At 39.3% G+C, this 144,179-nt stretch overlaps 1 protein-coding gene, 1 long non-coding RNA gene and 1 pseudogene across 2 annotated transcripts; 1 reads left to right on the forward strand and 2 right to left on the reverse strand.

Moving 5' to 3' along the window:
- Positions 1-35,800: 35,800 nt before the first annotated feature.
- On the reverse strand, positions 35,801-36,765 carry LOC139032722 (olfactory receptor 7A17-like; annotated as a pseudogene).
- A 23,104-nt stretch (positions 36,766-59,869) lies between these two features.
- Positions 59,870-73,007, reverse strand: LOC110152029 (uncharacterized). Its single transcript, XR_002318240.2, has 3 exons — positions 72,795-73,007; positions 60,272-60,331; positions 59,870-60,105 (listed from the first exon to the last, which is right to left on the reverse strand). It is a non-coding gene; the product is annotated as an uncharacterized lncRNA (long non-coding RNA).
- LOC110152028 (adhesion G protein-coupled receptor E2-like) lies at positions 61,807-108,781 on the forward strand. Its single transcript, XM_020915510.2, has 20 exons — positions 61,807-61,929; positions 65,227-65,280; positions 65,814-65,933; positions 68,867-69,013; positions 70,415-70,468; positions 70,759-70,887; positions 73,299-73,345; positions 73,435-73,512; positions 73,924-74,101; positions 78,649-78,756; positions 78,944-79,164; positions 79,353-79,532; positions 85,116-85,313; positions 85,582-85,817; positions 94,429-94,495; positions 94,858-94,949; positions 95,938-96,106; positions 96,192-96,302; positions 107,089-107,296; positions 107,859-108,781. Exons 1-19 carry the CDS (start codon positions 61,863-61,865, stop codon positions 107,269-107,271), a joined length of 2,439 nt encoding a protein of 812 aa, XP_020771169.2. The 5' UTR covers positions 61,807-61,862; the 3' UTR covers positions 107,272-107,296; positions 107,859-108,781.
- The last annotated feature ends 35,398 nt before the right edge of the window (positions 108,782-144,179 follow it).

Raw genomic sequence — 144,179 nt, forward strand, 5'->3', positions numbered from 1 at the left:
TTACTTTGCATATCTATCCTCTCTTTCTTTTCTTTCTTTCTTTCCTTTCAATATATTTGTTAGTTTTGCTTTCATTCCATTTCATTGCTTTATTCCCAACTTAACACCTGAATTTAGTTTAGTTCTCTAGCTTGTGCTTTACTTAGTTTTGATCTTAACTGATAAACATAATTTTTGATTTCCTTTGATCACCAGGTCAAGCTACTGTACTTTATTTTTGTTGGACTGTTTTGATTTTGCTTATGGGTGTATATGTATATGTGTATATTCCATTATTTTAATTATTATTTGCCTGATTTTGTAACTGCCATTTGTCTGGGGTTTATCTTTGGTTTCTCATTTTGGGGTATTTGTTTTAATCTCACTTAACACCATAACAAACCAATTGTGAAATCTTTGTTCCTGACCAGAGATCAAGCCTTGAGCCTTTGAGGTGGGAGCACTGACTCCAAGATCCTAGACTACCAGAGAATTAGCCCTAGGGAGTATCAAATATTGACAACTCATACAAAAGAAACCACTTGAATACAAGACCCAGTATCACCCAACCATCAGTAGCATCCTGTGCAGGACACCTCATCTAAACAACAAACAAAACAAAAATACAAACCCAAACATCAGCAGATAGGATTACCACCTCACTCAGCTACGCCCATCAGAGGAAACACAAACAAAGAAAAACTAAGCACAAATGTCACCCCATACAAAGCTTACACAAACCACTGGACCAAACTTAGGAGAACAGAAACCAAAAGGAAGAAAGAATTCAACCTCGAAACCTGGGAAAAGGAGACCTCAAACACAATAAGTTTTAAAAATTAATGAAAAGGCAGGCAATTACTACACAAATGAAGAAACAAACTAGTAACATAGAAATCCAAATAAATGAAGAGGAAATAGGTGAACTACCTGGAAAAGAATTCAGAATAATGATGAAAGATGATCAAAATAAAAGATTAAAAAAAAAACTTGAAAACTGAATGGAGAAAATTCAAGAATCAATTAACAAAGACCTAGAAGAATAAAGAATAAACGTGCAGAGACAAACAACAAAATTACTGGAATTAAAAATACTGTAGAAGGAATCAATAGCAGAATATCTGAACAGAAGAACCAATCAGTGAGCTGGAAGATAAAATGGTGGAAATAACTTCTGAAGAGCAGAATAAAGTAAAAAGAATGAAAAGAAGTGAGGATAGTCTCAGAGACCTCTGGGACATTATCAAATGCGCCAACATTTGAATTATAAGGGTTCCAGAAGAAGAAGAGAAAAAGAAAGGGTATGAGAAAATCTTTGAAGAGATTGTAGTTGAAAATTTCCCCAATATGGAAAAGGAAGCTTCAAACAAGTTCAAGTGGCACAAAGAGTCCCATACAGTATAAATCCAAGGAGAAACACTTCAAGACACATACAAATCAAACTAGCAAAGACTAAACACAAACAAAGAATATTAAAAACATCAAGGGAGAAGCAACAAGTAACATACAAGGGAAACCCCATATGTTTAGCAGCAGATCTTTCAGCAGAAATTCTGAATGCCAGAATGGAATGGCAGGATATATTTAAAGTAATGAAAGGAGAAAATCTACAATGAAGATTACTGTTCCCAGCAAGGATCTCATTCAAGACTGATGGAGAAATAAAAACCTTTTCAGACAAGCAAAAGTTAAGAGAGTTCAATACCAACAAGCCAGCTTTACAACAAATGTTAAAGTGACTTATATGGTCAAGAAATACAAGAGAGGAAAAAGATCTACAAAATCAACCCCAAACAATTAAGAAAATGGCAATAGAAACGTATATCTCAATAATTACTTTAAATGTAAACAGATTTAATGCTCCAACCAAAAGACACAGACTGGCTGAATGGATACAAAAATAAGACCCATATATATGCTGTCTACAAGGAACCAACTTCAGACCTAAAGACACATATAGACTGAAAGTGAGAGGATGAAAAAATATATCCCATGCAAATGGGAAGCAAAAGAAAACTGGAGTAGCACTCTTCCTATCAGACAAAATAAAACTTAAAGAAGATTACAAGAGATAAGGAAGGACACTACATAATTATTAAGGGATCAATCCAAGAGGAAGACACAACAATTGTAAATATCTATGCACTCAACATAGGAGCATCTCAATGCATAAGACAAATGCTAACAGACATAAGAGGAGAAATTGATAGTAATACAGTAATAGTAGGAGACTTTAAACCCCACTCACACCAATGGGCAGATCATCAAAATAGAAAATTAATAAGGAAACACAAGTCTTAAATGATACACTAGAAGAGATGGATCTCATCGATATCTTCAGGATATTCCATCCAAATGAAAAGAAATACACTTTCTTCTCAAGTGCACATGGAACATTCTCCAGGATAGGCCACATCTTGGGTCACAAATCAAAGCTCATTAAATTTAATAGAATTGAAATCATATCAAGCATCTTCTCCAATCCCAACACTATAAGTCTAGATATCAAATACAAGAAAAAAAACTGTAAAAAACACAAACACATGAAGATTAAATACTACATTTCTAAATAACCAACAGGTTACTGAAGAAATCAAAAGGGAAATCAAAAAATTTCTAGAAACAAATGACAATGAAAACATGACAGCTCAAGCCTATAAGATGCAGCAAAAGCAGTTCTAAAAGGGAAGTTTATAGCAGCACAATCCTACCTCAAGAAACAAGAAAAGCATCAAATATACAACCTAAATTTACATATAAAAAAACTGAGAAAAGAGGAACAACAACTACAAAAAAACCACACCAAAATTAGTAGAAGGAAAGAAATCATAAAGATCCAATCAGAAGTAAATGAAAAAAAATTGAAAGAAACAATAACAAAGATTAAAAAAAAAAAAAGTAAAGCTGGTTCTTTGAGAAGACAAAAAAAATTGACAAATCTTTAGCCAGACTCCTCAAGACAAAAAGAGAGAAAATCAAATCAACAAAATTAGAAATGAAAAAGGAGAGGTTATAGCAGATAATGCAGAAATTCAAATGATTATACGAGACTATTATGAGCAACTACATGGTAATAAAATGGATAACCTAGAAGAAATGGACAGATTCTTAAAAAAAAAAAAAAAAAAAGTCAATCTCTCAAGGCTGAACCAGAAAGAAATAGAAATTATGAGCAACCCAATTATAAGCACTGATATAGAAACTGTAATCAAAACTCTCCCCAAAACCAAAAGCCCAGGACTAGATGGCTTCACAGAATTCTACCAAACATTTAGAGAATAGCTAAAGCCTATCCTTCTAGAACTCTTTCAAAAAATTGTAGAGAAAGGAACACTTCCAAACTCATCACTCTGATACCAAAATCATACAAAGACAACAGTCAAAAAAGAAAACTACAGGCCAATATCACTGATGAACAAAGATGCAAAGTTCAGTTCAGTCCAGTCACTCAGTTGTGTCCAACTCTTTGCGACCCCATGAACCGCAGCATGCCAGGATTCCTGTCCATAACTGACTGCCAGAGTCTACCCAAACCCATGTCCATTGAGTCAGTGATGCCATCCAACCATCTCATCCTCTGTCATCCCCTTCTTCTCCTGTCCTCAATCTTTCCCAGCATCAGGGTCTTTTCAAATGAGTCAGCTCTCTGCATCAGGTGGCCAAAGTATTAGAGTTTCCATGTCAACATCAGTCCTTCCAGTGAACAGCCAGGACTGATCTCCTTTAGGATGGACTGGTTGGATCTCCTTGAAGTCCAAGGGACTCTCAAGAGTCTTCTCCAACACCACAGTTCAGAAGCATCAATTTTTCGGTGCTCGGCTTTCTTCATAGTCCAACTCCCACATCCATACATGACCACTGGAAAAACCATAGCCTTGACTAGATGGACCGTTGTTGGTAAAGTAATGTCTCTGCTTTTTAATATGCTGCCTAGGTTGGTTATAACTTTCCTTCCAAGGAGTAAGCGTCTTTTTGTTTCATGCCTGCAGTTACCATCTTCAGTGATTTTGGAGCCCAGAAAAATGAAGTCAGCCATTGTTTCCCCATCTATTTGCCATGAAGTGATGGGACTGGATGCCATGATATTAGTTTTCTAATTGTTGAGCTTTAAACCAACTTTTTCACTCTTCTCTTTCACTTTCATCAAGAAGCTCTTTAGTTCTTCACTTTCTGCCATAAGGATGGTGTCATCTGCATATCTGAGGTTATTGATATTTCTCCTGGCAATCTTGATTCCAGCTTGTGCTTCTTCCAGTCCAGCGTTTCCCATGATGTACTCTGCTTATAAGTTAAATAAGCAGGGTGACAATATATAGCCTTGGTGAACTTGCTTTTAAATCTCTGTTATTCCCTATGGTTCCTTCTGCGCTTTTCTGATTAGATCTATTTCTAAAAGTTGCATCATTTCTGAATGTAATGCATTTGTTTTTATATTTAACTAAAGACTACTTTTACTTTCCATAAGTATATTTGAACCCATTTATCTTTATAAAAGAAGATATCATAACTTATATATGTCTACCTCTTCAATTTTAAAATGCCCTTCTATTCTCTTATGTCCATGTCTTTGTTCTTGAATTAGTGACCCATGTGGGTATATTTAAATTATCATTGATTTCAAACTAGTTTTAGATTCTCATTTGTTTCTATTTCATGCAGTTTTTTGAGACCTCTATGTTGTTGTTGTTCAGTTGCTAAGCCATGTCTGACTCTTTATGACCCCATGGACTGCAGCACACCAGGCTTTCCTGTCCTTCACTATCTCCTGGAGTTTGCTCAAACTCAGGTCCATTGAATCAGTGATGTCATCCAACCATCTCATCCTTTGTCCTAACTCTGTGTAACTCAATGGAACTATGAGTCATGCCATGCAGGGCCAGCCAAGATGGACAGGTCATGGTGGAGGGTTCTGACAAAACATGGTCCAATGGAGAAGGAAATGGCAAACCACTTCAGTATTCTTTAAGGACCCCATGAACTGTGTGAAGCCTCTGCGCTTAACCTAATTTCATTCCTACTGATGGTCTTTATTTCATAAATTCTTAGCTTCTTTTAACACTCTTTTTTGTGTTTTGTATATATTTATAAGCATGCTGCTGCTGCTGCTGCTGCTGCTAAGTCACTTCAGTCGTGTCTGACTCTGTGTGACCCCATAGATGGCAGCCCACCAGGCTCCCCCATCCCTGGGATTCTCCAGACAAGAACACTGGAGTGGGTTGCCATTTCCTTCTCCAATGTGTGAAAGTGAAAAGTGAAAGTGAAGTCGCTCAGTCGTGTCTGACTCTTAGTGACCCCATGGACCACAGCCTACCAGGCTCCTCCATCCATGGGATTTTCCAGGCAAGAGTACTGGAGTGGGATGCCATTGCCTTCCCCAATTCATAGGCATACAAACACACAAATAGCATTCTGTGGCATCACAATTATTCTTCATGTCTTAGTGCAGCCCTTTTTTCTGTATGTCCACTCTTTCTTTTACTCAATAATACCTCAAAGACTAAACCTCCATTCAACCAGTGTAATGCTAATTCATTATTTCAGTAGCTCCATAACATTTCATGGTGTAACTGTGCTATTTGCCTGCATAAAATTTGTTTTGCCAAAAATTTTCACTTTCATCTCAGGTTCAAAGTATTTGTTAACAAAATGAGCCACACATTATATACAAACAAATAATACAAATATTTACTAGAGAATTATCTTACTTACTTTCAATATACTAACATTAAAAGAAAAGAGAAATAGAAAGAGCACAGGATACATCATCAAATTGGGTTGTGACTAATATCCAGAATTAAACAGTGCTGGGAAGTCTCATGACACAGCACATCTGGAGTCCCAAATGGGAAAGCGTCCCAGGCAGCAGTGTGTCCAATTTGTGGGTCAAACTTCAAAGATGGCAGTTTCAGTTCATTTCTAATTCCGGGAAGAAAACTGATATCATCATCAATCTGTGAGCAAATTGCAGCTCTGGTTTCATGTTAATGCTGTTTGCCTTGTTGTGTAAAACTTGGAGTGTAGTCAAGCCTGGGGCTTGGTTGACCAAGTCTCCTTCAGGGGATCAAAAATTTCAAGATTTTCCCCCCATTTTATCTATGGTGTTGCAATTCTTGCACTCACAGCAGACAGTCACTCCCAGTAAGGTCAGTGTCCAGGCAGGTTATAAGCAAGGTCAGAGACCTGCTCTGCTTTTTCTCTGAAGCCTAAACAAGACTATCTAATTTCCCTAACAAAGCTTTACATAATTTTTCTCAAATGTTGCTGTTGTTCAGTCGCTAAGTCATGTCCAATCCCATTGATATTGCCATTATGGCAATCATACAAAAATATTTTAAGATTGCTATGTTAAAACTCTGATTCCCCACCAAAGGCAATATCATTCCTTCAAGGGACATTGAGCACTGTCCAGAGACATCTTGGACTGTCAACTGTGGAGGGGCCAGTAAAGACCAAGGATAAACGAACATCCTACAATGCACAGGATAGACCCCACCACAAAGAATAATCAACTGGCCTAGAATGCCAATAGTGCCAAGATTGAGAAATCACAGTTAAAATATCTGTATTTTAATGTTAACAGTTGTCTTCAGCTTATTTGCCCCATGTGTAACATTTCACCTTTCTGCAGAAAAATTATAGAATCCCTGTTTACTACCTGTTTAAAAACTCCAACCCCAATCAATGTGAGAGATCTTTAAGTTGTCTCACAGACTGACGGATGTGAAAGAGATTTCTTTTTGTTTCTTTAAACTATTAATCAACTTGAAGAAATATTCATGTAGTTGATCAGCATGTTGATTATTATATGTCAATTGTCATTACATGTCCATAAATTACACTGCCTTCTATTGTTAGCAGTATTCATAATGAATTTTACAATTATTCTTTATTAACTCTTAGTTGAATGTATTGTCCATAAAAAGTTTTAAATTTTATTTAGTCAAATACATCCATCTTCTTACATATAACTTTCTTGTTTTAATTATGATGGTTTTTCCCATGTGTAGATTTTATGTGTATTGTTCAGTCACTCAGTCATGTCCGGCTCTTTGTGACCCCACTGACTACAGCACGCCAGGCTTCCCCGTCCTTCACCATCTCCTGGAGCTTGCTCAAACTCATGCCCATTGAGTTACTGATGCCATCCAACCATCTCATCTCCTGTTGTCCCCTTCCCCTCCACACACTTTTATCTGTAGATCTTTACATATTCACCTAACAGGTCTCCTGTCTATTTACACTGAGGTCTATAATCCTTCTGAAAGTTTTAAGATGTGTGAAGTATAAAGCCACATAATTTCCTTCTAGATGGATAACTATTTGTGCCAACTTTTATGAAACAATCAGCCTTTATCAATCTTGTCATATATTAAAGGCTCATATGCACTGAAACCTAATCCCTGATTCATTCACCAAATAGTAATAGAACATCTGTTTCAAGTCAAAGAGTTATAGGTACACTATACGTTATATTCTTTTATGTCAGTCTTTGCTTCCTTAATTACTGATCCATGTTGATATTGTTCAATTACTGCTATTGTATATCATATTTCAATACGTTTTCAATGCTCCATTCATTTGTTGAAGACAGTTGTATAACCATAACTCTACTTAACTGGTTTTATTGTCTCTGCCAATCATTTTATTTCATAATTTTTCAGTTTCTTAGATTTGTTTCTATATAAGTACACTTCACAAAAGATGATGCTGTGAAAGTACTGCACTCAATATGCCAGCAAATTTGGAAAACTCAGCAGTGGCCACAGGACTGGAAAAGGTCAGTTTTCATTCCAATCCCATAGAATGGCAATACCAAAGAATGTTCAAACTGCCACATAATTCCACTCATCTCACACACTAGCAAAACAATGTTCAAAATTCTCCAAGGCAGGTTTCAACAGTACGTGAACTGTGAACTTACAGATGTTCAAGCTGGATTTAGAAAAGTCAGAGGAACCAGAGATCAAGATGCCAATGCCCATTGGCTCATTTAAAAAGCAAGAGAGTTCCAGAAAAACATCTACTTCTGCTTTATTGATTATGCCAAAGACTTTGACCGTGTGGATCACAACGAACGGTGGAAAATTCTCCAAGAGATGGGTATACCAGACCACCTGACCTGCCTCCTGAGAAATCTGTATGCAGGTCAAGAAGTAACAGTTAGAACTGACATGGAACAACAGAATGGTTCCAAATCGGGAAAGGAAGACGTCAATGCTGTATATTGTCACCCTGACTATTTAACTTCTATGCAGAGTACATTATGTGAAATGTCAGGCTGGATGAAGCACAAGCTGGAATCAAGATTGCTGGGAAAAATATCAGTAACCTCAGATATGCCGATGACACCATGCTTATGGCAGAAAGTGAAGAAGAATTAAAGACCCTTTTGATGACAGTGAAAGAGGAGAATGAAAAAGCTGGCTTAACAATAAATGCTGGAGAGGGTGTGGAGAAAAGGGAACCCTCTTACACTGTTGGTGGGAATGCAAACTAGTACAGCCACTATGGAAAACAGTGTGGAGATTTCTTAAAAACCTGGAAATAGAACTGCCATATGACCCAGCAATCCCACTTCTGGGCATACATACCGAGGAAACCAGATATGAAAGAGACACGTGCACCCCAATGTTCATCGCAGCACTGTTTATAATAGCCAGGACATGGAAGCAACCTAAATGCCCATCAGCAGACGAGTGGATAAGGAAGCTGTGGTACATATACACCATGGAATATTACTCAGCCATTAAAAAGAATTCATTTGAATCAGTTCTAATGAGATGGATGAAACTGGAGCCCATTATACAGAGTGAAGTAAACCAGAAAGATAAAGCCCATTACAGCATACTAACACATATATATGGAATTTAGAAAGATGGTAATGATAACCCTATATGCAAAACAGAAAAAGAGACTCAGATGTACAGAACAGACTTTTGGACTCTGTGGGAGAAGGCGAGGGTGGGATGTTTCAAGAGAACAGCATCGAAACATGTATATTATCTAGGGTGAAACAGATCACCTGCCCAGGTTGGATGCATGAGACAAGTGCTCGGGCCTGGTGCACTGGGAAGACCCACAGGGATCGGGTAGAGAGGGAGGTGGGAGAGGGAACAGGTTGGGGAATACATGTAAATCCATGGCTAATTCATGTCAACGTATGACAAAAACCACTACAATATTGTAAAGTAATTAGCCTCCAACTATTTTAAAAAGAAAAAGAAAGGAAAAAAAGAAAAAGCTGGCTTAAAACTCAACATCAGAAAACTAAGATCATGGCACCTGGTCCCATCACTTCATGGCAAGTAGATGGGGAAACAATGGAAATGGTGACAGGCTTTATTTTCGGGAGCTCCAAAATCATTGCTGATGGTGACTGTGGCCATGAAATAAAAAATGCTTGCTCCTTGGAAGAAAAGCTATGACCAAACTAGACAGCATATTAAAAAGCAGAGACATCACTTTGCCAACAAAGGTCTGTCTAGTCAAAGCTGTGATCTTTCCAGTTGTCATGTACGGATGTGAGTTGGATTATAAAGATAGCTGAGCGCCAAAGAATTGATGGTTTTGAACTGTGGTGTTGTAGAAGACTCTTGAGAGTCCCTTGGATTGCAAGGAGATCCAACCAGTCCATCCTAAAGGAAATCATCCCTGAATATTCATTGGAAGGACTGATGCTGAAGCTGAAACTCCAATACCTTTCCCACCTGATGTGAAGAACTGACTCATTGGAAAAGACCCTGATGCTGGGAAAGGTTGAAAGCTTGAGGAGAAGGGGATGACAGAAGATGAGATGGTTGGATAGTGTATCCGACTCAATGGACATGAGTTTGATCAAGCTCCAAGTGTTGGTGATGGACAGGAAGCCTGATGTACTGTGTTGGGGTCACAGAGTTGGACAAGACTGAGCGACTGAAGTGAACTAGTGTACAAGTATTTCTATGAGTATATTTATTTACAATAAAAATATATACAAATGAGCACACACATACATGCACATGACTTTTGCCTTGAACACTTTCTTTGGACTCAGCAAAATATATCCCCACATTTCATTTATTTCATGCAATATTCATCTGAAATTATGTATGCTCTCCCACATGATGTTCAGAAATAAGAAAATTGAGGTTCAGAAATAGTAGGTTTTAATAATTACAGAAAATATATGAAATTTATTGTGCACTTTCTTGAATTTTACACAAATGGAAGCATGAGGTAGGTACTATAATGTTGGCTCTTTTTACTTATCAAATTGTAAATTTCAGTTCTGTGTTCTTTATACAGTGATATGCTCCAATTGTAGTCCAACAAGTTTCTTAGAAGGAAAAAATGCAACATCATATGCACCTGAATAGAATCTAGAACACTGGTAGGTGATTCATACTGCCAGTATATGATGCGATAGGAGGTATCTCTTCTACCTGGGGAGAAAGAAAATTGTCATATATAGGTATAAGAACATTAGAAGTAAGTTAAGGAATTCACGCTTGCTATTCTTTCTTTCCTGTAAAATATAAGATGAACATAATCAAAGGAGAAGTGCAACCTGGTCACACATGTTTGTTTCTTTTGTTTTGTTTTTTTAGTATTTTTTAAATTTATTTATTCTAATTGGAGGCTAATTGCTTTACAATATTGTAGTGGGTTTTGCCATACATTGACATGAATCAGCCATGGGTGTACATGTGTTCCCCATCCTGAACACCCCCCCCCCCGCCTCCCTCCCCATGCCATCCCTCAGAGTCATCCCACTGCACTAGCCCTGAGCACCCTGTCTCATACATAAAACCTGGACTAGGAATTTGTTTCACATATGATAATATACAGGTTTCAGTGCTATTCTCTCAAGTCATCCTACCCTCGCCTTCTCCCAGAGTCCAAAAGACTGTTCTATACATCTGTGTCTCTTTTTCTGGCTCACATATAAGGTCCTCATTACCATCTTTCTAAATTCCATACATATGTGTCAGTATACCATATTGGTGTTTTTCTTTCTGACTTTCTCCACTCAGTATAATAGGCTCCAGTTTCATCCACCTAATTAGAACTGATTCAAATGTATTCTTTTTAATGGCTGAATAATATTCCATTGTGTATATGTACCACAGCTTTCTTATCCATTCATCTACTGATGGACATCTAGGTTTCTTCCATGTCCTGGCTATTATAAACAGTGCTGTGATGAACATTGGGGTACACGTGTGTCTCTCAATTCTGGTTTCCTCCGTGTGTATGCCCAGCAGTGGAATTGCTGGGTGGTATGGCAGTTCTATTTCCAGTTTCTTAAGGAACTCCACACTGTTCTCCATAGTAACTGTACTAGTTTGCATTCCCACCAAGAGAGTAAGAGTGTTCCCTTTTTTCCACAAGCTCTCCAGCATTTATTGTTTGTAAACTTTTGCAACATTTACTGTTACAAAACAGTAAATGTTAAACTGTTATTAAAATGTATAAAACTGTTGTAAACACTTACTTTTTGCAAACCAGCCATTCTGACCAGCGTGAGATGGAACTTCATTGTGGTTTTCATTTGCATTTCTCTGATAATGAGTGATGCTGAGCATCTTTTCATGTGTTTGTTAGCCATCTGTATGTCTTCTTTGGAGAAATGTCTGTTTAATTCTTTGGCCCATTTTTTGAATGGGTTGTCTGTTTTTCTAGAATTGAGCTGCAGGAGCTATTTGTATATTTTTGAGATTAATTCTTTGTCAGTTGCTTTATTTGCTATCATTTTCTCCCATTCTGAAGGCTGTCTTTTCACCTTACTTATAGTTTCCTTTGTTGTGCAAAAGCTTTTAAGTTTAATTAGGTCCCATTTGTTTATTTTTGCTTTTATTTCCATTCTCGGGGAGGTGGGTCATAGAGGATCCAGCTGTGATTTATGTCGGAGAGTGTTTTGCCTATGTTTTCCTCTAGGAGTTTTATAGTTTCTGGTCTTACGTTTAGATCTTTAATCCATTTTGAGTTTATTTTTGTGTGTGGTGTTAGAAAGTGTTCTAGTTTCATTCTTTTACAAGTAGTTGACCAGTTTTCCCAGCACCACTTGTTAAAGAGATTGTCTTTTGTCCATTGTATATCCCTGCCTCCTTGGTCAAAGATAAGGTGTCCATAGGTGTGAATTTATCTCTGGGCTTTCTATTTTGTTCCATTGATCTGTCTTTCTGCCTTGTGCCAGTACCATACTGTTTTGATGACTGTGGCTTTGTAGTAAAGCCTGAAGTCAGGCACGTTGATTCCTCCAGGTCCATTCTTCTTTCTCAAGATTACTTTGGCTATTCGAGGTTTTTTGTATTTCCATACAAATTGTGAAATTATTTGTTCTAGTTCTCTGAAAAATACCGTTGGTAGCTTGATAGGGATTGCATTGAATCTATAGACTGCTTTGGGTTGTATACTCATTTTCACTATATTGATTCTTCCAATCCATGAACATGGTATATTTCTCCATCTATTTCCGTCATATCTTATTTCTTTCAGCAGTGTTTTATAGTTTTCTATATATAGGTCTTTTACTCCTTTAGGTAGATTTATTTCTAAGTATTTTATTCTTTTCATTGCAATGGTGAATAGAATTTTTCCTTAATTTCAATTTCTGTTTTCTCATTGTTAGTGTATAAGAATGCAAGGGATTTCTGTGTGTTAATTTTATATCTTGCAACTTTACTATATTCATTGATTTGCTCTAGTAACTTTCTGGTGGAATCTTTAGGGTTTTCTATGTAGAGGATCATGTCATTGGCAAACAGTGAGAGTTTTATTTCTTCTTTTCCCATCTGGATTCCTTTTATTTCTTTTTCTGCTCTGATTGCTGTGGCCAAAACTTCCAAAACTATGTTGAATAGTAATGATGAGAGTGGGCACCCTTGCCTTGTTCCTGACTTTAGGGGAAATGCTTTCAATTTTTCACCATTGAGGATAAAGTTTACTGTGAGTTTGTCATATATAGCTTTCATTATGTTGAGGTATGTTCCTTCTATTCCTGCTTTCTGGAGGGTTTTTATCATAAACTGATGTTGAATTTTGTCAAAGGCTTTCTCTGCATCTATTGAGATAATCATATGGTTTTTATCTTTCAATTTGTTAATGTGATATATTACATTGATTAATTTGCAGATATTAAAGAATCCTTGAATCCTTGGGATAAAGCCCACTCAATCATGGTGTACGACCTTTTTAATATGTTGTTGGATTCTGTTTGCTAGACTTTGGTTAAGGATTTTTGCATCTATGTTCATCAATGATATTGGCCTGTAGTTTTCTTTCTTTTTTTTTTTTTTTTGTGGCTTCTTTGTCTGGTTTTGGTATTAGGGTGATGGAAGCCTCATAGAATGAGTTTGGAAGTTTACCTTCCTCTGCAATTCTCTGGAAGAGTTTGAGTAGGATAGGTGTTAGCTCTTGTCTAATTTTTTGGTAGAATTTTTGGTAGAATTCAGCTATAAAGCTGTCTGGTCCTGGGCTTTTGTTTGCTGGAAGATTTCTGATTACAGTTTCGAATTCCATGCTTGTGATGGACCCATCTGTTAAGATTTTCTATTTCTTCCTGGTTCAGTTTTAGAAAGTTGTACTTTTCTAAAAACCTGTCCATTTCTTCCAAGTTGTCCATTTTATTGGCATATAGTTGCTGATGATAGTCTCTTATGATCCTTTGTATTTCTATGTTGTCTGTTGTGATTTCTCCATTTTCATTTCTAATTTTGGTGATTTGATTTTTCTCCCTTTCTTTCTTGATGAGTCTGGCTAATGGTTTGCCTATTTTATTTATCTTCTCAAAGAACCAGCTTTTGGCTTTGTTGATTTTTGCTATGGTCTCTTTTGTTTCTTTTGCATTTATTTCTGCTCTAATTTTTATGATTTCTTTCCTTCTACTAACCCTGGGGTTCTTCATTTCTTCCTTTTCTAGTTGCTTTAGGTTAGATTTAGGTTATTTATTCGACTTTTTTCGTGTTTCTTGAGGTAAGCTTGTATTGCTATGAACGTTCCCCTTAGCACTTCTTTTTCAGTGTCCCATAGGTTTTGGGTTGTTGTGTTTTCATTTTCATTCTTTTCTATTCAGATATTTATTTCTTCTATGATTTGTTGGCTATTCAGAAGCGTGTTTGTTAGCCTCCATATGTTGGAATTTTTAATAGTTTCTTTCCTGTCTAATCTTACTGCATTGTGATCAGAAAAGATGCTTGGGATGATTTCAATTTCTTTGAATTTACCAAGGCTAGATTTCTGGCCCAGGATGTGATATTTCCTGAAGAAAGTTCCGTGTGTAGTTGAGAAAAAGGTGAAATTCATTGTTTGGGCGTGAAATGTCCTGTAGATATCAATTAGGTCTAACTGCTCCATGGTATCATTTAAAGTTTGTTTCCTCGCTAATTTTCTCTTTAGTTGATTTATCCATAGGTGTGAGTGGGGTATTAAGTCTGCCACTGTTATTGTGTTATTGTTAATTTCCCCTTTCATACTTCTTAACATTTGCCTTACATATTGTGGTGCTTCTCTGCTGGGTGCATATATATTTGTAATCGTCATATCTTCTTCTTGGATTGATCCTTTGATCATTATGTAGTGTCCTTCTTTGTCTCATTTCATAACATTTGTTTCAAAGTCTATTTTACCTGATTTGAGTATTGCTACTCCTGCTTTTTTTTCTTTTTTTTTTTTTTTTTTTTTTTTTTTTTTTTGGTCTCCAATTGCATGAAATACCTTTTTCCAGCCCTTCACTTTCTGTCTGTATGTGTCCCTTGTTTTCAGCTGGGTCTCTTGTAAAGACCCATATCTTCTTTTTTTATCCATTTGGCCAGTCTTTGTCTTTTGGCTGGGTCTTTCAACCCATTTACATTTAAGGTAATTATTGATAAATATGATCCCATTGCCATTTACTTTGTTGTTTTTGGCTGAAGTTATACACCTTTTCTGTGTTTCCTGTCTCGAGAAGATCCTTTAGCATTTGTTGAAGAGCTGGTTTGGTAGTACTGAATTCTCTCAGCTTTTGCTTGTCTGTAAAGCTTTTGATTTCTCCATATTTGAATGAGATCCTTGTTGGGAACAGTAATCTGGGTTGTAGGTTTTCTCTTTCATCACTTCATGTATGTCTTGCCATTCCCTTCTGGCCTGAAGAGTTTCTATTGAAAGATCAGCTGTTATCCTTATGGGAATCCCTTTGTGTGTTGCTTGTTGTTTTTCCCTTGTTGCTTTCAATGTTTGTTCTTTGTGTCTGGTCTTCATTAATTTGATTATTATGTATCTTGGGGTATTTTTTCTTGGATTTATCCTGTTTGGGACTCTCTGGGTTTCTTGAACTTGGGTGGCTATTTCCTTCCCCATTTTAGGGAAGTTTTCAGCTATTATCTCCTTGAGTATTTTCTCGTGGCCTTTCTTTTTGTCTTCTTCTTCTGGGACTCCTACGATTCGAATGTTGGGGCGTTTCACATTGTCCCAGAGGTCCCTGAGGTTGTCCTCATTTCTTTTATTTTTTTTTTCCCTCTCTGCTTCATTTATTTCCACCATTTTATCTTCCTCCTCACTTATCCTATCTTCTGTCTCAGTTATTCTACCATTGGTTCCCTCCAGAGTGTATTTTATCTCAGTTATTTCATTATTCATTACTGATTGACCCTTTTTTTTCTTCTAGGTCCTTTTTAAACATTTCTTGCATCTTTTCAATCCCTATCTCCAGGCTATTTATCTGTAACCCCATTTTGTTTTCAAGATTTTGGATCATTCATACTATCATTATTATGAATTCTTTTTCAGGTAGATGCCTGATCTCCTCCTCTTTTGTTTGGTTTGGTGGGCATTTATCATGTTCCTTTACCTGCTTAGTATTTCTCTGCCTTTTCATCTTGTTTAGATTACTGTGTTTGGGGTGGCTTTTCTGTATTCTGGCAGTTTCTGGTTCCTCTTTATTGTGGAGGTTCCTCCCTGTGGGTGGGATTGGATGAGTGACTTGTCAAGGTTCCTGGTTAGGGAAGCTTGCATTGGTGTTCTGGTGTGTGGTTCTGGATTTCTTCTCTCTGGAGAGAAATGAAGTGTCCAGTAGTGTGTTTTGATATGTTTATGGGTTTGGTGTGGCTTTGGGAAGCCTATATATTAAAGCTCAGGGCTATGTTCTTGTGTTGCTGGAGAATTAGTTTGGTATGTCTTACTCTGGAATTTGTTGGCTCTTGGGTGGTGCTAGGTTTCAGTATAGGTATGGAGGCTTTTGGATGAGCTCTTATCAATTAATGTTCCCTGGAGTCAAGAGTTCTCTGATGTTCTGTTTTTGGATTTAAGTATTTGGTTTTCAGTCTTATTCTTACAGTAGTCTCAAGATTTCTCCATCCATACAGCACTAATGATAAAACATCTGGGGTAATGGAGAAAAGATTCTCCACAGTGAGGGACACCCAGAAAGGTTCACTAAGTTACATGGAGAAGAGAAGATGGAGGAGGGAGATAAAGGTGACCAAGAGGAGGAGAGGGTGCGATCAAAAGGGGAGAGAGAAATCTAGCCAATAATCAAATCCCTATGTGCTCTCCACTGCCTGGAACACCCAGAGAGGTTCACAGAGTCACATAGAGAAGAGAAGAGGAAGGAAGGAGAAAGAGGTGACCAGAAGGAGAAGGGGTGGGGGGTCAAAAGGAGAGAGACAGATCTAGCCAGTAATCCATTCCTTAAGTGTTCTCCACAGCCCAGAATACACAAAGAGATTCCCAGAGTTGGTAGAGAAGAGAAGGGAGAGGGAGGAGATTGAGGTGACCTAGGGGAGAAAAAGGAGAGTCAAAAGGGGAAGAGGGCAATCAAGCCAGTAATCACACTCCTAAGTAAAAGTGGATACTGAAGATTGAGTTCTTAAAGGTATAACAAATACCAAAAAGCAAAGATTAAAAATCTAGAGTAGAGGTTAGATGCTCAAAAATACAATATTAAAAATACAAAACAAAACACAAAATTATAAATATATATATATATATATGAAATTAGGGTCTTTTTTTTACAAGGTAATAGTTGATTATAATAATGAAAATTAAAGGAGTAGTAAAGGACTTAAATTTTTTTTAATTTAAAAAATAATAATAGTAAAATATATCTAGGAATTTCTCTGGAGCTGTTGTGGGCAGTATGGGGTCAGTTCAGTTTCAGATAGTTCCTTGTTCCAGCTTATACTTCTCAAGGTCTATAGGCCCCTTCCAATGTAGTCGGTGCTAACTACAGGGTTTTAATGTTGCACCTTCACTTCCAAAGCTGTTCCCTCTTTATTTTAGCTTCCTCTGTTTGCTGGTCTTTTTGGTGTCTAATTTCCACCCTGACACAAGGGGGCGGTGGTGGTCACTTTTTTAGGCTCATGTGTTCAGTCGGTGCTGTGGGGAGGGAGGAGGACTGCAAACAAATATCACTGGCGTGAGTGGGGAGTGCTCGCAGTGTCTGGACCACACTGGGTTTGCCCCTGCTCATGTTGTGTATGCTTTCCTGGTCTACACTGCTCAGGCTTCAGGTTCCTCTGCAGGGGAACTGTCTAAAGCAGGCCCTGCATTGCGTGCACTTCCCTGGTCTGGTTCAGGTTCTTGGGTACTCCACAAAGGCACAGACTCAGTCGGGCCTGCGTTTTGCACCCTTCCCAGGTCCGAGCAACTCAGGCGACCAGGTAGGTGCGCTGGGAATCTTATCACTTCCCCCGTCCCAGTTGCTTGGTTTCCAGGATGTGCAGTGGGAGCGCTGTCTCAGGTGTGCTGTGTGTCTTCTCTGGAGAGCTAATCTCTGGCTGCAACCCTCCCAGCAGATGTCTACCATCCAGGATCCCAGGAAGACTAGGTTAGCAACTGGGAAGCCTCCTCACAGTTTGGTAGAGGATGCCCCTTTCCGGCTCTGACTGCCACCCGCCTGCCTCCTTGCCTCCAGTGGGGGATGGGCGGGTCCACTACTGGCTAGCTCTCTTCTGGTATTTTCTCAGTCCTAACACAAGAGAAGACTCTACACATGGACATCACCAGATGGTCAACACTGAAATCAGATTGATTATATTCTTTGCAGCCAAACATGGAGAAGCTCTATATAGTCAACAAAAACAAGACCAGGAGCTGACTGTGGCTCAGATCATGAACTCCTTATTGCCAAATTCAGACTGAAAGTGGAGAAAACCACTAGACCATTCAGGTATGACCTAAATCAAATCCCTTATGGCTATACAGTGGAAATGAGAAATAGATTTAAGGGACTAGATCTGATAGACAGAGAGCCTGATGAATTATGGATGGAGGTTCATGACATTGCACAGGAGACAGGGATCAAGACCATCCCCATGGAAAAGAAATGCAAAAAGGCAAAATGGTTGTCTGAGGAGGCCTTACAAATAGCTGTGAAAAGAAGAGAAGCGAAAAGCAAAGGAGAAAAGGAAAGATATTCCCATTTGAATGCAGAGTTCCAAAGAATAGCCAGGAGATATAAGAAAGCTTTCCTCAGTGATCAATGCAAAGAAATAGAGGAAAACAACAGAATGGGAAAGACTAGAGATATCTTCAAGAAAATTAGAGATACCAAGGGAACATTTCATCCAAAGATGGGTTCGATAAAGGACAGAAATGGAAGGGACCTAACAGAAGCAGAAGATATTAAGAAGAGGTGGCAAGAATACACAGAAGAACTGTACAAAAAAAGATCTTCACGACCCAGATAATCACAGTGGTGTGACCACTCATCTAGAACCAGACATCCTGGAATGTGAAGTCAAGTGGGCCTTAGAAAGCATCACTACAAACAAAGCTAGTGGATGTGATGGAATTCCAGTTGAGCTATTTCAAATCCTGAAACATGATGCTGTGAAAGTGTTGCACTCAATATGCCAGGAAATTTGGAAAACTCAGCAGTGGCCACAGGACAGGAAAAGGTCAGTTTTCATTCCAACCCCAAAGAAAGTCAATCCCAAAGAATGCTCAAACCACCGCACAATTGCACTCATCTCACACGCTAGTAAAGTAATGCTCAAAATTCTCCAAGCCAGACTTCAGCAATATGTGAACCGTGAACTTCCAGATGTTCAAGCTGGTTTTAGAAAAGGCAGAGGAACCAGAGATCAAATTGCCAACATCCGCTGGATCATCGAAAAAGCAAGAGAGTTCCAGAAAAACATCTATTTCTGCTTTATTGACTACACTGAAGCCTTTGACTGTGTGGATCACAATAAACTGTGGAAAATTTTGAAAAAGATGGGAATACCATATCACCTGACCTGCCTCTTGAGAAACCTGTATGCAGGTCAGGAAGCAACAGTTAGAACTGGACATGGAACAACAGACTGGTTCTAAATAGGAAAATGAGTACATCAATGCTGTATATTGTCACCCTGCTTATTTAACTTATATGCTTATTTAACGTATAACTTCCATAACTTATATGGAAGAAGCACAAGCTGGAATCAAGATTGCTGGGAGAAATATCAATAACCTCAGATATGCAGATAACACCACCATTATGGCAGAAAGTGAAGAGGAACTAAAAAGCCTCTTGATGAAAGTGAAAGAGGAGAGTGAAAAAGTTGGTTTAAAGTTTAACATTCAGAAAACTAAGATCTCAATGGGCATGAGTTTGAGTAAACTCCAGGAGTTCGTGATGGACAGAGAGGCCTGACATGCTGCGATTCATGGGGTCTCAAAGAGTCGGACATGACTGAGCGACTGAACTGAACTGAACTGAACTGAACTGAACTGACTTGTTCTGTGAGCAGGCCTGGCAGTGCCTAAGGTTAGAGCTTTTCATGAGAAAGTTCTCTCTGTCTCTTTTTTTTCTCTCTCTCTGGCTATCCCATGGTTTGGGTTGCTATCTCACGTTACCTCCCTCAGAGCTAACCAGGGCACTCAGGCCTGGTTCCTACTCTAAGCAATGCAGTCCGTGGCTCCCTGTTCAGCCCCGGCTTGCTGATGGTGGATGCGAGCGTCTGAGCTACTTCTCCACTATGAGTTGCCTTTAGGCACGCAATCTGTGGGTTTTATTTATTTTTCCTCCCAGATATGTTGCCTTCTGAGATTACAAAACTCCCCACAGACTCACTGGTGAGAGGGTTTCCTAGTGTTTGGAAACTTCTCCTCTTTTATGACTCCATCGTTAACTCTTTTGTCTCTCTTTTTGTCTTTTATGTTTTGTTCTACCTCCTTCTGAAGTCAATGAAGCTGCCTTTCTGGGTGCCTGGTGTCCTCTGCCAGCATTCAGAAGTTGTTTTGTGGAATTTGCTCAGCACTCAAATGATCTTTCAGTGAAATTGTGGGGGAGAAAGTGGTCTCCCAGTCCTATTCCTCCACCATCTTCTGTGCTTTTTTTTCACACGTGTTATTAAACAGCCTTATAAACAGGTGTAGATACTCATAGCTTACTATAGACTTGAGCTCCGGACAGCATCCATTATCATTTGGTAAGAAAGGAATTATGTTATATGATTTGCTTTTAAGATAGCGTGTTACGCAGTAATAGCAAACTGCTATTTTATCATTATTTTATAATGATAAAAGTGAATAGAAGTAACAGCAAAAAGAATAATCTGCTGCTGATTATTCCTGGCAGTTTTCTTATATTTGAAGTGGTGTTCCTGGTTGCTTTGTTATTTCTGTAAAAATAGTGTTTCAAAGGGCTCATTTCCCAGTCACCAGAAGCAGTTGAAAGAACATGCTCATGTGTGTAGGAAGGCTGTTACTATTGATTCATATGAATGGAATGAATCTTTGCAATCCCATCAACTGTAGCCCTCCAGGCTCCTCTGTCCATGGAATATTCCTGGCAAGAATATAGGACAGGGGGGAGGAGCCAAGATGGCGGAGGAATAGGACGGGGAGACCACTTTCTCCCCTACAAATTCATCGAAAGAACATTTGAACGCTGAGCAAATTTCACAAAACAACTTCTGATCTCTAGCAGAGAACATCAGGCGCCCAGAAAAGCAGCCCATTGTCTTCAAAGGTAGGTAGGACAAAATATAAAAGATAAAAAGGGAGTCAAAAGAGCTACGGACAGAGACCCGTCCCGGGAAGGGAGTCTTAATAGAGGAAGTTTCCAATCACCAGGAAACCCTCTCACTGGCGGGACTGGGGGAAGTTTTCGGCACTCTAACTGGGAGGAAAAATTAAACAAGGCCCACAGATAACGTGCCTAAAAGCAACTCCCAGCAGAAAAGTACCCCAGACGCCAGTACCTGCCAGCAACAAGCAGGGCGGAACGGAGAGGAGCGGGCGGCATTGCTTAGGGTAAGGACTGGCCGGAAGACCCTGAGAGCAATCAGAGGGAGCTTTTTTTAAACTGTGGGATAGCAAGGGTCAAAATTAACTGGCCCGAACACACTGTCAGCAGTTTGCAAAACAAAGGGACTGAGAAACTCCTGAGAAGAGCAGGCCCACCCCCGCTGGAGGTAGGAGGCAGGGGGGAGGGGAAAAGGGCAAACTCAGCCCCTGAGAAGCCACCCCCTCCCACACTGCAAACAGGCCTCCGGGTTCTATCTAGAGACTTCCTGAGACCCGACTGGCGGTGCGCGCTGGGGCCGCGGAGGGAAAAAGCACGCCGTACCCGGGGAGATTGCGCCCAAGCCTCTGGCTGCCTGAGCCGCTCGCTGTGGAGGGAAAAGGCACGCCGCATCCGGGGAGAGTGCGCCCAAGCCTCTGGCTGCCTGGGCCGCTCGCCGCGGAGGGAAAAGGCGTGCTGCACCCGGGAGAGTACGCCCAAGTCTCTGGCTGCCTGAACCGCTCAGGCCGGGGAAGGCACAAAATGCAGGAGCAACCGAATCTGCGCTTTTGTGGAGTACCCGAAAACTGGAACTGCACTCAACGCAGGGCCCGCTCCATATAGAGCAGCGGGGAGCCTGAGCAGTGTAGACGGCGAAAGCACAGACACCGGTGAGCAGGGCAAACCCATTGTGACTGGAACACGATGAGTGCTATCCACACAGAGCGGTATCTGTCTACAGCGCCCCACCCTCCCCATAGCAGGACGGAACTCAACTAGAGAACCTAAATAAGAGATGACCTCTGCCCGTCTGTATCAGGGCTGAAATTAGACACCAATGAGACGGCAAACAGAAGCCAAATAAACAAAGGGAACCACTTCAGAAAGGACCAGTGCAACAGATTAAAATCCCTGAAGGTAACACCGACTACACCAGAAGGGGCCTACAGATATCGAGAAGTGTAAGCTGGAAAGAGGAGCTATCTGAAATTGAACTGAACCTACACTGACTGCAACAACTCCAGAGAAATTCCTAGATATATATGTATATATATTTTATTAATTTTTTAAAAAAATTTTTTTTCTTTCCTTTTTTTTTATTTTTTATTTTTTCTCTTTTATTTTCTTTTAAAATTCCCTATTACTCCCCCATTACTCCTCAACTTTCATTTTCATATATTTTTATGATTTTTTAATTAGGGAAAAAAATTTTTTTTCATTTTTTCTCTTTTTCTTGTTTTTCTCTCCTATTTCCTTTTAAAGTCCTCTAATACTCCTCTATTATTCCTTAATTTTCATTTTCATTTCACCATAACCTTGCCAAAAAAAAAAAAAAGAGAGACAGAGAGAGAGAGAGAAACCCTATTTTTAAACCGAACTTCATATACACTTCTAAATTTTTTGTATGTTTTTGTTTTTGTTTTTAAATATTGTATTTCAAAGAGTCTAACCTCTACACTAGATTTTTAATCTGAAAAAGAATTTACAATAATGATAATAAAAATGATCCAAAATCTTGAAAAAAAAAATGGAGTTACAAATAAATAGCCTGGAGACAAAGATTGAGAATATGCAAGAAAGGTTTAACAAGGACCTAGAAGAAATTTTAAAAAGTCAATTAAAAATTAATAATGAAATAAATGAGATAAAAAACACTCTGGAGGGAACCATGAGTAGAATAACAGAGACAGAAGATAGGATAAGTGAGGTAGAAGATAAAATGGTGGAAATAAATGAAGCAGAGAGGAAAAAAGAAAAAAGAATCAAAAGAAATGAGGACAACCTCAGGGACCTCTGGGACAATGTGAAACGCCCCAACATTCGAATCATAGGAGTCCCAGAAGAAGAAGACAAAAAGAAAGGCCATGACAAGATACTCGAGGAAATAATAGCTGAAAACTTCCCTAAAATGGGGAAGGAAATAGCCACCCAAGTCCAAGAAACCCAGAGAGTCCCAAACAGGATAAACTCAAGGCGAAACACCCCAAGACACATATTAATCAAATTAACAAAGATCAAACACAAAGAACAAATATTAAAAGCAGCAAGGGAGAAACAACAAATAACACACAAAGGGATTCCCATAAGGATAACAGCTGATCTATCAATAGAAACCCTCCAGGCCAGAAGGGAATGGCAGGACATACTTAGAGTAATGAAAGAGAATAACCTACAACCTAGATTACTCTACCCAGCAAGGATCTCATTCAGATATGAAGGAGAACTCAAAAGCTTTACAGACAAGCAAAAGCTGAGAGAATTCAGCACCACCAAATCAGCTCTTCAGTAAATACTAAAGGATCTTCCCTAGACAGGAAACACAGAAAGGTGGTATAAACATGAACCCCAAACAAAAAAATAAATGGCAACAGGACCATACCTATCAATAATTACCTTAAATGTAAATGGGTTGAATGCCCCAACCAAAAAACAAAGGCTGGCTGAATGGATACAAAAGCAAGACCCCTATATATGCTGTCTACAAGAGACCCACGTCAAAGCAAGGGACACATACAGACTAAAAGTGAAGGGCTGGAAAAAAATATTTCACCCAAACGGAGACCAAAAGAAAGCAGGAGTCGCAATACTCATATCAGATAAAATAGACTTTCAAATAAAGGCTGTGAAAAAAGACAAAGATGGACACTACATAATGATCAAAGGATCAATCCAAGAAGAAGATATAACAATTATAAATTATATGCACCCAACATAGGAGCACCACAATATGTAAGGCAAACGCCAACAAGTATGAAAGAGGAAATTAATAGTAACACAATAATAGTAGGAGACTTTAATACCCCACTAACAACTATGGATAGATCAACTAAACAGAAAATGAACAAGGAAACACAAACTTTAAAGGACACAATGGACCAGTTAGACCTAATTGACATCTATAGGACATTTTACCCCAAAACAATCAACTTCACCTTTTTCTCAAGTGCTCACAGAACCTTCTCCAGAATAGATCACATCCTGGGCCATAAATCTAGTCTTGGTAAATTAAAAAAGATTGAAATCATTCCAGTCATCTTTTCTGACCACAGCGCAGTAAGATTAGATCTCAATTACAGGGAAAAAAATTATTAAAAAATTCAAACATATGGAGGCTAAACAACATGCTTCTAAATAACCAACAAATCATAGAAAAAATCAAAAAAGAAATCAAAATATGCATAGAAATGAATGAAAATGAAAACACAACAACCCAAAACCTATGGGACACTGTAAAAGCAGTGCTAAGGGTAAGATTCATAGCATTACAGGCCTACCTCAAGAAACAAGAAAAAAGTCAAATAAATAACCTAACTCTACACCTCAAGCAACTAGAGGAAGAAGAAATGAAGAAGGTTAGTAGAAGGAAAGAAATCTTAAAAATTAGGGCAGAAATAAATGCAAAAGAAACTAAAGAGATCATAGCAAAAATTAACAAAGCTAAAAGCTGGTTTTTTGAAAAAATAAAATTGACAAACCATTAGCAAGACTCATTAAGAAACAAAGGGAGAAGAACCAAATTAACAAAATTAGAAATGAAAATGGTGAGATCACAACAGACAACACTGAAATACAAAGGATCATAAGAGACTACTACCAGCAGCTCTATGCCAATAAAATGGACAACTTAGAGGAAATGGACAAGTTCTTAGAGAAGTATAACTTTCCAAAACTGAATCAGGAAGAAATAGAAGATCTTAACAAAACCATCACAAGCAAGGAAATCGAAACTGTAATCAGAAATCTTCCAGCAAACAAAAGCCCAGGACCAGATGGCTTCACAGCTGAATTCTACCAAAAATTTAGAGAAGAGCTAACACCTATCTTACTCAAACTCTTCCGGAAAATTGCAGAAGAAGGTAAACTTCCAAACTCATTCTAAGAGGCCACCATCACCCTAATTCCAAAACCAGACAAAGATGCCACAAAAAAAGAAAACTACAGGCCAATATCACTGATAAACATAGATGCAAAAATCCTTAACAAAATTCTAGCAAACAGAATCCAACAACATATTAAAAAAATCATACACCATGACCAAGTGGGCTTTTATCTCAGGAATGCAAGGATTCTTTAATATCCGCAAATCAATCAATGTAATACACCACATTAACAAATTGAAAGATAAAAACCATATGATTATCTCAATAGATGCAGAAAAAGCCTTTGACAAAATTCAACATCCATTTATGATTAAAACTCTCCAGAAAGCAGGAATAGAAGGAACATACCTCAACATAATAAAAGCTATATATGACAAACCCACAGCAAGCATCACCCTCAATGGTGAAAAATTGAAAGCATTTCCCCTGAAATCAGGAACAAGACAAGGGTGCCCACTCTCACCACTACTATTCAACATAGTTTTGGAAGTTTTGGCCCCAGCAATCAGGGCAGAAAAAGAAGTAAAAGGAATCCAGATAGGAAAAGAAGAAGTGAAACTCTCTCTGTTTGCAGATGACATGATCCTCTACATAGAAAACCCTAAAGACTCTACCAGAAAATTACTAGAGCTAATCAATGAATACAGTAAAGTTGCAGGACATAAAATTAGCACACAATAATCTCTTGCATTCCTATACACTAACAATGAGAAAACAGAAAGAGAAATTAAGGAAACAATACCATTCACCATTGCAACAAAAAGAATAAAATACTTAGGAGTATATCTACCTAAAGAAACAAAAGACCTATACATAGAAAACTATAAAACACTGATGAAAGAAATCAAAGAGGACACAAACAGATGGAGAAATATACCGTGTTCATGGATTGGAAGAATCAATATTATCAAAATGGCTATACTACCCAAAGCAATCTATAGATTCAATGCAATCCCTATCAAACTACCAACGGTATTTTTCACAGAACTAGAACAAATAATTTCACAATTTGTATGGAAATACAAAAAAACCTCGAATAGCCAAAGTAATCCTGAGAGAGAAGAATGGAACTGGAGGAATCAATCTGCCTGACTTCAGACTCTACTACAAAGCCACAGTCATCAAGACAGTATGGTACTGGCACACAGACAGAAATATAGATCAATGGAACAGAATAGAAAGCCCAGAGATAAATCCACGAACCTATGGTCACCTTATCTTCGACAAAGGAGGCAAGGATATACAATGGAAAAAAAGACAACCTCTTTAACAAGTGGTGCTGGGAAAACTGGTCAACCACTTGTAAAAGAATGAAACTAGAACACTTTCTAACACCATACACAAAAATAAACTCAAAATGGATTAAAGATCTAAATGTAAGACCAGAAACTATAAAACTCCTAGAGGAGAACATAGGCAAAACACTCTCCGACATAAATCACAGCAGGATCCTCTATGACCCACATCCCAGAATTTTAGAAACAAAAGCAAAAATAAACAAATGGGACCTAATGAAACTTAAAAGCTTTGGCACAACAAAGGAAACTATAAGCAAGGTGAAAAGACAGCCCTCAGATTGGGAGAAAATAATAGCAAACGAAGCAACAGACAAAGCATTAATCTCAAAAATATACAAGCAACTCCTCCAGCTCAACTCCAGAAAAATAAATGACCCAATCAAAAAATGGGCCAGAGAACTCAACAGACATTTCTCCAAGGAAGACATACAGATGGCTAACAAACACATGAAAAGATGCTCAACATCACTCATTATGAGAAAAATGCAAATCAAAACCACAATGAGGTACCATTACACACCAGTCAGGATGACTGCTATCCAAAAGTCTACAAGCAATAAATGCTGGAGAGGGTGTGGAGAAAAGGGAACCCTCTTACACTGTTGGTGGGAATGAAAATTAGTACAGCCACTATGGAAAACAGTGTGGAGATTTCTTTAAAAGCTGGAAATAGAACTGCCATATGACCCAGCAATCCCACTTCTGGGCATACACACCGAGGAAACCAGATCTGAAAGAGACACGTGCACCCCAGTGTTCATCGCAGCACTGTTTATAATAGCCAGGACATGGAAGCAGCCTAGATGCCCATTAGCAGATGAATGGATAAGGAAGCTGTGATACATATACACCATGGAATATTACTCAGCCATTAAAAAGAATTCATTTGAATCAGTTCTAATGAGATGGATGAAACTGGAGCCCATTATACAGAGTGAAGTAAGCCAGAAAGATAAAGACCATTACGGTATACTAACACATATATATGGAATTTAGAAAGATGGTAACGATAACGCTATAAGCAAAACAGAAAAAGAGCCTCAGATGTATAGAACAGACTTGTGGATTCTGGGAGAAGGCGAGGGTGGGATGTTTCAAGAGAACAGCATCGAAACATGTATATTATCTATAGTGAAACAGATCACTAGCCCAGGTTGGGTGCATGAGACAAGTGCTTGGGCCTGGTGCACTGGGAAGACCCAGAGGGATCGGGTGGAGAGGGAGGTGGGAGGGGGGACCGGGATGGGGAATACATGTAAATCCATGGCTAATTCATTTCAATGTATTACAAAAACCACTGCAATGATGTAAAGTAATTAGCCTCTAACTAATGGAAAAATAAATGGAAAAAAATAAAAATAAAGAATATAGGACAAGAAATAAATCTAGTCCTATATTAAATGTCCACATATACTGAAACTTAATTTCTCATTCATTCAACCAATAATAACAGGACATTTGGTAGAAGCCAAAAGAGTTCTGCTAAGTCGCTTCAGTCATGTCCAACTCTTTGTGACCCTATGGACCATAGCCTGCAAGGCTCCTTTGCCCAAGGGATTCTCCAGGCAAGAATACTGGAGTGGGTTGCCATTTCCTTCTCCAGAGGATTCTCCCAACCCAGGGATTAAATCCGCCTGTCTGGTGTCTCCTGCATTGGCAGGCATTCTTTACAACTAGAACTACCTTATGCTATGTTTTCTTATATCAAATTCTTTGCTTTATTAATATTGACTCAGTAAATGTTACCTAATTACTACTATTGTACATCATATTTCAGTTAGTTTTCAGTGCCCCAATCATTTGCTGAATACAGTTGTATGATACCACTCTATTTAACTGAGTTCATTATCTCTGCCAACAATTTTAGTTCATAATTTCTCACTTTCTTAGATTTTTTTCTATGTAAGTATACATATATTCACATACTATTTTGAAAAATTATGGCTGATATCACAAGTGAAGGCCCTGCTTCTCTGAGACTTGCATTATAATGGTGAGGTACAACAAAATAAAATATATATGCATATGACCTACAACCCCAGACATGAATCTTGTAAAGAAGATCACTCAGAGTTAGAAAATAAGTTACCGTGTTGTGTGAAGAACTTAATAATGTGGTCTAAAGGGACCTTTGTACAAAGCAAAACCAGGAATATAGTGTTTCCACTAACTGTTTTCAAAAGAGATAAAAAATGTGAAACCAGGAATAGCAAAGAAAATATGAAACTTAAGGAAAATAAAAGAGACTTGTCTCATGCCCTATAATATCATATAAAATCCAATTGGTCAAATAAGTATGGAAGAGCCACGGTGTCGGGGGTGGGGGGACAAGTCTTCTACTGTTTCATGCATAATATACCTAATGTGATTGTACTTTGCATATTTCCTTTGTTGACATGTTGATTTATTCCCTTAGCATGTTTTTCTCTTGGAGCTTTGAATCTGCACGTGACTGATACCATAAAAATATCACTGCTTTTTTCTACTAATCAAATTTATTTTACTTCTTTATATACTTTCCCTATCTATCAAGGAGCTATAAGAATTGGAGTGAAAAGAATTTTTTTTTCTTTCTCACCATCTCTCAGGACCCCCTTGAGCTATTAGATCTCTTTTCATGTTTATTCATGTCCAATTTCTCTCTTTCTCTTTCTCTCTCTTTTCCTGTTTATTGAGCAAATTCTTTCTGTTTCCATTGATATAGGATATGCCAATCCGGATCCTCAATTTTATTTCTCCATAAGAAACGTATGAATTGGAATTTCAGTTACCATTTCTACATTCTTTGCAGAAATGATGTGATCTGGTCAGACTGAGTTATATCCACTTGTATTAATAGGTTAACCACAGGAGCTGAGTGTGAGGAAAGTATGCTAAGAACAGCACAGGAAGCAATGATCTGGTGTGTGTGTGGGCAGAGGGGTTTGCATATGCTTCTGTGTGTGTGTGTGTGTGTGTGTGTGTGTGTGTGTGTGTGTGTGTGGTGAACTGAAATCAGTCCTCAAAGCAGTGGTACAGGGCAGGTCTCATATATTCCAAGGTGACCCTTATAATACAGAAGTCAGAATTCAAACAAGAAATGGTGTTAAAGAGGATGTTCATTTCGATTTACAGGATGCCTTTAGTTCAGTTCAGTCTCTCAGTCGTGTCCGACTCTTTGCCACCCATGAACTGCAGCACGCCAGGCCTTTCTGTCCATCACCAACTCCCAGAGCCCACCCAAACCCATGTCCATTGAGTCGGTGATGCCATCCAACTATCTCATCCTCTGTCCTCCCCTTCTCCTCCTGCCCTCAATCTTACCCAGCATCAGGGTCTTTTCCAGTGAGTCAGCTCTCTGCATCAGGTGGCCAAAGTATTGGAGTTTCAGCTTCAACATCAGCCCTTCCAATGAAAAGCCAGGACTGATCTCTTTTAGGATGGACTGGTTGGATCTCCTTGCAGTCCATGGGACTCTCAAGAGTCATCTCCAACACCACAGTTCAAAAGCATCAATTCTTCAGCGCTCAGCTTTCTTTATAGTCCAACTCTCACATCCAGTACATGACCACTGGAAAAACCATAGCCTTGACTAGACAGACCTTTGTTGACAAAGTAGTGTCTCTGCTTTTTAATATGCTGTCTAGGTTGGTCATAACTTTCCTTTCAAGGAGTAAGCATCTTTTAATTTCATGGCTGCAATCACCATCTGCAGTGATTTTGGAGCCCAGAAAAATTAAGTCTCTCACTATTTCCCCATCTATTTGCCATGAAGTGATGGGAACAGATGCCATGATCTTAGTTTTCTGAATGCTGATCTTTAAGCCAACTTTTTCACTCTCCTCTTTCACTTTCATCAAGAACAGTCCCAAAAGGAGAAGCTGCAGCTCTGCCTCTTTGGAGAATCCAAGCAACACAAATTCTAAAACCTGTGTATGGTTTCCTGGTTCCATGTTGCTTATGAGATTTCTAGTGGCTCAGATGGTAAAGAATTTGACTGCGATGCAGGAGACCCAAGTTCAATCCCTGGTTCAGGAAGAGTCCCTGGAGGAGGGAATGGCTACCTACTCCAGTATTCTTGCCTGGAAAATTTCATGGACAGAGAAGCCTGGTGGGGTACAGCCCATGGGATCACAAAGAGTTGGACATGACTGAGCAATCAACACACATATTCAGAGGAATGTAATTGGTCCACTTTCTCCTGGGTACAGTCAACTGTGAGTCGATATTGTACCTAATCTCATCATTTCCCCAAACTGTCTTTAACTCAAAAATCCTCTCCTCCACAAAATCAATAATCTGTTTTGAAATGTCTCTTGATTATTAAACTTTTCTTATCTTGTTTTCCCCCATTGATTCATGTAAAAAATCACAAAAGCAAATGGTCTGCTGTGTTATTCCATACTTTCCAGCACCTATGAAGATGCTGTGGCTCACCCAGATACTGTCAGGGAAACATCCATGTCCTCCCATCCAGTTAATTCCTTGAATGGTGGACAAATTTGGAAGATTCCCATAAAAGAGTGAGGATATGGAGTCAATCATGAAGATTCTGCAAGATGGTCGTGTTTTCTCATATCCTGAGTTTGATGAGACAGACTTGAATATACTGAGGGAAAGCATTATGTAAATTTTTTGGACTTCTGAAAGTGAATTCCCATAGGGCTTCATTAAATGCAATATTATTTGGTCTTTCTTCTCTAATGAATGTGATTCTTAATTGCTAAGACAGTAAGAGAAAGCAAATGCTGGTGCCAGGTTTTCCCCTGTAGGGTGCACATGGGAGTTTGAGTCATGTCTCCTATCTCACTGGACTTCTCAGAGTAGTTTCCAAGATGCAAGATATCATTAAAAGTTGATTTATGTGGTGATGACATGCAATTTCTGCTTCCAAGAATTGAAGGACACAATTGAATGCCTGAGCTGATGCTCTAGGAGTCTGACCCAAACATATGAGAAAATTCCTCAATCTCACCTGATCCAAGAGAAAGTTACCATGTATATTTACCATGAGGCCCCTTTGGACTAACTGATAGTGCACACTAATAAAAAGGAAAACCGTCACCACTGAGTAGGACAATGGACTAACTATCATTGGATGCTTTTCATGGAAAGTCTCATATGGTCTGATAATTTCAGTAAGTGGAGAGCAAGTGAACATTAGCAATCTACTATGCCACTGAGTCACCCATGAGGCTCAAAGTTAATTGTGTTCTATACTATATATGTCATATGACATTCAAGGGGTTATAGTAATACTTTTAATGTTGATAACATGAAATTCTAAGTCAATGACAAGGGCCAAGTTTGAAGTTAAGCAAAGGTATTCATTTGGTGGAACACTGTCAACAAACCCCCCAAATCACTGTGCTGTTTTTCTACACTACACTGCACTATGGGGACTGAGGCACACCAGACTTCCCTGTCCATCACCAACTCCCAGAGCTTACTCAAGCTCATGTCCATAGAGTTGGTGATGCCATCCAACCATCCCATCTCATCTGTCATCCCCTTCTCCTCCTGCTTCCAATCTTTCCCAGCACTGGGATCTTTTCAAATAAGGTGGCCAAAGTATTGAAGTTTCAGCTTCAGCATCAGTCCTTCCAATGAATGTTCAGGACTGAACTTCCTTTAGGGTTGATTGGTTAGATCTCCTTGCAATCCAAGGGACTCTCAAGAGTCTTCTCCAAAACTACAGTTCAAAAGCATCGATTCTTCGGTGCTCAGCTTTCTTTTTTTTATTTTTATTTTTATTTTTATTTTTATTTTTAATCAGAGGCTAATTACTTTACAATACTGTAGTGGTTTTTGTCATACATTGACATTAATCAGCCATGGATTCACATGTATTCCCCATCCCGACCCCCCCTCCCACCTCCCTCTCCACCCGATCCCTCTGGGTCTTCCCAGTGCACCAGGTCTGAGCACTTGTCTCATGCATCCAACCTGGGCTGGTGATCTGTTTCACCCTAGATAATATACATGTTTCGATGCTGTTCTCTTGAAACATCCCACCCTCGCCTTCTCCCACAGAGTCCAAAAGTCTGTTCTATACATCTGTGTCTCTTTTTCTGTTTTGCATATAGGATTATCGTTACCATCTTTCTAAATTCCATATATATGTGTTAGTATACTGTAAGGTTCTTTATCTTTCTGACTTACCTCACTCTGTATAATGGGCTCCAGTTTCATCCATCTCATTAGAACTGATTCAAATGAATTCTTTTTAATGGCTGAGTAATATTCCATGGTGTATATGTACCACAGCTTCCTCATCCATTCGTCTGCTGATGGGTATCTAGGTTGCTTCCATGTCCTGGCTATTATAAACAGTGCTGCGATGAACATTGGGGTGCACGTGTCTCTTTCAGATCTGGTTTCCTCGGTGTGTATGCCCAGAAGTGGGATTGCTGGGTCATATGGCAGTTCTATTTCCAGCTTTATAAGAAATCTCCACACTGTTTTCCATAGCGGCTGTACTAGTTTGCATTCCCACCAACAGTGTAAGAGGGTTCCCTTTTCTCCACACCCTCTCCAGCATTTATTGCTTGTAGGCTTTTGGATAGCAGCCATCCTGACTGGCGTGTAATGGTACCTCATTGTGGTTTTGATTTGCATTTCTAGTCCAACTCTCACATTCATACATGACTATTGGAAAAATCACAGCTTTAACTAGACAGACCTTTGTTGGCAAAATAATGTCTCTGCTTTTTAATATGCTGTCTAGGTTGGTCATATTTTTTCTTCCAAGGAGTTTAATGAAATCCTATGACTCACAAGATAAAATAACATTGCAAAATGTTTACACTAAATCCTGGGCTCTCTTTTGTGCACAAACCAATTATGGTATCAGTTTGCAGCCCAGAATTATAAATAGGAACCCCCAAAATTGCAACTTTAGGTCTCATTCGTGGAGTGGACACACCGCCAACGACCCTTTCCCAACTGGGACTCCAAGTTGCTTTTAATGAGGGAATTCCCAGTGTTGTTTAATTCTGATTGTTGGTTGGCCAAATTTGATGATACATGTGCTGTTATTTCTGTTATTTCTATGTCTTTTCTTTAATGACTGTATATTGAAGTCAAATAATCTTATTTAAAAATTGAAATTGTTTATTTGTGTGTAATGAGTGGTTTCTTTTGTTAACAAATCCTTTGAACCTAAAACAAATGTAAAAACTCTGGCAAAGCAACCCTGGTGTCAATAATTTAATAGGATTGGCAGCCTTATAAGAAGAGAAAGAGCTTTCTCTATATATCTATCTCTCTCCCTCTCTGTGTGTGTGTTTCTGTACTCAGGAAAAGGCCATTTGAAGATGCAGCAAGAAAGCGACCACATGCAAGCCAGGAAGAGTGCTCTCATCAGAATCCAACCATTTTGGCACCCTATCTCAGACTTCCATCCTCCAGAAATGTGAGAAATAAATTCTGTTGTTTCAGCTGTCCAGTCTCTTGTGTTTGTTACAGCATCCCAAGCTGACTAACGCAATGTGTAGCAACCACTTGATGAATAACTGAGCAATGACCCTTAGACAAATTCCCAAAGTGTTCTTCAATTTCTCAGCAATGTATGTTTCCGTATTAGTCCCTGTCCTTTGATGAGGAGATAATATGGTGTAAGGCAGTACAGTCCTGTGTGTCCTGATTCTGGTTCTGACTCCTGGGGGAAGCTTTCTTTGTTTCCTCAGAGTTACACTTCAGGAAGAATTGTCTCCTAAGGTAGAATGTCATCTATGTAAATAACCTCTTCCTGGCCAGTCAGTGGGTCTGAAGGCATGGGTACAGTGTTGGTTTTACATAGGGTCCAAGTTTAGGCTTTCTCCAAGGCTTTAAGCCAATTCTTTAAGGATGTGATTTCTTCCATCATGTGCTACTGAAATACGTAACAAGAGGAAACAGACCTACTCTAGTGAAAATGCTTTAAGCCTGGCTGCTGCTCAGAGAAGATTTTTCAGGATTCCTGTTGTTTTCACTTGTCACCCTTGAAACAAAGTCTTTCAAAAAATATTTTTAAAGCAATGTCTTAACAAATACATGCATAAACAATGTACAATATTTCCATCTCCTCTGAAAAGTCCCTCGTGGTTTTATAGTTAGTATGTCCTAAGCCCCCACTTTGGCACAGGCACCACTGATCTGATTCCATTCACCTTAACGTTGATTTTTATTATTGTATACCTTCATAGAAATTGATTCTCTTATGGGAAGTTTCTGGCATTCAAAATAGATTTTTTTAAATTCCTTTAAATTGTTTTTTGTATCTAATGTTGAGTTATTTTTACTGCTTAGTAGATTTCATCATTTGAGTATACAATTTTTTATAATTATTATCAATGGCTATTTCAGTTTTTCTTCCATTTTGTCTATTAAGAATAAACTTGATATAAACATCTGTGACCAAGTCTTTGTGTGGACTTGTTTTCATTTACCTTAAATGAAAACCTAGTAGCAGAACTGCTGAGTCCTGCAAATATGTGGCCTTCCCAGGTGGTGCAGCAGTTAAGAATTCACCTGCTAATGCAGGAGATGCAAGAGATGTGGGTTCAATCCCTGGGTCAAAAAGATTCCCGAGAGAGAAAAATGGCAACCCCCTCCAGTATTCTTGCCTGGAAAATTCCATGGAGAGAGGAGCCTGGAGGACTAAAGTCCACTGGGTTGCAAAGAGTTAGGCATGACAGAATGACTAAGCAGGTACACATACCCTGTAAACCTGTATACTTTTACAAGGAATAACAAATTTTTTTCAAAGGGTTGGTTCATTTTGTCATCTTATGTAAACATATAAAACTTATACTAGTTTTCCACAACTCTGTGTTATTTATCCATATTTTTGTGTAACAAATTCTCCCACAAAACTTAGAAAATGTACACACATCAATTATCTTAAAGTTTCTATCAGTCAAGAATTTGAACATGACTTAGCTGGGTTCTCTGAGCCCTGGTCTCTCACAAGGCTGCAATCTACCTGTCAGTCATTGTAGAAAAGTAGATGCAAATTATTGTAAACTTCATCAGATGGTGACTCCAGTTGCTTTTCCTATTGTGGATGTGATAGAGTCACAAATTGGATTAACTGAAACCCTGGTCATTATTGTACAGCCTCTGATATGTCAAATGGTTTGTCATCAACAGAAGATCATATGAAGGACAGTTGCTTTCATCTGGTAGAGAAAGCATTGCACAATGATTCCTCCAGCCAGTCCTATAATATTTTAAGCATTAAATTTCCTGTATTATATACTTCTGAAAATTTAGGTGGTAGATTCTATTTCCCACACTGAGTCCAGAGAATATAATAAGAGATGAAAATTTTAAAGAAAATACAGGAAGAAGCCATTGCTTATAATGTATGAAAAATGAAAGAAACTGAACTCTTTAAATAAATTTCAGATTGTCTTTCTGGTCACTGATAATATTAATGATGATTTAGATCTTTTAGGGTTTTGAGAACTGTTATTCAAGAAAAAGTCTCTATCTTCATACAAATACTTCCTTTATGTTGAGAATGTTTCTCTACTGAAGAGTGTTTTAAGGGCTTGCTTTATGTCTTTGTTTTTAAGACTGTAGATAAAAGGGTTCAGTCACTGTGTGAGCACAGTGTACATCACTGAGGCCACTGCAGTTGCCCTGGAGTTTTGTGTGCTAGCAGAGCTAAGATACACCCCAAGGCTTGCACCATAGAACAAGGAGACAGTTGAGAGGTGAGACACACATGTGGAAAATGCTTTATACTTGCCTCTCGTGGACGAAATTTTCAAAATGGAAGATACAATCTTAGAGTAAGAGAAAAGGATACCAGTGAATGAAACAATAACCAGAACTCCACTTGCAAAATACATCATCATGTCATTAAGTAAAGTGTCAGAACAAGAAAACTGAACCACCTCATAAAGTTCACACACAAAAAAATGGTGAATTTCTAATTTTGTGCAAAAAGAGAGTCGCAAAATCATTAAGCCATGTAACAGAGAGTTGAGGACACTCACTAACCAGGATGTCAGAAGCAGGAGGTCACAAAACTTAGGGTTCATGGTGATCATGTGCTGCAATAGGTGATAGATGGCTGCAACCTGGTCATAAGCCATCACAGTCAAGAGGATGTTGTCTAATAACCCAAAAAAGCATGAAAAATACATCTGTATGATGCAGCCTTCATAGGTGATAACTTGACTCTGAGTCTGGATGTTCCACAGCATCTTTGGGATGGTGGTAGAGGTGAAACACATGTCTGAAAAAGATAGGCTGAAGAGAAAGAATAACATGGGTTTGTGGAGGAGGGAGTCAGTGATAATGGCCAAAATGATGAGAAAGTTCCCAATGGAGGAACATGAACTGGGAACCAGTTATGAACCAGGTACATGAACTGGAAGAGCCCAAAGAGGAGAGGTTGCAATAATACCTCTTCTGAGAGTCCCAGGAGGATAAACTCTGAAATACAAGTTTGGTTTCCCAGTTTCATGTAGCCAGTGAAACTGCAGAAATAGAAATAGGAACAGTGCAAACTTAGCTAAAAGAAGCCATCAAGAAATTAACAGAGAAGCAAGCAAGATGTTTTTCAGTATGTGAATGGATATGTAAACTTTGGCACATTGAAACAATGCACTATCGTGTCACTGAGTCCCCCTGCATCTGAAGCAGAATTGATAGGGTTAGCAGAAGTCTTCTATAGGATAAACCTATTAGTTTGTTTTCCTCTGAGAATTCTGGTTTTTACTTCAAGTATCCTAATGGGGTAGCAGTGTCTACTGGGATCTCAAGAATGAGCCAGACGTGAAGCAGGGAACTTTACAAGTCTTCTTCTATGTGTATGAAAAGAGAAAGTACAGAGAAGGAGAGAGAAATGAAATAGACCAAAAGGGAAGAAAAGAAACAAAAGACTGTATTCCACTGAAAGAAGAAGTGATGGGGAATCGCCTTCTTTGGGTGATAGAAGTATTATACATCTATCTTATAGCTCCCTGAATGCCTCCATAATAATAATATGAATACCCAACTAGATAAATATTTTCAATCTTTATGACCTAAAATGATTCATAGCCTCACACTACCATTTATCCTCACACTACTATTTATTTGTATAAAGATCAATAAATAATTTTAAATACATATAGTAAAACTGATAGAAATTAAACAAAACATTTTAAAGCTTTTTATCCCCAAAATCCAGTGACTTGTGAAAATGTTTTGATAGGTGAAACAGTTATTTTTTAAAACATTGATGAAATGATAGTGAATTCTAGCAGAAACTTCAGAAAGAAATTACTTCCATTCCCCATAACATTTCCAGAAAAGAGAAGCAGTTAGAATACTTCCTAACTCATTCTGTAAAGCCATCCTTAACTAACAGAAAACTAGGTAAGCATATTACAGGAAAAGAAAACTATAGAACATTATAACTCACAAATATAGATACAGAAGTCCTCAACAAAATATTAGCAAATCAAAACAAGCAATAGAGAGAATTTTACACCAAGACCAAGAAGAATTTATTCCAGGTATGCAGGATAGGTTCAAAATTTTAAAATAAATGTAATCTATTCCTTCCTTCAGTTACCAATAGTGTTAACTTTAAATTTTGTTAATAATCCCATGTTAACTTTTAAAACACTAAAATTTAAAAAAGAAAATCAATGTAATCAACCATGTCAAGAAGATAAGGAATAAAAATTATATCAATTGATGTAGAAAGAGCAGTTGACAAAATCCAACAAAAGTTCATTTTTAAAAAAAAGTTCAGTAGATTGAGATTAGGAACTTCTTCAGTTTGGTAGAGAACATGTGACACGAACCCAATAACTAACATCCTACTTGATGGTGAGAAAGTGTCACAAAGACCATTCACAAAAATTATCTCAAAAGATATCATATACTCAAAACAAAAAAAATTTAAGTCTTCTAGAAGAAATCACTGAGGAAAATCTAGAGTGTCTTAGGTTTCACAAGGAGCTTTTAAATATAGCACAAAAATAATAATTCATGAAAAAAATAGGTTGTATTACATTAAAATAAAAAATAAAAAATCTTCTGCTTTACAAAAGGCATTGTTAAGAGAAACAATAGACAAATCACAGTGGTTGAAAAAGTACATGAAAAACATGTATCTAATAAAGGACTTGTATCCCCAAAATACATAGAACTCTTAAATTCAACAAAGAATCAAATAACTCAATTTAAAAATGGGCTAAAGGTCTGAAGGGCTTCCCAGATGGCATGAGTGGTAAAGAACTCTCCTTCCAACACAGGAGACAGATGGGGGTTTGATCCCTGGGTTAGGAAGATCCCCTAGAGGAGGACATGGCAACCCACTCCAGTGTTCTTGCCTGCAGAATCCCAAGGACAGAGGAGCCTGACAAGCTACAGTCCATGGGGTTGCAAAGAGTCAGGCATGACTGAAGTGACTTCGCACCCATGAACTCAGACATCTCACCAGAGAAAAAAACACTGATGGCAAGAAAGTTTTTGGGAAAATGCACAGCATCATTTATCATTTAGATAATTAGAATCTACAACAATGAGATACCACTATATACCAATTAAAATGGTTCAAAACAAAACAAAAAACTTGACATACCAATTGCTGACAAGTAGTTGGAGCAATACAAACTTCATTCATTGCTAGTAGGATTAAAAAATAGCGTAGCCATTTGGGAGGATAGTTTTGTTGATTCTTCTGAAGCTGAGTATAATTTTACCATACAATCCAGCAGTAGTACTACTAAGTATGTGTTTGCCCACATAGTTATTCAGTCATGTCTGACTCTTTGTGACCCCACAGACTGTAGCCCAGCAGGCTCCTCTGATCATGGAATTTTTCAGTCAAGAATAATGGAATGGGTTGCCATTTCCTCCTCCAGAGTATATTCCTGACCCAGGGATGGAAACCATGTCTCCTGCACCTCCTGCATTGATGGGCAAATTCTTTACTACTCTCCCACCTGGGAAGCACTACTAAGTTATATACCCAAGTAATCCAAAACTTATGCCCACACAAAATCTTCATTCATGAAAGCAGCTTTATTCATGGTCTCTAAAACTGAAAACTACCAAGATGCCTTTCAAGTAAGTAAATGTATAAACACACTGTGGTATGCCTGTACAATGTAATATTTCTCAGTGATAAAAAGAAATTAACATCCCCCAAAAAGACATGAAAAAATCTTAAATGCTTGTTTTTAATGAAAGAAGCCAGACAGAAAGTTTAAGTTTCTGTGACTCCAAGGAAGAAAGGGTTGAAAGGGTAAAAGAAAGGATTTTTCAGAGCAGTGAAACTACTCCATAAGATACTGTAATTGTGAACATGGGACATTATATATTTGCTAAAATGCATTAAACTTTACAGCATAAAGGGTAAACCTCAATGTATGCAAATAAAGACAAATACAGACATCAGTTTGAAGGTTCAGCGAATTACAGAATGGAATGCAGACTGTGGGCGAAAATATCTAATTGTATTCAAATGAACGGAGCACCTTCACTGAAGAAAGAAGGGGATACAGTGGTGAACTAAGTAATATTGGATATCAGTTCATAGCTTCTATAAAGACAAGAAACGATCTTCAGTATACATCAGTTCAGTTCAGTTCAGTTGCTCAGTCATGTCTGACTCTTTGCGACCCCATGAACCTCAGCACGTCAGGCGTCCTGTCCATCACCAACTCCCGGAGTTTACTCAAACTCATGTCCATCGAGTCGGTGATGCCATCCAACCATCTCATCCTATATCGTCCCCTTCTCCTCCGGCCCCAATCCCTCCCAGCATCAGATGAGTCAACACTTCGCATGAGGTGGCCAAAGTGTTGGAGTTTCAGCTTCAGCATCAGTCCTTCCAATGAACATTGAGGACTGATTTCCTCTAGGATGGACTGGTGGGATCTCCTTGCTGTCCAAAGAACTCTCAAGAGTCTCCTCCAACACCACAGTTCAAAAGCATCAATTCTTCAGTACTCAACTTTCTTTATAGTCCAACTCTCACATCCATACATGCCTACTGGAAAAACCATAGCTTTAACTAGACAGACCTATATTGGCAAAGTAATGTCTGCTTTTTAATAGTAGAGATTATAAAAGTAAAGCAAAGGAATTGTACATAATTATTGTAATCAAGTTGATAAAGTTTTATTCCACCATAATATAGATTAACAATTATGATGCTTCTATATATGCATACTGGAACAGAACAATTAAGTGGATGTCAGATGGGGAAACCCAGATTCTCACTATTGCAGTGGTGTTTACACATAAGAAAGGGGACTGGATTGGAATAAGCTTTATGATAATAAGTTGGAGTTAGAGACATAAATACATGGGATATATATATGTGTGTGTGTGTATACATACATATATGTGTATATATACACATACATATATACATACACACACATATACACACATATATATGTATATATATATACATATACACACACACATACATACACAGATTTGTATATGCCTTTCCTGGTAGCTCAGTGGTAAAGAATCTGCTTGTCAATGCAGGAGATCTGGATTTAATCCCTGGGTCAGGAAGAATCTCTGGAGGAGAACATGGCAACCCACTCCAGTGTTCTTGCCTGAAGAATCACATGGACAGAGAAACCTGGGAGGCTACTGTCCATGGGAGCCCAAAAAGTTGGAACAACTGAGTGACAAAACATGTATGCATGCACACAAGTTAGTATACACGCATGTTGTTATTTAGTTGCTAAGTCACGTCCAAATCTTTTGTGATGCCATGGACAGTAGCCCACCAGACTCCTCTGTCCATGGGATTTCCCAGGCAAGAATACTGGAATGGGTTGCCATTTCTTCCTCTAGATCATCTTCTCTGCCCAGGAAATCAAACCTGTGTTACCTACAATGCAAGCAGATTCTTTACCACTGACCCATCATGGAAGCCAAGCACACATACATATATCTCCTTGTTTATCAACTAGAGGGCCTAGAGACTCCAGTAGAAACAAACAACTGGAGTCCAGATTTGTTTTTATTAGTTTTTTTGTTTGTTTGTTTGTTTGTTTTTTTGGCTGTGTTGCACAATATATGGGGTCTTAGTTCTCTGCCCAGAGTTCTTAGTTCCCCAACCAGGGATCAAACTCCCCTGCACTGGAAGCTTGCAGTCTTAAACACTGAACCACCAGGAAAGTCCCATATCTTGATTTCTAATACAATTCATCAGTAGAATGAACCAGGACTTCTTGGAGGAATAACTACTTTTAGGCCTGGAGCTGGAAATATGCAAGATGAGCCTGGATCATCTTATAGTGCCATAAATAAGAGAGAATTTTAAAAAAAAAACTTTGCCATAATGGGAATATATAATATCAAAGGGACATAGGAGTCATCTGAAAGAACTCCTAATGGCCAAAATTATCTTTTTAAAAAAGATATAACTACAGAAGAAATGTAGATAAATTGGACTTTATAAAGATGAAGAATTTCTTTGATTCATCAAAAGACACCATTGAGAGAGTAAGAATAAGGAGCTAGTTTCAATGCCAGTATTTGATAAAAAGAAAAAACAAAAACTCTAGAATATACAAAGAACTCTTATAAACAGAAAATAAATACAACTAAATGGAGAGTTGAGTAAAGTCTTGAATTTCACAGAAGATATACAAATGATCAATATGTGTATGAAGGTATGTGAAACATCGTTAGTCATCAGAAAAGGGGAAGTGGAAACCACCAAAAAAGAAAAAGAAAAAGGAAGTCCCTAAGTGCAATGTTGTTTCTTGTATTTGATTATCAAATAGGAAAAGGATACTAGTGGAGGGAAATGGTGAAATCCAAATAAAGTCTATAGTTTGGCTAATAACAACATATTTCTCATGGTTTTCATCAATGCTAATTTCTAACTATTGACAAAATATCATGTAATACTTTAATACTGTAATACTTTAACACAGGAAAAGCTGGGTGAAAGACATACAGGAATTTTCTCTACCAATGTTGCAGCTTTTCTAGCAAAACAAAATTATTCTGAAATAATGTTTATTTTTGGAAATGTTTTAAAATTTATTACACACTCACTACACACTCACAGAATAACTAAAATGTAAATGATGGAAAACAGTAAGCAGGACAGAACATGTGGACAACTGGAACTCACACACTGATGATAGAAATGAAAACTGGCAACCCTCTTTAAAAAAATTATTCAGCAGTCTACAAAAAATTATATCTACACTCTGATCCATCAATTTCGTTCATAAAAACCCTGAAGAACTGAGTGTATAAGTGCACAAAAGATGTACAAGTATGTTCATTGCAGCTTGATTTATAGTAACAACAACAGTAAAAAAAAAAAAAAAACTGAAAACAATCCAAATGACCATGAATCAAGTGAATAAATAAACTTTATTCATTGCGCTTTCACACAATGGAATGCTACCCAAGATTAGAAAAGGACAAAGTATGTTACACACTAATATGGGTGGTTATCACAAATGTAACACTGAGTAAAAGAAACCAGACATAGAAGACACATACTGTTTGCATTCAGTTATAAAAGATTATTTTAAAAATATTAATTGATAAAGTTAATCTGTGGGCTTAGAAATTAGAATGAAGTGAAAGAATCTCAGTCATGTGTGATTCTTTGTGACCCCATGGGCTGTGTAGCCTGCCAGGCTCCTCTGTCCGTGGAATCCTCCATGCAAGAATACTGGAGTTGGTTGTCATTCTCTTCAGGGGATCTTCCCTACTCATGGATCAAACCCAGGTCTTCTGCATTGCAGGCAGATTCTTTATCATCTGAGTCACCAGGGAAGCCAGTGGTGACTTTTAAAAAGAAAAAATTTTAAAAAAAGGATAAAGTAAGAAGAGGAATGTGAAAGGGTTTTTCTTGGGTTGTGTCCATGTTGTTTTCTTGATAATAGCATTGACTATGTACAGTCAGCAAAAAAAAAGACCGAGAGCTGACTGTGGCTCAGATCACGATCTCCTTATTGCCAAATTCAGACTGAAATTGAAGAAAGTGAAGAAAACCACTAGACCATTCAGGTATGACCTAAATCAAATCCCTTATGACTCTACAGTGGAAATGAGAAATAGATTTAAGGGACTAGATCTGATAGACAGAGTACCTGATGAACTATGGATGGAGGTTTGTGACATTGTACAGGAGACAGGGAGTAAGACCATCCCCAAGAAAAAGAAATGCAAAAGAGCAAAATGGCTATCTGGGGAGGCCTTACAAATAGCTGTGAAAAGAAGGGAACCAAAAAGCAAAGGATAAAAGGAAAGATATACCCACTTGAATGCAGAGTTCCAAAGAGTAGCAAGGAGAGATACGAAAGCCTTCCTCAGTGATCAATGCAAGGAAATAGAGGAAAACAACAGAATGGGAAAGACTAGAGGTCTCTTCAAGAAAATTACAGACCCCAAGGCAACATTTCATGCAAAGATGGGCTCAATAAAGGACAGAAATGGTAGGGACATAACAAGCAGAAGATAGTAAGGAAAGGTGGCAAGAATATACAGAAGAACTGTACAAAAAAGATCTTCATGACCCAGATAATCATGATGATGTGATTACTCACCTAGATCCAGACATCCTGGAATGTGAAGTCAAGTGGGCCTTAGAAAACATCACTACGAACAAAGCTAGTGAAGGTGATAGAATTCCAGTTGAGCTATTTCAAATCCTGAAAGATGATGCTGTGAAAATGCTGCACTCAATATGCCAGCAAATTTGGAAAACTCAGCAGTGGCTACAGGACTGGGAAAGGCCAGTTTTCATTCCAATCCCAAAGAAAGGCAATGTCAAAGAATGCTCAAACTACCACACAATTGCACTCATCTCACATGCTAGAAAAGTAATGCTTAAAATTCTCCAAGCCAGGCTTCAGCAATACATGAACTGTGAACTTCCAAATGTTCAAGCTGGTTTTTGGTTTCTTGGTTTTTTCTTTTCTTTTCCTTAATTTAGGCTGTTTTTGCTTTTTGTTTTTTACTTTACAATATTTATTTGTTTTGCCATACATTGTCATGAATCCACCATGTGTGTACATCTGTTTCCCTTCCTGAACCCCCCTCCCACCTCCCTCCCCATCCCATCTCTCTGGGTCATCCAAGTGTACCAGCCCTGAGCACCCTGTATCATGCATCGAGCCTGGACTGGCAATTCATTTCACATATGATAATATACATGTTTCAATGCCATTCTCCCAAATCATCCCACCCTCACCCTCTCCCACAGAATCCAAAAGGCTGTTCTATACATCTGTGTCTCTTTTGCTGTCTCGCATACAGGGCTATTGTTACCATCTTTCTAAATTTCATATATATGTGGTAGTCACAGCACCGTTTATAATAGCCAGGTCATGGAAGCAACCTAGATGTCCATCAGCAGACGAATGGATAAGAAAGCTTTGGTACATATACACAATGGAATATTACTCAGCCATTAAAAAGAATACATTTGAATCAGTTCTAATGAGGTGGATGAATCTAGAGCCTATTATACAGAGTGAAACATATATCCTATAGTAATGCATATATATGGAATCTGGAAAGATGGTACTGACAAATCTGTTCACAGAACAGCAATGGAGACACAGACATAGAGAACAGACTCATGGGCAAGACTGGGGAAGAAGAGGGAGAAGGTGAGTTAAATGGAGAGAGTAGTATGGATGCATATACACTAACATATGTGCAGAGATAGCCAATGGGAATTTTTCTATGACTCATGGAACTCAAACTTGGGCTGCACAAAAATGAAGAGGGATGAGAATAGGTGGGAGATGGGAGGAAGATTCAAGGAGGGGACATATGTACACCTATGGCTAATTCATGCTGATGTATGACAGAAATCAAACCAATATTGTAAATCAATTATCAATCAATTAAAAATAAATAAATATTTTTTAAATTTTTCTCTGAGTAAATTTCAAGTATGTAATTATATAACATAATATAATTATTATCTATTATTATCATACTGTACATCACCAGAACTTATTTACTCTGCATAACTAAAATTTCATGACCTTTAAAGACCAAGATTTCTCTATTTCCCCAACTCTCAGCTCCTCATAACCGACAGAGACTTAAACACCTCACTAACACTGATCAGAGAGACCATCCAGACAGAAGGTCATTAAAGCAACAGAAGTCCTAAATGCCACAATAGAGCAGTTGGGGACCTAACTGGTATTTACAATACATTATATCCCAAAAGAGCCAGAGTACACAATCCTCTTCAGGAATGTACATAGAACATTCTCCAGGATAGATCACATGAGTGTATATCTGTCTGCTCAATTGCATCCTACTCTTTGTGACCCTATAGACTGTAGCCCACCAGGGTCTTCTCTCCATGGGATTTTCCAGGCAAGAATACTGGATTGGGCTGCCATTTCCTTCTTGAATAGACTACATGTCACAAAACAAGCCTCAATAAGTTTAAGAGGATAGAAAATATATCAAACATCTTTTCCTATCACAATGATATAAAATTAGAAGTCAAGTACAGAAAAAAATAATGAGAAAAGAGCAAACATGTGAAGACTTAACAACTTGCTACTAAAAAACCAATGGGTCAAGGATTAAAATCTGAGAAGAAATAAGAAAATATCTTGACACACACACAGAAAAAGAAGGAAAACACACCATTCCAAAATTTTGGGGATGGAGTAAGGCATTTCTAAGAGAGAAGTTCATAATGACACACTTCTATATCAGGAAGTAAACTCAAATTATCTGACATACACATAAAAGAATTATAAAAAGAAGAAAAAACAAACCCTGAAGTTAGCAGAAAGAAGAAACCACAAAAGAGGCTGAATTTTCAAAGCAATCCTGAAAAAAATAATTACCTTCTAAGATTTCACTATACTACAAATCTATAGTAATCAAAACAGCATAGTCCAGGCATAAAAACAGACACATAGATCAGTGGAAAAGAATAGAAATCCCAGAAATAAATTCACACACTTATGGCTAATTAATCTATGACAAAGTGGGCAAGAATATACAATGGAGAAAAAACAGTCTCTTCAACAAGTGGTGCTGGGGAAACTAAACAGCCACATATAAAGCAATGAGATTAGAACGTTTCCTCACTCCGTACAGAAATATGAACTCAAAACAGTTTAAAGATCTAAATGCAAGACATAAAACAATAAAGCTCCTAGAAGAGGACATAGGCCAAACAGTCTTTGACATAAATTGCAATAATATTTTCTTGGATCAGTCCCTGGAGGCAAAAACATAACAGCAAGAATAATGAAAATTGACTATAACTACAATAAACAGATACTTCTAGTACTAAATAATATATTCCTCAGTGTCTACTATTCTATACACATTGCTAAGTATTCAATCAATATTTATAAAACACAAGCAAAAGCACGAAAAAAGCAACTCATGGAGACATCATCAGAATCATACTTAAAGTAACAGTCAGGAAATTAAAAGTAACTATGAATAATATATTAAAGGCTGTAGAGCAGTAGCGCTCACCTAAGGGACAACTTGGCCTCAGGAAATGTTTGGCAACTTCCGGAGACAACTTTGGCATCACAGACAATGTTGGCATTAGTGAACAAAAGCAAGGGATTTTGTTTAGCATTCTACAATGCAGAGGACACACTCCCAGTCACAAAGAATTATACAGCCACCCCCAAATGTCAGTAATGCTGAGCTTGAGAAACTCTGCCCTTCCTCTCTATGAATGCTAAACTCAGCTATCTTCTTTTTGCCATTGGATGCAGGAAATTTTCTACAGAATCATATGAGTGGTAAAGAGAAAGTAGCTTCTAATAGGAAATTCAATGTTCTCTTTCTTTCCCTAAGATTGAGAAAACCTTCTCCCACAGATTCCAAAATTCTGTTCTGCACATCTGTGTCTCTTTTTCTGTTTTGCATATAGGGTTATCGTTACCATCTTTCTAAATTCCATATATACGCATTAGTATACAGTATTGGTGTGTGGGAGAAGGCGAGGGTGGGATGTTTCGAGGGAACAGCATCAAAACATGTATATCATCTAGGCTGAAACAGATCACCAGCCCAGGCTGGATGCATGAGACAAGTGCTCAGGCCTGGTGCACTGGAAAGACCCAGGGGAATTGGGTGGAGAGGGAGGTGGGAGGGGGAATACATGTAAATCCATGGCTGACTCATGTCAATGTATGACAAAAACCATTACAATATTGTAAAGTAATTAGCCTCCAATTAATAAAAATAAAAAAAAAAATAAAGATTGAGAAAACCTGTTCTCCTGGCAAAAGTGGACAGCATGTATGAACACATGAGAAATTTCAAAAGACAATGAGGGCCAACATTTTAAATTTTATAATACCATACTTTTAAAAAATATCTAGTCATAGAAAAAATTGACAAATTTTACTACTCAAATGTTTCTAATAATACAGATACCATTTACAAAGACTGAAGACAAGTTAAATTATTTGCAATGTTAGTAAGATACCAATACACATAGTGTATTAAAAAGTGTAAAATTCAACAATAAAAAGGTTAACAAAAAGAAATGTTTATAAATAATTAACAAAAATAAAAATTAATTGCTTAAAAAGAGGGTGGGATATTTTGAGAGAACAGCATCAAAACATGTATATTATCTAGGGTGAAACAGATCAGCAGCCCAGGTTGGATGCATGAGACAAGTGCTCGGGCCTGGTGCACTAGGAAGACCCAGAGGGATCGGGTAGAGAGGGAGGTGGGAGGGGGGATCAGGATGGGGAATACATGTAAATCCATGGTGATTCATGTCAATGTATGACAAAAACCACTACAATATTGTAAAGTAATTAGCCTCCAACTATTAAAAATAAATGGAAAATAAATGCCTAGTAGTCAAGGAAATTGGAATTAATACAAGGAGCAAATACTGCCATGCATTAGATTAGAAAAATCTACAGATCTGAGTAACATTCAATATCAGTTACACCAGGGTAAAATGGATATTCCTATATGGTACTAAGGTAAGCTTATATAGACACTTTACTCAGGAATTTGGTAGCAGCTATGGAAGTTTAAGATGCACAGGCCCTAAGGTTCAGCAATCCTACTTTTAAAATTTTCATTCAAGACACATCCCTATGATTGCAGAAGATATTTACAAGAAGGTTTTTTGCATTACATTCACAAAATAGAAATACTGAAAGGTAGGTGAGCAAAACAATGTACACCAAGAGTGAATCCTAATGTAAGCTATGGACTTTGGTTGATCATGATGCATCAATATAAGTTCATAACTTGTAACAAATGTGCCACTCTGGTGAGTGACACTGATAAGAGGAGAAGCTATACATGTCTGGAGGCAAGGGGAATATGAGAAAACCTCTATACCTTCCTTTATTTTGCTGTGAATGAAAACGTATCCAAATAATACTGTCCAAAAAAATGAGCAATTTTTTGACACCCAAATCTCTTGCAGTTTTCTACTTGGCCTTCTCAGTTGCCCCTGAAACTACAACATTGATGTGGTCATTATCACCTCTTTGTTCTGAGATCACTGGTTGGCTGGGAGAATCTTTCTGATGGTTCAGTTCAGTTCAGTCGTTCAGTCATGTCTGACTCTTTGTGACCCCATGAATCACAGCATGACAGGCCTCCCTGTCCATCACCAACTCCCAGAGTTTACTCAAACTCATGTCCATCGAGTTGGTGATGCCATCCAGCCATGTCATCCTCTGTCGTCCCCTTCTCCTCCTGCCCCCAATCCCTCCCAGCAACAGGGTCTTTTCCAATGAGTCAATACTTCACATGAGGTGGCCAAAGTACTGGAGTTTCAGCTTCAGCATCAGTCCTTCCAATGAACACCCAGGACTGAGCTCCTTTAGGATGGATTGGTTGGATCTCCTTGCAGTCCAAGGGACTCTCAAGAGTCTTCTCCAACACCACAGTTCAATAGTATCAATTTTTTGGCACTCAGCTTTCTTCACAGTCCAACTCTCATATCCATACATGACCACTGGAAAAACCATAGCCTTGACTAGACAGAACTTTGTTGGCAAAGTAATGTCTCTTCTTTTTAATATGCTGTCTAGGTTGGTCATAACTTTCCTTCCAAGGAGTAAGTGTCTTTTAATTTCATGGCTGCAATCACCATCTGCAGTGATTTTGGAACCCAGAAAAATAAAAGTCAGCTGCTGTTTCCACTGTCTCTCCATCTATTTGCCATGAAGTGATAGGACCAGATGCCATGATCTTAGTTTTCTGAATGTTGGGCTTTAAGCCAACTTTTTTCACTCTCCTCTTTCACTTTCATCAAGAGGTCCTTTAGTTCTTCTTCACTCTCTGCCATAAAGGTGGTGTCATCTGCATATCTGAGTTTATTGATATTTCTCCCAGCAATCTTGATTCCAACTTGTGCTTCATCCAGCCCAGCATTTCTCATGATGTACTGTGCGTATAAGTTAAATAATCAGGGTGACTATATACAGCCTTGATGTATTCCTTTTCCTATTTGGAACCAGTCTGTTGTTCCATGTCCAGCTCTAACTGTTGCTTCCTGACCTGCATACAGGTTTCTCAAGAGGCAGGTCAGGTGGTCTGGTATGCCCATCTCTTTCAGAATTTTCCACAGTTTATTGTGATCCATACAGTCAAAGGCTTTGGCATAGTCAATAAAGCAGAAATAGAGGTTTTTCTGGAACTCTCTTGCTTTTTCGATGATCCAGCGGATGTTGGCAATTTGATCTCTGGTTCCTCTGCCTTTTCTAAAACCACCTTGAACATCTGGAAGTTCACGGTTCACATATTGCTGAAGCCTGACTTGGAGAATTTTGAGCATTACTTTACTAGTGTGTGAGATGAATGCAATTGTGCAGTAGTTTGAGCACTCTTTGGCATTGCCTTTCTTTGGGATTGGAATGAAAACTGACATTTTCCAGTCCTTTGGCAACTGCTGAATTTTCAAAATTTGCTGGCATATTGAGTGCAACACTTTCAGAGCATCATGTTTCAGGATTTGAAATAGCTCAACTGGAATTCCATCACATCCACTAGCTTTGTTTGTAGTGATGTTTCTAAGGCCCATTTGACTTCACATTCCAGGATGTCTGGCTCTAGGTGAGTGATTACACCATCGTGATTATCTGGGTCATGATCTTTTTTGTACAGTTCTTCTGTGTATTCTTGCCACCTCTTCTTAATATATTCTGCTTCTGTTAGGTCCCTTCCATTTCTGTCCTTTATCGAACCCATCTTTGCATGAAATATACATAGTTGAGTGTAAAAAAGGCAACTTAAAATACAATGGGCATAGTATTATTGAGTTAATTCTTAGAAAGAGTAAAATATTTTATTTTTTCAGGTGCAAGGCAAAGAGCCTAAGCTTGGGGCAGTGATTAGAGGCATGGTAACTTCTGTAATGTCTGAGATGTTTCAGCAAGATATATTTTACTAATGTGATTAACAGGTTATGTGTTAAAAAGCAGAGGCATTTCTTTGCCAACAAATGTCTGTCTAGTCAAAGCTATGGGTTTTCCAGTAGTCATGTAGGGATGTGAGAAATCGACCAAAAAGAAGGCTGAGTACCAAAGAATTGATGTTTTCAAACTGTGGTGCTGGGGAAGACTCTTGAGAATCCTTGGACAGTAAGGAGATCAAACCAGTCAATCCTAAAGGAAATCAACCCTGAATATTCAATGGAAGATCTGATGCTGAAGCTGAAACTTCAATATTTTTGCCACCTGATGCGAAGAGCCAAATCATTAAAAAAGACCCTGGTACTGGGAAAGGTTGAAGGCAAATGGAGAAGAGATCAGCAGAGGGTAAGGTGCTTAGATAGCATCACTGACTCAGTGGACATGAATCTGGACAAAATCCAGGAGACAGTGAAGGACAGGGAAGCCTGGCATGAAGCAGTCCATGGGGTTGCAAAGAGACACAACTTAGCAACTGAATGAAAACAGCAAGTTTTGTCTTGAGTTTACAAGATAGAATACACATCCTAGTCATAAAAAATAAGAATTCTGCTGAGGGCACTGGGATAGGGACAGTGTTCAAGAAGCAATTTGACACAATTTCTTAATTCTAGTAAGTTATTTAAAATTACAACATAAGCACTTAGTGCCTGTGTGAAGTGAAACTCTTAGTTACTCATCATATCCAGTTCTTTGGGACTTCATGTTATGCAGCCCACCAGGCTCCTCTGTCCAAGGGATTCTCCAGGCAAGAATACTAGAGTGTGTAGCCATGCCCTTCTCCAGGGATCTTCCCAAACCAGGAATCAAAGCCATGTCTCCTTAATAGCAGGCAGGTTTCTTACTGTCTGAGCCACCAAGGCAGCACCAGTGCGTGTGTGCTTCACAATAAACAGAGTATAAAGAATAAGAGAGAACTTCTGAGTGTTTGGATAAATAACTCAAGTGGTCTCTGTGACTACTGGTGTTTTGAAAGAAAGAGCAAAGAAAATGCAAAAATGAAGAAGAAGAAGAATAGAATACTAAAATTTATAAGAAAAAGCAGTAGACTGGGAACACAGACATCTCTGGGGAACCAGGTCTTATCTGTCTGGTTGTGGGGAGCCACAATCCTCACCTAAGTGTGGGAGTCATGATGCTCTGGGAGGAGGGGGAACCATAAGATAATGTTACCAAAAGGAGAGTGTGGTGTCCGGCTGCTCACCACTCAAAAGCCAATAAACAAGCCAGGATGGTAGAAAGGAAAATTTGCTTTATTTCAGATGCTGGCATCTGTGTCGGGGGACGGTGGCAGACACCTGTCCAAAGACCAACACCCCTCCCTCGACAAGCAGGAGGTAAGGCTTTTATAGACAGATTGTGGGGGTGGGGTGCTACATGCAGTCATCTCTAACAGTCATCTTCAGATTGATTGGTTATCACTGGTCTGACCAACATCATCTTGAATGTTTTAGGTACAGTTCATCTTCAGCTCCAGGGCCCAATTGTTCCCATTTCTTTGTGGTCAATTCTCAGAATTGTGGCAGCTCAAGTCTTGGGTACAGTCTGGTCATCATGTCGCTAACTTCTCCATCTAGGGTTTTAGTATCTATAAGACAGCTCCCAGGATATGGCTCAGAATATTATCTATAGCCCTTGAGAAAGAACTAAAGGTCTTTGACTATGCTTAATGACTACATCATTATAATTTAGTCTCCTTTGACTGTTTTTCATTGTTTTAGCATTTCTCATTTCTCTGATTAAACTTATTCTTTGACTAAAGTTTTCCACAGGCAAAAGAAAAGCAGAGGACGTAGGGGTTGGGGGAGGTGGGATACGGCAAGGACCATAGAGTTCTGCTCTGTTTCAATAAGAGTGTCCATAGGATCATCCTCTCCTTAAGAGGAATACTCTGCTGAGCCATTCAACTTTTCCTGCCTCCCAGTACTGAAGTCTTATATTCTACAGTTGATCATGGTCCTTATCTTTTGCATATCTCGGTAATGGCTCAAGGATTTCACAACCAGGTATGGGGTCTTTGCCCTCCTCCACTTTAAGTATCATGTTCATGTACATATCAAATAATCAATCTGCACCCACTTCAAATGTGCAATTCCCCTTTAAAACTAAAATATTTACTAACAAGGCAGAGTTAAATCAGAGTTCAATTATAATAAGAAAATACATAGTGCTAGGAATAAAACCAGAAGGCATATATACTTAAAAGGAATATTTTTATGTGAAAAATGCTAGTCACATATAGTTTGAAACAATATTTTAAAAATATAGAGATACATAAATCTGTGTAGATTAATATTTAGAAAAATTAATGGGTTATTGCAAAGTTTAAATCATAAGTGCCTTCATAAGGGAGAAAGAAAAATGCATGTCCACTTGTGTTTTGGACGCTCTGGGTAAGGGAAATTTTTTTGTATTTTGCTGTATCAGTACATATATAACTTCTTTGAAGAGAATAGTCATATATTGTGATACAGTAAAAATTATAATTGCTATCAAAGAAAAAGTAACACATGTATGAATAATTTGCCACTTCTCAGTTTAATGTGTTCATGTCTAACTTAAATGGTATTTCTTCTTCAGACTATGGTGGCAATTTACAATTTTTCTCTTGGTGTGTTTGTATTTTCCATACCAGTTGCTGCTTCCAATCTCTGTTCCTGGAATCCATTATTTTCCACAGGACATACATTCTTTGGATGTGAGATAAGGAGAAAGAGTAAATCAAACCCAATCACCCCTAATATGCTACTTTCACCTCACTTCTTGAAAATTTCCAGCTGCTTCCTGAAGCAGACAGTACAAAGCACTTTTCTCAACAAGCAAACCCCATGGAAACAAGCCTTCATCCATTCCTCCAAAAAGAACCCTACAAAACAATGTCTCCCAGGAGTGATCCCAGATTCACCTCCTACCACACTCATAACTTTTCCTAGCTGGGAAATTCATTCTATACTGAATACAGTTAAAGCAATGTTCCAGCCCTTTGCTGTGTGTTTCCCCTTGAATTATTTCATATCATATATTTTAGCTTCCTCAGTTCAATTCCCTATTATTATCATCCCCCAATCGTCTCTGCTCCCACTCCAGATTTCCCTATCTAACTCCTTCAGGACATGATCATCTTTGCTTGATCAATCTTTCATATTCTCTCATCAAGACTCCTCAACTACAGACTGTCAATCTGGGTGATCAGTTTAGACCCACAATAGTCTCTCTCATTTTGTGACACTCAGTTTGCTTTCAGGCTCTACAGTCATCCAGTTTTCACATCCACCAAGAGTAGACGGATTCTCAGCATCTCCAATGTTCAAGTCTTAGATTCTTGAGTCATGCTCCTGGATTTCCACACACACAAGGTTTCAATTCCCCTTATTCTCATGTTTCCATTGACAGGAAGTCATGGTATGTGGTTTCCAGTCTACTCTAGTCACAAACTTCTGGTTTCCAGATCTCTGAGAATACCAACAGAAAAGAAAAGAGGGGAATCTTAGCAAAGATCCTTTTTTATCTATCAGACAATAGGAAGTCTCTGCTCTAAATGTTTTTAAAGCAGGGAGCTCAAGGAGAAGATTGGTTCATTGCAGCACTGTAAGAAGAAAACACAAATGAACCATTAATAAACTATAGCAAAATGAAAAGTCATCTCAATTTTAAGGAATGCCAGTCCACAGACCCAAAGACTTCTACCTATGTTGACAAGGAAAAATTTCTTTGTACACTATAAAGAATGGTAGGTGATTTTCAGTAAATGCTTCATAGTTCCAAAAGTATATATTTATTAATATTTGAATATTTAGGGAATATTTTATAACTGTAAAGGTTAAAATATAGACTCTATATATACCAGAAAAAACTATAGTTTTGTGATAGTAGATAATAACTATGAAAGGGAGACAAGATCAGGGTAGGAATCGATCATATATGTCTTGTGTTTTGGGTTTATTTTTTCAACCAATACTTATTCATGTTGTCCTTGTTATCAATTTTTTTTCAATTTAAATAATGTAAGAATATAGCTACTGAAAAACACCATCTAACACATGACATACATCAACTCTGTGTACTCTGCCAAATTCCTTATGCATGCAGAATATCTGATACCTTTCTTAAAATGCAATTTATAACTCAATAACCACTGAACTTTTACCAGTAAGGAAGCAGGACTTATTGTGGTGCAACCTCATGGAGAACTATTAAATGTTCATCTCAAAATATTTGAACACTGATACTTGAGTTGTCTCACAAATATTTATCCCACCTCCAAACTCACACAAGTGCGATTAAAAAAGAAAGATACAAGTGCTTGAAAGAAATACACAAAAGAGTGTTTATTTGCAGAGGGCAAGCTGTCTATCAAAGAAACTCTGTTCAGAGAGTTTATTGAAAAATATTGAGTTCTACATCTATAGCAAGATCAACTTGTAAAGTGCAATGTTTTTTTATATATGGAATTTAGAAAGATGGTAACGATGACACTATATGCAAGACAGCAAAAGAGACACAGATGTAAAGAACAGACTTTCGGACTTGGTGGGAGAAGGCGAGGGTGGGATGATTTGAGAGAATAGCACTGAAACATGTATATTACCATATGTGAAACAGATCGCCAGTCCAGGTTCCACGCATGAGACAGGGTGCTCAGGGCTGGTGCACTGGGATGACCCAGAGGGATGGGCTGGGGAGGGAGGTGGGAGGGGGTTTCAGGATGGGGAACACATGTATACCCATGGCTGATTCATGTCAATGTATGGCAAAAAACAATACAATATTGTAAAGTAATTAGTCTCCAATTAAAATAAATTAATTTTAAAAAGAAAAAAAAAGAAAAAACATTTTTAAATGATATAGGAAAATTGTTTGAAATTTAAGAATAATACTAGGAACAATCTTCCAAGAATGCATGAAGTTCTTAGGCAGAAAACTGGAAAGTATTATTGAAAGAAATCATAAGCTACATAGGCTGTTATACTGAAGGGGTTGGGAAATCTTAGTTTTATAAGGAATCTATTACCTCCAAATTAATCTACAGAGCCAGTTCAATCAAAATCAAAGTCCCAAGACATTTTTTATGGAACTTACTAATGTTTATATAGTATAAAACATGTGGAAAAGGAAATTGCACAGTTCTAAAGAATGACATTTACAAATTGCTATTTCTTACCCTTTGCTTTGCCTTGGTCAAGCTTAAAATAAGTGCTTCTCTTTTTCCTACAGGTCTCTGAACTAAGTTTATCCACAAGCCTGAGTAAGAACCAAAATAAAGTAGAACATGCCTTCATTTTTAACTTCTCCTGGAAAATGGCTGACCACATTAAAATCAATTTCCTGTCACAAACTGAGGATAATTTCCCCTTACTTGTCCAGCTCCCCCTTCCAAAAATTAAGTTTATTTCTGCCTGTTTCCTCCTTTACACTATAAAAGAATTTTTCTTCAGTATGATTTTGAGATCCTCACAGATTTCTGAGATCAGAGCACTCTCCCTATTACAATAGACTTTCTGGTGAAAGTCTATTCTTATCCAACCAGATTCACACATTTAACAGGAAATATAGAAATTTGCTTCATAGCACTTATAAAAACAAAACTAAAGCATTTTAACTGTGTTACTGGTCTGGAAATGGGAAAATGTATTCATGAAACAGAATAACAAATACACCATGTATAGAAATTTAATGTTCAGTAGATATGGTATTTCAAATCAATGTATGAAAGATGGCATGTGAAGTCAGGAAAGTCACAATAACTCCTCCAATAAATCACATCAAGATAACAGGTTACTTATTCAGGAAAAAATATTGAATGAACAAATTCCAAGTATATTAACAATCTACCAAATAAACATTGGAAGATGAAGAACAATGCCGTAGTCATGGCTAAAGCAAAATCCACATAGTAAATAATTGAAAACTAGGCCAAAATAAAAGTTTGTAATGACATAGCTGTCAATTTCATCTTACTTCAGTTGTAATGAGAATGATGTTTACCCTGTTTACTATCAACATGAGCACAGACATGCAGCATCATCAAATGAGCCTGATGTTCACAGATACTCCTATCCAGAGAGGTCAGAAAATGTTCAGTGAACAGGGTGTGCAAGTCATCTTGGACCCATTGCACAGCATTCAACTTTTTGATGGGTGCATCCTCAGTATCTGGTTTTCCTGCCAACATAGTTACTGATTCCAATCCCTGGAGGCAGCTGTGAGCTAGACAGGGTCATGAGCAGTCAAATCCCAGTTTAGAAGGAGTGACTTGACTGTATCTAGTTATTAATGTCTTTGTTCTTCAGGTTCCTGGGGCTTCTACTATGGGTAGGAGACCAGCTGAATTCAGAGAGAATACAACTGTGACTTATACACATATTTTCATTTAAAAAATCTGCATTTGAAAGGAGTAACTTCACCCTAATTTCTGTGTTCAAACCCCACTTGGTGTTACTGAGCTTGCTTTTCTTCATTCTTTTATCCCAGTGAAAATGGATGATCTTGCTCTAGTCTCAGCATTCCCTTTACTGAGAACATTCTTTGGGGCTTAAAATTATTGACACTGTTGCTTCCAGCATAGCTGCCTCTCAAATTAAAGTGAATATCTTCTCTTTTTTGTTTACCCTTCTCCAGAAATAAAATACATAACAGGTTTTCAGGGGGATGGGGAATATGGTAACAAAAGACCCCACAATCAGAGTTTAAAGATGTGATACCATTAAAAACTTTGCAAAGATATACACACACATCATGCACATGTATATATTCTTTTTTTTTTTCATTTATTTTTATTAGTTGGAGGCTAATTACTTTACACTATTGTAGTGGTTTTTGTCATACATTGACACGAATTAGCCATGGATTTACATGTATTCCCCACCCCGTTCCCCTCTCCCACCTCCCTCTCTACCCGATCCCTCTGGGTCTTCCCAGTGCACCAGGTCCGATCACTTGTCTCATGCATCCAACTAGGTTGAAACATGTATATATTCTTAACAATTTAAGTAAATACAATGAATAAAATAGTTTTCAAAAGATATGAATATATAATTCACAAAGTACCATGAAAATACAAAAATATGTGAAAATTTCAACTACACTGGTAATCAAAGAAATAAAAATTTTTCTGAGATTTAAGTAAATTGTTTATCCATCAAATTGGGGAAGTTAAAAGCATTTGATAGTGTATAATTTCAAGATTCCTAAGTCTCTTAATGTTTAAATGCCAACCTTACAGAATCTTACAAATGTAAAGTTGAAAGTTCCTTTACAAATTATCTAGACTGATTCTTTACAAATTATATACTTTCATTCTATCGAGGAAAAAAGAAAAACCTATGCCTCCTTCAGAGACAGTGACTCATAAGCTTGAAGTTTTGACATTTTTGTATCCACAGATATGTCAGATCAGTTTCTTCCTCTCCCTTAGTTCTTGTCTCATCATAACAAAGATTTGAAATGACAAAATAATCACAGTTCAAGCAGGCAGGATTTCTCAGCCCTTGTCTCCTCATAGCAAGGATTTGGAACAATAGCCTAGTTATAGCTCAAGTAGCCAGGATTTATTAAGGAGACAGCAGATAGCGCACCCTCAAGGTTATTGTCTCATCAACAGACTAGTTACACCTCAAATAGGCTAGTTAGAGTGCAAGAAGGCAGCAGGCATTAGACAGTACACCCTCAATATGGGAGAGCAGGCTGATCCCACAGGAGAGATTTGATCTCTCTTGTCTTCCCTTTTTATACTTTCTGTCTCATCCTCCTGGAGTCTGATTGGTTCAGCCTTATGCAAAATAAAACTTGTGCCCACCACCAATCAAGAAAGGGAATGCAAAAAGGCATATGCTCAAGACCAATAAGGGAATGGAACGTGTTCTGGGCATGTTTTCTTAGCAGAGGCTCTCACTCCAGTCTTCAGCTTCCTCTTTCAAAGGCTTTTTCTTTGTTTGCCCTCTGCATGGCTTTTCCTAGCCACCATCTTGGACTCCCCTTTCCATTCTAATGACCTAATATAAAATGAATTAACTTCCTTAATTTTTAAGTTCCTATGTCTTACTCTTCTATTAATTTCACTCTAAGTGAGAAAATGGAGAAGGCAATGAAAACCCTCTCCAGTACTCTTGCCTGGAAAATCCCATGGACGGAGGAGCCTGGTAGCCTGCAGTCCATGGGGTCTTGAAGAGTCAGACGCAACTGAGCGACTTCATGTTCACTTTTCACTTTCATGCACTGGAGAAGGAAATGGCAACCCACTCCAGTGTTCTTGCCTGGAGAATCCCAGGGACGGAGGAGCCTGATAGGCTGCCGTCTATGGGGCCACACAGAGTCAGACACGACTGAAGTGACTTAGCAGCAAGTGAGATAAATGATGGACTAGTACATATGTCACTTAAACCAACTGACAACAAAAATTTTTATATTAAAAATGAAAAAAGTATGGCAGCAAGAGTGTTAATTTCATATAGGAAGCTGACTCTATCCTATAGCACCAATGGCACTTTGAGTGTTATTAAATAGAAGAGTTATAGAATTTATCATAACATAAAATATATATTCTCTACAACCCAAGATTAGAACCACATAATGTCTCTTCTAAGGAAAATATCAAATGTTCTCCTTATGGTACTTTTGAGATATTCACTGCAGCATTATTGTATGGGCATAAAAATAGAGAATGGAAAAATATAATTTCTTCATATTGTAAAATCTGGATACATGCAAAAGCAGCAGAAAAGAAAAATGTGGATTTACATGCAATGACATGAAAGAACTCCCCAAGAACTATAGCTGACTAAAGAAACTTTAAAGACAAAGTTCTTAGCATGAAAAGCCTTATTTGAAACACAATGACATCCAAAGTATGTATAAACATCTTATCTATCAGACGAACATAAGACTATAAAAGATTTAGAGAAGCAAGATAGGACAAAAAACAAGTTTGTAAATGTAGAGAAGAGAGGTCAGAGAGGGGAAGTGGGTGAAGGATATCAAAAGGTACAAGCATCCAGTTATAAAATAAGTCATGTAGATATAACGTGCAACAAAGCAACAATAGCTAATAATATTGTATTGCAAGGTTTCTAACAAAGTAAACCTTTTTTTTAATGTTCCATTCAGAATTTAATGATTCTTCTAAATCAGTCTTATCCATTGACAGTAATCACAGTGAGAGGCCCTCTCTCCCTCTCTCTCTCTCTCTCTCTTTCTCTCCATACTCCCCAGATTAAGCAATCATGAAATTTATTATCCTACATACTGGGAAGTTCTGAGGTCAAACAAACTTTAGCATTGAGTGATTCAGCTGATCAGCAATGTCATCAAGGTCCATTTTTCTGCTCTGCCTTTCTGACTGGACTGGTGCCCCTTTTCAGGCTGCTGGATGGAGCCATTCCAGCATTGCATCCAGAAATTGCAATGCCCTGAAAGAAAAGGGATGCCAGGGTTTTTTTCTTAGGAAGGAGGAATCTTACTAGAAGCCCACAGCTTTTGGTCCTCATTGCAAGAATGGAGTCACCAATCCATTCTGAAACCAACCTCTGACTGGGGATGGGGCACCATAGCTGTTTATGGTCAAACAGACTGTACCTTAGAAATGGGGAGATGGTGGTGGTGGTCATTGTTGTTCATAACTGGAGCCCTTGGACCCTGAGGACAAAGAAAATAAATGTGAGGGGCATCAAAGAACACCTACCTGTGAGTTAACTTGCCTAATTCAGTTGAATTTTTTTGTTGAATTGATAATTGAATTGGCCAAAAAGTTGAAAGTTCCCATCACAAGGAAAAACAATTTGCAACTGTGTGGTGATGGATGTTAATGACTTATTTCGGTAATCATTTGGCAATATATACAAATATCAAATAATCCTGTTTCACATTTGAAACTCATATTGTGTGCCCATTACAACATGATTTTTAAATGTCCACTAATAAATACATAATTCTGCTCACTCTGACCTAAGAACCTCATAGGGGTAAAAAGTCCAGTATGATTATTCATGTTGGGGAGGTTTTCTTATACATAGTATCACACCTTCGGAGAGTGAAAAAGTTAGCTTAAAGCTCAACATTCAGAAAACTAAGATCACGGCATCTGGTTCCATCACTCATGGCAGATAGATGGGGAAACAGTGGAAAGAGTGGTTGACTTTACTTTTCTGGGCTCCAAAATCACTGCAGATGGTGATTGCAGCCATGAAATTAAAAGACACTTAATCCTTGGAAGGAAAGTTATGACCAACCTAGAGAGCATATTAAAGAAGAGACATTCCTTTGTCAACAAAGTCCATTTAGTCAAGGCTATGGTTTTTCCAGTGGTCATGTATGGATGTGAGAGTTGGACTATAAAGAAAGCTGAGCACCAAAGAATTGATGCTTTTGAACTGTGTTGTTGGAGAAGACTCTTGAGAGTCCCTTGGACTGTAAGAAGATCCAACCAGCCCATCCTAAAGGAGCTCAGTCCTGGGTGTTCATTGGAAGGACTGATGTTGAAACTGAAACTCCAATACTTTGGCCTCCTGGTGCGAAGAGCTGACTCATTGGAAAAGTCCCTGATGCTGGGAAAGATTGAGGGCAAGAGGAGAAGGGGACAACAGAGGATGAGATAGTTGGATGGCATCATCAACTCACTGGACATGGGTTTGGGTGGGCTCCGGGAGTTGGTGATGGACAAGGGGGCCTGGCGTGCTGTGGTTCATGGGGTCACAGAGAATTGGACATGACTGAGTGACTGAACTGAACTGAAATATACCAAAAAGATTCAAAAACCACCTTCAGTGAGTATTTCAGTACAAATACTATGTGAAAGTCGTTCAGTCGTGTCCCACTATTTGTGACCCCATGGACTATCCAGTTCATGGAATTCTCCAGGCCGGAATACTGGAGTAGGTAGCCTTTCCCTTCTCTAGTGGATCTTCCTGGCCCATGAATCGAACCGGGGTCTCCTACATTGCAGCAAGATTCTTTACCAGCTGAACCACAAGGGAAACCCAAATACTAATTCAGTATAAATACCATGCACATAGTTCAAAAATAGAACTGCAGTTTCTAAGGAGTTAATCATAGGGCAGATTAAAAGGGAAGAAAGAATCCAGATCAGCATTTTCCTCAGTCAGCTTCTTCAAAGTGCAAGTAACACTTAAAACAAGAAGTCTTTTCAACACACACAGACCAAGATCAGATGTCTTCCGTGGCTGGGCTTGCTGATCTCTACATCATGAAAAACGGCTATCTAAGGTTGCTTCCAGGTGTGTAGAATTATAACACGGGGTATAGAAAAATAAAGCTGTTTGGGGACTCTATTCACAGACTGGATATCATCCAGACTTAAATATCATCCTTGATATTTAACTTGCTTTCCTACTATCTCTATAAGGGATAGACAAGTAGAAATTTTAAGGATATTAGCACATTGATAGTAAGTTCCAAAGGAGAAAACTGGTGAAACTTACTTCTAGGCAAATTGGGGACTTAAAGATTTCTCATTTTACCACCTGTATTAATCCAGGTTTCCCTGAGAAACAGAATTCACTGGAATGTTTATAGAGAAGGAAGGAGAAAGGGATTTATTGAAGGATCTTGTTCATAGGAATGCAGAGGTTGGAAAGTTCAGAATCTACAGGACAGGGAGGCAGGCTGGAAACCCTGGGAAGACCTAATGCTGCTTCTCAAGTCCAAATGCAATCTAGAAGAATTCTCCCTTCCTCAGTGAGGTCAGTCTTTTCACTCTAAGGTTTTCAACTGTTTGAAAAAGGATCACCTATATAATGGAGAGTAATCTGCTTTACTCAAAGTCTATTGATTTAAATGGGTGTGTGCATGCATGTTTAGTCACAAAGTCGTCTCAGATTCTTTGGGACCCGATGGACTGTAATCCACCAGGCTTCTCTGTACATGGGATTTCCCAGACAAAAATACTGGAGCAACTGCTAATTTCTTCTCCAGGGGATCTTCCCAGCCCAGGGATTGAGCCTGCATCTCCTGCTAGGCAGGTGGATTCTTTACCACTAAGTGAAGCCCTGGGAAGCCCTGATTTAAATGTTAATCTCATTTTTAAAAAGCAAAACAAAACTCTGCAGCAGCATCTAGACTCGTGTTTGACAAAATATCTGGGTACTATGGCTGAGACAAGCCTGATAAACTTTTTTTTTTTTCCAGAAGAGTGGAAAACCAACCTATTTGAAAATTCTAATGGCATAAGAAAAACACCATTACTTAGTCTATAGGCTTTATGTGGGATGGAATGATTTGAAGGAAACCACTCCAGTATTCTTGCCTGGAAAATTCCATGGACAGAGAAGCCTAGTGGGCTGCAGCCTATGCGGAGGCAAAGAATCAGACACAGCTGAGCAACTAACACTTTCAATAGTGATTTGGTGAAAAAACAGTATCAGGAAGGTCAGTTTAATTCTGATGAATCTGTATTTTCTTCACTGTTTATAATAATACCTGTTACCTAGTAAGTCAAGTGGTCCTTATATACTGTCCTCATTGCTTATAAATTGTTTCCTGGTTTTTATGAGAATGGCCATATTTCTTATATTCTGATATGTGAAACATGACTTTTCTTAATGCTGGGCACATTTGGGGAAAATTCTGTGCAGACTCACAGATCATAAAAAAATATTCATAGGATTCACTGCCTCACATGGATAAGATGACAGACTATAATATGTGGTGCACATATTGCCTATAAGAGTAAATTTTATCTTTGCACCCATAGTTTTCTTTTTTATTCATTTTTTTAAAAACTTTTATTTTGTATTGGAGGGTAGCCAATTAGGGACTTCCCAGGTAGCACAGATGGTAAAGAACCTTCCTACCAAAGCAGGAGACATAATGAGATGTGGGTTCAATCCCTGGGTCAAGAAAATCCTCTGGAGAAGGGAATGGCAACCCACTCCTGTATCTTTGTCTGGAGAATTTCATGGACAAAGGAGCCTGGCAGGCTTCACTCCATGGGGTTGCAAATAGTAAGACAGGACTGAGCAATGAACATACACACACACACACACACACACACACACACACACGTCCAGTTAATAACGTTGTGATAGCTTTAGGTGAACAGTGAAGGGACTCAGCCATGCATGCACATGTATCCATTCTCCCCCAAACTCTCTCCCATCCAGATTGCCACATAACATTGAGCAGAGTTCCCTGTGCTGTGTAGTAGGTCCTTGTTAGTTATACATTTTAAATATAGCATTGTGTACAGGTCCATCCCCAACTCCCTAACTATCCCTTCCCTCCATTCTTCCCCCCTGGCAACCATAAGTTCATTCTCTATGTCTATGCGACTCTTTCTGTTTTGCAAGTAAGTTAATTTGTATTATTTCTGTTTAGATTCCACATATAAAGGTTCTTTTCATAACAGAAAACTTGATCAGTAACTCATTTTCTCAGACCAAACTGGCAGATCAAGAAAAAAGGCTGTGCTCTTGATACACTATAGCAGGGCCAGGAGTTCACTTGGAAGGAACCACAGAAGTCATTGGACTTCTCTCGTGGCTCAGGGATCGGGTGGAGAGGGAGGTGGGAGGGGGATTGGGATGGGGAATACATGTAAATCCATGGCTAATTCATTTCAATGTATAACAAAAACTACTGTAATGATGTAAAGTAATTAGCCTCCAACTAATAAAAATTAAAAAAAAAAAAGAAAAGAAAAATAAATAAACCAAAAAAAAAAAAAAAAAAAGAATCTGCTGAAATGCAGGAGACCCAGATTTGATCCCTGGGTAGGGAAGATCCCCTGGAGAAAGGAATGGCTACCTACTCCAGTATTCTTGCCTGGAGAATTCCATGGACAGAAGAGTCACCTGGTGGGCTACAGTCCTTGGGGTCACAAAGAGTCAGATATGACTGAGCCACTAACTCTTTCAGTTTCATAGAAGTTGGTGCTATATGTGGAGAGGCCATTTAACAAGGTGATAGTGAGTCTACCTTAGTTCTCCTACCTTAGAAGTTGGCTTAGTTCTGATTTCTCACATGCTCCCTGTCTCCTGATTCCAGGGCTCCATGCCCTGCTGATGTAATTGTGAGCTAGGGCACCAACTCGGGGCTGTTTCACTTCTACTACCCAAACTCATCTGTGTCAGGTATGTTAAATGTGAAGAGAGATCCTGAAAGAGAAATCTTCAGAGCAGATTTCTGCCATTGTCAGAGAACAAAGAACCTAGGTACACCAATCTAAAGAACTTTCTCCTCCACAATTTAACACTTCCACTGGAAGAGGTTGGAATTTCAAAGATGTGTTGCTGACATCAGCTGTTGGTCTATGTATTCCCTATCCTTTACCTATAGCACCTGATTCTCCATGAGGACTGTGTCCATCGATGACTGACTCCTCAGGGAAATCCAAGACTTGGAGGTGAAAAGCTGAGTTCTCAATTCTGAATACAGTAGCAGAGAATATGAGATGCCACTGGAAAGCTGAAGGATACAGGGCCCAGAAGCACATCCCCAGGAGGCAAAGGCTATGGGGACAGGGGGTGAAATTGAGTGTGACTCTACTCGGTCATCTTTCTGTTTCTCTGCCCCAGGATTCTTGATTCTGCTGTTTTTGCCAACGGAATCCACATCCTTGAACAAGAAACGTAAGTCTGCTCAGCCAGCCCCATTAGTGACATAAGCTGTGGAGCATATGCTGGGGTTTGTGTCCTCTTACCAACAAAGGAAGGAGAAAGTAGGCTTACCCTGAGTGTAAGGTTCAGACACAGTTTAATGAATGTAAGAGAAGCTATTCCTCCCCACCCCAACATGCTCAGAAGTTTTTGTCTCTTCCTATTCCAAGAGAGGGCTTTCCAGGTGACTCAGTGGTAAAGAATGTGTCTGCCAATGCAGGAGACACAGGTTTAATTCCTGAATCATGAAGATCCCCTGGAGGAGGAAAATGGCAACTCACTTTAGCATTCTTGCCTGGATAATCCCTTGGAGCCTGGTGGGCTAAAGTCCATGGGGTCACAAAGAGTCAAACATGACTTAGTGTCTAAACAACAAAAACTTCCAGTGGAAGCCATCCCATCCGTTCCTTCCCTTCCTCTACTCCTAGACCACCAGCTTGAAGCAGGCTTTGTTCCTCCTTGACCTTCTGACTGAGTCTCCATCCCCACTGCTTCTTCCCTCACAGCCTGTGCTTGGTGGTGCCCTCCAAACCCTCCATGTGTCAACACCGATGCCTGCCGCTGCATTCCTGGGTTCAGTTCTGCATCTGAGGACAGATTCACCAGCCCCTTGGAGAGTTGCCATGGTACAGAGCCTTGGGGTGGTGGAAATGCTCAGACAGATTTGGGGAGAGGCTGTGGTACATCTATAGCATTCAGCTTGGAGGCAGCTCAGAAGCACTTTGTTGAGAATAAGAAAGGAGACACTTTAAGAAAGCATGAAGGAAGTGGGCAGTCCCAGAGGGGCTGCAAATTTAATTGACACAAAAATGCATAAAAGTCCTTTCCTCCACTTCATCACTAACACTTGTTCTTTCTTATCTTTTTGATAATAGTTATTCTAATAAGTGTGAGGTGATATCTGATCCTGGTTTTGATTTCCTTTTTGTTAATGATTGGTGATGTTGAACACACTTTCATGTACCTGATGGCCATTTGGTAGTCTTCTTTGGGAAAATGTCTATTCAGGTCATCTACCCATTTTTTACTCAATCATTTTGTTTGGTTCTTTTTTTGCTATTGAGTCGTATGAGTTCTTTATACATTTTGGATATTAACCCCTTGTTTATGTATGATTTGTAAATTAGTATCTGATATTATAGATTTTCTTTTCATTTTGGGGATAGATCCTTTTGCTGTGCAGTCTTCCCTGATAGCTCAGTTGGTAAAGAATCTGCCTGCAATGCAAGAGACCCTGGTTCAATTCCTGGGTCAGGAAGATCCTCTGGAGAAGGGATAGGCTACCCACTCCAAAATTCTTGGGCTTCCCTTGTGACTCAGCTGGTAAAGAATCTGCCTGCAATGTGGGAGACCTGGGTTCAATCCTTGGGTTGGGAAGGTCCCCTGGAGAAGGTAACAGCTACCCACTCCAGTATTCTGGCCTGGAGAATTCCATGGGTTGTATAGTCCATAGGGTGGGACACAACTGAGTGATTTCACCTCATTTTGCTGTACAGAGCTGTGTAGTTTGATGGAGTCCCACCTCTCTAGTTTGCTTTTATTGCTTTGCTTTTGCTGTCAATTAAAAAAAAAAAAGTTATTGCCAGGATCAATGTCAAGGAGCTTATACAGTATGGTTTTTTCTATGAATTTTATTATTTCAAGGTAACCTGCTTTTTGTAATTAGCAAATTCAGGCTTGAAGAGATTGAGTGATGTCCAAAGTTATATAACTGATAAGGTAGTAGAAACCACGACCATGTCTAAAGGCAAGGAGTTTTTATTCTTCAAAAATATAGAACCACAAAAGGAAATCATTAAACATAAAGCTAAGATGAAAACTTTTGTTATGGGCATTTTACTGCATATTTTTTTAATGAGGTAAAAGAAAATTATATGATTTTTCAAGAAATATTCTTCATCTACTCAAAATAGTCTAAGTTATTGGTAATAAAATAAATTATTCCTAGCATATTTGAATCAATGAGTAAAAAAGAAAAAGCCTACAATATTCTAGGATACTAGACTTCTGGGTGATTTCCTCCCCCCCCCCCTTTTTTTTTTTACTTCTCTGTTTTCTAAGTATCCATTTATTATTTAAAATTTGGGAGAAAGTAAATTTTATCAAAGAAAGGAAAAGATGTTGTGATTACTGCACAGCCCTTACTTGACCCTGGAACTATCTGAAAGATTCCTTTGTGAACTTGCATGTGTGTGTCTCAGGGAGATATGCAGACTCTTGAACCTGGAGAGGAAATCTGGTTGTTGTTGTAACTGGATTCCAGCTCCTTCCTTGGACTACACTTGTCAGGTTGAGGAATCTCCCATCCTTATGTCTTCCCCTTCCAGTACTCATTCCAATATGCCCCCACTCCATACCTCCCTATCCCTCAACCTTGAATATGGGTCTCCAGCTATTGCCATCATCTGAGACGAGGAAGTCTCAGTGATCAGATGGTGGCCAAACAAGAATTCCTCAGCTATGCATTCCTCCCCCTTCCATTCATATCCTTATGTTAATACTACCCATAACCTGGACCTAGGTTCTTAGAAGAGAATGTCAAGAGGCTGGATAAGAAACTCTGATCTGGGAAAGACCAGTTGCCTACCCTGACTGATCATGACCCTGTGAGTCCTTCCAGGCTCTAAACATCTTTGGCCCCCTGACTGGAAGAAGCTCATACATGTACAAGGGCCAAACATTTTATTCCTGCATTTTTACTAAGTTGCTGTTGTTCTTAGCATTGGTGTCCAGAACTTGCTCTATGGTTCCCTGACCTATTCCAAGGGGACTGGGCTCATGGGCACCTTTCCTCCTAGGTTTAGGAACAGGGAGAGGTAAAACACCAGAGAACACCTACAGTGATTCAACTGTGAGCTGCTTCCTCTTTCCCATGCATAACAGGCTCTGATAAAATGGGATTTCTACAGAAGTGGAGAGAGCAAATCTCCCCTAGAGACATCCTGGAGCATCTCGAGAAGTCTTAACATTGAGAGCTGGGGGAGTGCCTGATAAAATTATGGGGTGTACTAGGGCTGCTATGACTAAAGTGGAGGTGGAGGGGATCAATGGGTAGGAGCCTGATCACCTAGCCCTAACCTCCACTGTAAATGATGGATATCACTCTGGACAATCCTCCAGCCATGACTGTCTCCATTTCCTCAGCATCGTGGGAAGCCTTCAGTGTCACGATCACTCACACTTGGAATGACTGGAGCTCACATGCGTGTCTCTGATGATGCAAACAGCAACCAAGAGGATGGTCTGGAACCAAGTCATTTTTTCTGTCCACCCCAAAAGGCCTGCAGCGGGGATGCAGACCTCCTTCCAGTCCCCATATGACACAGCAGAGTGTTTGAATTAAGGTGCATGCAGATCAAGTCAGAGAGCAGGGATGAGTAGAACAGTAAGCCAGCTTTCTGGAGCAACTGGTGCTAGTTCAGCCTAACCCTATAAGAGCTAATAAGGAGCTGAATCAATTCAGTCCTTGTGTCAAGATCAGGACGGAGGTGAGTGCCATGTGAATTCACAATGGAATTCATACATTTGAGAGGTGACCTTTTGTCCTGTTGTGTTCCAGACATCAACAAGTGTGGACCATCATGGAAAGTGTCCTGTGGAATATATGTAGACTGCCAGAACTTTAACAACACACGGCGTCAATGCAAAGGAAACAGAACTCTTTCTCAAAAAGAATTTGAGAATGAGTGTACTAATAAAACACTTGGTAAGAAGGAACCAATTTTTTTCATTTCCTCATTCATTAAGTTTGGCCACTTACTCCAGGCCACAGGTCTATTCTCAGCACCTACTGCTATCCCCTCTCTCTCCAAACCCCAAGGGTCATAACCCCACACAGAGTGTCATTTCTGCAATATTTGATGCCCTTTTGACACTTGGCACCTTACTTTATTAAAATAAAGAGAGGAGTGGTATTCAAGACATTTCAGGAGTTGACATCCAGTGCAAGGAGTCCCAGGGCACTATCTGTATTCTTCATCATTAATTGCCAAGATGAGACCTTTCTCACCTGGATCCCATACAGGTTTGGGCAAGCTAGGGGTCCTTTCAGACTCTCCTGGAATGATGGACCTGAGAACTCTGTCTAGAAATGTTGAAAGGGGGATATTCAAGGGTGGCCCCATCTTCCCCAGCCAGCACTGCCCCTGGATAACCTTACCCAGTTCCTTGGCCAGTCAGCCTTTGTTTATTTCACTATGCAAATATCCACCATGCCCCTAACCAATAATTTTGATTAACGAGCCTATGGGAAACTCAAATGCCTGGAACCTGGGAGGATGTTATGTCAGAATGGGTGGGTGACATGAACCACACCACATATACTCAAAGTGGCTCCCATCTGGCACAGATGGAAACGGAGAGTGTCACTGGGCTTCATTGTCCTAGCCTGACTCTCTACTTAGGAGGTCAACAAAGGCCCCACATTGACTCAGACCACTTGAGCCTTGTGCAGAAGGACCCCACAAGCTTGCATCCTTAGTTGGATGCCCAGGGCCAAGGAGACAAAAACACCAGCCACTCCTCATCCATCACCACCTGCTTCCTTCTTCAGCCACCCAGCCCTCACACAAAGCTGGCTCACTCAGATGATGAGTCTTATCATTTCATTTCAGTTTGGAAAATGCCTTCCAGGGGTATAGGAAATGGATCCTCACAGCACCAAGCCTGCATGGCTGGAAGTAGACCCCCGTTGTACCCCCAGTCTGGTCCCCAATGTCCAGGAGCCTCTGGCCTGTCTGGCATCATTTTTATACCCCTCACCCCTTCCTGAAAGCTTATTGTGGGTCCTGACTCAGGGATGGGTCTTGGACCAGCTTCATGGAGCTAGAGTCCGAGCTAGCATGGATGGGAGAGCACTGTTCTTTCTACAAACATGTAGAACATGAGGTTCCACTGGGGCTGTGTCTATCAGTGACTGATCCCTCGAGAGGCCCAAGAAATAGAGGGAAAGTGGTGATTCCTTGATTCCAAGTAAAGTAGAAGAGTCTCAGGAATATTGCTGAGAGTGAGCCAGAGACATCCAATAAGAAGGCAAAGACTGTGGGGATAGTGGTTGCAATTAGAGCTCAACTCTCCCCTCTTTGTCATCTCTGTCTTTCTGCTGCAGAACTCAATCTACGACTGCTGAAGACAATGAAGAATGCAGTCCAGAAACTTAAAAGTGAGTCTCTGCACCCAGCTCCATTGATGACACAAGCTGGCATTGGTGTATGCCATGGTCTGAGTCCTCTCACCAATAAAATGGGGAAAGGAGGTTTATTCTGCAAAAGTATCCTCTAAGGATACTAACAGCTGTTACTCTTCCTCATTATGTCCAGAGTTTTCTGAGGCTTTCCACTTCTAGTGGCAGCCATTCAACACTTTCCTCCCCTCTTCTACTGTTGGGTCTCTAGCATGCAGCTGACTTCCTCAGTTTCTTGGATCTTCTGACCATGACCTTCATCCACACAGACTCTACACATTGTGCTCAGTGGTGCCCTCCAAACTCCAAATGTGTTGATGCCAAATCCTGTCGCTGCATTCCAGGATTCACGTCTTCAACTGGGGAAATCATCACCAGCCACTCAGAGACTTGTGATGGTACAGAGGCTTGGGGGTGGCATTAACTTGTGGGTGGCATATGCTGGGGGGTGTATATAGAGATTGTGGGAGGACACAATGGGACTTCCAGAGCCCTCAGCCATGGGAGCAGCACAGAAGTGTTTTAACAAGAGTAACATAAAAGTGACAGCACAGGAAAGTATGAGGGGAGTGGGTAATCTTGTTTTCATGATCAGTTGGGAGAGGGCTGAGAGCTGACACAGCAGAGCTGGGCTACCTGGTGCAAAGTGTAGCTCGGACACAGGCTCTTTGACATTTAGGAAGTTGTTTTACCTCTCTGTGCATTATTTGCTCGTCTGTAAACCAGAGGTAGTCATCGTACCTACCCCATATGAATGAACTTAGATTTAATATTTACCTTAGTGAAGAAAAGCTAAAGTTTCAGTTCAGTTCAGTCGCTCAGTCCTGTCTGACTCTGTGTGACCCCATGAACCGCAGCACACCAGGCCTCCCTGTCCATCACCAACTCCTTGAGTCCACCCAAACCGATATCCATTGAGTCAGTGATGCCATCCAACTGTCTCATCCTCTGTCATCCCCTTCTCCTCCTGCCCTCAATCTTTCCCAGAATCAGGGTCTTTTTGAATGAGTCAGTTCTTCACATCAAGTGGCCAAAGTATTGGAGTTTCAGCTTCAACATCAGTCCTTGCAATGAACACCCAGGACTGAGCTCTTTTAGGATGGACTGGTTGGATCTCCTTGCAGTCCAAGGGACTCTCAAGAGTCTTCTCTAACACCACAGTTCAAAATCATCATTCTTCTGCACTAAACTTTCTTTATAGTACAACTCTCACATCCATACATGACTACTAGAAAAATCATAGTCTTGACTAGACGGACCTTAGTGCAGAGAAAATTGTCAACACATGAGAGTTATTACTGTCATTCATACTGTTAAACTATTGTTATTTTTGTGGAAAAAAGAAATGGGGGAAATAAATGAACCAACAGAAGGAAAGAAACTCCCAGGAGGAAGCTCAGGCTCTCTCACTATCTCAAACTCACCAGGAACTCCTCACTGACCATTGTGATTTCCCACATCAATCCTCACAGCAGACCCAGGAAGCTAGCACACTTAGATTTTTTTTTCCCCACCTTCTCCCAGTTTGCCCAACCATCATATTTTATTCTAGGAGTTTTGCTTTTTCAGGGCAGAATCTATTTTTCAATAACCATATTTGGGCCCAAAGAGCTTAAGTTATATTCCAAAGTCACATATTTAGTAGGATCATAGAACCAAGATGCAGATCTAAAGCTTAGAGTTTATTTTCAACAATATAAGATCATAAGGGAAATTACATTGCTTAAAACATTTTTAAGATGATAAATTTTATGTTTTATGAATTTTACCACAATACTAAAAAGTAGGGGAGAATTATATGGTTTTTACAAGAAATAGCCCTTGTCTACTGATAAAAGTTTTTGATGGACATTTATTGCTACTGAAGAAAAATATTCCTAATATGTGCAGTATGATGAGGAAAAAAATTCGAAGAAATTTCAAGAGATCTGTGTAATGGCTACAGGAGTGATTTTCTTTCTTTCTTCTTTTTTTTTTTTCATGCTTTAAATTATCTTGTTTTCCAAGTATCCACGGATTACTTAACATTTTTTGTAAAAGTAGATTTTATCATCAAAAAAGTCTTTGACTGATGTTCAGTCTTTCTGACACTCTAGAGGTATTTCTAGAGTTTCCTTTATGCATTTGTATGTGTGTTTCATGAAGATTTGTAAAGAGCTGAACATGGAGAAGATATCTGGCTGCTAGTCCCAGCTCCTTCCTAGGAGCACGCTTGTCACGTTGAGGAATTCCAAACCCTCATATCCTCCCTTCCTCACACCCCATTTCCACTATCCTGCACTCAATTCCATCTCATCTCACCAACCTTTAAGTCAGGTCTCCAGTGACTGCCACCATCTAAGAAGACAGGAAGACGTCTCAATGCCCAGTTAGAGGTTGAACTTGAGTATCTCAGTTGTTCATCCCTCCTACATCTTGTTCTGTCTTACTGCAGACCCTCCACCTGGGTCTGGGGCCTCAGAAGGGAAACCTTTAGATCCAGAGATGAGGACCCTCATCTGGAGGGACTAGGTGGCTGCCCTGACTCATCATGATGTCATGAGTCCTCTGAAGCCATAAAGTCTTTGGTTCCCTAATTGGAATATACAGTATCAAGCATTCTGTTCCTTCTTTTTGACTTGTTCTTATGTTCATGGTTCTTCTTAAACTGTTACTCTGAGTAACCAATATTCAGGGATTAATGTCTGGGATGGTACCTGGCCTGACCTGACCCCAAATCCCACTCACAACACACACACACACACACACACACACACACACACACACACATTCTCTCACCCCTAATGATCCATTATACTGTTCCCTGCAGAGATCTCCATCCACACCTGGACCGCACCCTCAAGTATCAATAGCTCGGTGAGTGGCCAGCAGACAACTTGTGAAAACCCTCCATATAGTCCACCTATTTCCCCCAAGCTCTAACCTCCTCATATTACTCCTCCCAGACGCTCTCCTGCTTCTTCAACAGAGTCCAGAATCTTAGTGAAAACGTGGAGTCAGTCCCTGTCCAGGACACTATCCAGGTAAGGGTAGGACCCAGGGAGGCAGGTGGAGGCTTCCCGCAGGTTCTGTGTAAAATCTGGTCTGGGCAGAGATACCTCAACATAATGGTGCACTGCTCTGAGGCTCTGCCTCTCCCAGGGTGGATGGGAAGTGTGGACATGTGTAGTCACTCTTACACTCCCACGTGCACCTTCTAAAAACTTTTAATCTTGCAGCTCCTGAATATTGGGTTTATGTCATCCTTGGCATTCATGTACAAGTTTGACCTCTGAATGGCTGGATTCCAGGGGCAAAGACCACCCAAAGGACCCCACCTGGCCCTGCCTTTATCACTCAGTTTCCAAGCTCTGTTCTCTGTGAGTGAGTGGGTAATGTCTTCATACAACCTCTCAGGTATGTGATCTACTGGCTCTGTGTCCTTATCTCTGCAGAACCTCATACAGGGGGTGGATGAAATGCTGGAGGCCCCCCAGGACCTGGAAACCCTGCCCAGCTCAGAGCAGCACCTTGTGGCCTCTAACCTGCTCATTGGCCTGGAAACTGTCTTGAAAGGACTGAGCAGGTCCCTGGACAATGAGTCACTGCACTTCAGTTCACCTTCAGGCACAGGTAATTACCTGGAACAGCCTCTAGTCTCCTGCTCTGCTCATTCCTGGTTCATTCTTTTTCCAACCTCACTAGAGCCCAGTGACCAGGGTTGTATTTCATGCTGATCTCATAAATAAAAACAATTTTTAAAAATCTAAATAAATTATTGTGCTAAGCAAAACAATAAGACAGAGGAAGACAAATACCCTGGCTTCTCTAATGGTTCAGATGGTAGACTCAGTCAGCCTGGGCTCAATCGCTGAGTCAGGAAGATCCCCTGGAGAAGGGAATGGCAACCCACTCCAGTACTATCATCTGGAGAATCCCATGGACAGAGGAGCCTCGCAGTCTACAGTCCATTGGTTGCAGAGTCAGACATGACTGAGCCACTAACACTTTCAAAAAACAACACAAGCACCAAGGTCATCAACATAGAGAACAGATTGGTGATTGCCAGAGACCAGGATAGCAGTACAGGAAATGGTGCACAGAAGTCAAAAGGTACAAGCTTCCAGTTAAAAATAAGTTATGGGAATGTACAACATGGTAACTATAGTTAATAGAACTGTACTGTGAATTTTAAATTGCTATGAAAGTACATCTTAAAAGGACTTACCACAGAAAAATTTGGAACTCTGTATGATGACAAATTTTAGCTAGCTTTCATGGTGATTGTTTTGTGATATATTCAAGTATAGGGTCACTATACCTGTCAATTATACCTCAATAAGAAAAACATAAATGAATAAAATTATATATAATACACACTTTCATTGTAAATAAATTATGAGCATAAAAATAATGATAATGAAAAGTTTAAGACAAAATAGAAATGGTTACAAAAGGGAAAATTTTTAATTTGGAATAACAAGATTTCCTCATGTTATTTGTCATGTAGATATGATCTGTTTAAATTGAGTATTTGTTTTGCTTAGCACAATTATTTATTTATTTTTTAAAATTTATTTTAATTTATAGCAGTTTCAGGAGTATAGCATAGTAATTTGGTATTTTTACACAATACACTCCATTACAAGTTCTTACAGGACAATGGCTATATTCGTTATCCTAAACAATATATCCCTGTTGCTTATCTATTTTAAACATAGCAGTTTGCACTTATTAATCCCGTAACCCTAACTTGCCTTTCCATCCTACCATCTCCCTTTTGGTAACTCCTCTTTTCAATATCAGTTAATCTGTCTCTGTTTTGCATACCTTGGTTTATATTATTTTTATATTTCACATAGAAATGATATACAGTATTTGTCTTTCTCTATCTGGCTTATTTCACTAAACATAATACTCTCTAGGTCCATTTACAATGTTGCAAATGACAGAATTTCATTCTTTGCTGTGGTAGATTAGTATTCTATCCTACTTAATCACCACATCTTTTTACACCATTCCTCCACTGACCAACACTAAAGTTCACAATTTTAATCAAAGTGTAAAATCTAGTAGCAGTTAGTACATCATAAGGTTGTGATCATCACCTCTATTTATAAAATAACTTCACCTCTCCAAAAGTAAAACCTGTAGCCACTGAACAAACACTCCTCAATCCTCTGTTTCCCTGGCCCCTGGCAACCACTGATTGTGTTTTCTGTCTCTATGAATTTGCCCTGCTGGAAATTTTGTATAAATAGAATTAAAGGTATATGACCTGAATGTCTAGCTTCTTTCACCTAGCATAATGTTTCCAAGGTTCATCCATGTTGTAGCATGTATCAGTATTTCATTCTTTTATGGCTGAATAATAATGTATTGTAAATTCCATATATTTGTGTTAGTATACTGTATATTATTGTAAAGTACTTGGCCTCCAACTAATAAAAATGGAAAAAATGTATTGTACATGGATGTACCTCCTTTTGTTAATCCATTCATCCATTGATGGACATTTGGCTGGCTGCCACCTTTTCACTCTTGTGAACAATGCTACTATGAATGTGGTGTTTCTTTTTTGCCCGCATCTCACAGCATATGGGAAGTAGGATCTTAACTCCTTGACCAGAGACCAAAACTGTGTCTCTTGCATTGGAAGCACAGAGTCTTGGAAGCACTGTACCACCAGGGAAGTCCCTGTAGCATAAGTTTTGGTTTGAATAACTGTTGAATAAAGTTTTGTGGGCACATAATAGAGTGCAAAATTGCTTGGTGATGTGGTAGTTCTATTTTCAGCTTTTTAAGGAACCACCAAACTAGTTTTCCAAAGTGGCTATTTCTTCATTTTACATTATCAACAGCAATGTGTGAGGGTTCCAATTTTCTCATCCTCAGCAACACGTTACTTCCATTTTGCTTTCTTTTTCTTGTAGCCATTCTAGTGTGTGTCCGGTGTTATCTCATCATGGTTCTATCTGTATTCCCCTAGTGACTAAGATGTTGAACATCTGTTCATGTCATTGTTGAATTTGTCTATATTTTATTGGAGAAACATATACTTGAGTGTTTTTTTCTTTGCAATTTCAATTTTTTACATTTTGGTTGTTAAGCTATAAGAGATCTTCATAGATCTTAATTTAGATCCTATGAGATATGTCTTTGCAAATATATTCTCCCATTCTGTAGATTACCTTTTCACTTTTCTGTGGTCTTTTCACTTTAATGAATAGATATTTCCATTTTGATAAAGTCCATATAATCTATTGATACTTTTGTTGCTTCTGCATATTTTTTCACAGCTAATAATCCATTTCCAAATTCAATGTCATGAAGAGTTACTCAGGTGTTTTTGTCCTACTTGTCCTAGTTTTAACTTTTAAACATAGTTATTTGACCCATTTTAACCCCAATGGGTCTTTGACCCATTTCTTTATTAAAATTTATTGTGTGAAGTAGGTCACTGAATTCCTTCATTTGCTTATGGAAAGCCAGATGTCTCAGCATCATTGTTGAAGAGATTTTTCTTTGCCCACTGATGGTCTTGACACTCCTTTGTGAAAATCAACTGACCATAGATGTATGGATTTATTCCTGGGTCCTCAGTTCTGTTCTACTGCTCTGTGTTCATATAGCAATTTCCCACCATTTTGAATACTGTAAGTTGGCAGTAAGTTTTGAAATCAGAAATTGTAATGCCTCCAAATTAGTTTTTCACCTTTAAGATTGCTTTGTTTATCCAGGTTACTTGCAATCCATTATGGATTTTAAGATGAGCTTTCCATTTCTGCTGAAAATTAATTTAATGATGTCAGAATTTTGATACAGATTGCCTTGAACCCTAGATCATTTTGGGGACTACTGAGATCTTAATAGGATGGTTCTGATCCATGAACACAGGATGTCTTATGATTTATTTAGAGTTTCTAATTTTTTCAACAGTCTTTTACAGTGATCAATATACAAGTCTTCAGTTTCCTTGGATAACATTTTTCCTTGTATTTTGTTGACTATTTGTGTTTCTATGTTCAAATTGACATTGGTTTATTGGGATTGCTGTGATGCATTATCTTGTTTTGTTCTTGGGATAATGATGGTCTCATAGAACTATTTAGGTAGAGCTATTTCTCTTCTATTCTATAGAAAAGTTTACAAAGGTTTAGTGTTAATTGTTCCAGAATGCCTGGGAACATTGACTGTAGAAGCCATCTGTTCTGGTCTTTTCATTTTGGAAAGTTTTGGGTACTGATTCAATATACTTATCTGTTATTGCTTTGCTATAATTTTCCATTTTCTTAAGTCAATTTTTTGTATTTTGTGTCTCTAGGAATTTCTCCATTTTATTTAGGTTGCATTTCATGTTGTTGAATAATTGCTCATATATTCTCTTACAATCCTTTGTAAATGTAAATGATATATGCATTTACCACTATTATGTGTACCAAATGATATTGCTTATAATAATAATAATATCATTATTTATAATATACATTATTGTAAATATTATTTATATATCATTTATAAAATGAAATATAATCATTTATGTGATTGCACATAAATGATTATACATATAAATCATATGATGTTAGATATTTTGACATCATATTTAGATAGCATGTAAATCAATGATAAAAATATATCACTGTTTCCTGATCTACCACAGAAGCCCATATAATATACATTATGTAATATATAAAGTGTCTACATATTTATATGATATATTAAGGGGCTTCCCTGCTAGCTCAGCTGGTAAAGAATCTTCCTGCAATACAGGAGACCCCAATTTGATTCCTGCATTGGGAAGACCCCTTGGAGAAGGGATACACTATTGATACTAGTATTACTGAGTTTTCCTGGTGGATCAACAGTAAAGGATCCAATATTAATCCAAAGTTTACAATGCAGGATACCTGGGCTTGATCCCTGGGTTAGGAAGATCTCCTAGAGGAGGGCATGGTATCCCACTCCAGTATTCTGCCTGGAGAATCCCCATGGACAGAGGAGCTTGGCAGGCTACCGTCCCTCGGGTTGCAAAGATTTGGACACTATTGACCAAATAAGGGCAGCACACAGCACATAATATATTAAAATATTTATTTTTGTATATGCAAATAATGGTAGTATGTGCACCATCATAGGCACAAGTACTAATCTAACTCTTCTATAACCCTCACAACTCTTAGAAATGTCACTGAAGGCACTGGATAAAGAAGATAAGAATGTCACCTTGATTCAGAATAACATAAAGATGATACTGACCTGGGATACAGTGCATGAATCTAATGACTCAGGTAATGGTTATGGCAGGGTACAGGTCCCTAGGGATTCAAAGTGAGATGTGATATTCAAAGGTGCAATAAACAGAAATGTATACTTTAAAGGAAACTATGGGTAATGGTGAGGCCACAGGGACATAGTTCATTAAAGGAGGAGTCATGTTGGATACCCGAAGATATAAACCTTGCCCTTGTCCTGCAGGTCCCATGGTGGTGGGCCTTGTCTCCATGCCTGGGATTGAAAAGTTGCTGGATAAAGTCCCCCTGATCATGGATGCTGAGGAACAGGCAGTTCCACATGAGACACACAAGGAATTGCTGCAGGAAACTCCCCCTATCCTGCTGTCAGATGTCATATCTGTTTTTATCAGCAACAGTAACACACAAAACCTCAGTTCTCCAGTCAAATTTGTCTTCAAACATGTGAGTCCTGGGTGGGGGGTGAAGCTGTGGGTGTGGGAGAGACCTGAGTCCTGGGCACAGCCTTTGTGCTTCAGGGATGTCCTTCACAGGTGCATCATATCCCAAGGAAAGTCCATCATAATCTAGATTTGGATCAGCATTTCTCAGCAACAGAACCACCAGCTCAAACCTACTTCCTGTTTCTGCAGTCAAGGACCCCGGAAACAAAGGGGAAGGTGCACTGTGTCTTCTGGGAGCAGGGCCAGAATGGAAGTGGCCACTGGGCAACCAGAGGCTGCAGGACGATGGACAGCGGAGACGACAGCACCACCTGCCAATGCACCCATTTCAGCAGCTTTGCCGTCCTCATGGCCTACTACGATGTGCAGGTGACACCCCTCAGAGGGGCTACATTCAATATCTTGATGTGGAACAAATTCTAACATATGTAAAACCTGAAAAAAGTACTATCTCCCAGTTATTGCAGGTCAGTGATCTGGCATGGTGTAGTGGAGATGTCTGCTCAGGTTCTTCCAAGGCTGAATCATTCTGTCAGCCTAGACTGTATTCTGATCTGAGGTTTGCTGTCCTCCTCTAGCCCTCTAATTTTTGCCACAATTCAGTTCCTTGTGATGGTAGGACTGAGGTCTCCTTGACTTCCCATCTGTCAGAGGTGTCCATGTTTAGCTCTTAGGGGCTACTTGCATTTCTTCCCATGTGGACCTCTCTTAGGAACTTTAATACAGTACAAAAATTATTTTTATGCAATAAGCCAAATAGTCTCAAAAGTTAAAGTGCGTCAGAATCATCTGGAGGGCTGGTTATTTATTTTTAAACATTTCATTCCTAAACAAAATCATATGTAGAAACGTGCTGCAAAAATAAATTTGGTGCTATCATACTCAATTGCTTTTTATCAAGAAGCACCTAATTTGCAGGTTTTAACATTCATTTTCTTCATCCTTTGTGCACCTCCCTCTTTCTTATTCCCTCTCTCTCTTCACCCAGACTTATACTAAAATGAAATTGGCAGATATTTTTCCCTTGTCCTCAGGTATTTAAGATGATTTCCAAAAAGAGGTGAGCTTCCCAGGTGGCTCGGTAGTAAAGAATCCACTTGCCAATTCAGAAGAGGCAGGAGACTAAGGTTCAATGCCTGGGTTGGGAAGATCCCCTGGAGAAGGAAATGGCAACCCAGTCCTCTATTTTTGTCTGGAAAATTCCATGGACAGAGGTGCTTCACGGGCTACAGTCCTTAAGGTCACAAAGAGTCAGACACACCTGAGTGACTGAGAACACATGCACACCAAAAAAGAGGCAGACATTATCAATTTTAAGCTACAGCCAACATCCAAGTATAGTAGTGTTTCTCTTTCACCCAAGAATTTAGTTCTAAATCTGTAAGGATTAGTGGCCATCATGAAGAAATAGTACAGGGATAAACTGTGCAGAATTCAGAGTTGGGAGTTGATACCTGGACATCATGACAATGGGTAGAGACTTTGTCATACATCATTACATTACGGGGATGGATGATAGTTCTCAAAATGTAGCATCTCACCTCTGTGGACCTATCATGGTAACTGGGAAGCTTAGTCATGCTCAAAATCTAGAGGGAAATAAACCCTTGTGAGAATCAGGGCTTGGTATTCATTCAGTTCTGTTCAGTTCAGTTACTCAGTCGTGTCCGACTCCTTCAGACCCCATGAACCGCAGCACGCCAGGCCTCCCTGTCCATCATCAACTCTCGCAGTCCACCCAAACCCGTGTTCCAACGAGTCCGTGACGCCATCCAGCCATCTCATTCTCTGTCATCCCCTTCTCCTCCTGCCCCCAAACCTTCCCAGCATTAGGGTCTTTTCCAATGAGTCAACTCTTCACTTGAGGTGGCCAAAGTATTGGAGTTTCAGCTTCAACATCAGTCCTTCCAATGTATAGGCAGGACTGATCTCCTTTAGGTTGGACTGGTTGGATCTTCTTGCAGTCCAAGGGACTCTCAAGAGTCTTCTCCAACACCACAGTTCAAAAGCATCAATTCTTCGGCGCTCAGCATTCTTCACAGTCCAACTCTCACATCCATACATGACTACTGGAAAAACCATAGCCTTGACTAGATGGACCTTTGTTGGCAAAGTAATGTCTCTGCTTTTTAATATGCTATGTAGGTTGGTCATAACTTTCCTTCCAAGGAGTAAATGTCTTTTAATTTTACGGCTGAAATCACCATCTGCAGTGATTTTGGAGCCCAGAAAAATAAAGTCTGACACTGTTTCCACTGTTTCCCCATCTATTTGCCATGAAGTGATGGGATCAGATGCCATGATCTTAGTTTTCTGAATGTTGAGCTTTAAGCCAACTTTTTCACTCTCCTCCTTCACTTTCATCAAGAGGCTTTTTAGTTCCTCTTCACTTTCTGCCATAAGGGTGGTGACATCTGCATATCTGAGGTTATTGATATTTCTCCCAACAATCTTGAATCCAGCTTCTGCTTCTTTCTCTTGATGTACTCCAGCCCAACATTTCTCTTGATGTACTCCTTATATAAGTAAATAAGCAGGGTGACAGTATACAGCCTTAATGTACTCCTTTTCCTATTTGAAACCAGTCTGTTGTTCCATGTCCAGTTCTAACTGTTGCTTCCTGACGTGCATACAGGTTTCTCAAGAGACAGGTCAGATAGTCTGGAATTCCCATCTTTTAAAAATTTTCCACACTTTATTGTGATCCACACAGTCAAAGGTTTTGGCATAGTCAATAAAGCAGAAATAGATGTTTTTCTAGAACTCTCTTGCTTTTTCAATGATCCATCGGATGTTAGCAATTTGATCTCTGGTTCCTCTGCCTTTTCTAAAACCAGCTTGAACATCTAAAATCAGCTTGAACAGCTGAAGCCTGGCTTGGAGAATCTCACACTAGCGTGTGAGATGAGTGCAACTGTGCGGTAGTTTGAGCATTCTTTGGGGTTGCCTTTCTTTGGGGTTGGAATGAAAACTGACCTTTTCCAGTCCTGTGGCCACTGCTGAGTTTTCCAAATTTGCTGGCATATTAAGTGCAATACTTTCACAGCATCATCTTTCAGGATTTGAAATAGCTCCACTGGAATTCTATAACCTTCACTAGCATTTTTCATAGTGATGTTTCTAAGGCCCACTTGACTTCAATTCCAGGATGTTTGGCTCAGGTGAGTGATTATACCATCATGATTATCTGGGTCGTGAAGATCTTTTTTGTACAGTTCTTCTGTGTATTCTTGCCACCTCTTCTTAAGATCTTCTGCTTCTCTTAGGTCCATATCATTTCTGTCCTTTATTGCGCCCATCTTTGCATAAAATGTTGCCCTTGGGTCTGTAATTTTCTTAAAGAGATCTCTAGTCTTTCCCATTCTGTTGTTTTCCTCTATTTTTTTGCATTAATCACTGAGGAAGCTGCTTTTTTTTTTAATCTCTCCTTGTTATTCTTTGGAACTCTGCATTCAAATTTTGCTTTTCACTTCTCTTCTTTTCACAGCTATTTGTAAGACCTCTTCAGACAGCCATTTTGCTTTTTTGCATTTCTTTTCCATAGGGATGGTCTTAATCCCTGTTTCCTGTACAATGTCACAAACCTCTGTTTATAGTTCATCAAGTACTCTGTTTATCAGATCTAGTCGCTTAAATCTATTTCTCACTTCCACTGTATAATCATCAGTTCAATTCAGTTCACTTGAGTCGCTCAGTCATCTCCGATTCTGCAACCCTGTGAATCGCAGCATGCCAGGCCTCCCTGTCCATCACCAACTCCCAGAGTTTACTCAAACTCATGCCCATCTAGTTGGTGATGCCATCCAGCCATCTCATCCTCTATCAACCCTTTCTCCTCCTGCCCCCAATCCCTCCCAGGATCAGGGTCTTTTCCACATGAGGTGGCCAAAGTATTGGAATTTCAGCTTCAGCATCAGTCCTTCCAATGAACACCCAGGACTGATCTCCTTTAGGATGGACTGGTTGGATCTCCTTGCAGTCCAAGGGACTCTCAAGAGTCTTCTCCAACACCTCAGTTCAAAAGCATCAATTCTTCGGCACTCAGCTTTCTTCACAGTCCAACTCTCACATCCATACATGACCACTGGAAAAGCCATAGCCTTGACTAGACAGACCTTTGTTGGCAAAATAATGTCTCTGCTTTTTAATGTGCTATGTAGGTTGGTCAAAACTTTCCTTCCAGGGAGTAAGAGTCTTTTAATTTCATGGCTGCAGTCATGATCTGCAATGATTTTGGAGCCCAGAAAAATAAAGTCTGACACTGTTTCTACTGTCTCCCCATCTATGTATAATCATAAGGGATTTGAATATAGGCCATACCTGAATTGTCTAGTGGTTTTCCCTACTTTCTTCAATTTAAGTCTGAATTTTGCAATAAGGAGTTCATGGTCTGAGCCACAGTCAGCTCCCAGTCTTGTTTTTGCTGACTGTATAGAGCTTCTCTATCTTTGGCTGCAAAGAATATAATCAATCTGATTTCAGTGTTGACCATCTGGTGACGTCCATGTGTAGAGTCTTCTCTTAGGTTGTTGGAAGAGGGTGTTTGCTATGACAGTGTGTTCTCTTGCAAAACTCTATTAGCCTTTGCCCTGCTTCATTCTGTATTCCAAGACCAAATTTGCCTGTTACTTCAGGTGTTTCCTGACTTCTTAGTTTTACATTCCAGTCCTCTATAATGAAAAGGACATCTTTTTTGAGTGTTAGTTCTAAAAGGTCTTGTAGGTCTTCATAGAACCGTTCATCTTCAGCTTCTTCAGCATTACTGGTTGGGGCATAAACTTGGATTACCATGATATTGAATGGTTTGCCTTGGAAACGAACAGAGATCATTCTGTCATTTTTGAGATTACCTGCAAGTGCTGGTAATCTTTTGTTGACTCTTTTGTTGACCATGATGGTTACTCCATTTCTTCTAAGGGATTCCTGCCCACAGTAATAGATATAATGGTCATCTGCATTAAATTCACCTGTTCCAGTCCATCTTATTTCACTGATTCCTAGAATGTCGACGTTCACTCTTGCCATCTCCTGTTTGACCACTTCCAATTTGCCTTGATTCTTGGACCTAACATTCCAGGTTCCTATGCAATATTGCTCTTTACAGCATCAGACCTTGCTTCTATCACCAGTCACATCACAACTGGGTATTGTTTTTGCTTTGTCTTCATCCCTTGATTCTTTCTGGAGTTATTTCTCCACTGGTCTCCAGTAGCATATTGGGCACCTACCGATCTGGTGAGTTCATCTTTCAGTGTCCTATCTTTTTGCCTTTTCATATTGTTCAGGGGGTTCTCGAGGCAAGAATAATGAAGTGGTTTGCCATTCCCTTCTCCAATGGACCACATTCCATCAGACCTCTCCACCATGACCCGACCGTCTTGGGTGGCCCCACATGGCATGTCTTACTTTCACTGAGTTAGACAAGGCTGTGGTCCTGTGATCAGATTGGCTAGTTTTCTGTGATTATGGTTTCAGTGTGTCTGCCTTCTGATGCCCTCTCACAACACCTACCGTCTTACTTGGGTTTCTCTTACCTTGGACGTGGGGTATCTCCTCAGGGCCGCCCCTCCTGACCTTGAATGTGTAGTAGCTCCTCTCGGCCCTCCTGTGCCCATGCAGCCACTGCTCCTTGGACGTGGGGTTGCTCCTCTCGGCTGCCGCCCCTGGTCTTGGAGTTGGGGTAACTCCTAATGGTCTTCATTAGGACTCTCTTATTCCTCAGTCCTTGCATGCACAGATTTTATCATTCAGATCCCATAAATTTCTAAATTTCTGAACCGGGAGAAAGTTATCCATAAATGTAACATAAACATAACATATCCATAAACATATCCATAACATAATCTACTCAGCACCTCCATTCCTGATTTCTCTATGTCTAAAAATAAAATTGGCGGAAGGGTCATTACCCCACAGCAGGAAAATATGACTGATCTCCCTTCTGGGTCTCAGGAGGAGGATCCCACACTGACTGTGATCACCTACGTGGGACTCAGCCTTTCTCTGCTGTGCCTCCTCCTGGCGGCCCTCACCTTCCTGCTGTGCAAAGCCATCCAGAACACCAGCACCTCGCTCCACTTGCAACTCTCACTCTGCCTCTTCCTGGCCCACCTGCTCTTCCTGACAGCCATCGACAGAACTGAGAGCAAGGTACGCATACTGCCCCAGAATATCCCTGCCCCAGGGATGGTGAGTCCATGGGGCCATACTGCATTGGACTCCTTAATATAATGGGGTTCCAGGTAATGTTAGATGGATAAGTAGCCAATTCACATGGACTGACACAACTAGAAAGCAAACATTCAATTGATAATTCATTCATTTACATCAGAGTTATCCCCAGTGGCAAGTCATAGAAGCCCTGGGGCCATGCTCCATCCTGACAAACCATCCTGGTGACATCTTCCTCCTCCTCCAGGTGCTGTGTACCATCATCGCAGGTGCCCTACACTATCTCTACCTGGCCTCCTTCACCTGGATGCTGCTGGAGGGTCTGCAGCTCTTCTTCACTGCCCGCAACCTGACGGTGGTCAACTACTCCAGTGTCAACAGGTTCATGAAGAAGCTCACATTCCCAGTGGGCTACGGAGTCCCGGCTGTGATTGTGGCCATTTCTTCTGCATCCAGGCCTCATCTTTATGGAACACCCAAACGGTGAAAGCAAATTCCCGCCATCCTTACTTCTCATGCATGACTATGGCTATCATAGAACCAACATAGCACTTTCATTTTATCTTTCTTAATTTATTCATTTTAATTTAAGGATAATTACTTTACAATATTGTGGTGGCTTTGGCATACATCAACCTGAATCAGCCACAGGTGTACATGTGTAACCCCATCCTTAACACCCCTGCTTCATCCCTCCCCACCCTATCCCTCTGGGTTGTACCAGAGCATTGGCTTTGTGTGCCTTGCTGTTTGCATCGAACTTGCACTGGTCATCTATTTTACATGTAGTAATATACATATTTCAATGCTATTCTTTCAAGTCATCCCACTGTTCCCTTCTCCTACAGAGTCTAAAAAATCTACTCTTTACACCTGTGTCTCTTTTGCTGCCCTACATATAAGATCTTCATTACCATCTTTCTAAATTTCATATTTAGGCATTAATACACAGTATTTGTCTTTCTCTTTCTTTCTGACTTACTTCACTCTGTATAATAGGCTCCAGTTTCATCCATCTCACTAGAATTGACTCAAATGAGTTTCTTTTGACAGCTGAGTGATATTCCACTCTGTATATGTACCACACCTTCCTTATCTATTCATCTGCTGGTGGACATCTAAGTTGCTTCTATGTCTGGGCATTTGTAAACAATGCTGCAGTGAACATTGGGGTATATAAGTCTCTTTCAATTCTGGTTTCCTTGGGGAGTATACCCAATAGTGGGATTGCTGGGTCATATGACAGGTCTATTCCCAGTTTTAAAGGAATCTCCACACTGTTCTCTTTAATGGTTCTACCAGTTTGCATTCCCACCAACAGTGTAAAATTGTTCACTTTTCTCTACACACTCTCCAGCATTTATTGTTTGCAGACTTTTTGATAATGACCATTCTGACCAGGGTGAAATGATACCTCATAGTGGTTTGATTTGCATTTCTCTAATAATGAGATGTTGAGCATCTTTTCATGTGTTTGTTAGCCATCTGTATGGCTTCTATGGAGAAATGTCTGTTTAGTTCTTTGGCCTACTTTTTGATTGAGTTGTTCATTTTTCTGGTACTGAGCTGCATGAACTGCTTGTATATTTTCGAGATTAATTCTTTGTAAGTTGTTTTATTTGCTATTATTTTCTCCCATTCTGAAAGCTGTCTTTTCACCTTGCTTATAGCTTCCTTCATAGTACACAAGCTTTTAAGTTTAATTAGGTGTCATTGGTTTATTTCTGCTTTATCTCCATTATGCTGGGAGGTGGGTCTTAGAGGGTCTTGCTGTCAGAGACTGTTATGCCTATGCTTTCATCTAATAGTTTTATGGTTTCTGATCTTAACATTTAGGTCATTAATCCATTTTGAGTTTATTTTTGTGTATGGTGTTAGAGAGTGTTCTAATTTCATTTTTTTACAGGTGGCTGACCAGTTTTCCCAGCACCACCTGTGAAGAGACTATCTTTTCTCCATTGTATAAGTCTGCTTCCTTTGTCAAGGATAAGGTGTCTATATGTGCATGGATTTATCTCCAGATTTTCAATTTTGTTCCAGTGATCTATATTTCTTTGTTCCAGTACCATACTGTCTTGATGACTGTAGCTTTGTAGTATGGTCTGAAGTCAGGAATCTTGTTTCCTCCAGTTCCATTCTTCTTTCTCAAGATTCCTTTGGCTATTTGAGGGTTTTTGTGTTTCCATGCAAATTGTGAAATTATTTGTTCTAGTTCTGTGAGAAATACCATTGGAGTTTCATAGGGATTGCACTGAATCTATAGATTGCTTTGGGTAGTATACTCATTTTCACTATATTGATTCTTCCAATCCATGAACATGGTATATTTCTCCATCTATTTGTGTCGTCCTTTGATTTCTTTCATAAGTGTTTTTTTTTCCCCATTTATTTTTATTACCTGGAGGCTAATTACTTTACAACATTGCAGTGGTTTTTGTCATACATTGAAATGAATTAGCCATGGATTTACATGTATCTTTTGTTTCCTTAGGTAAATTTTTTCCTAAGAATTTTGTTCTTAATGTTGCAATAGTGTATAGGATTGTTTCCTTGATTTCTCTTTCTGATTTTTCATTGTTTGTGTATAGGAATGCAAGGGATTTCTGTGTATTAATTTTATATCCTGCAAATTTTCTATATTCATTGATTAACTCTAGTAATTTTCTTGTGGCATCTTTACAGTTTTCTATGTAGAGTATCATGTCATCTGCAAACAGTGACAGTTTTACTTCTTTTCCAATCTGGATTCCTTTTATTTATTTTTCTTCTCTGATTACTGTGGCTAGGACTTCCAAAATTATGTTGAATAGTAGTGGTAAGAGTGAGCACACTTGCCTTGTTCCTGATTTAGAGGAAATTGTTTTCTATTTTTTGCCATTGAGAATAATGTTTGCTGTGAATTTGTCATATATAGTTTTTGTTATGTTGAAGTATATTCCTTCAACGCCTACTTTCTCGAGTTTTTATCATAAATTTTTGTTGAATTTTGTCAAAGGCATTATCTGCATCTATTGAGATAATCATACCATTTTTTATCTTTCAATTTGTTAAGATGATGTATCACATTGTTTGATTTGAGAATATATTGCATCCCTGGAATAAAATCCACTTGATCATGATCTATGATCTCTTTAATATGTTGTTAGATTCTGCTTGTTAGAATTTTGTTGAGTATTTTTACATCTATGTTCATCAGTGATATTGGCCTGTAGTTTTCTTTTTTGTGGTTTTGTCTGGTTTTGGTATCAGGATGATGGTGGTCTCCGTAAGGCTCTGACCCAGGTGTGCTGTGCATTTTGTGCCCTTCCCAGATCCAAGCAACTCAGGCGACCAGATGCTTGGTGAGTGCACTGTCCTAGGTGGGCCATGCATCTTATACACCTCCCCAGTCCAAGCTGCTCAATGTATCTGTTGCACATCTATGCCAGGTGTGCTGTGTGTCTCCTCTGGGGAGCTAGTCTCAGGCTGTGACACTCCTGGCCAATGTGAACTGTCTAGGATCCAAGGAAGACGTGGTTATCGACTGACGTGCTCACATTTCGGTGGGAATTGCAGTCTTGGGGCCAAGATTGCAGCAGCCCCTTGCATTCCAGCTCTGGCTGTCACACCATTACCTCTCTGCCTCCAGGGAAGGAGGGTCGTAAATGGCAGCAGCTTAGTCTCCTTTGGTTTTCACTAGGGCACAATATTTGTTCTGTGAGCTCACCAGGTGTCACCATGCAGCACTTGAGCCTACCTGCAGGAAAGGTCCTTTGGCTTTCTTTGTCTCTCTGGTGTTCACATGGTTTGGGTTACTGTGTTACATTAGCCCCCTCTGATTGTCCACAGGGCATTCAAACCCAATCTTTACCCTAAGAACCAGCCATGCAGCCCAAACCTCTGTACCCAACCCCACTAGCTGCCAGTGGACTTGAGCACCTGAGCTGCTTCTCCACTAGTAATTGAGGCTCAGCACGTATTCTGTGGTGATTTTTTTTGTTATGTTGCCCCCTGAGATTCCTCTATCTCCCAGAGTTTACTTAAGTTTATATCAGTTGCATCAGTGATGCTATCTAACCATTTCATCCTCTGCCACTCCCTCCTCCTTTTGCCTTCAATCTTTCCCAGCATCAGGATATTTTTCAATGAGTCAGCTTTTCACATCAGGTAGTCAAGGTAATGGAGCTTCAGCCTCAGTCCTTCCAGTTAATATTCAGGGTTGATTTCCTTTAGGATTAACTAGTTTGATCTCCTTGCAATTCAAGGGACTCTCAAGAGTCTTCTCCTGCACCACAGTTTAAAAGTATCAATTCTTTGGCACTCAGACTTCTTTATGATCCAACTCTCATATCCATAAATGACTACTGGAAAAACTATAGCTTTAACTATATGAACCTTTGACAGCAAAATGCTGTTTCTGTTTTTCAATTTGCTATCTAGGTTTGCCACAGCTTTCCTTCCAAGGAGCAAGCGCCTTTTAATTTCATGGCTGTAGTCACCATCCACAGTGATTTGGGAGCCCAAGAAAATCTGTCACTGAAAATCTGTTTCTGCTTCTATTTGCCACCACGTGATGGGACAGGATGCCATGGTGTTAGTATTTTTTAATGTTGAGTTTCAAGCCAGCTTTTTCACTCTCCTCTTTCACTCTCATCAAGAGACTCCTTAGTTTTTCTTCACTTTCTGCCATTAGAGTGGTGTCATCTGCATACCTGAGGTTGTTAATATTTCTCCCTTCAGGCTTGATTCCAGCTTGTGATTCATCCATCCTGGTATCTTGCATGATGTCTTCTCAGCCTTATGTAGTCGTTCCCCAATTTTGAACCATTCAGTTGTTCTTCAGTTGTTCCATGTCCAGTTCTAACTGTTGCTTCTTACCTACATACACGTGTCTCAGGAGACAGGTATGGTACAGGTATGGTGGTCTGGTACTCCCATCTCATTAAGAATTTTCCACAATATGTTGTGATGTACACAGACAAAGGCTTTAGTGTAGTCAATGAAGCAGGAGTAGATGTTATTCTGGAATTCCCTTGTTTTCCCATGAGCCATCGGGTGTTGGCAATTTGATCTCTGGTTCCTCTGCCTCCTTGAAACCCAGTTTGTACATCTGGAAGTTCTTGGTTCACATACTGCTGAAGCCTAGCTTGAAGGATTTTGAGCATAACCTTGCTAGCTTGTGAAATGAGCACAATTGTACAGTAGTTTGAACACTCTTTGGCATTTCCCTTCTTTGGGATTGGAATGAAATATATTATGATATCTGTCTTTCTCTGTCTGCCTTACTTCACTTAGTATGACAATCTCTAGATCCATCCATTTGTCACAAATGGTACTGATTCACTCTTTTCTATAGCTGACTAGCATTCCATTGTATATATGTACCACTTCTTCTTTATCCATTCCTCTATTGATGGACGTTTATATTGCTTCCATGTTCTGGCTATTACAAATAGTACTGCAAAGAACATTGGAGTGCAGTTATCTTTTTAAGCCATGTGTTTCTCCAGATATATCCCAGAGTGGGATTCCTAGATTATATGGTAGCTCTATTTTTGGTTTTTTAAGGAATGTCCATATTGTTCTCCATAGTGACTATACCAATGTACATTCCCAGGATTAGTGTGGGAGGATTACCTTTTCTCCACTCCCTCTCCAACATTCATTTTCTGCAGACTTTTTGATGATGGCCATTCTGGCTGGTGTGAGGTGGTACCTCATTGTGGTTTTGATATCCATTTCTCTAATAATTAGCGACATTGAGCATCTTTTCATGTGTTTTTTCACTATGTATGTATTTTTTGAAGAAATGTCTGTTTAGGTCTTTCTCCCATTTGTTACTGGTTTACATATATATATATATATATATATATATATATATATATATATATATAGAGAGAGAGAGAGAGAGAGAGAGAGGACTGTGTACATGAACTCTGTACACTTTGGAGATTAGTTCTTTGTCAGTTATTTCATTTGCATCATTTGCAAATATTTTCTCCCATTATGAGGGTTGTCTTTTCATCTTTTTTATGGTTTCCTTTGCTCTGCAAAAGCTTTTAAGTTTAATTAGGTCCCATTTTTATTTTAATTTTATTTTCATTACTCTAGGAGAAGAATGGGATAAAAAGATCTTGCTGTAGTTTATGTGAAAGAGAGTTCTACTTACGTTTTCCTCTAAGAGTTTCATAATGTCTGACCTTGCATTCAGGTCTTTAATACATTTCGAGTTTATTTTTGTATATGATGTTAGGGAGTTTTTAATATCATTCCTTTACAAGTAGCTGTCTAGTTTTCCCAGAACTACTTACTGAAAAGATTGTCTTTTCTCCATTGGTATATTATTTTTATTGTGTCAATATTGTTCTGCAACACTCTGTATGTTTTATGTGTATGACATATTTCTATGTTTTATACTCTACAATATTTTTACCACTGATAATTGAGTTTCTATCCATCACCATACAGCCGAACCACTTTGCCCATTTCACCTCTCCCCAAGCTCATGTTTTCTCCTCTGTCAGTACTCTATTATCTTCATCTATGGGGAGAAGGCATTTGTTTGATTTAGGTAGTTCATTTATTTTGTTTGTTTATTGGTTTGTTATATTCCACATGTGAATGAAATCAGACTGTATTTGTCTTTCTCCATCTGACTTCATTCACTTAGCATAATAAACCCAGCATCCATTCATGTTGTAACAAATAGGAAGATTTCCTCATTTTTATGGCCAGGTAGTACTGCCTGGCTGGTGTGTATGTGTGTGTATCACATCTTCTTTATCCTTTGATAGGCACTTAGTATGCCTCCATATCTTTGCCATTGCAAACAATGCTGCAGTGAACATAAAAGTCTGCACATCATTTTGAGTTAGTGTTTTTGTAGTCTTTATAATTACCCATGCACGGGATAGCTGGATCACATAGTAGCTCTATTCTTAATGTTTCTGAAGGTCTCAATACTGTCTTCCATAGTGATTGCATCAGTTTGCATTCCTAGCAACAGAGTATAAGAGTTCCTTTTTCTCCACATTCTCACTGACAGTGATTATTACAAGTGTGTTTGATAAGAGCCATTCTAACAAGTGTGCTGGAATGTCTTGCTGTGGTTTTGATTTACATTTCTCTAACATTAGTGATATTGAAAATTTTTCATGTGCCTGCTGATCATCTCTATGACTTCTCTAGAAAATGTCTCTTTAGTCCTGTGCCATTTTTAAAGTAGGCTGTTGATGGCAGAGATGTGATCAAATGCACACTGGTACTCGCAATAAATTCCTATGCTGGACCATAAAAAAATCTGAATGCCAAAAATTGATGCTTTCAAATTGTGGTGCTGTAGAAGACTCTTGAGACTGCCTTGGATAGCAAGGAGATCAAACCAGTCAATCTTAAAGGAAACCAACCCTGAACATTCACTGGGAGGATGATGCTGAAGCTGAAGCTCCAATACTTTGGCCACCTGGTGCGAAGAGCTGACTCCTTGGAAAAGACTGTTTCTGGGAAAGATTGAGGGCAGGAGAAGTGGGTGACAAGGACAAAATGGTTGGATAGCATCACCAACTAGGTGACATGAGTTTGAGAAAACTCAGGGAGATAGTGAAGGACTGGGAACCCTGACACGCTGCAGTTCATGGGGTCACAAATAGTTCGACACGACTTAGCAACTGAACAACTCACAACAAATTCTTATGCTGGTAAAAGTTGATGTCGACCCGCATCAGATGGTTTCTGGATCACTGACCTTTCTAGATAGTTTAGCAAAAAAGTCAGAAAACTTTCCCTATAAAATGCAAGATAGTAGATATTTTGGTTTTGTGGGTCAAACAGTCTCAGTTGCAAGTTTTCACCTCTGTCCTGGTAGTTCAAAAGCAGCCACAGAAAAGATATAAGAAAATGACTGCAACTCTGACTCGGTAAAACACATTTCCAAAATCAGACAGCAGCCCAGTGTGGACCACAGTCTGCAGTAAACCAACCCCTGTCTGTGTAGCTCTCTCTTTGGTTCTTCCTGGTGGATCCAACTAACATGATCCTAACACCTCCCAAATCTCACACAATTCCTAATTGGGATCAAGTACCAATTCTATCATTTCTACCAATGTGAAACTTCAGTTACTGACGCTGTATCCTTGTGCCTCAGATGCCTGATCTGTAATCATTTGATTACCTATGTTGTCATGAGGAATAAATTGTATAACGCACGTGAGCCCAGTCATAGCAGTGTCAGGCTTGCTGTTGTTCTCTCTCTCTCTCAATCACCCTCTCTCCCTCTCTCTGTTCTTGTCTGTCCCCAACTTTTTCATCCTATCTACACCTACTCATCCTTCACCTCTCATCATAAACACAACAGAATTCTCTCAGGGAACCCTTCCCAGTATCAGAACCTCCTACAGGTTCCTACATGTAGGTTATAGACCCACCTACATGTTCCTAAAACTCCTCATATTTGATCATAAGTTTCAGCACTTTAATTGTTTCTATTGTCTAACTATCAACAAGCCTACAGAGCTAGAAACTCCTTGAAGAAAGAGATCACTCTCTTAATCATAACTGGATCTTCAGAACCAAGTACTGACCCTGATAGAGAAAGGGAGACTCTATATTTGTCTCATATATGATAAGTTAATATTTATTGATTTTTTCTTTAAAACATGTACATTATTTTTGTGCCAGCACATGAGGGCCAAGACTTAAAAGGGCTTTTTAAAATAAATTTATACTTATTTAAAACCACTTTTTTACATTGCGATTTACATGGGGAAAACTACACATCATTAATGTGTATAACCTGACAAATTGGGAATAAGCATACACCCATTGCCTTTACTAATATCAAGGACATACATAAGCTTTCAGTTATACAAAATAATAAGTTCAAGAAGTCTCCTATAGAGCAAAGTGCCTATAGCTAATATTGTCTTGTGTATTGAAATGTGCCGAGGGTGATCTTATGTGAAATATTCGGACCAAAAAAAAAATAATAATAATAATAACTATGATTAATAATAATAAAGGAGTCAGGAAAGACTTTGAGGAATGATAGATATGTTCATCTATCAATTCTTTATCCACAAAGGCTAATATACTCTTGATTCTCAACCACCTCTCTTAGATGCTGGCTCAGCACAGAAAAAGGATTTGTATGGACATTTCTTGGCCCTGTCTGCACCATCTTCTCTGTGAGTAATGGATGACATCAGAGAATCTTTCTTCCCTGGCTGAGGGTAAATTAAAAGCACAAGCAAAAAGAAGGCTATGGACAGAGTGACCGATTATTCTTGTTAGCTCAGGAGTGAGAGGGTCCCAGGATGCAGAAATTTCCATTTTAAAACCAGGAAGGAGCATTTCCTTAGACATGGCACTCTCAGTGTTTAAACATGCAAATCCCCATGCAGACTGAGTTACTGGGAGTTCGGTCTGGTTTTCTATGACTGTTACGAAATACAAACCCTTCCTACCTGCTAATTTACATGTTGGATGAGCCACAAGGAAGGATTAGCAGATGTGGATGCACTTAATACCACTTGTGATGTTTCTGCAGATTAATTTAGTTTTCTTCCTGATAACATTCTGGATTCTGAAAAAGAAGCTCTCCTCACTCAACAGTGATGTGTCTACTCTCCGGAAGACTAGGTGAGATACATCAGAGGTACATATCGCCACCCTATCTGACCACAACCCCCTCAACCCCGCACCATTAAAAAGCACGGTCCAGGAGCAAGGACATAGAGTTCCAAGCTCCTGATGTCCCTTCACAGGGTTTCAAGGGGACTTGAGAGGAGGAGTTCAGCCACCCTTCTTGGAAGCTCAAATACTGTTTTGTTACTAATAGCCAGGTCAAAAATATTCCATTCATCTTTAACCCAAGAATGGAACTATCTTAAATACTGAGGAAATTGATTTTGTTCTGATAAACAGGGATTACCATCATGACCCTATGAGAAAAGTTCTGAGAATATGTATAAATCCCTTACATACCTGATATAGGCCCCAGCATGCCCTTTCATGCCCATGTCTTTATTCATGTTTGTCCCGCTACCCTCAACTGCCCTGCTCTTCCCGGTGAAGTCAGGTTGATCATCCACATATCATATCTTCTAAGAAGCCAAGGATATCCTTTGCTTTCTTTTCATTTACACAGAATGAATCATCTGACAAAGCTTGCTCTGGGTCAATTCATGGAGATGGAAAAGATAGGGGCATCATTGGAGGGACCAGGGCAGAGGGACCTTCAATTTCACAAGTATAATTGACCATTTGTATTTCTCTTCCCACTAGGTGGTAAGGTTTGTGAAATCAGAAATCTTGCCTTTGTTATTTTTAATGCACAGGACCAGCACAAAGCCATGTGCACAGAACACCCACAGTAATATTAGTTGATTGAAACTGTGAATATTAATCCTATTACTGAAAGCCACATTGTGAAGTTTCACTACCAACTTCAGTCTAAGATAATATGCTATTCCGGAACCAAAAAAAAATTTTTTTCTTTTAGATAATCGTTCACGGTAAAGGTCAGAACGGCCACAACTTAGTCACAGACATTCTTTGAGTTGAAAAGAGATGGACTTGACTGTGTTGATCAGGGTGCATCATGAACCTTTTTTGTCCTCCTACTCAGGATGCTAACATTTAAAGCCACAGCTCAGCTCTTTATCTTGGGATGTACATGGTGTCTTGGAATCCTGCAGGTGGGACCAGCTCCCCAAGTCATGGCCTACCTTTTCACCATCATCAACAGCCTGCAGGGTTTCTTCATCTTCCTGGTGTACTGCCTCCTCAGCCAGCAGGTACCACTGTCTAACTCCTGCTCAGGACTCTTCTCATCCTCATTTGTCTCTGTGAGCTGATGCAGAGCATGCTTTGTCTCTATAGGTGCAAGAGCAATACAAGATATGGTTCAAAGGGATCAAGAAAAAGAAAACTGAGTCTGAGGAGTACACACTCTCCAGCAGGACCATGTCAGAACCCTCTAAACACAGTGAGGTAAGATCATGCATTGCCTCAGAGCACTTCACTGATTGATTCATTGAGCAGTACATGCCTATCATACTGGACAATTGGGTATAAAGCAGGTGATAACTTATGATGACACACACTGGTTTATATCTAAACTCACTCAGGACTCACTCTGTCATGAAAGAATGTCTTCCTCTTACTTATGCTCATTGCATTTCTATGCTCATCTTGACTCTCCTACATAACTATCTTCTTATTCTCCACCTGGGTTGAGCACCTACGTTGTCCATGCAGCAAGGACTCTTCCTTTCTTTCTTTCTTTCTTTCTTTCTTTCTTTCTTTTTGTGGTGTCTTTGTTTTGGGTTGTTTTTTTTTTTTTTTTTTTTTCATTTTTATTAGTTGGAGGCTAATTACTTCACAACATTGCAGTGGGTTTTGTCATACATTGACATGAATCAGCCATGGAGTTACATGTATTCCCCATCCCTATCCCCCCTCCCACCTCCCTCTCCACCCGATCCCTCTGGGTCTTCCCAGTGCACCATGCCCGAGCACTTGTCTCATGCATCCCACCTGGGCTGGTGATCTGTTTCACTACAGATAATATACATGCTGTTCTCTTGAAATATCCCACCCTCGCCTTCTCCCACAGAGTCCAAAAGTCTGTTCTGTTCATCTGTGTCTCTTTTTCTGTTTTGCATATAGGGTTATCATTACCATCTTTCTAAATTTCATATATATGTGTTAGTATGCTGTAATGTTCTTTATCTTTCTGGCTTACTTCACTCTGTATAATGGGCTCCAATTTCACCCATCTCATTAGAACTGATTTAAATGAATTTCTTTTTAACAGCTGAGTAATATTCCATGGTGTATATGTGCCACAGCTTCCTTATCCATTCGTCTGCTGATGGGCATCTAGGTTGCTTCTATGTCCTGGCTATTATAAAGAGTGCTGCAATGAACATCAGGGTGCACGTGTCTCTTTCAGATCTGGTTTCCTCACTGTGTATGCCCAGAAGTGGGATTGCTGGGTCATATGTCAGTTCTATTTCCAGTTTTTTAAGAAATCTCCACACTGTTCTCCATAGTGGCTGTACTAGTTTGCATTCCCACCAACAGTGTAAGAGGGTTCCCTTTTCTCCACACCCTCTCCAGCATTTATTGCTTGTAGTCTTTTGGATAGCAGCCATTCTGACTGGTGTGTAATGGTACCTCATTGTGGTTTTGTTTTGCATTTATCTGATAATGAGTGATGTTGAGCATCTTTTCATGTGTTTGTTAGCCATCTGTATGTCTTCTTTGGAGAAATATCTGTTTAGTTCTTTGGCCCATTTTTTGATTGGGTCATTTATTTTTCTGGAATTGAGCTTCAGGAGTTGCTTGTATATTTTTGAGATTAATCTTTTGTCTGTCAGCATGGACTTTTTCATGCTCAAACACTTAAGGGAGAGAATAGTCCTGTGTTAAGCTCAATAAACAAACTCTGGATCTGAAGCAGAGATGCGCAAGCTAACCAGAGTCACAGGACCATCATTTAACCCATGTCAACCCCAGGACCCCTCTATATGCATGTGTGTGCCAAAATGCTTCAGTCATGTTTGACTCTTTGTGACCCTATGGACCATAGCCTACCAGGCGTCTCTGTCCATGGGATTCTGCAGGCAAGAATACTGAAGTGGGTTGCTATGCCCTTCTCCAGGGGTTCTGCCCAACCCAAGTGTTGAATTCTTGTCTCCTGAATCTTTCCGCATTGGCAGATGGGTTATTTACCACTAGTGCCACCTGGGAGGCCACCCCTGTATATAGAAAACAGTAAATACATGGTTTGTGTAGTCATAAAAGTAAAGTGAAATAAGGATTACATTAAATTGGAGAATTTCCTTAAAAGTATGTAATCATTCATGGGATTTGCAGCACACACAAATAATGCAAAACATCAGAGAATCACAAGGGTCATTGAGAGATCCTGGCAGTTTGAATCTTACCAAGAATTTGTATTTTTGAGTTTACAAAAACAGTTCTCATGTTTTCTGTTCATATGTTCTTCACATCACCACTTGAAGATAAGATATTACCATGTTTCCATTCAATAGGTGAAAGCACTGAGACCCATGGGGTCTATATGAATTGTGCAAAGACTTCAGCCCACCTTTTCTCTCAATGTTTTCACTCTCTCATAGTGTCAATTGATGCACAAAAGTTTCAATTTTTTAATTGATTTATCTATTTTAATTGGGGGCTAATTACTTTACAATATTGTGCTGGGTTTTGCTGTACATTGACATGAATCAGCCACAGGTGTACATGTATCCACCCTCTCAAGTCCCCTCCCACATCCCTCCCCATCCCACCCCTCTGGGTTGTCCCAGTGCAGCATCTTTGAGTGCCCTGTTTCATGCATCAAACTCGGACAGGTGATCTGTTTCACATATGGTAATATACATGTTTCAATGCTATTCTCTCAAATCATCCCATCCTCGCCTTCTCCCGCAGAGTCCAAAAGTCTGTTTTTACATCTGTGTTTCCCAGATCACCAGCCCAGGCTGGATGCATGAGACAAGTGCTCGGGCCTGGTGCACTGGGAAGACCCAGAGGAATCGGGTGGAGATGGAGGTGGAAGGGGGAATCGGGATGGGGAATACGTGTAAATCCATGGCTGATTCATGTCAATGTATGACAAAAACCACTACAATATTGTAAAGTAATTAGCCTCCAGCTAATAAAAATAAAAGTCTAATACATCTGTGTTTCTTTTGCTATGTAACATAAAGGATCATCATTACCATCTTTCTTAATTCCATATATATGCATTAATATACTGCATTGGTGTTTTTCTTTCTGACTTACTTTGCTCTGTATAATAGGCTCCAGTTTCATCCACCTCACTAGAACTGATTCAATGCATTCTTTTCAATAGCTGAGTAATATTCCACTGTGTATATGTGCCACAGCTTTCTTATCAATTCAGCTGATGATTGACATCTAGGTTGCTTCCATGTCCTAGCTATTGTAAACAGTGCTGCGATGAACACTGGGGTACACGTGTCACTTTGAATTCTGGTTTCCTTGCTGTATATGCCCAGCAGTGGGATTACTGGGTTGTATGGCCGTTCTATTTCCAGCTTTTTAGGGAATCTCGACTCTGTTCTCCATAGTGGCTGTACTAGTTTGCATTCCAAACAACAGAGTAAGAGGGTTCCCTTTTCTGCACAACCTCTCCAGCATTTACTGTTTGTAGACTTTTTGATAGCAGCCATTCTGACTGGTGTGAGATGGTACCTCATTGTGGTTTTGATTTGAATTTCTCTGATAATGAGTGATGTTGAGCATCTTTTCATGTGTTTGTTAGCCATCTATATGTCTTTATGGAGAAATGTCTGTTTAGTTCTTTGGCCCATTTTTTGATTGGGTTGTTTATTTTTTGCAATTGAGCTGCATATTTCTGAGATTAATTCTTTGTCAGTTGCTTCATTAGCTATTATTTTCTCCAATTCTGATGGCTGCCTTTTCACATTGCTTATAGTTTCCTTCGTTGTGCAAAAGCTTTGAAGTTTAATCAGGTCCTGTTTATTTTTGCTTTTATTTCCGTTACTCTGGGAAGTGGGTCATAGTGGATCTTGCTGTGATTTATATCATAGAGTGTTTTGCTTAAGTTTTCCTCTAGGAGTTTTATAGTTTCTGGTCTTACATTTAGATCTTTAATCCATTTTGAGTTTATTTTTGTGTATGGTGTTAGAAAGTGTTCTAGTTTCATTCTTTTACTGGTGGATGACCAGTTTTCCCAGCACCACTTGTTAAAGATATTGTCTTTTCTCCACTATATATTTTTGCCTCATTTGTCAAAGATGAGGTGTCTATAGGTGCATGTATTTATCTCTAGGCTCTCTATTTGTTCCATTAATCTATATTTCAGTTTTTGTGCCAGTACCATACTTTCTTGATGACTGTAGCTTTGTAGTATAGTCTGAAGTCAGACAGGTTGATTCCTTAAGTTCCATTCTTCTTTCTCAAGATAGCTTTGGCTATTTAAGGATTTTGTATTTCCATACAAATTGTGAAATTATTCGTTCTAGTTCTGTGAAAAATACCATTGATAGCTTGATAGGCATTGCATTGAATCTATAGATTGCTCTGTGTAGTATACTCATTTTCACTATATTGATTCTTTTGATCCATGAACATAGTATATTTCTCCATCTATTTGTGTCATTTTAGATTTCATTCGTCAGTGTTTTATACTTTTCTTTATATAGGCCTTTTGTTTCTTTAGGTAGATTTATTCCTAAGTGTTTTATTCATTTCATCACAATGGTGAATGGAATTGTTTCCTTAATTTCTCCTTCTGTTTTCTCATTGTTAGTGTATAAGAATGCAAGGGATTTCTGTGTATTAATTCTATGTCCTGCAACTTCTCTATATTCATTGATTAGCTCTAGTTATTTTCTAGTGGAGTCTTTAGGGTTTTCTATATGAAGGATCATGTCATCTGCAAACAGTGAGAGTTTTACTTCTTTTCCAATCTGGATTCCTTTTATTTCTTTTTCTGCTCTGATTGTTGTGGCTAAGAATTCCAAAACTATGTTGAATAGTAGTGGTGAGAGTGGTCACCCTTGTCTTGTTTCTGACTTTAGGGAAAATCCTTTTGATGTTTTGCCATTGAGAATAATGTTTGCTGTGGCTTTATATGGCTTTTATTGTGTTGAGGTATGTTCCTTCTCTTCCTGCTTTCCATTTATCATAAATGGATGCTGAATTTTGTTAAAGGCTTTCTCTGCATCTATTTAGGTAATTATATGGTTTTCATCCTTCAATTTTATCATATGGTGTATCACACTGATTGATTTGTGAATATTGAAGAATCCTTGTATTCATGATGTATGATCTTTTTAACATGTTGCTGGATTCTGTCTGCTAAAATTCTGTTGAGGATTTTTGCATCTATATTCATCAGTAACATTGGCCTGTCGTTTTCTTTTTATGGCATCTTTGTCTGGTTTTGTTACTAGGGTGATGGTGGCACAATAGAATGAGTTTGGGAGTTTACCTTCCTCTGCCATTTCCTGTAAGATTTTGAGTAGGATGGGTTTTAGCTCTTCTCTAAATTTTTCACAGAATTCACCTCTTAAGCCATGTGGCCCTGGGCTTTTATTCGTTGGAAGATTTTTTATTACAGTTTCTATTTCTATCCTTTGATAGGTCTGTTAAGGTTTTCTATTTCTTCCTGGTTCAGGTTTGGAAGGTTATACTTTTCTAAGAATTCATCCATTTCTTCCAAGCTCCATTTTATTGGCATATAGCTGCTGATAATAGTCTCTTATGATCCTTTGTATTTCTGTGTTGTCTGTTGTGATTTCTCCACTTTCATTTTTAATTTTGTTGATTTGCTTCTTCTCCCTTTTTTTCTTGATGAGTCTGGCTAATTGTTTGTCTTATTTATCTTCTCAAGAACCAGCTTTGGGTGTGGAGAAAAGGGAACTCTCTTACACTGTTAGTGGGAATGCAAACTAGTACAGCCACTATGGAGAATAGTGTGGAGATTCCTTAAAAAACTGGAAATAGAACTGCCATATGACCCAGCAATCCCACTCCTGGGCATACACACCGAGGAAACCAGATCTGAAAGAGACACATGTACCCCAATGTTCATCGTAGCACTGTTTATAATAGCCAGGACATGGAAGCAACCTAGATGCCCATCAGCAGACGAATGGATAAGGAAGCTGTGGTACATATACACTATGGAATACTACTCAGCCATTAAAAAGAATTCATATGAATCAGTTCTAATGAGATGGATAAAACTGGAGCCCTTTATAGAGTGAAGTAAGCCAGAAAGATAAAGACCATTACAGTATACTAACACATATATATGGAATTTAGAAAGATGGTAATGATAACCCTATATGCAAAAAAAGAAAAAGAGACTCTGATGTATAGAACAGACTTGTGGGCTCTGTGGGAGAAGGCGAGGGTGGGATGTTTCAAGAGAACAGCATCGAAACATGTATATCTAGGGTGAAACAGATCACCAGCCCAGGTTGGATGCATGAGACAAGTGCTCGGGCCTGGTGCACTGGGAAGACCCAGAGGGATGGGGTGGAGAGGGAGGTGGGAGGGGGGACCGGGATGGAGAATACATGTAAATCCATGGCTAATTCATTTCAATGTATGACAAAAACCACTGCAATGTTGTAAAGTAATTAGCCTCCAACTAATAAAAATAAATGGAAAAAAAAATTTTTTTTAAAATATCAATACAGTATACTAATGCATATATATGGAATTTAGAAAGATGATAACCCTATATGCAAAACAGAAAAAGAGACACAGATGTATAGAACAGACTTTTGGACTCTATGGGAGAAGGCAAGGGTGGGATGATCTGAGAGAACACCATCGAAACATGTATATTACCAAGTGTGAAACAGATCGCTAGTCCAGGTTGGATGCATGAGACAAGTGCTCGGGGCTGGTGCACTGGGATGACCCAGAGGGATGGGATGGGAAGGGAGGTAGGAGGGGGGTTCAGGATGGGGAACACATGTAAATCAATGGCTGATTCATGTCAATGTATGGCAGAAATCACTACAATATTGTAAAGTAATTAGCCTCCAACTAATAAAAATAATTGGGAAAAAAAAAAAGACAAACCTGAATAGAACAACAACAACAAAAAAAAAAAAACAGCTTTTAGTTTTGTTGAGTTTTGCTATCGTCACCTTTGTTTCTTTTTCATTTATTTCTGCCATAATTTTTATGATTTCTTTCCTTCTACTAACTCTGGGGTTCTTCATTTCTTCTTTTTCTAATTTCTTTAGGTGTAAAATTAGGTTATTTATTTGATTTTTCTCTTGTTTCTTGAAGTAAGCTTGGAATGCTATGGACCTTCCTTTCAGCACTGCTTTTACTGAATCCCATAGGTTTGGGGTTGTCATGTTTTCATTTTCCTTTGTTTCTCTGCATATTTTTATTTTCTTTTTTATATCTTCCATGATTTGTTGGTTAGTTAAATCATGTTGTTTAGCCTCCATATGTTTCTGTTTTTAATAGTTTTTTCCTGTAGTTGATATCTAATCTTACCGCATTATAATCAGAAAGAGGCTTGAAACGATTTCAATTTTTATAATTTCCTAAGGCTAGACCTATGGCCCAGAATGTGATAAATCCTGGAGAATGTTCCGTGTGCACTTGAGAAAAAGGTGAAATTCATTGTTTTGGAGTGAAATGTCCTATAGATATCAATTAGGTCTAACTGGTCCATTGTATCATTTAAAGTTTGTATTTCCTTGCTAATTTTCTGCTTGGTTTATCTATCCATACGTGTGAGTGGGGTATTAAAATCTCCCATTATTATTGTGTTACTGTTAATCTCCCCTTTCATACTTGTTAGCATTTGCTTTACATATTGAGGTGCTCCTATGTTGAGTGTATATATATTTATAATTGTAATATCTTCTTCTTGGAATGATCCTTTGATCATTATGTAGAGTCCTTCTTTGTCTCTTTTCATGGCCTTTATTTCAAAGTCGATTTTATCTGATATGAGTATTACTACTCCTGCTTTCTTTTGATCTCCATTTGCATGAAATATCTTTTTCCAGCCCTTCACTTTCAGTCTGTATGTGTCCCTTGGTTTGAGGTGGGTCTAGTGGAGACAGCATATATAGGGGGCTTGGTTTTGTATCCAGTCTTTGCCTTTTGGTTTCAGCATTCAACTTATTTATATTTAAAGTAATTATTGATAAGTATGATCCTCCTACCATTTACTTTGTTGTTTGGGGTTCAGGTTTATACAACTTTTCTGTGTTTTCTGCCTAGAGAAGATCATTTAGCAATTATTGAAGAGCTGGTTTGGTGGTACTGTTATCTCAGCTTTTGCTTGTCTGTAAAGCGTTTGATTTCTCCTTCATATTTGAATGAGATCCTTGTTGGGTATAGTAATCTGGGTTGTAGGTTTTTCTGTTTCATCACTTTAAGTATGTCCTGCCATTCTCTTCTGGCCTGAAGACTTTCTATTGAAAGATCAGCTGTTATCCTTATGGCATTCCCTTGTGTGTTATTTGTTGCTTTTCTCTTGCTGCTTTTAATATTTGCTCTTTGTATTTGATCTTCATTAATTTGATTAGCATGTGTCTTGGGGTGTCTTGCCTTGGGTTTATCCTGTTTGGTACTCTCTGGATTTCTTGGACTTGGATGGATATCTCCTTCCCCATTTTGGGGAAGTTTTCAGCTATTCTCTCCTCAGGTATTTTCTCGTGCCTTTTCTTTTTGTCTTCTTCTTCTGGGAATCCTATGATTCGAATGTTGGGGTATTTAACATCATCCCAGAGGTCTCTGAAGTTGTCCTCATTTCTTCTAATTATTTTTTTTTTCTTTTTTCTTCTCTGTTTCATTTATTTCCACCGTTCTATCTTCCACCTCACTTATGCTATCTTCTGCCTCAGTTATTCTACTGTTGGTTCCCTCCAGAGTGCTTTTGATCTCAGTTATTGCATTATTCATAATTTATTGTCTCTTCTTTATTTCTTCTAGATCCTTGTTAAACATTTCTTGCATCCTCTCAATCCTTGTCTAAAATTTATTTATCTGTAACTCCATTTTGTTTTCAAGATTTTGGATCATCTTTACTATCATTATTCCGAATTCTTTTTCAGGCAGACTCCATATCTCCTCCTCTTTTGTTTGGTCTGGTGGGCATTTATCATGTTCCTTTACCTGCTAAATATTTCTCTGCCTTTCCATTTTGTTTAGCTTGCTCTGTTTGGGGTGGCCTTTCTGTATGCTGGAAGTTTGTGGTTCCTCTTTATTGTGGATCCTGCTCCCTGTGGACTAGTGGCTTGTCAAGGTTTCCTGGTTAGGGGAGCTTTCATCTGTGTTTGGTGGGTGGAGCTGGATCTCTTCTCTCTGGAGTGCAATGAAGTGTCCAGTGGTGAGTTTTTGGGGTGTCTGAGGGCTTGGTATGGCTTTGAACAGCCTGTCTTTTAATTCTCAGGTCTGTGCCCCTGCTTTGCTGGAGAATTAGCATGGTATGTCTTGTTCTGGAACTTGTTGGCTCTTGGGTGGAACTTGGTTTCAGTGTAGGTATGGGGGCTTTTGCATGAGCTCTTGTGTATTCATGTTCCCTGGAATCAGGAGTTCTCTGATGTTCTCAAGTTTGGGAGTTAAGTATCCTACCTCTGGCTTTCAGTCTTATTCTAACAGTAACCTCAAGACTTCTCCATCCACAGCACAAGTGATAAAACATCTAGGTTAATGGTGAAACAATTCTCCACATTGAGGGACACCCAGAGAAGTTCACAGAGTTAAATGGAGAAGAGAAGAGGGAGGAGGGAGATAGAAGTAACCAGGAGGAGAACAGGGAGAGTCAAAATGGGAGAGAGCAATCTAGCCAGTAATCAATTCCATATGTGCTCTCCACAGTCTGGAACACCCAGAGAGATTCAGAGTTACATAGAGAAGATAAGAGAGATGAGGAAGATAGAGGTGACCAGGAGGAGAAGAGGGAGGAGTCAAAAGAGGAGAGACAAATCCAGCAAATAATCAGTTCCCTAAGTGTTTTCCACAGCCCAGAACATCCAGAGAGATTCACAGAGTTAAGTAGAGAAGAGAAGGGAGAGGGAGGAGATAGAGGTGACCTGGAGATAAAAGGGAGAGTTCAAAGGGGAGAGAGCAATCAAGCCAGTAATCAACAACCCTAAGAGAGGGTCTTTTTTTGCAAGGTAACAGTAGGTTGTAAAAATGAAAATTAAAGGAGTAATAAAGAACATAAATTTTAAAAATAACTAAAAAGTGATGATAGCAAAAGTATATCTAGGAATTTCTCTGGAGCTGTTGTGAGTAGTGTGGAGTCAGTTCAGTTTCAGATAGTTCCTTGTTCCAGCTTGTACTTGTTCTCAAGTTCTACAGGCCCCCTCCAATGTTTAGTCAGTGTTAACTACAGGGTTTTAATCTGTTGCACCTGTCACTTCCAGAGTGGTTCCCTCTTCTTTGTTCATTTTGGCTTCCTCTGTTTGCAAGTCTCTTTGGTGTCTAATTTCTGCCCTGACACAAGGGGGTGAAGGTGGACACTTATTTAGGCTCACTTGTTAAGTTGTGTTGTGGGGAGGGAGAAACACCACAAACAAATATGTGTGGGGAGTGCTCACAGTGTATGGACCACACTGGGTTTGTCCCAGGTCACAGCGGCATGTGCTTTCCCAGTCTACACTGCTCAGGCTCCAGGGTGCTCTGAAGGGCACTGTCCAGAGTGGGCCCTGCATTTCGTTCACTTCCCAGGTCTAAACTGCTCAGGTTCAGATTCTCAGTTACTCCACAAGGGCACAGACTCTATTGGGCATGCATTTTGTGCCCTTCCCAGGTCCAAGCAGCTCAGGCAACCAAGTACTTGGCAAGCACACTGCCCCAGATGTCCTACCTCCTTTTGAAGAGAATGGACTGCATTTCTGGGTGCCTGATGTCCTCCACCAGCATTCAGAAGTTGTTTTGTAGAAGTTGCTCAGCATTCAAATGATCTTTAGATGAATTTGTGGAGGAGAAAGTGGTCTCCCTGTCCTATTCCTCCACCATCTTGGGACTATCCCCCAGAAGTTTTTATTTTTTTAAGAAATCCAATTTCTCTATTTTTTGTTCACTTGTCCTTTGAGAGTCTTATCTTAAAACAATGGCCTACCACAAGGTCACAAAAATTTTGATGCATGGTTTTTCCAAGACTTCAGTACTTTTAGAAATTGTGTATAGGTATTGTCTATAGTAATTGTATATAAGTATTGCTTATAGTAATATAGTTTTACATATAGTAACTGTTTCCCAGGTGGCGCTAGTGGTAAACAATCTACCTGCAATGCAGGAGACCCAGGTTCAATCCCTGGGTCAGGAAGATCCCCCAGAAGAGGAAAGGGCAACCAACTCCAGAATTCTTGCCTGTGGAATACCATGGACAGTGGAGCCTGACGACCTACAGACGATGGAATCACAAAGAATTGGACATGACTGAGCAACTAACACTTTCACTTTCATAGGTATGTTAATTTATAATTAACATTTTAATGGTATGAGTTTTACAATTTTTTGTGAGGTCCACAGTCTTTAGCAAGTAGATATGCAGTTGTCCCAGCATCATTTCTAAAAACGGTATTCTTTCTCCCAGTGAACTGTACTAAAAACCTTGTCAAAATAAGTTACCCTAAATATAAGTGCTCAAGTCTGTACTCTAGGTTCTTTCATTCATATATCTTGATTCCAGTATTTTGTAGTATATTTCACTTTGGAAAATTGCCTCTATCAATAAGTTTCTCTCAAGATTTTTTAACTATTTGGAACCCCATAGTCCCATGTAAATTGTAAGAGATGCTTGTCAGATTCTGAGAAAAGTCAGCTGAGATGTTGATAAGGATTGTGTTGAGTCTATAGATCAATTTGGGGGAATGCTGCCATATTAACTATATTGCCTTCTGATCCATGATCATGCAAAGTTCATTTCTCTGAGTCTTCTTTGACTTCTTTTGACTATGTTTTATAGTTTTTGATGTAAAAGTCTAGCACTTTCTAACAAAGTATTATTTTTCACACTTTTCTTCTCAGGATAATTGAATCAGTCAGTAAACCAGATGATCTGGTATCCTGGACAATGAGGAAAATTCTGAACTGTCATCTCTGTGAGGGGAAAAAAAACACACTTTTTTGTGTTTGTTTCAAGTAACTCTTCATGGAACCATTGTGAAAGAAAGCATAGAGGAAACATCTTATATTCAGATTGCTGGAGAATTTGGGTTTTCTGTTCCATATGGGATGCTTACTTCACTCACAGCATAATCAAGGAGCTATGACCCAATTCCCCAGTTGCCTTGGATTAAATCACCTGCCTCAACCTTTTTTTCTACAAAGTTCCTCTAATTGAAGATATATGGCAAGGGAAATGAGCTTCAGAAGTCAAACTTAAAATACAGTAAGAGAGGAAATAAGGTCAAACCCTACATAGAGGGTAAACAACTAATATGGTTTCCCAAGATTTTTCTGGATTATGTCCTAAAAAACATTTGAGTTACAGGCAACCTAGGACAGATGGTCTTCACACATACATGCTTCAACTTCTTCACTTCCCATTTCTAAAGATTGCTAACTTATTCATTAGAAAAATATATATTAGTACTCACCATATGCTCCACTAAATTAAGAGATTTTCAGTTTCTAATTTCACTTACATGATAAATAAAGTGATTTATCAGAGTAAAATCAGAACCCTGTGAATAAAATCTCTTAATTCATGTATCTTGTAAACTGAGTTGGGCAAAAAACAAAGTGTATATTTTTACTGTACAGTTTTGTTTTGTTTACATACATAACAAATTATTTCTTTCTCAGAATGCGACCTATGCAAGAGCTAAGCCAGAGGATTACATCTACAATAAATTTCCTGCAAACACCCACTAATCTCTGTATCACTTTAAACAAAATGGAAAATGACTGCAAGTTATCATAACATATAAAATTTAAAATATCCATGATTTGTTGTTGTTTAGTCACTGAGTTATGTCTGACCCTTTTGAAATCCTATGGAATGTAGCCCACCAGTTTCCTCTGTCCATGGGATTTCCCAGGCAAGAATACTGGAGTGGATTGCCATTTCCTTCTCCAGGGGATCTTCCCATCCCAGGGGTCAAACCCACATCTCCTGCATTGGCAGGTGGATTCTTTTCCACTGAGCCACCTGGGTACTGCTGTTCTTCAATCAGTAAGCCATGTCCAACTCTGCAACCCCATGGACTGTAGCACAACAGGCTTCCCTGTCCCTCATCATCTCCCAGAGTTTGCCCAACTTCTTGTCCACTGAATCAACGATGCCATCCAACCATCGCATCCTGTCTTCCTCTTCTCCTTCTGCCTTCAGTTTTTCCCAACACCAGGGTCTTTTCCAATGAGTCAGCTATTTGTATCAGGTGGCCAAGTATTGGAGTTTCATCTTCAGCATCTGTCCTTCCAAAGAGTATTCAGGGTTGATTTCATTTAAGATTGACTGGTTTGATCACCTTGCTTTCCAGGGGACGCCCAAGAGTCTTCTCCAGCACCACAGTTCAAAAGCATTAATTCTTCAATGCTCTGACTTCTTTATTGTCCGGGCTCACATCCTTAGATGACTACTGAAAAGACCATAGCCTTGACTATACAGACCTTTGTCAGCAAAGTGATGTCTTTGCTTTTTAATACACTGTCTAGGTTTGTTGTAGCTTTCTTGCCAAGAAACAATTGTCTTCTAATTTCATGGCTGTAGTCACTATCTGCAGTGATTTTCGAGCCCAGGAAGAGGAAATATGTCCCGGCTTCCACCTTTTCCCCTTTTGCTTGATTTGATATAATGGGACCAGAAAGCTGAGCACTGAAAAATTGATGCTTTTGAACTGTGGTGTTGGAGAAGACTCTTGAGAGTCCCTTGGACCACAAGGAAATCCAACCAGTCTATCTTAAAGGAGATCAGTCCTGGGTTTCATTGGAAGGACTGATGCTGAAGCTGAAACTCCAATACATTGGCCTGGCCACCTCATGCGAAGAGTTGACTCATTGGAAAAGACCCTGATGCTGGGAGAGATTGGGGGCAGGAGGAGAAGGGGATGACAGAGGATGAGATTGCTGGATGGCATCACCGACTCGATGGACATGAGTTTGAGTAAACTCTGGGAGTTGGTGATGGACAAGGAGGCCTAGCATGCTGCGATTCATGGGGTCGCAAAGAGTAGGACATGACTGAGCTACTGAACTGAACTGAACTGAATGGGACCAGATGCCACGATCTTAGTTTTTTAATATTGAGTTTTAAGCTGGCATTTCCCCTCTCCTCCATCACCCTCATCAAGAGGTTCTTTAGTTCCTCTTTGCTTTCTGCCATTAGAGTGGTATCATCCACATATCTGAGGTCCTAATAACCTTAATTCCAGCTTGTAACTCATACAGCCTGGCTGACATATAGCATGAAGTGCTCTGTGTATAAGTTAAATAAACAGGGTGACAATAAACAGCCTCATCATTCTCCTTTCTCAATTCTGAACCAGTCAGTTGTCTACACAGGGTTTCAACTGTTGCTTCTTGACCCGCATACAGGATTCTCAGGAGTCAGTTAAGATGGTCTGGTATTCACAACTCTTTAAGTTTTCCCAATTTGTTATGATTCACACAGTCAAAGACTTTAGCATGGTCAATGAAACAGAAGCAAAAGTTTTGGGGGGAATTCCCTTGCTTTCTCTATGACCCAGTGAATGTTGATAATTTTTCTCGTTTACTCTGCATTTTCTACACCCAGCTTGAACATCTGGAAGTTCCCGGTTCACGTAATGCTGAAGCCTAGCTTGAGGATCGTGATAAGAAAAGTATCAGCCAATAAATATGGAAGATATGACAGAAATAGATCATGGTAACTTTACAGTATTTAGTAAATCACCACTAAAAGTACGAGGGAAAACCTTGTTGAAAGACAAGTCTATCCCATAGAATTTCCTAAGAGATAACTGATTAATTATGAGGAACAAAGTGTTATTTTACACTGTTAGATTAGACAACCACCAGATTAATTCATAACCAATCTCAACATCAAAAGTATGTCTGACATTTTATATTTCCTGATAAAACATGACTTTACAACATCTCACTTATGAAATAAAGGATTGTGGCAAATCAGTCTAACCTAAATCCAATCCAGGCTTTATGTGTTGGAGAAGACTCTTGAGGGTCCCTTGGACAGCAAGGAGATCAAACCAGTCAATTGTAAAGGAAATTAGTCCTGAATATCCATTGGAAAGACTGATGCCATAGCTGCTTTCAAGCTACAATTTCAAGTTGAGTGCTTGTGAAAAAGAGGGATGGGGAGGGAGATGGGAGGGGGGATCAGGATGGGGAACACATGTAAATCCATGGCTGATTCTTGTCAATATATGGCAAAAACCACTACAATATTGTAAAGTAATTAGCCTCCAACTAATAAGAATAAATGAAATAAATTAATTAAATAAATAAATAAAATCCCAAAAAAAGAAAGAATGCAAGATCACAAAGCTGAAAATACTTACCTTCCAGCCAATTCTAGAAAAAGCTTATAGGTACCTGTTCTTCACGACCAGACTTTCAGTACACATGAAATACAGGAGGAAGGCACACAAGTTAAATGACATCATGAGGAAACAATTAGGCAAATGCAGACTCTTCTAATGTCAGTATCCTTATAAAAGATGCATAAGGCTATCCTAAATCAAAGTGACAAAAGTGACATGACAGTCAAGTTTGATGTCAATTTTAGTAGGCCTCTGGTTTGGATATATATTACAAAAATATTTGGGAGACAATTGGGGTAATTTGAATATGCATCAAATATTTAAAGTTACTTTGAAATTATTTATTTTCTTGGGTGAAATACTAGTATTATAATTATGCAGATCATATTTTATAAATTCTTCAATATTTAATGAAGACATTTTAAAGAATAAAGTTTTATAATGTCTCCACTGAAAATCAAGTATAACAGCGAAATAAATGTACGTGTATAAACATTATGAAAGGTTTTATAATGTGGTGCTGTGTTAATAATTGCAGTCTCAGGGTGTAGTCTATATAAGATTTTACTGTGTCATTGCACCAAATTCTCTCTATGTTTAAAATTGTACATGAAACCTATCATAAAAGTAAATAAATGTATAATCAGTTATCAATACCTTAAAAACATACATACTCATAACTTTTCAGGTTTATAAAATATGTCTTTTTTTATACAAAACTAACTTTGCAAATTGCTATAAATATATGAACTTGATTGGCTCTATTCTGATAATTTAAAGTGTAAAACTTAAAATTAAAGCAAAAATTTTAAAATATTGAAGAAAATAGAGGGTATTCACACATCTGGCTAAGAAATAGGAAATGGAAAAAGGTAATACCAAACTAGTAATGAGAAATAGTCCTAGAAACTACAAAGTCATACATTTCCTTGGACCCAGAGAGAGCTGATATACAACAAAGTAACCTAAACTCTAAGAAAAAATCATCCACAGAGATACCATCAGGAACACTGCTTGACATATGCAGTGCACACACACACAAAATGATGTGACTATTACAGAAATGGTTAAGAGGAATTTATCTAAATTTTTTGATTAAGGAAAATGCTTTCAGCTATCCACTGTTGAGTTTGATGCTAACTCTGGGTTGGTATTATATGTCATTTTTCACAAAACTTTTTTTAAAAGTTAAATTTGTATGGAATAGCAAAAGCAATTTTGAGAAAGATAAATAGAACTAGAGGAATCAGGTGCCTGAAATCAGACTGTACTAAAACTCTGCAATTATTAAAACAGTATGGTACTGGCACAAAAATAGAAATTTACACCAATAGAACAGGACACAAAGTTCAGAGATAAACCCACATGCCTCTGGTTACATACTCTGACAAAGAAGGCAAAAATATACAGTGGAGAAGAGATAGTCTCTTCAATAAATGGTGCTGAGAAAACTGGAAAGCTACATGCAAAAAATAAATAAAATACTCCATGACACCACAAAGAAAAATAAACTCAAAATGGTTTAAACACCCAAATGTAAGGCCAAATGCTCTAAGACTCTTAGAGGAAAACATAGGCAGAACACTCCTTGACATCGTAGCAATATCTTTTTAATCCCTTGTGGTCCAGTGAGTAAGAATCCACCTTGGAGTGCTGGAGATGTGAGTCTGGTCCCTGGTCAGGGGACTATGATTACACATGCTTCAGGCAACTGAGCCCACATGCAACTACTGAGCCAACACTGCAATAAAATATCCCACGTGATGCAATGAAGATTCCACATTCCACAACTATTAATAAGATCTGACATAGCCAAATAAACAAATACATAGAATTTCTTTCTAAATGACAAGCTTCAGAATGTAAGAAAATGTTTTCTGAAGCAGCAACCACCAAGGCATTAATCTCAAAAATATTCAAACAGTTAATGCAGCTTAATATTAAAATAAAATAAATGCAAAAGTGGGCAGAAGATCTATATAGACATTTTTCCAAAGAAGACATTTGTGGGTGCGTGAGTCATGTTTGACTCTTTGTAACCCCATGAACTGTAGCCTACCAGGCTCCTCTATCCATGGAATTCTCCAGGCAAGAATACTGGAGAACTATGGCTAATTCATGTTGAGGTTTGACAGAAAATATCAAAATTCGGTAAAGCAATTATCCTTCAATAAGAAATAAACTAACTTTAAAAAAAAGAATACTAGAGTGGGTTGCCATGCCCTCCTTCAGGGGATCTTTCCAACCCAGGTATCAGTCCTGCATCTCCTGCATTTCAGGCATATTCTTTACCCATTGGGCCATCTGGGAAGCCTATGGAGCCACATAGAGATGGCCATAAAGGACATAAATGATGCTCAAGATCACTAATTGTTAGAGACATGCAAATCAAAACTATAAAGAAGTATCACCTCACACTGGTCAGGATGGCCATCACCAAAAATTCTACAAACAACAAGTGCTGTAGAAGATGTAGAGAAAAGGGACCCCTCCTACATGTTGGTGGGAACGTAAACTGGTACAGCCACTATGGACAACAGTATGGAGATTTTGGGCTGTCAGAGGCACTAAGGAGCAGCACAGAAGCACTTCATCAGGGGAGTGGAGGCCAAGGGAAGAGTGAAGGGAATAGGACACCGGTGTTGTCATGTCTAAGAGATGGAGCATGAAGAGCTCAAGCTTTAGAACTAGAGGACACCAGTGATCACTGGCTTTCCACATAGAGGGGAAGGGTCACATAAGGACACAGTGAGAATGTGACCAGGTACAAGCCCAGATTGAGCTTTCAACAGAAACCACCCATACCAGCACTTGATCTTGGACATCTAGCCCCAGAACTGTGAGAAAATAAATTTCTGCTGTTTAAGCCACCCAGTCTATATTTTATTGTGACAGCTCTAGCAGACCTAATAAACATGGCCACATAGAAAATAATAAAGTTAAAACTAAAAACAAAGAAAATTATCATAATTCCATCACACAGACTACTGGAAAATGTGAGGGGTGTGCTTTTCTCATCTTTAAAAGCATATCAGGAAGATTTTCTTTCATCAACAAATATGAATCTCAGACTATGTTGGGTCTTGTTGAAGAATAAAATCCTTAGTTTTAGACTTGCCATGGTTTAGGGATGCTGCAGTGGCATGAGGGACATCTTTGTGGTGATGGAATATTGATGTGTCTTGATTTCAGTGACAGTTACAGGAATCTACACATGTGATAAAATGACATGGAATTATATACATGTTGTACCAGTGTCAATTTCTTGATTTTGATATTTGATCTCTTGTTGTTCTCAAGTCACTCAGTCTGTGTCCAACTCTTTACAACCTGATGGACTATAGCCTGCTAGGCTCCTATATCCATGGGATTTTCCAGGCAAAAATACTGGAGTGGGTTGCCATTTCCTTCTCCAGGGTGTATCCCCAACCCCGGGATCAAACCCATGTCTCCTCCAGTGCAGATGGATTCTTTACCACTGAGCCACCTAGGAAACCTGGATATTGGACTATCATTACATAAAAACACAACTGTTGTGGGAAAATGAGTGAAAATTACACAAGATCTTTGGTAGTGTTTTGCAGCTTCCTCTGAATCTACATTTCAAAATAAAACTTAAAAATAAAAAAAATGTGTTAATAAGTAATAAACAGATATTTATATTCACTCTGAACAAAAGTCCTTATAGGAGCAAAGACCAATATAATGATTCTTCATGTCATAGATCATCCTATATCAAAAAGATATAGCAATTGTCCTTTTGGAGGCTTACAGTGCAAATAGTAGTAATGCAATACAAATACTCTGAAATTTCAGAGATGTAATCAAGGGAAAAAGTCATCCAGACCTGCAGTTTCCTGTCAGGTCACATAATGCACAAGTCACACTGAAAATTAGACGTCCTTCCAACACACACAGACCAAGATGAAAGGTCCTCTATGGCTGGGCTTGCTGGTCTCCACAGCTTGAGAAATGGATCTCTAAGTACGCTGCCAGGTAAGTAGAAATATGGGCTCTCCAGGTGGCACTAGTGGTAAAGAACCTGCCTGCCAATGCAGAAGACATAAGAGACGTGGGTTTGATCCCTGGGTTGGGAAGATCCCCTGAAGGACTGTACAGCAGCCCACTCCAGTGTTCTTGCCTGGAGAATCCCATGGACAGAGGAGCCTGGCTGGCTACAGTCCATAGGATCGCAAAGAGTTGAACACGACTGAAGGACACTCAAAGGCTAGCAAGTAGAACCATAACAGTGGAGATAGACAACTAAAGCTGTCTGGGACTATTTATCCAATTTCAAAGTGTCCTCTCTGTTTTGCTTTGCATCCAGCTTTTGCTTCATTTCTAGCTTTCCCACTATTTATATATGGAAGAGAAGGGAAGGAATTTTAAGAAGGGTATTAACTCAAGTATATTAAGTTCTCAAAGAAGAAAGTTGGTGAAACTTATTCCTAGGGAAGTGTGGGGACCTAACAGAGGTTTCTCATTTTACCACCTGTGTTAGTCCAGGTTCTCAAGAGAAACAAAACCAATAGGATGAGTCTATAGAAGAGAGAAAGAACTTTATTTAAGGAGCTGCTTCATGAGATTGTGGGATTCACGAGGAAAGGGGTTGAAATTGAAGCTCCATTTTCCTATCTTTCTCCTCTCTGTCTTACTACCCCAGGACTCAGTGCTACTGTTGTTGCCAATGGTACCTGCAACTCCAAATATTAGAGGTAGGCATTGGGAAGACAGAGAGTACATGCCAGGGTCTGGGTTCTATCACCAAAAAAGGAGAGAAGGAAGCATATTTTTCAAATGAAGTTCAGCAATGGTTCTCTGGGAATAAGAGGAGTTGTTTTATCCTGCCCAGAGTGTTCTGAGCTCTTCCTCTTTTGATAGCGTCATATCTCTCCCTTCTTAACTCCCTCTCCTCTCCCTTCCTTCCCCCAATTCATCCTTCCCTCCCTCCTTCACCCCTTGGACTGCTAACTGATAGCTGGTTTCCTTCATTCCTTGGGTCTCTGACAAAAATCTCCACCCCCACAGCCTGTGCTCCACGGTGCCCTCCAAACTCCTCATGCATCAATGACACCGCCTGCCACTGTGCTCCAGGACTCAGTTCTTCTGGGGAGATCTTCACCAACCCCTTGGAGAGTTGTGATGGTACAGAGGATTGGGGTGGTGGAGGGACATGCAGAGATTGTGGGGTATACCCCAGTGCTTGTGGAGGACATGAGTGTTGGCTGGGGGCCCCAGCCCTCCTCCTCAGAACTGTCATCAAAGACTGAAAAAAGAGAAAAAATATGTGAAGGTGGAGAGATAAGAAGTGAGTAAACTTGGCTTCCTGGGGAGGAGAGTGTCTCCAGGAGTCTGGAGTTTGTGCCTCAGTTTATCTTTTCAGGGATGAGGAGGGGGATACAGAGCTTCCACCCACTCCCCACATCAGTCCTTCCCACTGTGTCCCATCTGGGACACAAGAAAAGCAGAGCTGAACTGCACAAGCTTCAGGAACAGTTTGCTCCTGCTGCACCCTAGACTCAGCAGTATTGCCCAAGAGTCTAATTTTTTCCAAAATGACACGAAGTAAGCATCAGGCCCAGAGCTGGGGAGTCAGGTACTGGGTGGGGATCTCAGCCTTGAGGGATCACAGACTTTATGGAAGTGACCATTTTTCTTGCTGTGTTCAGACATCAACGAGTGTGGACCCTTCACAGTTTCCTGAGGGAAATAACAGACTGCTGGAACATGGCAGGGGGCTTCTACTATATGTTCATCCTAGAATATGAGCCTATTTCTGGAGCAACAATGTTCAGGAATGAGAGTAAGAACACACGTCAAGGTAAGAATGACCCTGTGTCCTCCACCTCTCCATCCATGAGGTTTGGGGTCAACCGAATGCTGAGTCATTCCTGCAGCATCCAGGGGGCAGGGCCTGGTTACAGGTGCAGCACGCAGATCTGAGTTGGGACAAATGTAACTACTGTTCCTGTCTCACCTGCACAGAGAGGCAGGGTGGCATAATGAGCCAGGGACCCAAATCCTGGCTTTGCTACCTGATAGCTGTGAGTTTGACACTGGCCAGGATACTGATTCAGAAACCTTTCTTAACTTTTGAGACGTGATAATATTATTGTGACTTAATGTTTTCTTTTTTAAGAGTCCCTATCTATTACAGATAAAAACAAAATTTACTCTTCCTTTGGTTAACTGTGTGATGTTGGACAAATTACTTCACCTCTCTGTGCCCCAGCTTACCTAGCTATAAAAAGGGGATGCATAAAGAGGGGGTAACCATGGTGCTTACTGCATAGAATTGCTGTGAAGGTATATGAGATCACAAAGCACAAAACAGTGATGGCTACTGGGCTTTTAAATTATGGCCATGATGATATAACACACCCTCTTCTGGATGGTCACCCATGGGGGCTATGTCCAGTGTGGGTGTTCAAGAGCACCTGTGTTTGCCCAGCCCCTCACCACAGACGCAGGAGGAGCCTGGCCTCCACATAACAGCATGCTTTTCCCCCTTTCCATGGGGAACAGGCAGGGGAGGGGAAGAGGAGGCCAGCAGTGGGACAAACAGGACTCCAAGAAGTGTCCATGAAGAGGGTTAAACTTGAATACTGAGGCTAGGGAAGGGAGGAGAGTGAAGGTGGGAGATGAGGAAGTGGCTAAGCCCAGGGTCCAGAGGACTCTGAAAAGGGTCCTTTGACCCACCTGCTGCAGAGAGAAGAGCCCACAACCTTGATTTCAGCCCCTTCCCAACTTCACTGCAGATGGAGGCTGGCATAGCCTCCCTGGTGTGAAAAATGAGGGGACTTGCATCTGTATGAAGGCTCTGCTGGTTCACAGGGTCCCCTGTGGGTGGATGTTGTGCTTTGAACATGTGGCCTGGGCAGAATTCAAAGCCTTCATGTGAATTAGATAAAGGTCCCTCATCTCCAAGTAAACACTGCGTGTTTGGGGAATGGAGATTGAGCTGGTTTTCCTCTTCCAATTTGACACCTTGGCTGGACACCCTTGTGCAGTGAACAACCTGCATAATTGCGCATGGTGGTCATGGATTCTACTCAGTGTTTCTGGACTGTGAGTGTCTCCCACCCACTGTTGTCAACCCCTACTGAGACATGGATGAACAAGACTGAGGTGGCACGGGCCCCTAGAGGACCTCAAGCTGGTTGGCTGAGAGAGCAACCTGTGGCTTTGGAGCAAAGCCTGTCACCTGAAGACTTAGCCCTGTGACAGGCTCGTCTGGACTGTCTGTAAACCACCACTTCAGCATTCCAGCCTTTGCTTCACCTGAGGATGTGTCTACCCATGTCCTGGTGTGGGGTCTGCTATGGGCAGGAGAACTGGGCTGCTCTTTGGGCTTCTTGTCCCACTTTCTTCAGGCATTAAAGGGCCATCCTGTATACCTACCTGGTCTCCCAACCCTCTCTGAACCCTAAAGCTCAGAACCTCTGCAGAAGGTGTCTTCTGGATTTTCAGAACATCCCCCCACCACCTGACATCTTATTTGTAAAACAAAGGAGGGTGTGACATTCAAGATACTAAATGAGGTCACAGCACCGTGGGTTCCAGAACAGTATCTGTCCTCTTCACCATTGATAGTGACTACTGGGAGGACACCTGCCCTCAAAGGGGCCTTCTCAGACCCCCTGAGTCATGGTGGACTCAGTTGGCCTGTTCATAAATGTGGGAGCAAAAAGTATCAAGGAAAGACCCACTATTCCCAGCTGGCCCTGGCCCCGGTAAAAAGCCCACCAGGGAAAGACAACTCCTGTCATCCTGACCCCCCATCTCAGTTGCTCAGCTTTCATCTATTTCCCCACCCAAGGCTCCGCCCTGACCCTCCCCAGTAATTTCAGTTCATGGACCTGAGGCAGCTCTGATGACTGGGGCCTGGGAGGATGTTGTGTCAGGGGCATGTCAGGGTAACATCAATGCCCAACCCACTGGAAGAGTCAGGTACATGAAGAGGCTTCCATCTGGACCAGATGACAAGAGAAGTCATCAAGGACCACTGCCCATTGCCTGACACCCTACTGAGATCAACTCAGATTGCACAATGACCCAGACCACGTGGAGACAGAATGTGGAGGCTGAGCCCCACTCAGCAGGGTGCACAGGTCTACATCTCTGGTGGGAGGTCAACTGCCAGATGGCAGAAACACCTGCCACCCTTCACCCAAGGGCACCTGCTCCCTGCTCCAGCCACCCAGTTCTTATGCATCACAAGCTTTGATCAGCTATGGATTCTCACCACTTGCTGCCAGCCTGGGGGAAGCCTTCATGGGAATCAGAAAAAGGCACTTTCATAGCCCCAAGCCTGTGTGATCAGATGTCAGCTCCAGTGTCCAGCACAGTCTGGTGCCCACTGCCCAGCTGGCCACGGCCTTTTTACCATCATGCTCATTTTCTGTGCCACTACCCACAAGCCTCATTCTTGAGCAGCCTGGCTCAGGGGTGGGTCTTGGTCCATCTCCATGGAGCTGGAGTCTCAGAGTTAGCATGGACGGGAGAGTGCTGTCCTGCCAGGGTCAGCAGGATCCAAGGAGAACTCAGTTGGCAGCACTTGCCCTGGGGAAGTCAGACAAAGTCCATCACTGGGATCCAATATTGGCCTTGTTCAGGAACCACAGCATTTCCTCTGCACTCAGTTCCCAGGAAGGCCCACCCAGTCCGTCCAAATACTTAGCCTGTAACACATGCAGCTGTGATGCCCCCACCCCAGCTGGGAGCTTCCCAGAGAGGCTGAGGGAGCCAGAGCTGGCAGACAGGGTGGACCTGGGTCATTTCTGGCCACACTGGAACAACAGAACATCTGGGTCACCATACTCATCGCCATAGGGAGCCTCCATGTGAATGAGAAAAGGCCCCCACAAACTGGGGAAGAGAAAGCAGGCCCTTCTGGATGCTTCTATACCAAGAAACTTGGCCAACCCCCAGCCCAGAAAGCTGTCTACAGCTGCAGGTATCCATCACTCTCTCCTTACCCTTGCAGATGTGAACAAATGTCTGCACAGACCCAGAGTCTGTAAAGGCCACAGCGTCTGCATCAACACCCAGGGCAGCTACACCTGCCAGTGCCCAAATGTTCTTTAATGTGCTCATGTAATATTTCCTCAGTTTCAGGTCAAATGAGAATGAAATCATCTTCATTAAAAAAAAGAAAAAGGAATTCCCAGGCACCATTTCTACATTACTTAGAGGAAACATTACTGATCTTGCCAGCTTGAGCTTTATCCACTCCTACTCTGCTTGGTGTGGCTGGAGATGAGAAAGGCATGACACTAACACAGCCTAGGAGATACCAAGGTTCTGTCCACACCACAAGTCAAAGCTTTGAAGATCCAAGGAGACTAATCAACATACCACCCTAAGTCCGCCTTGGATGAAACTTTAATTCAGGGTTGGGATAAGGTGGCGGGAGTTCTGAGCTCTAGAAGGCAGGAGAGTTCATGGAGATGGAAAAAATTTAAAAAAAATTGAATTCACCTAGCCTATCAGATAGCCTCCTACTGTTGTACCCAGCCTATTGGTAGCGAAGCTATCAGCTAGGAATGCCTCAGGCACTCACCTGTTTCATATTATTTACAGCAAGCCCCCAAAACATTTTCTTCACTGGGGTCAAGGTTGTGGCTGGATCAGTCCATGTGGTTCTAAATAAGATCATAGAACTCACTTCAGAAAAAACCATCAGGGAGATTTTGAGGGACAAGATTTAATACTGACATGTTCTAGAGTTTACACAGCATGCTCACAACTACACAACAAGGTTTGTAGTCAATTTTGCATTTCTATTTCCGTATACCCTAGAGCATGAGCACAACCAAAAATTTTGTTTTATTCGTCACCATACTGTTGATCTCCATTACTCATTTCTCTCTTAACCCAACTCCTTTCCCTCTGGCAATCACTATTCTATTCCATGTATCCACATGTTTTTCCCTTTGGTTTGGATTGTTCATTTATTTTGCTCATTTGTTTTTTATATTACATATATGAATTATTTCCCTTTACATAATATCTTCAAGGCCAATCTCTGTTGTCACAAATGTTAAGATATCTTCTGTTTAAGGCTTGGTGATATTTCATTGTGTGTCTATATATATGCATATATATATATGTGTGTATATATCTCACATCTTCTTTATCTATCAAATCACTGATGGATACTTAGGTATTTCCATGTATTGGCTATAGTAAATAATGTCATGATTAATATAGGGGAACATATATCTATCTTTCTGGTAAAGCATTCTAATATTCTTTGGATAAATACCTCCAAATTGGATAGATGGATCATATGATAGTTTTATTTTTAATTTGTAAGGAATCTCCATTCTGCTTTCCATAGTGGCTTCACTAAAGTGTACAAGGGTTCTCTTTTCTCCACATCCAATCCAACACTCATTATTTCTGGCTATTTTGATAATAGTGATCTTATTGGGCATAAGGAGATTGCACACTGAGTTTTTGATTTGCATTTCCCTAATAGTCAAGTGGGCTTTATGAAGCAATGCTATGAGCACAGCTAGTGGAGGTGATGGTATTTCAATTGAGCTTTTTAAAATTCTAAAAGTTGATGCTGTTAAAGTGCTGCAATCAATAAGTAGCAAATTTGGAAAACTCAACAATGGCCACAGGACTGGAAAAGATCAGTTTTCATTCCAATACAAAAGAAGAGCACTGCCAAAGAATGTTCATACTACTGTACAATTGTGTTCATTTCACACGCTAGTAAGGTTATGCTCAAAATCCTTCAGTCTAGGCTTCAGCTATTTGTGAACTGAGAACTTCCAGATGTACAAGCTGGGTTTCACAGAGGCAGAGGAACTAGAGGTCAAATTGCCAACATTTGTTGGATCATAGAGAAAGCAAGAGAGTTCCAGAAAAACATCAACTTCTGCTTCATTGACTACACCAAAGCCTTTGTGTGGACCACAACAAACATGGAAAATTCTTTTTTTTTTTTTCATTTATTTTTATTAGTTGGAGGCTAATTACTTTACAACATTGCAGTGGTTTTTGTCATACATTGAAATGAATTAGCCATGGGTTTACATGTATTCCCCATTCCGGTCCCCCCTCCCACCTCCCTCTCCACCCCATCCCTCTGGGTCTTCCCAGTGCACCAGGCCCTAGCACTTGTCTCATGCATCCAACCTGGGCTGGTGATCTGTTTCGCCCTAGATATACATGTTTCGATGCTGTTCTCTTGAAACATCCCACCCTCGCCTTCTCCCACAGAGTCCAAAAGTCTGTTCTATACATCTGAGTCTCTTTTACTTTTTTTTGCATATAGGGTTATCATTACCATCTTTCTAAATTCCATATATATGTGTTAGTATACTGTAATGGTCTTTATCTTTCTGGCTTACTTCGCTCTGTATAATGGGCTCCAGTTTCACCCATCTCATTAGAACTGATTCAAATGAATTCTTTTGATGGCTGAGTAATATTCCATGGTGTATATGTACCACAGCTTCCTCATCCATTTGTCTGCTGATGGGCATCTAGGTTGCTTCCATGTCCTGGCTATTATAAACAGTGCTGCAATGAACATTGGGGTGCACGTGTCTCTTTCGGATCTGGTTTCCTCAGTGTGTATGCCTAGAAGTGGTACTGCTGGGTCATATGGCAGATCTATTTCCAGCTCTTTAAGGAATCTCCACACTGTTTTCCATAGTGGCTGTACTAATTTGCATTCCCACCAACAGTGTAAGAGGGTTCCCTTTTCTCCACACCCTCTCCAGCATTTATTGCTTGTAGACTTTTGGATAGCAGCCATCCTGACTGGCGTGTAATGGTACCTCATTGTGGTTTTGATTTGCATTTCTCTGATAATGAGTGATGTTGAGCATCTTTTCATGTGTTTTTTTGCCATCCGTATGTCTTCCTTGGAGAAATGTCTGTTGAGTTCTTTGGCCCATTTTTTGATTGGGTCATTTATTTTTCTGGAATTGAGCTGCAGGAGTTGCTTGTATATTTTTGAGATTAACCCTTTGTCTGTTGCTTCGTTTGCTATTATTTTCTCCCAATCTGAGGGCTGTCTTTTCACCTTGCTTATAGTTTCCTTTGTTGTGCAAAAGCTTTTAAGTTTCACTAGGTCCCATTTGTTTATTTTTGCTTTTGTTTCTAAAATTCTGGGATGTGGGTCATAGAGGATCCTGCTGTGATTTATGTCGGAGAGTAGGATTTTTGCCTATGTTCTCCTCTAGGAGTTTTATAGTTTCTGGTCTTTTTTTTTTTTTTCCATTTATTTTTATTAGTTGGAGGCTAATTACTTTACAGCATTGCAGTGGTTTTTGTCATACATTGAATTAGCCATGGATTTACATGTATTCCCCATCCCGGTCCCCCCTCCCACCTCCCTCTCCACCCCATCCCTCTGGGTCCTCCCAGTGCACCAGGCCTGAGCACTTGTCTCATGCATCCAACCTGGGCTGGTGATCTGTTTCACCCTAGATATACATGTTTCGATGCTGTTCTCTTGAAACATCCCACCCCCAGGTTCTCCCATAGAGTCCACAAGTCTGTTCTATACATCTGAGTCTCTTTTTCTTTTTTTGCATATAGGGTTATCGTTACCATCTTTCTAAATTCCATATATATGTGTTAGTATACTGTAATGGTCTTTATCTTTCTGGCTTACTTCGCTCTGTATAATGGGCTCCAGATTCACCCATCTCATTAGAACTGATTCAAATGAATTCTTTTTAACGGCTGAGTAATATTCCATGGTGTATATGTACCACAGCTTCCTCATCCATTCATCTGCTGATGGGCATCTAGGTTGCTTCCATGTCCTGGCTATTATAAACAGTGCTGCGATAAACATTGGGGTGCACGTGTCTCTTTCAGATCTGGTTTCCTTGGTGTATATGCCTAGAAGTGGTATTGCTGGGTCATATGGCAGTTCTATTTCCAGTTTTTTAAGAAATCTCCACACTGTTTTCCATAGCGGCTGTACTAGTTTGCATTCCCACCAACAGTGTAAGAGGGTTCCCTTTTCTCCACACCCTCTCCAGCATTTATTGCTTGTAGACTTTTGGATAGCAGCCATCCTGACTGGCGTGTAATGGTACCTCATTGTGGTTTTGTTTTGCATTTCTCTGATAATGAGTGATGTTGAGCATCTTTTCATGTGTTTTTTAGCCATCCGTATGTCTTCCTTGGAGAAATGTCTGTTGAGTTCTTTGGCCCATTTTTTGATTGGGTCATTTATTTTTCTGGAGTTGAGCTGGAGGAGTTGCTTGTATATTTTTGAAATTAATCCTTTGTCTGTTGCTTCATTTGCTATTATTTTCTCCCAATCTGAGGGCTGTCTTTTCACCTTGCTTATAGTTTCCTTTGTTGTACAAAAGCTTTTAAGTTTCATTAGGTCCCATTTATTTATTTTTGCTTTTGTTTCTAAAATTCTGGGATGTGGGTCATAGAGGATCCTGCTGTGATTTATGTCGGAGAGTGTTTTGCCTATGTTCTCCTCTAGGAGTTTTATAGTTTCTGGTCTTACATTTAGATCTTTAATCCATTTTGAGTTTATTTTTGTGTATGGTGTTAGAAAGTGTTCTAGTTTCATTCTTTTACAGGTGGCCAGCCAGTTTTCCCAGCACCACTTGTTAAAGAGGTTATCTTTTTTCCATTGTATATCCTTGCCTCCTTTGTCGAAGATAAGGTGTCCATAGGTTCGTGGATTTATCTCTGGGCTTTCTATTCTGTTCCATAGATCTATATTTCTGTCTTTGTGCCAGTACCATACTGTCTTGATGACTGTGGCTTTGTAGTAGAGTCTGAAGTCAGGCAGATTGATTCCTCCAGTTCCATTCTTCTTTCTCAAGGTTACTTTGGCTATTCAAGGTTTTTTGTATTTCAAACATATAAAATTCTTAAAGAGTTAGGAGTAGCAGACCACCTTACCTGTCTCCCAAGAAACCCATATGTGGGTCAAGAAGCAACAGTGAGGACCAAATATGCAAAAACTGTTTCAGAATTGGGAAAGGAATATATCAAGGCTGTATATTGTCATCCTGCTCATTAAACTTACCAGCAGAGTACATCATGTGAAACACCAGTCTGAATGAATCACAAGCTGTAATCAGATTGCCAGGAGAAACATTAACAACCTCAGATATGCAGGTACCACTCAAACGGCAGAAGGTGAAGAGGAACTAAAAAGCCTCTTGATGAAGGTGAAAGAGGAGCGTGAAAAACCTGGCTTAAAATTCAACATTAAAATCTAAAATTTTGGCATCCAGTCCCATCAGTTCAGAGCAAATAGAAGGTGAAGTGGCAACACTGACAGATTTTCTTTTCTTGAGTTCTAAATTCACTGCAAACATGAAGTGAAGGACAAAGAAGCCTGGCAAGCTTCAGTTCATGGGGTCTCAAAGAATTGAGCACAACTTAGTGGCTGAACAACAACAACACAAATTAATTGTCCTTTAATTGCTCCTTTGTCATAAGTTAATTAATTTGCTCCTTTGTCATAAACACACACATTATATATACACACACACATATATTATATATATATATATACATGTCACTAATTAATTATAGATATGCATAGTCATCTATCTGGAGAAGGAAACGGCAATCCATTTCAGTATTCTTGCCTGGAGAATCCCCATTGACAGAGGCGCCTGGCAGGCAACAGTCCATGGGGTCGCAAGAGTTGGACATGACAGTTACTAAACCACCACCACCACCATATTCATCTATCCATGCTCAGTCAAGTCAGACTCTTTTTTGGAAACCCCAGGGAAATTTCCCGGCCGCCAAGGCTCCTCTCCCTTTGGGAAATTTCTACCCATGTTTACTAAGGGGGTTTCCTTTTCCCCTACTTCCGGGGGAAAAATTTTTCCCAACCCAGGAATCAAACCTATGTCTCCTGGATTGGCAGGCAGATTCTTTACCACTAGCATCAGTAGGGAAGCCCAGGACGTATGCCACTTCTTGACTTCGAAGTATATCACAAGGCTTGGCAGGCAGATTCTTTACCACTAGCATTAGTAGGGAAGCCCAGGACGTATGCCACTTCTTGACTTCAAAGTATATCACAAGGCTCTAGTAATCAAGACAGCATAATATTTTCAGAAAAATTGATACACATATCAATGCAAGAGAATAGAAAGCTAAGATGGGTTTTCCCAGGATTGCTTTAGCTATTAGAGGTCTTTTGTGCTTCCATATAAAGTTTAGATTTTTTTTCATTCATTTTTATTAGTTGGAGGCTAATTACTTTTCAATATTGTAGTGGTTTTTTGTCTTTCCCTTTTCACATCAAAAATTATTTCAGGGTTTTAACATGATTTTCCCCACCCCTTTTCCCCCCTTCCCCCGTCCCTCCTCCACCCCCCCCTTCCCTTTTGGGTTCTTCCCATTGAAAACCAGCCCAAGTTTTTTTGGGGTTCTCATGCACCCCAACCTGGGCAATTTTTTGTTCTATTTTTTTGGGGGGGGGGGAAAATCCATTGCGATTTTTTAGGGAAATTGTTTTTAAATCTTAGCTTGTTTTGGGCAAAACATGGCCCTTTTAAAAAATGGAAAATTTTTTTCCCAAATCATAAACACATGAAAATTTTCCCCCTTATTTTAGCAAAATTTTTTTTTAAACAATGCCTTTTTTGGTTTTCAATTACGGTTTTTCACATTTTTGGGTTTAAAAAATTTTTTTTCTAAATACTTTTTTTCTTTTTTATACCCAAACAAAAAGGGAAAAATTTGGTTTTTTTAAATTTTATTCTTTCTGCTACTTTTGGGGTTTAGTGTTAAAAAATAAAACCCAAAATTTTTTTGTATGTTTTTTTTTTTGGGGGTCTTTCAATTTTTCCCTTTTTTATTCTTTAATAAAAATTTGGGGGTGATTTCGGGTTTTTCTATAGGGTACAAAACCCCAAAATCTTTCACAAACGGGCCCATTTTTTAATTTTCGTCTTTTTTAAATTCTGGAGGGTTTTTTTTACTTTTTTTTTCCCTTTAAATTTGCTCTGGAAAAGAGTTTCAAGCTTTTGTGGGTATAAGTTTTGGGAAAACAGGGCATTTTTTTTTGTTTTCCTTATATTAGGGGGAAATATCTTTCCGTTTTTCCCCCATTGAAAATGATGTCACTCAAAATTTTGTCATATGGGGGCATTTTTTTTTGCGGGAAAAAATGCCCCTTTTCTATACTCATTTTACTAAAAATTTTTTTTTCTTCTTTTTTATTTTTCCTTTTTTTTCTTTTTTTTTTTTTTTTTTAAATTATTGGAGGCAAAATTATTTTAACATCTTTTACAGTATTTTTTTTTTATACTTGTTAGTTTTAAGCCAGGGGTTTTACATGCCTTTTCCCCCCCCCCGGGCCCCCTCCCCCCCCCCCAAACCCCCTCCCACCCCAAACCCTCGGGGTTTCTTTCCCAGTGCACCCGGGGCCCCCGACCTTTTCTCTTTGAAACCCAAAACCTAGGTTTGTATTTTTTTCACCCTAGAAAATAAAACATTTTTTTCAATGCTAAATTACCCCTTTGAAACATCCCCAACCCCTTCTTTTTCCTCCCAGATTCCACAATTCTGTTCCATACATCTGGGGTTCCTTTTTCTTTTTTTTGCATATAGGGTTTTCGTTACCATTTTCAAAGCCCAAAATATATGGGTTAGTAAAACTGAAAAGGGTCTTTATCTTTCCCGGGCCTTCCCTTTTCGCCGGGTAAAATTTGGGCCCAGTTTCACCCCATCTCATTAAACAATTCAAAAAAAAAATTTTCCTTTTTTTAAATAGGTTTAAATTTTAAATTTTTCCCCAATGGTTTTTAAAAAAGGTCCCAAACAGTTTCCTCCCTTTTTCCAAATTTTTGGGGTCTGCTTTTGGGAAAACTGGTTTTTTTCCATGTCCTGGCTATTATAAAACAGGGGCGGGCGATGAACAAAAGGGTGCATCAGTGCTTTTCCAGATCGGGGTTTTCCCTTTGGTGTTTTAACCCAAATTTGGAGGAAAAGGGCGGGCCCAATACGGCATTTCTTTTTCCCATTTTTTTAAAGAATCTCCCCACATTTGTTTTAACCCATGGGTGGCTGTACTAATTTTTGCATTCCCACCAACATGAAGGGGCCCCTTTTTCCCTCCATCCCCCTCTCCAGCATTTATTGCTTTTAAACCCTTGGGATAGCAGCCACCCTGACGGGCAGGAATGGTACCTCTTTTGTGGTTTTGATTTGCATTTTCCTGATAAGATGATTTTTGGCATCTTTTTCTTTGTGTTTTTTGTTACCAACTTTTTAGGGTCTTCCTTGGAGAAAGGGCTTTTAAATTTTTCTTTTTTTGGCCCATTTTTTGTTTGGGGTTTCATTTATTTTTCTGGAGTTGGGAAGCTGGGGGGAAATTGCTTGTATATTTTGAAAATTTAATCCTTTGTTTTTGTTGCTTTTCTTTGCTAAAATTTTTCCCCAAAATTTTGAGGGCGGTCTTTTTCACCTTGCTTTAATTGTTTCCTTTGTTTTGAAAAAAGCTTTTAATTTTCATTATTTCCCATTGTTTATTTTGCTTTTTTTTTTAAAATTTTCTGGGTTTTGGGGGCCCTAAGGTTTCCACGGGTTTTTTAAAAAAGTTCGGAGAGTTGTTTTCCCCTATGTTCCCTTTCTGGGAGATTTTGAAAAGTTTCGGGTTCTTAAAATTTAGATCTTTAATTTTCCTTTTTGGGATTTTATTTTTTTGGTGTAGGGGGGTTTTTAAAAAAAGGGTTAAAATTTTAAATTCTTTTAAACAGGTTGGGTGCCCCAGTTTTTTTTCCCAGCACCACTTTTTAAAGGGGTTTTAATCTTTTTTCCATTGTATTTCCTTGCCTCCTTTGCACAAAAAAAGGGTTTGGAACCATAGGTTCTTTGGACTTATCTCGGGGCTTTCTATTCTGTTCCTTTTGATCTAATTTTCTGTTTTTTTGGGGCCATACCATAATTGGTCTTGATGACTCGGGGGCCCCTTGGGGGTAGTAAGTCTGAAGTTCGGGGCATTTTTGGGATTCCCCAGTTCCATTTTTCTTTTCTCGGGAATTACTTTCTATTCGGGGGGTTTTTGTTTTTCCCAAAACAAATTTTAAAATTTAAATTTTTGGTTCTATTTCTTGTAAAAAACGGGTTGGAAAGGTTTAAATTGGGGTTTTGCATTGAATCTATGGGAATTATTTTTTGGGTAAAATGGGGTTTTTTTTTGCGAAAATTTTGGGAATTCTTCCAATCCATAAACCCAAGGTATTTTCCCCAAACTGCTTGGGGGTCCTCTTTGTTTTCCTTTTCATAAAGGGTTTTATTATTTTCTATGTATAGGTTTTTTGTTTTTTTGGGTAATAAAACCCAAAATTTTTTTTAAATTCTTTTTTTGAAATTTGTAAAATTTAATTTGTTTTCCAAAATTTTTATTCTTTCTTTTTTCCCTCTTTGATTATTTGTATTAGGAATGCAAGAGATTTCTTTTTGTGTTAATTTTATACCCTGCAATTTTGATTTGTATTCGTTTTAGCTCAAAGAAATTTTTTCGGGGTTAGATTTTTTTAAGGGTTTTCTATGAAGAAGGATCATGTAAACTGCAAACGGGCAAATTTTTTTCACTTTCTTTTTTCCTATCTGGATTCCTTTTTTACTTTTTTTTTCCTTGCCCTTTGATTGCTTTTGGCCAACACTTCCCAAAAACAAATTTTTAAATATAGTGGGAGAGTGGGCCCCTTTTTTGGGTTTTTCCGGGATTTCAGGGTAAAGGGTTTTCATTTTTCACCATTTAAGGGGTAAATGTTTTTCTATGGGTTTTGGTTCATTTTAATATTTTTTAAATTTTTTTTGGGGGGAAATTTTCCTTCAATTCCTGCTTTCGGAGAGTTTTTAATCATAAATGGATTTGAGAATTTGGGAAAAAAGGGCTTTTTCCCTGCATCTATTGAGAAAAACATATGGTTTTTATTTTTCAAATTTGTTAATGGGGTTTTAAATTACTTTTAAAGGGATTTTGGCGGATTTTTAAAAAAATTTCCTTTTGCTTTCCTGGGTTTAAAGCCCACAGTTCGAGAAAAAGATTTTTTTAATATGTTTGTTGGGTTTCCCGGTTGCTAAAAATTTGTTTAAGGATTTTTCCCATCTTTTTTAAATTCAACCTTTTGGATATTGGGCCTGTAGTTTTTTTTTTTTGGGGCATCTTTTCTTTTGGTTTTTTGGGAAATTTGGGGGAAGGGGTGGCCTCATAGAATTGATTTTTGGAATTTCCAAACCCCTCTTCGCAATTTTTTTTGGAAGATTTTTTGAGTAAAAAGGTTTTTAAAGTTTCTTCTTTTTAAAATTTTTTTGGGTAGAATTCAGCTGGGGAAACCCTTTCGGGGGTCCGGGGGCTTTTTGGGGGTTTGCGGGAAATCTTTATTACAGTTTCGTTTTTCCCTTTGTTTTGGATCGTTTTTTTTTTAAGGGATCTTCTATTTTTTTCCCGGGTTTCAGTTTTGGAAAGTTAACTTCCTAAGAATTTTGTCCATTTTTTCCCAAAAGTTGTCCCATTTTTTTTGGGCATAAAACTGCGGGTATAAGTCTCAAAAAAAATCCTTTGTATTTAAAGTTTTGTCTGTTGGGGACCCTCTCCTTTTTCCCAAATTTCTAATTTGTTTTAATTTGGTTTTTTCTCCTCCTTTGTTATCTTAATGATTTCTTGCTAATGGGGTTTTGGCCCAATTTTTGGTTAATTTTTTCAAAAAACCTTCTTTTTAGGCTTTTTTTAAAATTTTGTTTTAAGGTCTCTTTAGTTTTTTTTTGCTTTTAAATTTCTGCCCTATATTTTTAAGATTTTTTCCCTTATATTTTAACCCGGGGGGGGTTTTTTTTTCATTTCTCTTTCCTCTATTTGGGCTTTGGTGAAAAGGGGTTAGGTTATTTATTTAAACTTTTTTTTTGGGTTTTTAAAGGTGGGCCCCTGAAAATGCTAAAATCTTCCCCACTTAGCATTTTTAAAACAGTATCCCCTGGGGTTTTTTGGGTTTTTGGGGTGAAATTTTTTTCATTCTTTTCCCTATCATATTTTGATTTCCCTTTTTTGATTTTTCTAGGGTTTTTTTGGGTTTATTGCAGAAGCGTTTTTGGGTTTAAAGGCCCCATATTTGGTTGAAATTTTTTTAAAAATTTTTTTTTTCCTTTGAAATTAAAATTCTAACCCTTTACTCCCGAACCCTTTTACGGAAAAGTTAGGGAAAAATTTTTAAATGCTTTATTTTCAATCTTTTTAAATTTTTACCAAAAATTAGATTTTTTGGCCCGGGGGGGATGTGATCAAATTCGGGGAGAAAGGTTCCGTTTGCCCCTTTGAGGAAAAAAGGTAAAAGTTCATTTTTTTGGGGGTGAAACTTCCTAAAAAAAAGGTCAATTGGCCCCTAGGGGGGTCCTTTGGGTTGGCCCTTTTAAAAGTTTTGTTTTCCTTTGGGTTCATTTTCTGTTTATTTTGGTTTCTACCCAAATTTTGTTTGTGGAGGGGGGAAAAAAAGGGTCTCCTACTTTTAATTTTTACTATTAATTTCCCTTTTTCTCATACTCGTTAGCGTTTTTGGCCCTTAAACATTTTTGGCGGTGCTCCTATGTTGGGGCATATATATTTATTTTTAATTTATATCTTTTTTTCTTAAATTGATCCTTTGATAAATTATTTTATTTTTCCATTTTTTGGGTTTCCCCTTTTACAGACTTAAATTTGAAATTTCAAATTTTAAATCTGATATGAGTATTGCACCCTTTCTTTTGTTTCGGCGCCCCGGTTTCCCGTGGAAAATTTTTTTCCAGCCCTTCTTTTTTTAAGCTGAAAGTGTTCCCCTTGCTTTGTTTTTGGGTCTCTTTGTAACAGCATAATGGGGGCCTTGGGCTTTTGTATCCATTCAGCCAGCCTTTTTTTTGGGTTGGGGGAAATTAAAACCAAACCCTTAACTTTTGGGGGTTTAATTAATTGATAAGGGGTATGGGTCCCGTTGCCATTTTTTTTTTGTTTTTTGGGGTTCACTTTATACCACCTTTTTTGCTTTTCCCCTGTCTAGGGGAAGACCCTTTTAAAGGTATTTTTAAAAGAGCTGGTTTGGGTGGGGGTTTTAAAATTCTTTTCAGGTTTTGCTTGTCTTTTAAAGTTTTTTTGAGTTTCCCTTCATATCTGAAGAAAACCCTTTTGCTGGGGGTAAGAAAATCTGGGGTTTTTGGTTATTCCTTCATTACTTTAAATAGGGTCCGGGCCTTTCCCTTCGGGCCCTAAGGGAAGGGGGGGTTTTTCTATTGTTTGACCAGCTTTAAATCCTTATGGAACCCTTGTGTGTTTATTTGTTGGGTTCTTCCCCTTGCGTTTTTTAAATATTTGTTATTTGTTTTGATCTTTTTTAAAATTTGGGATTAATATGTTTTTTGGGGGGTTTTTTTTCCGCCTTTGGGGGTTTATCCTGTTTGGGGACTCTCTGGGTTTTCTTTGAATTTGGGGGTTTGGGGGTTTATTCCTTCCCCTTTTTTAGGGAAGTTTAGCAACTTAATAAACCCCTTTCGATTTATTTTCCCAAAATTGGCCCTTTTTTCATTTTTTTTTTTCTTTTTCCCGGACCCCCTATGATTCAATTTTGGGGGCGTTTCACAAAAGCCCCCAAGGGGTCCCCTGAGGTTGTCCTCATTTTTTTTTTTTTGATTTTTTTTTTCTTTTCCCCCTTTTCTTTTTTTTTTTTTATAAATTTTTTCCACCATTTTTTAACTTTCAAACACTTATCCTATTTTTCTGTCCTGTTTTCAACCTCATGGTTTCCCCCCCCAATTGTTTTTAAATCTAAATTTTTTTTCCAATTATTTTTTTTTTAATTGTTTATTTTTTTTATTCTTCAAAAGGTCCTTTTTTAAACATTTTTTTCATTTTCCCAAATTTTTTGTCCCCCAAAGGTATTTTTTTGAAACCCCCTTTTTTTTTTCCGGGTTTTTGGATCATTTTTTATTACCCATTATTCTAAATCTTTTTTTCATTTAGATTCCCTATTTCCCCCCCCTCTTTTGTTTGATTTTGGGTGGGTTTTTTTTTTCATTTTTTTTTTAAGCTTTTGGGGTTATTTCCTCCCTTTTTTTAAACCCTTTTGGGTTTTGGGGGTTGGGCTGTGCCCTGGAGTGGGTTTTTCGGGTATTTTTGTTTTTTGGAGGTCCTTTTTATTGTGGGGGGTTTTAAACCCATTGGGGGGGGTTTGGGACGTTTGGGTTTTTGAAAAGGTTTCCTGGTTAGGGAAGCTTGTGTCACGTTCTGGTGCGGGGAATTTGGATTTCTTCTCCCTGGATAGCAAGGGAAAGTCCAGAAAATAAAGGTTTTTTGGGGCGATGGGGTTTCTCTTTTTAAAGGTGTGGATTTTTGGAAGCCTGAAATGTTTGAAAACCAAAAGGTTATTTTTCCGCTTGCTAAAAAAATTTGCGGGGTATGTCTTTTTACGGAGTTTAATTGGCTCTTGGGGTGGTTGGGGTTTTTTGGGTGGGGAGGGAAAGGGGTTTTTTGGGTTTGGTCTTTTTATTTTTTTAAAGGGTTCCTTTGGGGTCGGGATTTTTTCTGGTTTTTTCTCAGGATTTGGGCCCCAAGTCCCTGCCTCGGAAATTCAGTTTTTATTTTTCTTTTTAATTTCCCCAAAGTTTCCCTTCCAAACCTATACAGAAACGGGGAAAAAAAAACTTCTAGGTTTAATGGTGAAAAATTCTCCAAACCCCGGGGAGAGAAAACCCAAAGAAAGGGGTTTTCCCCAAGATTTTACATGAAAAAAATGGGAAAGGGGAGGGAAAGGAAAGGAGATAGAGGGGAGCAGGGAGGAGAAAAAGGGGGACTCAAGAGGAGGAGAAAATTCACTTCATTTTAATCTGTTCCCCAAAGTGTTCCCCTGTACCCCCCAGACCCCCACAAAGATTTCACAGATTTGGTTTGGGGGAAGGGGGAATGGAATGGGGGGGAAGTAGGGGTTTGTTCTGGGGGAAAGAAAAAACAAAGTTTTAAAAAATCTAGTGTAGGGGGTTTTTAAAACTCTTGAAATCCCAATTTTTTAAAAACAAAAACACACAAAAAAAAATTTGAATTTGTATAAAAAAGTTCAGTTTTAAAAAAATGGGTTTTCTTCTCCTGGCCCTCTTTTTTTTTGTGGCAAATAGGAAAGGGGAAAGGGTGAAAGAAAAGGAATAATAAGGAGTATTAAGAGGACTCAAAAAGGGAAAATAGTGAAGAAAAACAAAAAAAAAAAAAAAAAAAAAAAAAAATTTTTTTTTTTTCCCAATAAAAAAATCGTAAAATATATAAAAAATGAAAGTTAGGGATTAATGGGGGGGGGTAATGGGGAAAAAATTTATAAAAAAAAATGAAAGAAAAAAAAAAAAAAAAAAAAAAAAAAAAAAAAAAAAAAAAAAAAAAAATTTTTTTTTTTTTTTTATTTAAAAAAAAAAAAATTTGTACTTTAAAAAACTAGGTAATTTTCTCTGGGGTTTTGGTTGCGGTCACGAAGACTTTTAAAATTTTTCAGATAGCTCCTCTTTTCCAGTTTTAACATTCCGATATCGGGAAAGGCCCCTTCCCCCTTTGTATTCGGTGTTACCTTTCGGGGATTTTAATCGTTTTCCCGGCCCTTTTCTGAAAAAGGGGGTTTCCCTTGTTTATTTTGGCTCTGTTTGCCGCTCTAATTATTTTGGGGGGTCTTTTTTCCCCCCTTAACAAAAGGTGGGGGGGAGGGGGATCTCTTTTTTAAAGGGGTTCTCTATTTTCATTTCAGTCCTGCTACGGGGAAAGGGCGGGGGGCGCGGGAAAGACAGACACCGGCTCGGGTGTGATAGCGACTTCACCCATGTTCCCGGCCACACTGGGTTTTGCCCCACCCCACGGGTTTGTCTGTCTTTGCCGTCTAAAACTGCTCAAGGCTCCCGGGGGCGGGCCTAGAAAGGAGCGGGCCCCTGCGTTAGGCGGGGGTTTCCAGTTTTTTTGGGGAAACCCAAAAAAGCGCAGATTCGGTTGCCCCTACGCTTTTTGTCCCTTTCCCCCCCCATCCTGAGGGGGTTTTCGGGCGGGCCCAGAGGTTTAGGCCGCACTCTCCCCGGGGGTGCACAGAACCACTTATCCCCCCGCGGGCGAGCGGGACCCCAGGAAAGCCAAGGTTTTGGGGCGAATTTTCCCTAGGTGCGACGGGGGGCCTTTTTTCCCTCCGCATGCGAAGCGGGGGGGGGGCCCAAAGGCCCCCCAGAGGTTTGGGGCGTACTCCCCCCGGGTGCGGCGCCCCCTTTTTTCCCCCCGGGGGCGACCCGGCCCAGGGCAAGCCAGAGGCTTGGGCCCGGGCCACCTCCCCTCGGCCCAAAAAATTTTTTTATAAAAAATTTGGGGGATTTGATTCTTGTCAAATGCTTTTTGCATCTATTTAGATTATCATTTTTTATCCTTCATTTTATTAATGTAGTGCACCACACTGATCGATTTTCAGATATAAGAAAAATTCTTGCATTTCCGAATTAAATCTTACTTGATCATGGCATATGATTTATTTGATGAAATTCTGTATTTAGTCTTCTAATATTTTGTTCAGAATTTTTTTGGATGTATGTTCATGAGAGATATTGGCCTTTCATTAAATTTTTGTGTGTTGCTCTTTCTGGTTTTGGATCAAGGTAATGTTGGGCTCATAAGGTGAGTTAGAAAGCTTTTCTTCCACTTCAATTTATTGGAGTAGATTGAATAGGTATTAAATTATTGAATGTTTGGGAGAATTCACCTGTGATGCCACATGGTCCTGGACTTTTGTTTGGGCATAGCATCTTGATAATTGTTTTAATCTCTGTGGTGATGGTTTTAGTCACTAAGTCATGTCCGACTGTTGCGACCTCATGGACTGTAGCCTACCAGGCTCCTCTGTCCATGGGATTTCCCAGGCAAGCATACTGGGGTGGGTTGCCATTTCCTTCTCCAGGGGATCTTCCCAACCCAGAAATTGAACCCAGGTTTCCTGCATTGCAGGCAGATTCTTTACCAACTGAGCTAGGAGGAAATCCCTCATAATCTCTGTACAATTGATTGATCTCTTCAGCTTTTCTACTGCTTCATGATTCAGTCTTGGAAGTTTGCATGATTCTGAAAATTCATCCATTTCCTTCATAAATATTCCTCCAAAAATTTGTCCAACTTGGTATTTTGCTGTTCATAATATTCTCTGGTGATCCTTTGTATTTCTGTGGTGTCTATTGTTATTTCACACCAGGATGGTGGGTTCCTCCCTTGCATTCAGGATGCCATGATTTACAGATACCACTGCCCTGGGGGAACTGGGTTCACGCAGGTGCCTCTCCTGTGTCATGTTGTAAGGTTCACAGGCTCTACTACTGCAAGGATCAGATGCGGGTTCACAGTCATAGACACCTCAGAAGTTGGAGGAACAGTGTCCCAGGCCCCACGGCTAAAGTTACCCAGTTGCCAGTGGCCACTGGTGTCTCTGTGATTGGGAGGCCAGAGTCTTGTGTTCCACCTCCCCTAATCCTGCCAGGTTCTCTGGGGCTGAAGTCTCAGCTATCACAGGCAGATTCTTGAATTGCAAGCACTGCCTCCATTGTTCCCTCCGTTTCACCTCTTTGATGCATTTCAGTCTACCCACTTTTAGATGTATAAATTTGTGAATTATATACCATCTTTATGTGATGGACAGAGACACTTGTGTTGCACTGGGTATTTTTTACTGATTGTAGATTGATGGGGAGAGCAAAGGCAGTTTTGCACTCCACCATGTTGCTGATATCACTCTCCATCTTATCTATTTTCTGAATTAGCACAGTACATATGAGAATCAATATCTTGGCATCACAAAGTACTTGATAGTAGAACTAATTTCTGAAATCCTTCCAGTAACAGAGCACTGCTTTAAGGGATTTCTGCTTTCTGTTTCATTGCCTGGAACTTGAACTGGGAATTAAAGCAGTTCAAGTCCTGAGTTCAATATTTCCTTCTCCAAGTTCTCCTGTGCCCTTAGAAATAACCCACCAAGATTTCTTAAAAAGCTGGAAATAGAACTGCCATATGACCCAGCAATCCCACTTCTGGGCATACACACCGAGGAAACCAGATCTGAAAGAGACACGTGCACCCCAATGTTCATCGCAGCACTGTTTATAATAGCCAGGACATGGAAGCAACCCAGATGCCCATCAGCAGACGAATGGATGAGGAAGCTGTGGGACATATACACCATGGAATATTACTCAGCCATTAAAAAGAATTCATTTGAATCAGTTCTAATGAGATGGATGAAACTGGAGCCCATTATACAGAGCGAAGTAAGCCAGAAAGATAAAGACCATTACAGTATACTAACACATATATATGGACTTTAGAAAGATGGTAACGATAACCCTATATGCAAAACAGAAAAAGAGACTCAGATGTATAGAACAGACTTGTGGATTCTGGGAGAAGGCGAGGGTGGGATGTTTCAAGAGAACAGCATTGAAACATGTATATTATCTAGGGTGAAACAGATAACCAGCCCAGGTTGGGTACATGAGACAAGTGCTCGGGCCTGGTGCACTGGGAAGACCCAGAGGGATCGGGTGGAGAGGGAGGTGGGAGGGGGGACTGGGATGGGGAATACATGTAAATCCATGGCTAATTCATTTCAATGTATAACAAAAACTACTGTAATGATGTAAAGTAATTAGCCTCCAACTAATAAAAATAAATGGAAAAAAAAATTGTCAGAACAGGTATGTTGAAGCACCTGATTGCTTTCTCTAAAAAAGTGGGGGATTATCATGTCAACACAGGAGAGCTACAACACAAGTAAACCATTTAACAGAGTCCAGAACACTTAATAACCAGCATACCAGAAGCAGAAGGCCACAGAGCTGGGGGATCATGATGACAGTGTAATCCAAGGGCTGACAGATGGCTACAAACCAGTCATGGACCACTGCATTTAGGAGAAAGTAGTCCAAAGCTTAAAGAGCTCCAAAAAGTATAACTGGCAGAGGCAGTCTTCATAGGTTTGGCTTTGCTCTTTATCTGGACATTCCACAGCATCTTTGGAATGGACATGGAGATGAAACAGATGTCTACAAATAATAGGTTGGAGAGGAAGAAATACATGGGTGTGTGGAGTTGGGAGCCAGCAACAATGGTCAGGATAATGAGAAGGTTCCCAAAGAAGGTGATCAGGTACAAGAACAGGAACAGCCCAAAAAGGAGAGGCCGCCGCTCTGTCTCTTCTGAGAATCCAAACAGAAAAAAATTCTGCAACCTGTGTATGGTTTCCTGGTTCCATGTTGCTTATGAGATTTCCAGTGACTCAGATGGTAAAGAATCTGCCATGATGAAGGAGACCTGGGTTCAATCCCTGGATAGGGAAGATCCCCTGGAAATGGTAATGGCTACCCACTCCAGTATTCTTTCCTGGAGAATCCCATGGACAGAGGAGCCTGGCCGGGCTATAATCCATGGGGTTTCAAAAAGTAGGACATGACTGTACAATCAACATACATGTTCAGAAGAATGTAACTGGCCGGCCTTCTTCTGGGTACAGCCAACTGTGTGTCAGCATTGTACCTAATTTCATCATTTTCCCTAATCTGTCTTTCCTCCAGAAATTCTTTCCTCCAAAAAATCAAGAATCTTTATCAGAAAGTCTCTTGATCATTAAACTTTTCTTATATTGTTTTCCCCACCAATTCCCCTAAAGTTAACAAATGAAAATAGCCCATTGTGCTCTTCCATATCCCCCAGCACCTATGAAGATGCAGTGGCTCACCCAAATAATGTCATGGAAACATCCACGTTCTCCCATCCAATTACTTCCTTGAATGGTGGACAAAATTGGAAGTTGCCCCTAAAAGAGCAAGGAGATGGAACCACTCACGAAGCCGCCATGAGATGATTGTGGTTTCTCATCCCCTTTGATGAGACAGACTTGAATATGTCAAGGAAAAGCATTTGTAACTTTTTGTGATTTATGAATGTGAATTCCCATAGGACCTCATTGAATGAACTATTCCTTGGTCTTTTTTCTCTGATGGGTGTGATTCTTACTTGCTAGGATATTAAAAGAAAGCAAATGCTTGTGCCAGATTTTCCCCTTTAGAGTGTACATGGGAGCTCGAGTCATGTCTCCTATCTCACTGGACTTCTCAGAGTAGCTTACAAGATGCAGGATATCATTAAAAGTTGACTTATGTGGCTATGACATGCAATTTCTTCTTCTAAGACTTGAAGGACACAATCGAACACCTTGAGTTGACACTATTAGGAGCCTGACCCAAACAGATGAGAAATGTCCTCGATCTCACCTGATCCAAGAGAGAATTACTGTGTGTATTTATCATGAGGACCTTTTTAACTAACTGACAGTGCACATTAATAAAAGGGAACACCATCCACTGAGTGGGTTCATGGTGCAACAATCATTGGATGTTTGCCATGGAAAGTCTCATAGGGTCGTCAAAGGTAAATCTGGTAATTTCAGTAAGATGAGAGCAAGTGAACATTAACAATCTATTATGCCACCGAGAAAGATTGAAGGAGACAAAAACCACTACTATATTGTAAAGTAATTAGCCTCCAACTAATAAAAATAAATGGAAAAAAAAAGATTGAAGGTGAGAGGAGAAGGGGACAACAGAGGACGAGATGGTTAGATGACATCACCAACTCAACGGACATGAGTTTTAGTAAACTCCAGGAGCTGGTAATGGACAGGAGGCCTGGTGTGCTGCAGTCCATGAGGTCACAAACAGTTAGACACGACTGAGTAACTGAACTGAACTCATGCCATTGAGTCATCCATGAGGCTTACAGTTAATCATATGACATTCAAGGAATTATAGTAATATTTTTAATAATAATAACATGAAAATCTAAGTCAATGACAAAGTCCAAGTTCGAAGTCAAGCAAAGGTGTTTATTTGGTAGAATACTGCCAACAACCCCCACTCACCCATCCAAATCACTGTGCTGTTTTTCTACACTATGATGGAAAATAAGTGATCAGTGTGAAAACATATCATGGAGGGATGGAATTCAGTTGGGGATAACAAAAGAGGAGGAAAGACTTTTCTAAGGAGGGGATATTTAGGATATATTAGAGAACAAAAGTGATAATATAGGGTGATGACTAGTTGAAAGGGAAGAGGGAAGAGGTACACACTGGGAAGAATCTCTACTGGATCTTTTTTCTGTTTCTTCTCCTATTTTCTTCAGCACAGTTTAAAGAGACAAGGTAGAAACTTGTCAGTCTGACATGTTAATGTATGGCAAAAACCACTGCAATGTTGTAAAGTAATTAGCCTCCAATAAAAATAAATGGGAAAAAATAAAATAAAATAAAAATAAAAACTCCCTTGAAGCAAAAGGGAAGAATCCAAAATGTTTGGATAGAGATAAGTGACTGTGATCGATCTATAGTATTAAAAGCCATTCCCTAACCCAGTCTGGGATTCCCAGGTGGCTCAGTGGTAAAGAATCCACCTGCCAATACCAGAGACACAGGTTCAATCTGTGGGTTGGGAAGATCCCCGGAGAAGAAAATGGCAACCTATTCCAGTATTCTTGCCTGGACAAAGGAGCCTAGCAGGCTATGATCCATGGGGTCAGAAAGAGTCTAACATGGTTTAGCAACTAAACAACGACAACCCAGTCTACCTTGATAAAGCACTGATTCTTTCTTTTCCTTTCCTTTTTATGTTAATAAAAGTCAAGGTATATTGTTAAGATTCTAAATCAGAGTGATCTGGTGTCTATGAACTTTTAAGTGAGAGAAATAGATTGTCACCTGAGAGTCAAATGGTATAATAAATATAGTGTGATTACTGTAAATTCTATGTACACTCACTCAACCAAAAGTGCACAATTTTTATTCCTCCATTCCTAACACAGTGCCTGTCACACTTGAGATATGTGCTACAGACTGAATTGTGTCCCCTCAAAACTCATGTGTTCAAATTCAAGTCCCCAAAGTGACATGACTGTATTTGGAGATAGAGCTTCTAGGAGTTGATACAGCTGTTGGGAGAATTAAATTGGAGGAAGTCTTATTCAGGCTTCAGAAGCAGGAGAGCAGGTCTCTAACCTTGCTTCTGACCTCTCTGGACACTGCTTGGATTCCATGCTTACCCACAAGCACAGCTAGTCAGTCAGCACTTTAGATAAGAAAAAGAGTGGGATGTGAAATTTTTGAGCCCCTGGAGGTCAAATCAACCACTCAAAGTTTAATGAAATCTTATGACTCACAAGAAAACAAAATTTCAAAATGGTTAAAGTAAAACCAAGGCTGCATTTTGTGTACAAACTGATGATAGTATCAGTTTGCAGCCTGGGATTATAAATGAGAACCTCCAAGACTACAGTCATAAAACTCACCATGGAGTGGACAAATCGCCCAGGAGAGTTTCCCCACTGGGGCTCCAGATTTCCTTTAATGAGGGACTTTTCTTTACCAGCACTGCCACAGGGGGAGCCCGAGGGACTTTTCAGCCCTGTTTAGTTCTGGATGTCAGTTGACCCAATTTGGTGATGTATTTGGTGAGCTGTTACCTCAACCCACTCCAGTGTTTTTGCCTGGAGAATCCCAGGGATGGGGGAGCCTGGTGGGCTGTCGTCTATGAGGTTGCACAGGGTCGGACACGACTGAAGCGACTTAGCAGCAGCAGCAGCAACATGCTGTTACTTCTCTCTATTGTTCCTATTTTTTTTCTTTAAATGGCTGCAAATTGAAATCAAATAGTCTTTAAAAATTGAAATTGTTTACTTGTGTGTAGTGAGTGGTTTATTTTGTTATCAAATCCTTTGAACCTAAAACAAAAGTAAAACTTTCAGCAAAACAACAGGTTAAATGAAGTCATAACTGTGATGTCATAATTTAATACACTTGGTAGCCTTATAAGAAGAGAAAGAGCTTTCTCTTTCTCTTTGCTTTCTCTCTCTCCCTCTCTCTCTCTCTGTGTTTCCACTCTCATGAAAAGGCCATTTGAAGGCATGGTGAGGAAGCAACCACGTGAAAGCCAGAAAGAGTGCTCTCACCAAAACCCATCTGTTTTGGCACCTGATCTCAGGCTTCCATCCTCCAGAAATGTGAGAAATAAATTTCTGTTAATTAGGCTGCCCAATTTCTTGTATTTTGTTACAGCATCCCAAGCTGACTAATGCAATGTATGGCAACCACTTGATGAATGACTGAGCAACATCCCTTAGACAAATTCCCGAAGGGTTCTTCAATTCCGGAGCAATGTATATTTCCATATTAGTCTCTGCCCTTAGATGAGATCATATATGGTGTAAGGCAATAATATCCTGTGTGCCCTGATTCTGGTTTGGCCCCTGGGAGAGGTTTCTTTGTTTTCTCAGAGTTATGCTTCAGGAAGAATCGTCTCCTGTAGTAGAATGTCACCCATGTAAATCATCTCTCCCCGGCTAGTCAGGGGAGCTGAAGGAATGTATACAGAGTTGGTTTTACCTAGAGTCCAAGTTTACGCTTCCTCCAAACTTTAAGCCAACCCTTAAAAGATATGATGTCTTCCATTATGTACTAGAAATTGATATCAAGAGGAAATAAAAGCTACTCTAGTGAAAATGGCTTAAGACACACATAGACTGGCCACTCAGAGAAGACCTTTCAGGATGTCCATTGTTTTCACTTGTCACCATTCAAAGTCTTTCAAAACTATTTTTTTTCTTTAAAAAAAAAGTTCTTTTAATTATTTAGGATGAATTTTTAATAGAGATTTAATTGACATATAACATTATTTTCAAAACTATTTTTAAAGCAATGTCCTCACAAATATTTGCATAAAAGATGTATGATATCTCCATCTCCTCTGAAGAATCCCTCATGCTTCATATTCAGTATATCCTAAGTCCCTTCTTTGGCACAGGCACCACTGATCTGATTAGAATCACCTTAGCATTGGTTTTGACTATGGTATAACTTTATAGAAATTGCTGCTATTGGGGAACTTTCTGGCATTATTCACTCAATAGATTTTTTGAATTCATTTAAATTTTCATTTGTATCTGTAGTTGGTTTCTTTTTATTGCTTAGTAGATTTCATTGTATGAATATACTACAACTTTTTTATAATTATGTATCAGTGGATATTTCAGTTTTTCCTCCATTTTGTCTACTATGAATAAACTTGTTATAAATGTTTGTGACTAAGTCTTTGTGTGGACATATGCTTTCATTTTCTTCAAACAAAAACCAAAAAGCAGAATTTCTGAGTCTTACTGTAAACATGTTGGCTTCCCGGGGGGCTCAGTGGTAAAGAATTCACCTGCCATTAGAGGAGATGCAACAGACTTGAGTTCAATCCCTGGAGAATAAAATAGCCACCAGCTCCAGTATTCTTGCCTGGAAAATTCCGTGGAATGGGGAGCCTGGAGGATTAAAGTCCATGGGGCTAGAATGAGTGAGATATGACTGAATGACTAAGCAGGCACACATACCCTGTAAATATGTATATTTTTACAAGAGATAATCAAGTTTTTTCAAAGTGTTGGGTCATTTAGTCATCCTGTGTAAATATATAAGAATTATACTAGTTTTCTATCCCTCTGTATTACTTATCCATATTTTACTGTCACAAATTCTCCCATAAAACTTAGACAATGTACACATATCAATTATCTCAACGTTTCTGTGATTCAGGAATCTGGACATGACTAAGCTGTGTTCCCTGAGCCCTGGTCTCTCACAAGGGTACAATCTACCTGTCATTCATTGAAGGAGAGCAGATGCAGATTATTGTAAATACATCAGTTGGTGACTCCAGTTGCTTCTCCTATTGTGGATGTGATCTAGTTACAAATTGGATTAACCCAAACCCTGGCCATTAGTGTACAGACTCTGATATGTCAGATGACTTGTCAACAGAAGATCGTATGAAGTACAGTTACTTT

This window comes from Odocoileus virginianus, chromosome 3, assembly GCF_023699985.2.
Source record: "Odocoileus virginianus isolate 20LAN1187 ecotype Illinois chromosome 3, Ovbor_1.2, whole genome shotgun sequence".
NCBI classification, from domain to species: domain Eukaryota; kingdom Metazoa; phylum Chordata; class Mammalia; order Artiodactyla; family Cervidae; genus Odocoileus; species Odocoileus virginianus.

Bases quoted from the DNA above. Each gene is read 5' to 3' on its own strand.
- LOC110152028 (XM_020915510.2), top strand. From the start codon at position 61,863: ATGTCTTCCGTGGCTGGGCTTGCTGATCTCTACATCATGAAAAACGGC. The intron at 70,469-70,758 runs GTGAGTCTCTGC...TCATCCACACAG, and splicing joins TGCAGTCCAGAAACTTAAAA to ACTCTACACATTGTGCTCAG. The intron at 79,165-79,352 runs GTGAGTCCTGGG...CTGTTTCTGCAG, and splicing joins TCAAATTTGTCTTCAAACAT to TCAAGGACCCCGGAAACAAA.